Raw genomic sequence first — 144,179 nt, 5'->3', positions numbered from 1 at the left:
CACGAAGTAAGAGAAAAGTCTAGGTAGATCACGGAATAGAATCGGAGACTCGGTCGGCTCATAGATATTTGGAAAAGTTCAGTGTGAAGAAAAGTCCAGTCCTTTGTTTTTGTTGGTTTTGTTGAAGTAGGAACGGAATATCGGGAATTAGGTAGTTGAAGAAATTTGGAAATAATTTGAAGTTAAAGTCAGTTTATCGGAAATCAGTAAAGTAACATTCGAGGAGTGATCGTCTATTTTGATTCGTAGTAAGACCAGATATATAATTGTGTTGGAATTTTAGATAGGGAAACTTAAAGCGAAAAACGTTTGCGACGGAAAAGTGCGGGAAGTTCGGTTGAGTGTAAAGAATTCGCCGATTAGAGCGGGTAAAGTCTGGTGTCGAAAAATTTTCATCGGCAGCGTCAGACAAACAGCAGTCGCAGAAAAAGGTAGAAAGTTCCAGTTTTTTTTATTTGTCCAGAGTCCTGAAAACTCCTCTAAAATTCATTGATTAAGAATTGATTAATATTGCGCGCTAATTTGGGAAGTTGAATAAATTTTAACCCAAGATTTTGGTTATGAAAGTATGTTTTATTGTTTTGCGCTCATGTACATAAGTTTAAGAAATTGAAGATTTTTTTTTGTTGGTCGTCTTCGACCGAGTACGCATTTGTAGAGAAGTTCTGATTTTATTTTGCCAATAGATTTATATTGTTAAAGTTTTTCATGAGTTTCATTTAAACATCTCCCCCAGAAATAATAATATTCAACTTCGAGACCTGTCCTTCGTGCGACGGGCCGGATCCACATTTTTCCCCTTTCGAGGGCCTTCAATTCGTGTAATTAACATCAAAAAATAATCACCCCATGACCAGTGGAAAGCCGCTCTTCTACTGATCGAGATACGGGGTTAATTATTACACTGATCACAAAACAAGGCCCTGGTTTTATTTTGTTGCTCAGGATGTTTTTTTCTGGTCTCGATTAAGTCGATATTAGAATCCAATACGAGGAATAAAATTCGAATTTCGCGCCCTTCAATTGTAAGACAGAAAACTGTAATTTAACAGTTTGACATCACGATTTCAGCGCCATATAATTTCTCAGTATGTGGAACAAAGGCCCAAAGTGTAGTTGGTTTTTAGTACTAGAGATCTAGGGGGTTTCCCATCTTCCTAACTCTATAATCTTTGACATAGATATCTGTTTGTTCTAAGGGTTATCAGCATTTCTGGTCCCTTTATCAAGTTGAGTAGTTACAAATTTACATAATGCCACACAAATTTACTAAAAGAGAATATGCAGACGGCCAATTAGAATGGTAGGACTCCAACATCTGACTGCTAGATCCTCTGATCTGACACCCCTCAATTTATTACTTTGTGGTTATTTGAAAGCCAAGTTCTATGGAACTGATATCTTGAAAAAAATATTTCAGATTCAGAAAATGCTGCTTGCAGTGAAATTTGTAGAAATCCTCAAGTGATAAAACGAGAAGTCATGAGCCTCATAACTGGGCCAAAATGTTTATAGAAAGTGTTGAAAATCATTTGAACACCAACTTCAGACAACAAGTTATCCATAGAAAAACGATTTATTCATAAGATCAAGTTTTAATTATTAGTGTCAAGGTGGCAGAGTTTTTCCTTCTATATTTGTGTATTATCAATTACTAAATACTTTATCATTGTGAATGACAATTTTGAATGACCCACTATGGTATAATTGTTGAATAGATTTAACAGAATATTCGTTGAAAAAACATGCAATTAAGAATATCTAAATGCATTTTCACGTAGTGCGCTATTCCTTAGAAGCGTCTGACCACAAATCTTTATTAATAAAAGAGGATCTATGGTTTACTTCAAAATGCTTTATTGTTCAAACGATCGCACCAAATTAGACAATTCTTTTTTTGTTGTGTTTATTATTGTTAGTGCAAGGTTTATATAACAAAATATTCTGAAAAAAAATTGTACAGAACAGAAAAAAGGCATTCCTTTTTCTTACGACCAATCGAGCAATCACGATGAGTTAATTATTGTTATCTACCCTAGAAATAATTTAAATGGCAAAACTAGGTTTGCCGGGTCAGCTAGTTATTTATAAAACAAGATCACATGGTGGGGCAACCAGTAATTCATTTATTTTGAGACGATCGTACATGCGAATAACGAAAATGTTAAAATGATCATTCAAAAACTAAGAGTGATTTTTTATGAGTTCAAAGTTTCACTGAGCCCAGTCCTGATTTTTGTCAAATTTTAATGCTCTTTTCCATTGAAACTAACAACGTTAGGCTAAATATAAATTTTCAGTCGAATCAATCGACAATTTTAGGAGTTATAGGGCCTGTTCCGATATTGCTGGTTTTACTGGCCCGCAATCGAATAACAATAGAACTCGAACGACTGGGCCAATAGGCATCGTTTCTAAAATACTGACAGTACTGTTCAGGAATATCGGAACAGACGGATAGCCAAACGTAAATTCGAACAATTTCAGGAAACCGCCTATATACAAACCTTTTAGGGCTTTCACTCCCAATCTCTGAAACAAAATCAATTAAAAATGAAATCAACGATTTGCTCCTGCGTAAATTCTTGCACTAATTTGTCAGGAGCAAATTAACTAGAAAAAATTGTTGCCTGACAATGAACTCAAAATAAATAACGTTGAAATTATAATTCTTCGTAACGTTTCGGAGTCTATATCAGACTCCTTCATCAGACGAAAAAATCTACTTTTGAAAATCTTCTGGAATTGTCGCTTTTTGTCTGACATTAATTGTCAACACACAGAAACAGAGACTGCACAGAAACGTTGATTCATTTAATTTTGAAATTACCGGATGACAGTTCCTTCTTTAATAAATTGATCCAAATATATAAATTTCAATCGATATCTGAACCGCCTATATAACCGAAACGGAGTACCAAAGGCACTTGTATAGGGTGTTTTTGAACTCGGCTCAATGCCCTCTATTCAGTGTTTTCATTCGTCCTTTCAATCGTGAATTTCGAGGATAGCCTTCCATAATCAATTCAATTATTTTCCATTCAATCCAAAATAATGTCCCGTCTTACACAAATCTGGAATCACATGTCCCATTTGATGGGATGATGGGAATTTCACTAAAGTGTAAAAAATTTATGAAAATTGAAGTGTAAATTTTATGAAGTGTAATATTCATTCTCATTTCCTATTCGCGGCATTCATTTCGCATGAAAAATGCTCTTTCAACGGAGTTTTCACAAGACATGACGGGTACAAGAAACACGAATTTAGGCAAGAAACGTGACGGCTTTTTTTCGATTCGAGTAGGATCATTATGAGTTATAACGTCATGGGAAATTGTAGAGTTTTTTTGTCTGAAGGATTGCGCAAATTTTTAAGTAATTTGAGTAGAATGTTTTCAGTTTTCATCATCGGGGGGTTTTGCTTCAGGTGCTCATTACTTTGGATGAAATAGAGAAGAAGGTAAGTGTCCCGAATTCAGACACTATAAGCCTAGTGGCACTTACATTCCCTTCGCAAAAATATTTAAATAGCTTCAAGAGTTGGAGCCGATGAATTTTTCTGTAAGTATATATTTTCAATTTTTATATACCTTTCAGAGAAGCTTCAAAGATATTCGCGCCAATTTTCGACAGCGTCCCTAAATTCGAACCAATACTTAGGTACGCAAATCAGACAATTCGCTTATTTCATATTCTTATATAACAATAAGAACAGAAAAATTATCTGAAAGGTTAATTCAAGCGAGAAATTTCAATATCCATTCACAAAAAACTCCAGAGGTATAGGACTAGTTATCCGAAGTTTTTCTGATATTAAATGTTTTACTTTCAACGGTGGAGCAATTTTTCTCATTATTTCTTCGAAATTATACCAAATTTCGTCATCGACTTTTAGCCATGTCCAACAGTTGGGTCCACTTTTGCGCATTGTTTTGACTTTCATTTCCGTATCTTCAATTTCTGTAACGATTTCTGGGTAAAATTATCCTAAATAGGTTATAATAACATAGTCATTCAGTTGAATTTCAGTTATCATATTTTCGTTGAATTTTTGGATATCGTTCATACACACTTGATTCTTTTCATTTTGAATGTTTTCTCTCGCCTTTCTCTTATTATTCTGATTTCCATCATTTTCGCAGTGTGAGTTTGACTGTTTCTTTCTCCTACTACTATTTTCTTCCACTTTTGTCTTATTTTCCTCTCTCTAGCACTTTCGTTGCTCTTTTTCTTCAGCAATTCTTCTCTTTTCTTTGGTTTTTTTCGAAAATTAGTTTTTCCATGCATCTGATATAGCTACAGATGGTATTTTGTCCTCTTTTGTTATCCATTTTTTTATGTTGTCGGTTATGGCCAAAACAAGGCAGTTTCGAATGGTGATGGGACAACAAGACCAGGGAGCAGACATTCATATTTATTATTTTTATTCTGTTTCTCAGTGATGTTTAAATTAACTCCTGTTTTATTAATAGTTTCCTTTCTGATTGAGTTTTCAGTCTCATTCAGATGTTCTTGTTGGAATTAAGATGCTTCCACTACATTTTTTAACTGCGTTTCTGTTGATAAGGTGTTCCCACAGACGACCGGTTCTTCATAAATGCTATTCTCAGAAAATATAATAGTTCGAACCCGATCTGAAGTAAAGAGCAAATACATAACTTACCGTCGGTGTCGAATTCATCTTCGAAATGTACATAACTTCGACACTGATGTCGAATTTATGACCCTACGAGAATTTCCGAAAAAGAAAAGTTGTATTGGATGCGAAAGAATTTCAAAAATACTGTGAAGGATGAACTGTTATGTTTGTGAATAATTGGGTACATGAATTCGACACTCAGATGGCTGAATTTAGGCATTGGGCGAATTTGCTGTACAAAAATTCGACATAATCGAATTCTCAAAAAAATTAGAAAAAATTTCAGAAAAAATATGCTGCATGAATAATTTATATCACTCAGAATCGGAAAATTCATAAAAGGCAACATTCTTGTTGAGAAAAGTCTACTCAACAATAGTTTGAAATGGTGTCGATTCGTACTTACCTTATAAGAAATCACTCACTGAAATGCAATTCTACACATGCGTCAATTCAATTCACATACTTTTCAAGTTCAAATTAAATATGGGGGATGTGGGTAATATTGTTTCCTGGAAATCGATTTGTTATCTGAGAACTACTAGATGCCGTTTCACCAAAAATGAGGAAGTAGAGAGTTGGAAAAACCTTAGCATAATGCATAATCTCCATAAGTGTCGGATTTTGGGACACTGTCTAAATTAGGGTCGTTTACCTTATTTCAGTATGTTCCTCAATATAATTTTTCGAAACCAAGCGCTTTCGGCCAATCAGCAGGGCCATCATCAGGGTTTTCCCGTCCAGGTATTATCACAGGTGACAACAAGGAAGAACAATACAACGAACATAGAAACATGTTGTCAAAGACAATTCAAGTCACAATTAATGTTGCTGCTTGCTGCTTTGTTGTGACTTGAATTGGCTATGATAATATGCCTTGATGTTCGCTGTGTTGTTATTCCTTGCTGTTATCTGTGATGAATCTTGGACGAGAAAACCCTGAGGATGGCGTGCTGATTGGCGGAAAGCGCTTGGTTTCGACAAATAATAATAAGGAACACACTGAAGTACCTTTCTTCTCGGAATTCCGAGTCATTCGCTTGACAAGAGAAGACATGCTACAGTGCTCCTAGTGCTATAAAAGAGAAAGCGAACGAGAAAGTCGAAGTGTCACAGTGCCGTAAAAGAGAAAGCGGAGGTGAAAGTGCCCACTAACAAAGCTACGTAATATTTGATTCCGTCTGTGAAGTTTGTGTAAGTTCTATATTTGTTATCGAAATTTTAATTCGTTAAAATTTTCAAAGTTGGTGTTCATCCTAAGTGTCCAGAGGATTTTTTTCTCGTTGGTACTGCAGAAAACATCAGGTGAGCTTATTTTTCGTATCTTTCTTTCTGATTTTTCTCATAGCGTAGAGAAGTTTTGATGAGTCGTTTTGTTTTTATGCATGAGATACATTTTTCTTTTTTGTCTTGAAAAATTTTATTTCCAATTTCTTTGAGTAGCAAAGTAATTATTAATTAGATTTTAAAATGTCTGACCATTCGGACTGCGATTCCGTAATGGAAGAAGACGCGCCAGAAATCGCTAATGTCGTGTCCGAACACGATATTTTGAGAGAGGAGAACGCAAGTTTGAAAGCGAGGGTGAATTGGCTAGATAGATGCGTATCTAGCTTAGTTGCTGAGATTAAAAATCTCAGGGAGAGGCTTGAGTTGCAGGAGGGAAATAAGGAAAGTCCTTATTCCAAAGCACTCAAAAAGAACATTGTTTTGAAAAATGTTCAAGAAGTGACCTTACCGGTTCAAAAACAGAAGATGGAGGTGGTCAAAACCCCTCAAAACAAAATTTCCCCACCCGCCAAAAGAGTGAGAAAGGATAGCTCCTCGTCCAATGAAGACTCAAACAAAAAAAGAGTCTTGGAAACCCCAGCCCAAGAGAAAACCACTCCAGTGGAGAGAAAAGAAAAAATCCCCCCAGTTACCCTGAGAGGTACGTCCGAATGGACGTCAATTTCCAACGCGTTAATGCGGAACGGTATTAAATACCAAAGAGCGACGACAGTAAAGGACGGTATAAGAATCGTCCCACAAACCGCCGATGATCATCGAAGGATGACTGAATTCCTCCCCAAAATCAACAGAGAGTTTTACACTCTCCAACGAGAGGAGGAAAAGAAAATTTACGCGGTAGTGAGATACCTACCGCTGGATGCAGATATCCCGACGATCCTTGACGACCTCAAGGATCAAGGGATCGTCGATGCTGAGGTCATAAGGATGACCTCAAATATAACAAAAAAGCCGATGCCCTTATTGCTGGTTAAAACCCATAATAAGGGTATCTTCGAGGTGAGAAGGCTCTACAACATGAACTGTGTTGTTGAACCTAAGAGAAGGACGACCGGGCCTGGACAATGTTATCGCTGTCAGCGATATGGACATGCCCAAAGTAAGTGCACTTTTCCATGAGGGTGCGTGAAATGCTCCGGTAATCACAGCTCCAAGGAGTGTACGCTTACCAGGGAAAACGAGGAACGAAATGCTTCTTGTGTTCTCTATGGAGAGCAAGGACATCCAGCCAGCCAGCTAGCTAGGGATGTAGCGAATGGAAATTGGTCACTAAAAAGGCCAAGAGATCGCCAAGATCAAACCAAACCAGCTCGAGGCCAACACAGAATACTCCGAAGCCAGCCCAAAACACTTCGGAAGTGAAGAAACCCCAGGAAACTGCAACCAAAGCAGTCAAAGAGACGAAGAAACCAGAGAAAAAGACGGAAAAGGCAAAAACCGTCAAAAAAGCCGAAACCAGAAAAGGAATTTCTGGAATCACTGAGGAACTGGATAAGTTCACGAAAAACCTCCTCAGCACGATGATGCAGAATCTGGAGAAAGAGATTGAGAAGAAGATGGAGCAAATTATTAAGAATATTTAATGGCTGATACGACGATAAAGAACGATCTCATATTGGGGTGTATCGTGAAACATATGAATCGAGGTTGATTTCGTGGCTCTCTCGTGTTTTCGATCGATTTTGGGTGTTTGTTAACGTGGTAAATTCCCAAAGTTATAGAAGGTGTGACTAAGTATCGGCAGTTTTATAGTGGAAAATATTTTTCCGATCGGTGTAGGAACTTGGACATAAATCATAAATAACAATTAAATATTTTCTTGAGTTTGGATTGTGAATTCACAGAATTCAACATGCCAGCGAATTGTTTGTCATGTGGTACACCGGTGAGCAGAAGTAAGCCGGCTGTTCGATGTTTTTTGTGCGTTAATGAAGCACATCTGAATTGCCTGGGGATTCCTTCGGATGTGTTGAGGACGTCCGGACGCGGGGGAGGCATGAAATGGGTGTGTGACGGTTGCTGCACAGGTGATAAGGAGGTGCCACGTAATAATCATAACAATAACATTGATATCAAACTCGATAAAATTATGTCCGATTTGACTGCTATCACAAGTCAGCAGGCGAAGTTCATGGATTCATTGAACTTTTATGGGAACAAGATAGATGATTTTGAGCTGAAGATGGCAATCTTTGAGGACATCAACTCGAAGCTGCATAAGCACGATGCTGAGCTCAATACTCTTGTGGATGAGAATACGGACATAAGGCGAGAGTTAATTATTTTACAACAACAGCTCAAGTCGAAAAACCTAGATGTCATCGGAATACCGGAAAGAAAAAATGAAAATATACTAACTATTGTGGAAAAAATCGCCTCAAAGCTTGGTATTCCAAATGTGGGAAATTTTATAGAGGGCTGCTATAGAATTCACTATATGCCAAAAGTTAATTTGGGGACAAGACCTATCGTGATTGACTTCAAGAATAAGTCTTACAGAGATGAGTTTTTGCGAGCATATAGGGGAGATAAACAGAAAATCAAAACGAGCGATATTGGTTTTGATGGGGTTGAAGAAACCATATACGTTAATGAAAAAGAGTCCCCCTATTATAGAAAACTATTCAAGTCAACTCGGCAGTTTTGTAGAGACAATAATTACAAATATTGTTGGGTCCAGGATGGCAGGCTGTTGGTGAGGAGAACTGATTCCTCGAGGATTTTTCGCATTTTTGAAGCTGAGCTGAACAAGTTGCCAAAGGAGTAGTGCGTGATTCCTTTTGGTAGTTATTTTTCGGTATAGTTCGTTTACATTATCGGGAATGGCTTTTAATTTGACTTTATCTTACCAAAATTGTCGAGGACTGAGGACTAAAACGACAGAATTTCTTAATTCATCATGTAATAGCACTGCGGAGGTGATTTGTGTTACGGAATCGTGGCTCAGATCGACTATTAGCAGTTCGGAATTTATAAGTAGGAATTATAAGGTGTATCGGAAAGACAGATGTGATACGGGCAGTATTAAAAAAGACGGAGGTGGCGTATTCATTGGCGTTGCTGAATGCCTGCAGTGCGCGCAGGTGACGGAGGTCTGTCATTTGACCATGGTTGAGGACGTTTGGGTCAAGATTAGGCTCGGTGGAAATAGAAGCCTATTTATTGGTGTATGTTACATCCCTCCAGATACAACTTCTCAAGATTATGCTGGCTACTTTGACGCTGTGACCGTCTTCATGGAGAATCATGCCGATGACATTTTCCTCCTCATTGGTGACTTCAACCTGCCACTTTTTTCCTGGCATGCGGATTTGAATGGGGAGCTTGTTTGTGATGATGTGCAGAGAGACTCGTACACCTTCTTCCGGAACTTCACAGCGTACAACTCGTTAGTACAGTTTAACGGTAATCTCAATAAAAATGGGAGAATATTGGACTTGATTTTGGCTCCTAATATTGACATCCATATATCGCATTCTTCATCTCCACTCGTGAGTGAAGACCCACATCATCCTGCCTTAGATATAAGTGTTAACCTTAGCATAAATAAGTATAAAACGAAAAACTTTATGTCAACGTTCAAATTCTTTAATGCTAATTATTCCGAAATAAACAATGAACTTTCAACCGTAGATTGGAAGAAGATTATGAACAGTGAAAATGTAAATACTAATGTTGCTACTTTTTATAGTATTCTCAATCATGTGATAGAGAAGTATGTCCCGAGGAGATCTATGAGACCCGGGGGTTTTCCCTGTTGGTTTTCCACTGCATCAATTAAGTTAACAAAAGAAAAAATTAAAGCTCATAAAAAGTTTAAAAAATTCCGTAAAAACGGATGACTATGCTTATTTTTCTGTTCTTCGTAAACAATGTAAGAAACTGATTGAAAGAGATTACTCTGATTATATAGCACACATCGAAAATAATATATCTAAAAATCCAAAGAACTTCTGGTCATATGTTGCGGAGAGTAGAAGAGACGGTCGGATTCCTAGTTCGATGACTCATGAAGATAAGGTATATGATAACGGCCAAGATGTTGTTAATGCGTTCGGTGAATACGTCGCAGGTGTTTTTGATGATCCCAATAAACCGATCATCTATAAAAATAACAAAAACACGAATAATTTCGATAACATCAACATTGATTTTATTCAGAGGGAGGTTATATTGAAAAAGATAAGCGAGCTAAAACTCAATAAGGGACCTGGACCGGATTTAATTCATCCTGTATTCATAAAATCTTGTGCCAATTCTCTAGACTTGCCGCTACAGATGATTTTCAATCAGTCTATTCTCACCGGAATTTTTCCCAGTAAATGGAAAATTGCTAAAATTACTCCTGTTCATAAAGGTGGTAGAAAAGATATTGTGTCCAATTACCGACCGGTCTCTGTTCTGAGTCATTTTGGGAAAATATTCGAGTCAATCATAGCAGACTTTCTTTTTCGATCACTAGGAGAGAAGCTCAGCGTGGAGCAGCATGGATTTTTCAAGGGAAGGTCAGTTCTTACTAACTTGGCCCCATATGTTGATTTCATCTCAAAAAATCTGGATCAGGGTACTCAGGTGGAGCTGTGTATACGGACTTCGCCAAGGCCTTCGATAAGGTTCATCACGGAACATTGTTAGGCATATTAGCAGATTTTGGGGTTTCAGGGAATCTATTGCTGTGGATTGAATCTTACTTGTCGGATAGATATCAGTATGTTGTTGTGGACGCATTCTCGTCCACAGTTCACGAGGTCACATCAGGAGTGGTACAAGGATCGCATTTGGGTCCACTTCTTTTTAATGTTTTTTTCGACGATGTGTCAACTTGTTTTTTGCATGTTTATTTCGAAATCTATGCTGACGATCTCAAAATGTATAAGTCGATTGTAAGTTTGGATGATGTCACTGGATTTCGTGAGGATCTTGACAGGTTTTCTGTATTCTGCTCGAAACGATATTTAACACTCAATATTGGGAAATGTAAGCATATAAGATTTACTAAAAATACTAACGTTATGGCATTTCCCCTACACATTGATGGAGTAATTGTGGAGGAGGTGAGATGTGTGAGGGACCTCGGAGTGTTTCTTGATTCGAAGCTGTCATTTGAGTTTCACATAGACAGTGTAGTCTCTAAGAGTTTTAAGATGCTAGGTTTCGTTTTGAGGATTTCTAAGGCGTTCAAAAATGTGGAAACAGTCAAGACTCTATATTTCAGCTACGTACGTAGCAATTTGGAATATGTAACACCGATTTGGAGTCCCTTCTATCATAAATATATCGATAAATTGGAAAAAGTACAAAGTAAATTCACAAAAAGTTTGCTTTACCGTTATGGTAGTAGACAAGACTACGCTTATGAATATAGACTTCAATCGTATGAAATGATGAGCCTGGAAAATAGAAGAGTAATGTTGGATCGAATATTTTTGTATCGTATTTTGAATGATTGTTTTGATTTCCCGTTGATAGAGAATATTCATTTTAATGCACGCTCTTTCAGTGGTCGTCGAAGACACTTATTTTTTGTACCACAGGCTAGGACCTCTCTTTATTATAACTCCATTTATTTGAGAATAACTCGTTTTTACAATTGGCATGTTGGCGAAATTGATTTGTTTAATTTGTCCTTGTCCGAATTCAAGCGGAGACTGATGCAGTATTTGTCAAAATATTAAAATTAGGTAATTAAATTTTTTATATATGGTGCTAGTATAGACCTTCATTTCATATTTATATTACCATGTTTCACGATATTGTTAATTTTATGTAAGTTAAATTTGTAGTGAAAATAAATAAATAAATAAATAATCGTCTCTTGGAACGTCGAAGGATTGAGAGCCCGCAGACCAGAATTCGAAGAACTGATTGAAGAGAAGAGACCGGATGTCATAGCTCTCCAAGAAACAAGACTTAACCCCAACGTTCGGATAGCATTTCCCAATTACGATATCTACAGAAATGATAGACCTAACAGCACAGGTGGCGTTGCTATACTGGCTAGAAGGAATTTATATAAAACATTTCGGCAAAAGATCTTTATATAAAGACGTGTAACTCTGTAAATTATAGGACCGACATTGATAATTTGAGCCAGATTTATTGCAATTTAATTTCTAAATATTAAATGATTTGTGGTAGGCCATTAGGATACAAAGTTGATGTGAACACAAGAAATTGGATTATAACAACTAACCTCGTCGTTGGAACATGTCTGATTGATTGTTTATGTTTAGAATTCTAGAAGGTTCCATCTAATCCAGTTTTTAGTACCTGTGTGATGTCGAAACATTTGAATTACCAATATTATTGTAAAAGTATTTATTTCGGTAAGCTTTATTAGGTGTAGTTTGTCATATTTTGTTTTACAATGTCTAGTAATTTTTTTTTTAGCCTGAAGAAGAGATGAATCCCATCTCGAAACTGTCGCGATTTAAGTAATTTGCAAATATAAATTTTGCCAATTCACCATTTTTTTTATTTCTATAGAGCTTTTGATAGAGTATGGCACGAAGGCCTAATCTACAAGATGAAAAAAGCAGGATATTCGACCAAGCTATGCAAGATTATAAGGAACTATCTGAGGAATAGAAACTTTTATGTGAAGATAGATGGAGCAACCTCTCAAACCAGACAATTGGAAGCGGTAGTGCCTCAAGGATCGGTACTTGGACCTCTGCTTTACGTAATATACGTTTATGATATCCCGACGAATGCTAGAAATATGCTCACCTTGTACGCAGATGACACAGGAATAGCGTTCAGACATCGACGCCCAGAGATCATACACCGGAGACTGCAGGAAGCCATAGATGAATTACTCAAATGGTGCATCAAATGGAAAATCCAAATCAATGGAAGAAAGACTCAAGCAATATTACTGCAAAAGAGAAGATTGAGGATGGAAGAAAACCTTGAAGTTGATGGAGAAGAGGTTGAATGGAAAAATGAAGCAACATACCTAGGAGTGACGCTTGACAGAGGACTTACATGGAAAAACCACATCAAATGTGCTGTTGATAAAACAAAAGCCGCAATGAGTAAACTTTATCCACTCATAGGCAGAAGAAGTCATATGAATAAGAACATCAAGTTGACGATGATTAAAACTATTGCGCGACCACAACTCACATATGGATCGGCGGCATGGGGCTTCGCAGCCAAGACCCACATCAAGAGAATACAGGCCACTGAGAATAAACTCCTTAGAATGGCGATGGACGTACCCTGGTTTGTTAGGAACAAACAAATCTACAAGGACTTGGAATGGGAACCAGTTACAGAATTTATGAAGAGAAAGGCGGAAAGGATATTCGACAAAGCCAAACAACATCCAAATGAGGAACTACGAAGATTAGTCGACTACGACCGAAGACCGAGAGATCAGTTAAGGATTTAAATCTGGTTAATAGGCAAAATGCCCGGAACCTATGAAGAAGCAGTTAAGGGTTTTTAGTGGGTCTCGAGCTCAGAGAGTGAGAATCCCCACACTGTTCCCCCTCAGCAGAGGGTGCGTTCGTCTGTTTGCAGATTTTCCCCTGCTACACCAAAAAAAAAAAAAAAAAACAAAAAAAAAAACAAAAAAAAAACCTTTCTTCTATTTCATTTAAATTATTAAATACCTGAAGAAATCCGTTACGGTAACGAAAACTGAGAACTAACTCGATTTACTGACACATAGTTTCTTGCATAGGATTTTTAATGCGAAATGAATGCCGCGGATAGGAAATGAGAATGAATATTATACAAAATCCTACTCGAATAAATTCTCTACACTAGTAAAATTCCTATCATCCCTTCGGTACTCCATCACCCATTATACAAATGGTTTTCTGAAATTTCCCAAATCTTTGTTTGGCTGTAACTCCTAAAGTTCCTGATCGATTCTACTGATAATTTACATTAAGCTTAAGTTGTTAGTTTCAATGAAACAGAGCATTGAAATTTGACAAAAATCATAAATAGGCTCAATGAGGCTTCACTCTCACAAAAAACACTCTGTATATATTTTTTTAATCATAATTTCAACATTCTCGTCATCTTCATGCATGATTGTCACAAAATATATATCTGGGTTGCCCCATCTGTTGAACTTGTTTCATAAATCATTGTTTTGTGGTCTGACGCCTCTTAGGAATATAGCACTTCATGAAAATGTATTTTAGAAATTCTTAATTGCAATTCTTTCTTCAACGGATATTCTAATGAATGTTTCCAACAATTTTACCATATTGGCCCTCTTTATGAGGTTCAGAACTGGTCGTTTTATTACTTGAGGATTTCTACGAATTTCATCGCAAGCAGCATCTATTGAAAATAATATTTTTTTTTTTTTGTCAAGATATCTGTTTCATAGAACTATGGCCTTCAAATAACCTCAAAGAAAGAAATCGAGGGGTGTCATATCAGGAGATCTAGCAGTTTGCATATTCTCTATAAGTAAATTTGTGAGACGTTCTGAAAATTTGTACCTATACAACTTGATAAAGGGACCTGAAATACTGATAAACATTTTTTTCTGTGCATGAATATGATCAATGTTTCAATAAAAAAGAGTAATGAGACCACACTGGGAGAACGAAATAGTGAAATTACAGTGGAAATCTCGGGTTATTTGGGACCAACGATAATCACTGGAATTTAACAAGGAATATTCTGAAACGATAACCTTGTAAAATAACACAAAAAATAAATCACGAGTTGGTTGTGCTTTCATATGAAATTTTTTCTACTGATTTGTCTACAAACAAAACAACCTGTGAATACTCATTATGAAATCACAATAGAATTTTTTGGTATCAACTGTAAAATTCATTTATTCTGTGAATTCGCAAAGGATTATTACAGAAATAAATTGTGAAATTACCTTGGTATTAGTTTGAGATTGGGGGGGTCAAGTAATTTTTCATAAATGGAGAATAATTATGTTTTTTTTTTGGACCACCCATGTACAGGCATTTATGCCTCCTTTGGGTCCTTCATTTATTATAAAATTTTTGGAGGATTTATGGTCAATAAATTGAATTGAAATTGAATTGAATTAAAAAATTTTGGAAAATTACAAGATTCATTGTTGTTGTTCTCTCGTTCTCGCGAAAATACGTCGTGAAATTTAGTATCAATTAGACCGTAAAATACTATAATGTTGTGAATAAACAGAGCAGATTCACAGAGTTCAATTGTGAATTTCAAGTAATGGCTGAAATTCCAGAATTCATTGTAGAAATACCCCACACCCTTTTAAAATTACTTCGTGAAGTAACCATGAAAATTACTGGATAATTGTCTTTATTTTGTTATTGATCAAAGTAGTTGTACATAAATTGAAAATTTCAAAAATTCAGCTAAATTTGGCACAATCACTGCCTAAAATATACACTTCAATATGAAAAAAAGAAACATTAAATTAAATAAAAAACAACAATCACAACATAAAATATAGTCGAATTTTCTCATTTGCAATTTGCTATACTCGTCAAAACTTTAGTTCACCCGCTATCGAATATAGAGTATTCCGCGATAGTAGGTAGTGCCGCTAGTGTCTTCTGTTTTTTTTGTGTGGAAGACAACAACCAAACTAGAGGAAAGGGTGCTTGGTGTGTGGCTACTTTTTTTACCCAATAGCCCAACCTTTCTCCTGTGGTTCACGAAGGGTAAGGTACATTTTTAGTGTCTATACGAGAAGACATCAACTTAAAGGATCTAAAGAGAACTACAGAGCTAGCTTGATCATATTATATTAGAATGGCAAAGATATGCCAAAAAATCTAATGTAGCTCAGTGCTATAGATCCCAGAGGTTCGGCCATGTATCGAGCAAGTGCAACTTGCAATCACGATGTGTTAAGTGCGCGGCAAAACATATAACGAAACGCTGTCCCATTAAGGGAAAAACTCATAAAGTGATATGTGCCAATTGTGAAGGACCCCACGCAGCCAGCTTTAAAAAGTAAGGTATGTAGAGTCGCAATTAAAAAACGAGTGCTCTAGATAAACCTAAAAAACTTATGTCTGCTCAACGATATAATAATCAAGAAAATAATTCTCTTTCCCCTAGTCCCGATCACAATTCAAAAACACCTACCCACACGTTGCACTACTCTAACGCGGTTAAAAACATCAATAATGAAACATATGACGATTCGAAAAAAAACTTCACAGAATTTCAAACAATATTAAGAGAACTTCAAGAATTGCACGAAATGTGCAATTTATCGCAACTCTTATCCCTCATCCGAGATATGAAAAATGCTCCAAAGAATTCAACATGTGAAAATGGAATGGAATGGGGAAAATTTTAATTATTAACAACCTAGTGGTGAAATATGGTTCATAAAAACCATAGAAAAGATTTGTTTATTTTATCTTGGAATGCTGATGGCATCAGGAAAAAAATTTATGAGCTAGAAAATTTTACGAATCAAAATAAATGTGACGTAATATGCATTCAAGAATCTAGATTAGGCTCTGCGAAACCCCCCAAATTACACAACTACTACTTCCTTAACAAACCAAAGCAAAATACAAGTTGAGGTCTTCTTATATATTATAAAAAACATCTAACCCCAATTGAAATAGAAACTAGAACATTTGACACAGAAAGTCAGGCAATCAAAATTGGAAATCTCTTAATATAATAATAAATATTTACAACTGCCATTCCTCTCCTTTAAACTTGAATGAACTTATTAGCTTGATGGAGCTGAATCATAAAACCCTCATTACGGGGGATTTCAATAGCTGAAGTACCCTTTGGAATAGCCTTAGCAATAATAGAAACGGAAATTTATTGCAACATTTTTCTAAGAAACTCCAACTATATCTTAAATTATTCTCAGAATTTATATACCTACTACCCTCGAAGAAAGAACGCCAACCCATCCACGATAGACTTTGCAATTTCCAAAAATGTAACCGTCAAACAACCACTTGCTATAAATGAGATGGATTCGGACCATTTGCCTGTATCTCTCATCATTCATAACTGCACCCCCCCAACAATAGCATATAAGAAAACTTACTATTCAACTAATTGGACTAAGTTTAAAAAAAGGTGCCAACGGCTTATTCAAATGAATTACCTCCATACCACAGCGGAAATCGACCAAGCAGTTGAAAGCTTTCCTTCAACCATTCTGAAATGCTATACAGCATTCACCACTTCAACCAACGATGAAAGCAACAACGAAGAATTCCCTTTTGAAATAAAAGAAATCGTTCAACTCAAAAATCGAACTAGAAAACGTCTCCAACGAAATTTTGATGCAGATTCATACCAAGTATACAAACAATTAGTTTCGTTATCAAGATCAATGTATAATACATAACAAAAAAATGGGAAAACCTCACTCAGAATTTAAATAATTCTAGCTACATGCGGAGATTGGTTAGGAAACTAGAACAAAGTGATAACACCAAAAAAATTTTTGGTGGGAGTTATACTCAATGCTTCAACTCAATCTATGCTTTGGATAATGTAAGTCCAGAGTTCTTGTCTGGTAATTATGTATTGTCGTGTGTTGTAACATTGCATTCTTGTTTTTGAAGGAAAAATCTGAAGCATTTGAATAAGTAAATACCATACACTGTTAAAATTCTATGCCTCCTAAATGTTCCCCTACATGTCTCCAAAATTTTAATCCAAACATCACTCTTACAATTCTTTTTTTTTATAACAAATAATATGTCGTTGACTCTCGCACTTGTTTCCCCAAAATAAAATACAAAATCTTAAAATTGATTCAAAATTTGCAAAATAAACCTTTTATATGCATGGCCCACTTAAATAGTTACGGAGAGATCTTATTCCATACCCTACTTTACTTCATGCACAGATATTCTATATGGAATGTCTATTTCAACACTCCATCTATATAAATGCATTTTTATTTAAAATGAGTTTGTTTTGTTGAACCACAATCTTATTTTGCTGAAACAATCATGTGCAATAATTTATAGATGTTGTAGGTTCCTAGCATGTAAAATAACATTTACATCATCTGCAAAACCAGTCAAGAAACCCGAAATTGCTGAATAAAAATAATCGATGAAAACTGAAAAGAGGATGGGCCCCAAGATGCTGCCTTGTGGTGCAAAAATTTTTGACTCGAATATTTCCGATTTAATTTCTCTTCCATTTTTTACTACACTAACTCTTTGTTGACGTTCTGTTACATATAAGCGAAACTATTCTCCTTCTTTATCCTTAACACCATTGAGTATTACACTGTGTGGGTTTACTACTCAATGTTAATACCTAGACTATACAATTTTGTAAATAGGAGTTCCCTAGCTAAACAATCATTAGCACTTGACTGATCCAAAAACAACCCTAGAGCAAGTTCATGTTCCTCAAGTAACCTAACAATTTCTTTAGTGAATTGGTATATAGCAGACTGTGTAGATCTTCCTTTAATATAGCCATGCTGAGAGCTACTTAGGATGTTACATTCTTCGATAAGCTTCAACAACCTTTTACACATTGCTTTTTCGAAAATTTAAGAAAGGGACGACAGTACACTAATTGGTCTATACTTTTCCATTGATGTTACTTCTGCTTTTTTATAAATTGGTCGTACAAGTGACATTTTCAACTGTTTTGGAAAGATTCCATACTGAAAGGAGTTAAAACCTGTGATGATAAATTTCCTACCCTATATATATGTGTATATATATATATATATATATATATATTCTCCTGAAAAAGAACGTTACAAACTTTTACAATCTGAAAAACAATGAAGCGGGTATAAAGAAATGGCAACAAGAGACAGATCCTAAAAACCTGTTCCTCGTTCCAGATCTCAGTGTAAGCAGAGGAAAAATGTCAACGGGGTACCATACATATCTTCGTATGATACATGAAAAAACAGAGATAAATACCTCAGAAAAAACTCTCTATGTTTACCCGTACAAGTTTAATGATGATGTATTTGTGTGAAGAATAAGCTGAAATTATTATATTGAAGGACATCTTCTTCATAGGACAAAATCCAAAAACTTCCTCCCCTTCCTTCTACTATAGTGAAATTCCCATCAAAATCGGACAACTAATTCCCTAGAGACAAACAATTCGAATCTTCACTATTACCATCGGTTATTAAACCCCTGAGGGGGTTAAATACTCAAAGCTATCATCGACTAAATTTGTATTTCCTTTCTCTACTAATCAAGAACGTTCCATATAGTATATCGTATACCGAAGTTTTGGGATAAGTATCGTATATCGTATATGTAAAATAGTCAAAATCAGCAACCTTCCCATGAATTCGATTTCATTTTCCAATGAGCAACAAAGTTTCTTAGTTTTATGAAGGGTATTGGGAAGAAAATTATTATGATTTTGATTCTTGATGTTTAGTTTAATAATTCAATAACAGATTCCCAACATTGACATATTTTTCATTGACGATTGCGTTCCACTTATTTTGTATTTCAAACTTTAATAAACATTTATTGTTGTTTCGAAACGTTCTTTTGAAAGGTTATATAGAAGGCATTCGGAGTCTAGGGTACAAACATAATCGACAATAAATACGTTTTCGCAAAATTCCCCACCCCTACCCCCAACTCGATACAATATCTTGATATAGGATATACTGTTTGGGGTTATCTTCAGTTTCAGTACAGCTGTGTGCACTTTTCAGAGAAGGTGAACATTCTTTCGAATAACCTACTGTTATCTCGATTATTGCTAAAGTTTTGTGAATTCTTGTGATTTTTTCCAATCAATAAACTTCGAAGATGAGTTTGTCCAATGATTGGTACAAGAAGTTGATGTAAGTATCGTATTTCGAGAATTAATTTGTTGTTTTTTCAACGATTAAAAAAATTTCCCTTTTTTTGTATTGGAACTTGTATATGTATATATATAATTTTTTTTATACGATTCTGATGGCTCTCCAAAAAGATATAGAATGAATTATTAATATTTAAATACATTTCGTAAACTTTTGTCTCAACCTTTCAGATTTTTTATGATTCTTACGTTTACATGTTTTCAGTTTTGTCTCTAACCCTCACAATTATCGATTCTGTGACTAGAGCTTTTCATATTTGTTTTTCTACTAATCAGAAACATTTCACATACTCAGTGGCGGATTTGCCTTAAGGCCAAGTAGGCCCAGGCCAAGGACGGTCAGATATTAGGTTCGGCTAATCGTGACAAAAACAGAGCGAGTGGAAATTATTTGACTAAATTCAACATTCTACATGGCCTAGTTCGGCCAAGACTGCAAATCCGCCACTATATTATAGTATATCGTATTCCAAAGTATTGGGATGTTTTCGAGGTCTTATAATTAAAACAAAAAAGTTCATGTTTTAAGCGTACTGAAATGTTTTTTCCCATTAAGCTTTGTAGACTTTGCATAGTCCCATAATTCCCACTTGCCACAGATGCGGAATCAAAATAACCCCTCCAAGAATATAGTATTTCTCGAAAAATTCAACGTTTCAGAAGTTAGATGTAAAGTCGGATTCAAATATATTCGGTAAAACATACGTTCTCCCAAAATTCCCCACCCCTACCAACCTAAACAAGTCGATGTAACATCATGATAAATGGCTATCTTTAGTATAATCATTGAATAATACTCAATGAATAGTCAAAGGTATAATTCGCGCGCTCTCTGGAGAAGATAAATAAATAATAATTCTTATGAATTACAGAGTGCCTTGATCCTTACCAAAATTTTGTGAATTTTTGTAATTTTCTTTATTCAACTTCTTGAATAATTGAACGATCAGGTTGTCTAAAAATTGTTATGAGAAGTTTATGTAAATATAGTATATTAAAAAAAAAATTTGAATCAGTTACCCTACTATGAAATAATCAACGAGCCAAAGGATTTTTCAGTTTTTTTTACGGAATTGGCTGGAAAATTATAATTTTTTTAGTAGGGAAATGTTTGAAAATTCTCACATATGAATATTTATCATGCAGTCACCAGAAAGCCTTATGACAAATTTTCAACAATGGATTTCAGATATCAATCTTACTTCAACATTTTTACATATTGTGTCACGTCACTGAAATCCATATTTCTAGGGGTTTTGTCAAATAACTCATCGTACAGGCATAGTAGCTTGAAATTGGTTATTTACGGCTATTCTCGAATGTTAGATATATGATATCGTGAACTGTTTCATAGAAATTTCGGTGCTCTATAATGTTGTGGGTACTAGATAATTTATAGGGTCCGCGGCTTGATGTTCGAAGCGTTTGCTTAGTATCGTAAGGTATTCAACAGTTTTCAAGGAAGAGCAACAAATAGTGCTGCTAAATTTGAAAAATGCTTGAATTTATGTCTAACTTGAAATTCAATGAATCCTGAAGTGAATATCTCTACTTGGAATGCCAACAGCTTCCTTGGAATCACTCGGCACTATCTCACAACCCTAAAAGTCCTAAAATAGACCTTCCTTAATGGACAGCGCATCAAATCTCCACAAACCTTTTACATAAACGAATGCCAGGTACTGAGAAGAGTACGTTCAAGGGACACAGAGCTGTAACTTTACTCATTAAAAACGGTACACCTTTCGTCCCTCTATCAGAAATTACCTGCTCTATAGAAAATATCGGTGTCCGGATCAATAACCAACTTTCTATTACTGATGCATATAACAGTCCAGATAATAAATTCCGAGAATCTTGCCTTTGCCAGCCTCTCAGAAATAATATCTCAACGTCCGGCACGAAAGTTGGAAGTGTCGCGAGCGAAACAAAAATGGAAATACCCTATTGATAGACTGATTTACTTGACAGGGTTGAAGGTCAGGTTGTTCGAACAAAAAACCACTTCTCATACCATTGCCATTGTCATGTTTCGATTTTAATCTAAAATCTTCTTCAGGCTTCTAAAACGAATTCCAAGATGTTTATGATCCATACACAATGCTAGAATATGCGATGAGACACAACATCTGTATAATAAACAATTACATAAATATCTGTACACTACAGGGAACAAACGAAATTTTTAATCGTGTAACGCGGTGATGACCGTAAGACACCTTATGTGCAATCCTTAGGACTACCAGAGAATATTCAAGATGCCTTGGAGCCAAAGAACCTTGATTTGGTGATGAAATTCTTGAAGTAGATATATTCATTTCTTTGAAGAAATCTACAATTTGTCTTTTCTTTTACATGTAAATATTATATTGTACCGCCGCTAATAACCTTCGTGGCTGCGGTTTTTCTCTGAATGAAAAAAATTTAGAGAAACATAATTCAGCTCAGCATACATGTACTTGATTCAAAATTAACAGAGTGAAAAAAAAAACAATTACTTACAGGCTTTTTGTGGTTTTATAGTTAGAAACATAAAAGACATCAAATAAACAATACCAACTTGGACACCATCAAACGAGAACTGAACAATAGAATTGATAAAACGAGGAAAAATTGCTCTTATCATACATATGCTATAAGTAATAATGAAAACTGTTAACATTTAAACAAATGACAATGACATTCAACTCGAAGATTTCGTTCAAGTTATTTCTTCTTTTATTTTGTTGATGAGATAGTAATAGGCAGTATTCAAACCTTCAATGTCTGTTTTTTTGGTGATAGATTTTTCATCCTGTTTCATAGATAATATTGATTCCTTAGATTTTTACTGCCTTTACTATAGAAATGCCTTTACTATAGAAATCCTATGGACATCCATAGGACGTCCCCTTCGGACATTACGGACATCCATGGGACGTCCATTTCTGGTACAATGGACGTTCTATGGACATCCGAGGGACGTACAAATGTCACAACTTTGAACCGAATTCGGACGTCCATCGTGGACGTCCAATGGATATCCCGTTGGGACCATCATTAGCTATCTCAACGGTACAAAAATTTATCACGACATTGGCTATCCTATCTATTAGAATTTTAATGTCCTAGAACCCAATGTCTTACACTCAGACGCAGATGTTATTTTCTGTGTTGTTCTCATTTCCATCCATACTCACTAGCAAGTTTTTACACTTGGCCCGGATTCGAACTCGCGAGTACGGGACATCGCATTACTGAGTCTCCGCTGCAACCGTCCTAGCTACCGAGACTATACGATATACCTACTTGTAGGAACATATTCATTATGTTGTTAACTGATTTATGGAATAGTAGTCGATTAATACAGAAATACCATATAATAAAAACTAAAGTCTTAAAACTCAAACATAGATTACTTTATAATAGTAAATACTCAAGTATTTAGTCTTCGTTCATCATAACGTTATACATAATATAATATTCATAAGATATTCATATACTACAAAGCGGAAAAATGGAGTTTAGTGAAAAATAATATTAAAATTTGGTGTTCATTGATATACATGTATGTATTATTTGGTCCATATTACGGACTCCTAGTGAATATCCGGTATGGACATTCAAAAGATGTCCCTTCCGGATATCCATTAGGTATCCGTGATGGACGTTATACGGACCATGTAATGTGTATATGTAATTTGGTCCATATTACGTCCATTACGGACTCCTAGTGAATATCCGGTATGTACATTCAAAAGATGTCCCTACCGGATATCCAATAGGTGTCCGTCATGGACGTTATACGGACCATGTAATATATACATGTTATTTGGTCCATATTACGTCCATTACGGACTCCTAGTGGATATCCGGTGAGGACATTCAAAAGATGTCCCTACCGGATATCCAATAGGTGACCGTCATGGACGTTATACGGACGATGAAATATATATATGTTATTTGGTCCATATAACGTCCATTACGGACTCCTAGTGAATATCCGGTGAGGACATTCAAAAGATGTCTCTACCGGATATCCACTAGGTGTACGTGATGGACGTTATACGGACCATGTAATATACAATATAAGTTATATGGTCCGTACTATGTTCATCACGGACACCTAATGGATATCCAGTGAGGACATATTTTTGCCATTGCCTGTATTAAGTCGGTCAGGGACTATTTTGGAACTATATGATACGGACATATGTCATATAGTCCGTATTATGTCCATCACGGTCATCCAATGGATATCCGATACGGACATTGTACATAAATTGGACTAACAATGGATATCCATCTTGGACGTCCTAAAACTGTCCGGAAACGGACGTCCAAAGGACATACAAATCAAGTCCATGGACGTTCCGACGTTAAATGGACATGAATTGTACGTCCCATGGACGTTGTGTGCTATTAGGGCAAGAACTGAAAAAATTGCTGAATTTTTTATGAGAGGTCGTTGGTAGTTTTCCCTCAAAAAGTTTGGTTAATATATAAATTATCAATTTTTTTGTTTAATTTTCCCTAAAACGATTAATTTTTTGTACACCTATATACAACTGGAAGTACAAAAGTAACATTGATTGATTCAGCGCCCTCACAAGCGGAATCAGTTCAGAGAACTATGGAATCACAATAGAATCTGATCTTTATCTACTTAGTTATACAGGTTAGAATCATGCTATTCCATAAGTTATCAGATAATTTTATTGATTTTCACTGCTATTATAATTAGAACAATAAATGACAATTTTACAATAACGATTTTCTAAAACACTCGGAACGAACAGGTCCGTTATTTTATTCACTTCAATATCGTTATTATTTTCGTTCCAATAAATCAGATTACACACCAACTTGAACGATACTGTAATAAAAGTTGCGCAGAATTTTTGCAATAACAACTTCAACTTGTGAGTAAAGTCGACCCTGGTGGTCAAAACGAGCCCTACAAACTATTCAATAAATGTTGTACGAGTTGAAGCTTTTCATTGATTCAAAGAAATGAGAAAAAGAAGTAAATTGATATGAAGAAACTCCTTTTTCATAGTTTTGATATCAGTGATATTAGGGATGATCTAAAAGTGAGGCATGGCGTACATTATGTGATTTATTTATCGTATGGCTATCAGACACTTTAAAAAAGTTTTAATACAATACATACAAAATGAGTAGAACAATCCACATGTGGACATCATATACATCACCATCTAGGGTATAAAATATCACAAGGTTATAGACGAACATCAAGTCCATTCCCATATTTTATCGACTCAGGGGTCGCCAATAGGTCTTCGGTACTGCAATTATTTGAAAAGCTTCCTACGAGAAAAACTTAAAACGCTATTCGCTAAATAGCAACATTGTAAAAAACACTCAGCTACTCATGCTCTCTCTTAACCAGAGAGCTCACCTCTCTGTTGTCTGTTACTCTCACTAAAGATTGTTTTGCAATGTATCATACTGCTATTATTATCCACTATAAGAGCGAAATAAAAAACAATCGTAAAATACATGCGTTGCATCTAGTTCTCTGTCTCGAACTACTATGACGCTGTTGCGCACTCCGCATTACACATGCTGACCTGACATAGGTCAGGGAACTCGCCATAAGTATATCTAATTCAGAAGGCGTTCAGGATAACTTAAGAAACTTGCATTGGGAATTTGCCATTCATACTATATTCTTGATAATTTTAAGAACCATGTAGAAATAAAATATCTCATTCAGGAAACGTTTGGGATAACAAGAACTAGCATTGAAATATTTTTATTCATGTCCCGTCCGCAATACCTTTAGGAACTCACATTGAGACTTAATTATTTTGGTCATATTCGGGATAACTTTATAAAGTCGCAATAAGAATTCTTCATTTTGATGTCAAGTTCGAGACATCTTCTGGAACTTACAATAAGATGAAACCTTGAAAAAGCAATGTGAGATCTCTAAGATTTCTCCTTCGGGGACCAGTGAGAATGTCGCTCGGTCATCGCATAGTGATCGCCGAGACATCGCAATAGGAGTTAGCATAAGATCCTTATTATAACCTCCCTGATATCTCGCTGAGAAGTTTGTGTTACCTGTGATAGTCCCCAACAAATCCTCAAATTTGATAACACTCATACTAACTAGAATTATGTTTGAGAAATATAAGATAAAAATCCATATAAAAGACAAAATAACTAGCTCTGATGTCCTTGAATCGAAAATTGAAAAATTAACTGAGGCAGTAAAAACTATCAAACTCGAAGCAGTGCCTCAAATAATGAAGAAAAGAGGTGTAATGTAGTTTATTCCCGTCAAGGGGTTCGAAAACTGTATGATCGGCGATTAAAGCCGAAATTAATGCGACGAAGGCAAGTGAGAGTCTCACGACTATATAAAGAAGGTGTTTCATCATAAGCTGGTCAACATATTTATATGGTCGGTAAATGAGACCGGGATAATCATTTTTGTCTTATAACTTATACCCCGTTTTCGACGCATAAGCGAGATACATGTTGTTCATCTTCATTCTCAAGCTATATTCTAATGAGTGTGATCAGATATATTAAGTTTAAACCTCGAAGTAACGGTTTCTGGTCACATCTGAGTATTTTTGAGTGTTCAATACAGAAAAGGTGAAGAACCCCGAAAAATTCTTCACAAAATGGCGGAAAACCTGCAATGATCCTGATTTTTTATTCTCGGTTCCCAATTTAAATGTTGTTTTCTGAAAAAGCACAATTTTCGAAACTTTTTTTACATGTCCACAGCGGCTAAACAATTTCTGCTGAAAATGTGGAATTTTTTCAAGAAGAATATGAAAACTGAATCGAAAGATATTAAACTGTTTCTTTACTGCAGCCGCCCAAATGTCCCGTTTGAAACACTCACATAATGGAAAAAAAATGGCTGGGCTTTGGGACCCGAAATTTTTACATTGGGCGGGTAAAACATTTCATCTGGTAATATGAATTTTCAACAACAAAAATGTTTTCACTGAAACTTTGTTAAGAGTCAAACTCTCGGCTCTGAGATATTATTCTTACCTGTGGCATGTACATAAATTGAAACAAATCTAAGGATATCAACTTTCATTACTAAGCAACGGTATTTCACAGAATTTTATAGTGTATTCTAATGAAATGGAATATTCAATATCAGAAAAAAATTAAACATTGTTCAGGCTTATTATGAAGCGAATTCTTCAGGGAGGTTAAGCAAGAGAACCTTATCCAACTTCAAAACATTCATGGTAACAGTACGTAAATTAACTAAGAAAGGTACTATTCGACGCAAGAGAAATGGCACCATCTGGATTCCTTTTCCTAGGATCATATGAAAAGTATATGACAAGGAAGCTCTGGTAAATTCAAAAAAACTGATTCAACGAATTGAATCAGCTGCCGAGGAAATTCGCCGAAATCCAGAAATAACTGGTTTAGCGGTTGATAGTGTATTCACAGAAATGGAAATATTTTTGAGAATGTATTATACAACAATTTTACAACTAATGTGTTTTTTCTCGCGTTTGGGAAGTATGGAATTATTTGTAATTTCTGCAATAATGCAATGCCTATCTGTAAAATTATTGGAGTAACAACCGCAAATTTTCCTCACATTCCTCTCTGAGTAGTTCGCGCCATAATGTGCTATAAACATTATATCATTTTTCTTCATGATAAAATTTCCACTGAATGCAAATTCGTTTCAAAATAAGATTGTGTCAAATTTTAATGCACTGTTGAATTCTATGTATTACCGTTGCTTGGTAACGAAAGTTGATATTTTTAGGCAGTTTCAATTTAGATTCCACATGTGAGGGTAATGCCTCAAAGCGGCAGGTTTGACTATCAACAAAGTTTCATTGGAAAAACTTTTTTTTGAAGATTTGATATCACCATCTGGAATGACTCGACCGTATTAAATGTATGAAATGCAATGTTTACGTCGCTCTCTATAATTTGTCGTTTTTCAACCATTAAACTGGTGTTTTCAGCCGTGATAATTACATCATATTGCTTATAAGTTCACAGTGCTGTTGTTTTACACTTCAAATAAAAAAATTTCATTGAATTTATAGAGATTTACAATCTTCTTTCAAAAGTATTAAGTAAATGTGTTGTATGTAGAGACTAAGGCCCGGTACATTCACCTTCGAATAAATTTTATTCACTGTCAATAAGTATCCGTCAAATAATTTTTAAGATGTCTAAAACACTGGTGTGTGCACTTATCACTTTTTGCAAGCATCAACATTTCAGAAAATCGGGGATATGGGATCAGTTTCGTGGCGGCGCCACCATGTCATTCGCTTCGTTTTATCCTTTTTCTGCCAAAGCTAGTCCAATGATACTCTCTCGTTTTATTTTGTTTTGCGTTGATATCGAACATAGATCAACGAATATAAAATATGAACTGGCCCGTTTTGTCAGCTGTTGCGAAAACAAATCTGTCAATATTTCAACACTATCGAAAAAGGGTTCGAAGGAGTATTTATTATTCTTCTTCAAGATAATTTCCGTTTCACAAATTGAATTCAGGAGGGGGTAATTCAATATGATTTCAATAAAACACAGTTGATTGGTCAAATATCCAATATATTCAGTTGACGGAAAGGGAATTTCCACTATATCTACTCATGAAGAATATTTGAAGAACAGACTAGAATAGATTTATGTATTTCTGTTTCTCAATACATGCCCCCAATTCACATTACGTATTTCCAATACAGTTTCTTTGAAATATTGCTGAAGTTGCCATAAAACTTAGCTCTATATCCGTCCCGAATGTTCTTTCATCTGATTCTCATTCTTAGCTGTAGTTCTTGATTGTCATATTGAATAAATGAATGTTCTACACCCCTTTCTCGAAACTAATTCTTTTTCAGACACCAATAATCGCTTATAAATACAATATATTGTAAGTCGTAGGAAAGTATTCGAATTATTTTCAAATATCAATTGACAATGCTCTGTCAAATTCTATTTAGCGCTACCTACAGTGGGAGAAACGAAACTGATCTCATATCCCCACGAAATTAAAAACAAAATCGAATCAGTGAATACACCAGAGTTTTAGACATCTTAATAATTTCCTATCTGAAGGATACCTTATTTCGGTGCTTTCAGATGAAATTATTTGACGAATAACAATTCTGTGAAAACACGGTTTACTCCTTTTCACTGATTAATGTAAAATAAGAGACCGCATTGTAGAAATTGTCATAATTCCAACTACAAAGCAAATATTTCGTGAAAATCACAAAAAATAACCATACATCCAGAATCTTAAAAATTTAACCAAAAATGACGTACCGACATTCGATCTATGACAAATAAAATCTTATTAACGAGTTCCAATGACAGATTTATTCGATGAATAACACTATCTGAAAGTGAAAAGACTGCATTTTTACTTATCCTAAGAATAAGACTTATTTATCGAATAAATTTAGTTATTCGCACGTGAAAGTACCGAGCCTAAGAGAAAGTATTGAACATCAATTCATAGTTAAGATTATCCAGTTAGGTCGTTTGGCCAGGTTCTTTTCAACCTTCGTGCATGAGTTGAACCGATCTTCTGTCAGTTGGTCGGTCAGTTGGTTGGCATGTCCTAGCTTCTGATGATATTTTCTCGAGTAATTTTCTATTTCTGTGGTGACATATGGGACTCTTAAATCCTCATGGATGGTGTGGTTGGGGACATACCAAAGGGCATTAACCAATGAACGTGGTATTTTAGATTGGAGTCTCTGGATGATTTGAATATTTGATGTTTTAGCGCAACCACAGAATTGGATGCCGTACGTCCATATTGGCTTGATGATTGCCTTGTAAATAAGTAATTTATTTTGAAGGTTCAATTCGGACTTTTTGCCTATAAGCCAATACATTTTTCGGATTTTTAAATTTTTTTCATTTTTCTTAGCATTGATGTGTTGTCTCCAGTTGAGGCGCTGGTCTAGATGTATGCTGAGATACTTTATTGCTTTGGTGTCGACTGGTATTTCCTTTTCGAATATTTTGACACAGTTGTTTGAGTTTGTATAGCAGTCCGTTGTGCCAAACCTTGTCGAATGCTTGGGATGAGTCCAGAAATACTGCTGAGCAAAATTTTCTTCGAGGCTTGTTGAGATGGTGTTCACAATGCAATGGATTTGATGTGTTGTCGAGTGGTTCTCTCAGAAACCTAGTTGGTGGTATGGTACTAGTTGATGCATATCCATGTCATCTTTCAGCCTTTTAAGAAGCAGCTTCTCAAAGAGTTTACCCAGGATTGGGAGCAGACTTATGGGTCTATATGATTCCACATTGTGTTCTGGTTTACCAGGTTTGGGTATCATTATAAACTCAGCATACTTCCATATGGTTGGGAAGTAGGATATGCTCATCATTCTATTGAATAGTGTTGTGAGCATTACGACAATTTTTCTGGGTAGTTTTTTCAGAGTTTTTGCCGTTATGAGGTCCAAGCCAGGAGCCTTATTGTTTCTCAGTCTAATCTCTGGCTACTTCTTTTGGTGTAAAAGCTTTAATTTGTAAGGAAATCTGACATGGCACATCCAGAAAAGGTTCAGTTTCTAAATCGTTGAATTAGGAATTATTAAATATCTGAGTCGATTTTTCTCCGATAATTCTTCTATGAAGGTAAGAAAACATACCATATTATACATTTGGACGGAATTCCCACTGAAAGAGATACACTGTACGGAAACATCATGGTAATCTGTAGAACTTGCACCTCGAGTTAAACAAGCAAAACTCCTGAATTGAAATGCGCTGGTAAATGCTCGTTGTTTTACCCTTGGAACATAGATACAAGGAATGGAAAATAAACATTTGTTATTGTCCAAAGACTGGAGTGAGATAGTTGCTGAGTGTCGCCAATCACAATTGAGATATTTGAATCTGATATCATAGTCACGTCAATTTTCCGTACAAAAAGGTAAGAGCTATATAAATTTATTTATCTTGCGCCACTGCCTTAGTGTCGCGCTAGACAGAGAAGCAACGAATGTTTGTACCACAACAAATACATTCATAGCAAGTCAACGTCCATCCCATGTATTTATGTTCCAAGGTTCTACTATGGAAAACGCGTTGGTCTGAGTAAGCAGTCTGTTGCGGATCTTCAACTGCCTCGCGCTTAATGGTTATTGGTTGTGTCCAGAATGTAGACTGAATGAAAGTCTGCAACGATCGTCCGCAGTGATAACCGCCGAGGATGAGGAGGAAGATATCGATCCACCCACGTCAGCTCTCACTTTAAAGATCGTCTGATTTGAATAAAAAACAAAGAGATATAAAGCACTCAGTTTCTTTCTGCAGTGATCAGATATTGAGGTTTCAAATGATCATCCCAAAGTCAACGACAAACTGGTCTTAATCGAAAAGTTAACCCAAGAGAACATTTTTCTGAAGAGGGGTGTTCTCAACTTATCCAAAAAAGGCTATACTTTGGAACAACAGTTAAAATCGAAAAACCTGGAAATTCTTGGAGTACCGGAGACACAAAATGAGAATTTGCCGAACGTGTTGCGGAAGATTTCCGAGTATATTGATTGTCCAGTATGTTCTTCTGATGTTGATTTTTTATTCGGGGCTAACAAAACTACTTTTATTGGCAAACTGAAACCAAACATTTAACAATGATTGATTTCGGTTGATTATTCAGTCGGAACTTCAAGGGAAACGACTTCTTGGCGGCAGCATCCAGGATTAAGCGGAAATCCATCAGATTATTATCATTTCCAACTTAAGGTTGATGACGTTTCCAACCAATTGTTTATAAATGAACATCTCACAAGATCTAATAAAACCTTATTGGAAAGAAGTGAGGAATTATCCAAAACACGCAATTATAAATTCGTCTGGGATGAGGAAGGTTTTATTTATGCTAGAATAGATGATATAGCCAAAGTGTTGAAGATATTGATTGACTGAAGGTAACTTGGAGAAGATGATTTAATTCAGTCTATGAAACATTTCAAGATAATCTTCGTATGTGATGGGTATTTCTTTTCTGTATCAAAAAATTGCCTGTTCTCTCAGCAATCACTTTTTCACTAGGTATAGGTATCAAGATGCAGGAAAAAATCAAGAAAATATGCAAACCAACATTTCTGATCCAAAGTGGCTTTTCCTAACACCAGTAGGCTCACAAGAACTTGTTTTAATAGCTTCTTTAACAGGGCCGTGCTTACTATGAGCTAGGGAATTACAACTTCCCTAACCCATTTGAATAAAATTGATGACATAATAATATAACAATGAATAATAAAACAATAATCGAGTAAAAAAATCACCCTATTTATATTTTTCTTACGAAACAACAATAAGAAATGGATCACGCCTTCAACAGTAAGGCAGGTAAATAATAAAAAAATTAATTCAGATGCATAACATCCGCAGATAATTAAATAAAAGGAGCCGGCAATTCATAGCATTTCGTTGACGAATGAGTTTTGTTGCTCTGACGAGGTAAAATAAGACCGAAACCACGGTCAGCATCTACTCTTTGTCGACGAAATGAAATTTCTGGTAATACTTCGAGCGATGGTAGTTTGTTAGTTCGATTTAGATCGTAACATTCGTTGATTTAATTATCTGCGGATGTTATGCATCTGAATTAATTTGTTTATTACGAAACAACGTAGTAGTGGACAAATTACGATAGGAATCACGGACCAGGCCCTAATAAACGCCTGGTTAGCTGTGATATCCCAGCTTACCACCCGTGGCTTTCTGTAAAGAATTTCGCTCAGTACCCGCATGCCTAGGATCGATAGCGTAAATGTAAATGTCATGAATTGAACGTGAAATTTAGGCGTTTTGCTTTAAATTTCTAACTCTTGCCGATTTGAATTTTGTCGGTATTTTTGTGTCGGTACATTATGGGCTTACTTTTTACTGCTATGATTTTGAATATATTGGCTACTAATAGAAGATTTTTAGGTACAAAGAATTAATAACTTCGAAAAAAAGAAAAGTTTGAGAGGAGCCTCCAACTACAACTAAAAATATAGGTGCATATCTACCTGTTTAATAGAACCTCTGAAATATATAATTAATCTTATATTTGGGAAAAGTATAATTTTTCTGGAGTGCAAAACATCTACATAGATTGAAAAATAAACACTACATAACTATAAACCCATTGTACACAAATGTTTCGAGAAATGCTTGAAAAATGTTGTTAAGAATTTTCTAAAAAAGAATAACCTTATCTTCAAAAATCAGCAGGAGTTCAAATCAAATTCAAGCAGACAGGACGCCATTTTCAATCTAACAAATGAAATAAACACGTCTTTTAACGCAAATAGGAACAACCTGTCAGTTTTTATTGATTTAGCTAGAGCTTTCCATAACGTTCCTCATGACAAATTATTGAAAAAAATGGAAAATATGGAAATAGGTGGAAGTGTAAATCTACTTTTTGAAAATTATCTATCGAATAAGATACGGCGAGTAAACATCGAAAACATTTATATTCTGGTGAGAAACAATACTATAGGTATCCCAAAGGGTAGAGCCCTTGGGCCAACACTCTTTTCAATCTACATTAACGATAAACTTGCCTGGCTGAACGTAATTTTTTTTTCATAACCAGATGCGCAATCAAAGTAACCAAAAATCAATTTACTTTTCTAAAAATATAGACTTTGTCGAAAAATTACACTAAAAAAAAAATAGATAGAAGGTTCTCGAGGTCCAGGTGTAAACATAAACGACTACAACAGTTTTCTGAATTTCTGTGATTTCTTCTATTTGAAATCTCGAATCGAAAAACGTCAAAGATGGTGTTTTGTAAGGATTAGTACACGAACGTGATGTTTCTTTTCAACGAGCAGAAACATTTCTTAAAGTAATATCTCGACTGCTGAATAACAATGTTTTTCGCATTCGTAATATATTTCCAAAATTTCGTTATGCTACCTCGATCAGTTGTCGGAAAGTATAGTATTATAACATATTCTCAAGATTAAAATAGTTTCCATTCATCACAAGGGTGGTTGTGCACACTAAAAATGCAAATATCAATGAATACACGAGGTACTTCAGTGGGGAATTATAGTTTCCATTTATTTTTTTCTCAAGTTTCAGGTTTTCCATAATTCACTATTGAAACATTTTTTCATTGTTGTTTCAAAACCTCACTATATCCTATTCTATTTCCAAATATTTTCATTATTGTTGCTCTCTATAACTTATCGTACTTATGAGTAATTCTAATTTGTCTAAATGTCTTTCAAGACTTGTGATACATTTTGCTTTCGGTAATGATCTCGAATTACTTCAATCGGATCAACGTTGCCACATAAGTTATGAAATACTTGCTGATTTTTGTGTGCTCCGTCCTTGTCACCTCCATCAAATTTGATATTAACTTTTCAATTTTTAAAAGGTTACGCCAGCGAGAGCGGGAGAACCAAATTAGATCCAGGATGCAAGGAAACCCGAATGCCCAACCAGTGGTGATTCCCCCTCTGTTCGGAAATCCAGTTAGGGTAAGTTATAAAATCTTCATATTTCTAAAACATAACTCCGGTTCTCCTTCGAGATATTTCGCGTGTTCCTCAAGATCCTTTCCAGAGACCATGGGTGATATTTAGTGATGGGATGAAAAGTGTATTTCTGAACTAGATTTTCTCGAGTTAAAAAAGTAGGGGAGAGTTCCTTTGAATTGGACAGCCCATGAACCGGACGCTACAGATTTGTACTAAACTCGATAGTAATTTAGCATCCTTTACGTAAATTCCATTTTCGCAACAAGGCGCGAGCCACAGGGTCAGCCATTTTCCAAGAGATCTCGGTCGATGTTGCGAAAATGGGATTTAAATAAAGGATGCTAAATTACTATCGAGTGTAGTAGAAAACTGTAGCGTCCGGTTCATGGGCTGTCCAATTCAAAGGAAGTCTCCCTAGCCAACTCGAGCTTTCTCGAATTGGTTCCTATGCTTTGGCTTCGTATAAAATATGTGACACCCCATTGGACCTCCACCGACTGAATTAGCTAGCCGATTCAAGCTCGATCAACTCAAAACTCGATGTTTCAGTTCTGGTCAAGTATGTTTTGCTGAATTTACATTTTAGATTTATTCGAAAATATGAATACTCACGATAACATCATTCCATTGGAGAATATAGGTAAGAATGAATAACATTTTCCGAAAGATATCTAATGTGGACTATTCATAAGGAAAATATCTGTTGAAACGAATCGATATAAAAAATTTTTTCAATGAGTAATAAAGATCAACAATAAACACAAATTAAATTTCAGGAGCTGACATAATTAAAATTATACAATCGATTTATTTTATTGATATCATGATATCACTTGATTTATTTATTTAAACTTTGGGAAGGGTTGAGGTGCAACATAAATGCATAAGAATATCAAACTGGAGCATGAATAACGAAAAAAAAAGCAAGTGATGTCGGTTCGTGGTGTTGGCATATAAAATATGTTTATGACTCTAGAGGCTGGTCTAGGTACCGCGAAATGCAGTTTTTCGAGTAGAAAGGAATCTTTAACTACTTATAACATTCAGTTATTTGTATGTGAACCAACAACACCGAGAACACAGTGTTCTCGGTGTTGTTGTGTGAACACAAGGCAATGACATTCACGTTGGCATTTCAAACTATTCATGCCATGTCTACTCAAAAGTAAATCTTGAGCTTGATAAAACGTCTCTGCACTGGGTCAACTCTATACATATGTATTTGGTGGTGGGGGGACCATACTAAAGCGGCATATTCTAATTTTGATCTGACATATGCGGAATAAAGGATCTTTAATGTGGCCTTATCGGAAAATTCTCGAAAAATACATGCGATGAATCCTACGTTCCCTCTTCCATCAATAGGGAATACTCCTTCTGACGAAAATGATGTATTTTTTATGAAATATCTTTGAAACGTCACATTTTGAAATAACCATTTCAACCGTTTCCCAAAGAAAAATATTTTAAGCACTTAAAAATGGAAAATAAAAATGGGTATTTGAAATTTAAAGCGTTCCACTTCGATTGTACAAGTTGGCAACATCGACTGAAATATGCCTTGATAATAAAGGACAACAAATATATTATCTTGATGAGATAGACAAAGATGGTTGTCTACGAAGTCTGCGACGAACGAGGAAGGTCGTAAAATTTTATGGGATTTTTATTGCCTGTTGCCTGTTGCTGTTGAAGCTCGCCAGTAAGTAGGCACCTGTACATCAACAGCTGTTATTTTATAAACAAGCTGATCGGACATTGTTCTTTTCATTGTCTGGTAGGCGATGTTGCCAAATCGTTAACTCGAAACCAAGCGATTTAAATTTTAAAACCCCATATTTGAAGAATGATTTTGAATATTTTCCGCGGTGCATTTGAAAAAATCATGAATGAAACTAATAATTATTCAGTTTAAACTTGCATATGCAGTGATAACCCAAATTGAGGAGAATTCCCCATTGATGATGTATATTTCTGATGTTGCCAATAGAATATGAAACATTAAAAGTATTTGTTGAATTTGGTTTGGAAAGTCGAACAGATATGATTCAGCTGCTTGGATCGATACGAACTGCATCGCTCTATCTCATGTGGATTCCTCATTAAGAAGATTTGGGGTGAACCGTCGCTACTATAGTCGGGTAAGTCCTGAGCGGGAACACTGAAGCGAGGATGACTTTTGGTGTCGACAGGGCCGCCGTCAGGACCGGCAAACCGGGCACCCTGCCGGGCCGGCACATTCTATACCAATTTTTTCACACCAAATTTTTTTTTCTTCAAAAGCGAAAAGACGAACATCATTAAATCTTAGAGTGAAATCGAAAAGGCGGCTTTTGGCGCTTGATCGCCGAAGAATTCACATAGATAGATAGATAGATAGATAGATAGATAGATAGATAGATAGATAGATATATAGATAAATCTTCTTTATTTCAAGTTTTATATAAAACATTACATAAAAGATGAAATGACATCAAAAATGAGTACTTACAATTTAGTACAAATTTTTAGAACCAAAATAATTTTCAAGACTATAAGGTTCCAGTTTTATCAAAATTCTCTCAATTAAATTCTTAAACTTACACCTTCGACACATTCAATGTGATGCGGCAATTTATTAAAAACTCGGATACACATATAGTATGGTCCCTTTTCACTCAGAGATAACTTATGATATGGATAGAAAGATCTCTGTTTCTCGTGGAATAGCTATGACTGACATCGTTTTGGAACTTATCTCTATTCTTGAAAACAAACTAAAGACATTCATAAATGTACAAGGCATATATAGTCATTATATTCATAGGCTTGAATTTGCCTCTACAAGAGTCCCTGAACTTCTTTTTGCACATGGTTCTCATTACTCTTTTTTGCACAACAAATACTGATTCCACACTTGCATTGCTACCCCAAAAAATAATACCAAATCTGAGAACAGATTCAAAATTTGCATGGTATAAAATTTTTAATGTATTAACATTCATGTAATGAGATACGACCCTGATTCCATAACCAATGCTAGGTATCATCTATAGTAACACCCAAGAATTTAGTGCTTGTGACATGTTTTATGTTGTTATTTCCAAGATTAATGTTGCTTGGTGCAGATATTTGACATTGCTTAGTACGAAAAAGTATTAAACTAGTTTTTGATTCATTTATTGTTACCTTATTCATGGTAAACCAATTGTTGGTGTTCACAAAGCAACTTTCTGTTTTTTCAATAATATCCGTTATATTGGGTCCAGAAATCAATATATTGGTGTCATCAACAAAATTTGTGATTGAATCAACATTCAAAAGGTCATCTATATATATATATATATATATATGTAAGTTTGAATCTCGCGCCAAACTTCTGCTTCCGTTGATACATGAACTGTCAAGGGGACAAAAGAGGAAAGGCGAAGTTTAATAACGGCGGCGATAATTGTGATCCAATATATAGTATAATATAGGATTAAGGCTATCGACAATTGTGTTGAATCAGGTTTGTTGATTTATTGTAAATATGTATGTAAATTAGAATAATGTTTTGTTTATTACAGTTTTCACTGCATCAACTGTGTCTGAATATAACCTTAAATATTCTCTTTCCAACGTCTCTGATTTCGAGACCTTACAATTCAACACAATGGAGAGCAAAGCTAAATTCCATTTTGCATCTGAGGCGGGTCCTGATGCCAAGAGCACTATAGTTAAGGTAAAAACTATACAGCTGATGGATCAACCAGAAATTTTTCGATTTCCAAACGATAAACAGAGCAGCTTGCACCATAAGCAACTTTTTGATACTAATGTGGTCAAAAATGTTGTAAAAAGTTTGAAAATTAGAAATAAATTTCGAAATGTGATGATCACTCTGGATGCTGAATTACAAGGTATTTACATGGACGAAGAAGGAAATGTCGCATTCAACGACGAATATTTAGAAGAGGTCTCACCGTTAGAAAATCCAACTAAAACAGGTATCCAAGGAAAATCTACAAGATCTTTAGCGAAAGATATGATTATAGAAAATTTTAATGGACAAAATTTCAAAGCGAGTACTTGGATTAGATTATTCGTTCAGGAATGTATTAGAGTGGGAATCACACAAGATAAATATGCAGAAACTTTGAGGTTATTTTTGACAGATTCTGCTGTAAACTGGTTTAATGTTTGTATGAAACAAAATAGTTTAAACAATTGGGAATTATGGAATAATTCTTTCATAGAAACCTTCTCAGTACAGTCGTGGACAGATATAGCATACGCATATAATTTTAAGTATTTAAATGGATCTCTATTAGATTTTGCACTTAAGAAAAGAAATCTATTGATGGAAGTGGACGATGAAATCTCCCTGAATTCTCAAATAAACTTAATTGTTATCAGTTTACCAAATCATATACAAAATAGAATAGACAGAAAAACAATAGGAACAATAGAGGACTTAATGTCAAAATTAAAACAATTTGGTCACTTGAATGATAGGAAAAAAGAAAACAACAAAACAGTACCTTCACATAAACAATGTTCAAATTGTGAAAAGTTGGGATTTCCTAACAGATTCCACCCTGAAAATATGTGCAGATTAAAAGAACAAAAATCAAGTTACAAAAAAAATAATAATATTAAAGTAGTAAATAATGTAGATTTTGAAAATGCTGTAGCAAACTCAGAGGAGGCAAAAAACGAATAGTTCCCCCACTTATTAGATTAAATGTATTGGTGAATGATGAACCAGCAGTGGGCCTGTATGACTCAGGGTCTAACATTTCACTAGTAAATTATAAATTTTTAAATAAAATTAATATGCTTAAGAATATGATAAGTGGGAAGGAAAATATAGAAGGAGTAGCAGGAATAGCTAAAGCTGAAGGCGCTGTTACACTCAAAGTAAAAATTTGTAATATAGAAACTAATTTTTCGTTTTTCATCATAAAGAGCGGGACTTTTAAGGAAGATTTATTATTAGGTCTGGATATAATAAAGAAATTTAGACTATGTCAAAATGAAAATTTAAAAATTACCCAAAAAGGTGAAATAAAGAAAGATAAACAAGAAAATATAAATTATAAAAAAGAACAAAACAATATACAAATAATTTTGCAAAATTTTGATGAGGTATTTGCAAAAACAAAATTTGATATTGGAATAATAAAAGGGTATGAAGCAACTATAAAATTAAAGGAGAATAAATACATATCTAGAAAACCATACAGATGCTCATTTCAAGATAAAATTGAAATTGAAAAGCAAACAAAAGAATTATTAGAAGCTGGTTTGATAGAAGAGTCATGCAGTCCTTATGCAGCTCCAGTGACAATGGTCTATAAAAAAGAAGATGGAAAAAAATCTCGTTTGTGCATAGACTTTTCAGATTTAAACCAAATACTTGTTCCTGAAAGTCAACCATTCCCTAGGATTGACGATTTAAAAGTACGTGCTAGAAATTGTAAATATTTCACAAAACTAGATGTAAATTCGGCGTTTTGGTCGATACCTATACGAGAAAAGGACAGGTACAAATTGGCTTTTGTAACCCATCAAGGCCACTGGCAATGGAAATGCTTACCATTTGGTCTGAAAACCTCACCGGCAATTTTTCAAAGGACATTATCTAGTATTTTAAGAAAGAATAATCTTAGTGAATTTGCTGTAAACTATATAGATGATATTTTAATTCATTCAGAGAACTATGAGGATCATTTGAAACATGTTGAATTAACTCTACAAGCACTTCAAGACCAAGGTTTTAAATTAAATTTAGCAAAATGTGTATTTGCCAGTAACAAAGTGATTTACCTAGGTCATGAGATAAGTGGTAACTACATAAAACCAATGAATGATAACCTCATTGCCATAAAAGAGTTTCCGGTACCACAAACCAGAAAACATATCAGACAATTTTTGGGGAAAATAAATTTTTATGTGGAATATATACCGAACCATGCTATATTACTAGAACCTTTATATAATTTATTAAGGAAAAACATAGAGTTCAACTGGTCTGAAAAATGCCAGAGTAGTTTTCAAAAAGTAAGAGATTATTTGTGCACTGGTCCAGCTCTGGCTATATTTGATCCTGAAGCCCCAATCTATATTTTAACTGATGCGAGTATAGATGGAGTTGGGGCAGTGTTGAAACAACCTCAAGAAAATGAGGAATTAAAACCAGTATTTTTCTTCTCAAGAAAATTGAATAACTCACAAAAAACAAAAAAAGCAATATATATTGAATGTCTAGCTATCAAAGAAGCCATCTTATATTGGCAATATTATTTAATAGGAAAAAAATTTGTTATATTCACAGACCACAAACCCTTAGAAAATTTTAATGTTAAGAAAAGTAAAGATCCAGAACTAATTCACTTACTTAATTATATATCACAATTTGAATTTGACATAGTATATAATCCAGGAGCAGAGAATCTAGAAGCAGATTGCTTATCTAGGAATCCTGTACTAGAACCAAGAAGAGAATGTGATGAAAATTCAATAATAAAAATAGCAAATTTTTTACAATTAGAAGATATAAAAAATAACCAAAGAAATCTACAAGTAGATAACAAGTGCAATATTAAAAATGATATCATATATAAAACGCTAAATAACAGAGAAAAAATATGGTTAACAGAAGACTTTGGAATATCTTTGGTACAAAAGGTTCATAAAAATCAAGGACATATTGGAACCAAACAATTAATTCTGGTTATATGTCATAAGTTTTATTTTAAAAACATGTATAAACATATCAAGTTGACATGTCGTTCTTGTGAAGTTTGTAAGAAAAATAAAACCAGAATTGGCTGTTTCAAAGCACCTTTATCTCAATTAGGCCCAGCAAAGGAACCTTTTGAAATTGTCTCATTGGATACTATAGGAGGTTTAAAAGGAAAAAGCACTAAAAGATATATGCATTTAATAGTGGACCATTTTACGAGATTCGCTTTCATAAGCACATCAAAAACACAAGTTGCTAAGGATTTTATAAATTTAATTAAAAAAGTAGAACAACATGGGAAAATTAAAACAATACTAACAGACCAATACTCTGGCATAAATTCGACACAGTTTAAAAATTATGTTAATGGTCAAGAAATAAATTTGATATTTACAGCAAGCGACTGTGCATTTTCTAATGGTCTAAATGAAAGAACAAACCAAACATTAATTAATAGAATGAGATGCAAGATATTTGAAAATAAAAATAAATCATGGCCAGTAGTAGCCGAGGAGTGTATAAAAGATTATAATAATACAATTCATAGTTCTACCGGTTATACTCCGAATTACTTGTTAACCGGAAAAGAAAGTTCTATTTTACCTGAGACATTAGAATTAAACAATAAAGAGAATTGGGAAATTAATAAGGAAATAGCATTTGAAAATTCTAAGAAAATACATTTACAAAACAAAAAAATCTACGATGAAAATACGAAAAAAATAGAATATAAAGTAGGAGATTTAGTGTATGTTCAGAACAAAAACAAACTGAGCAGAGATAAACTGGACACTATCAGAGTAGGACCATTCAGAATCAAAGCAAAAATTTCAGATGTGATATATGGTATTGCTAGTAGATCTAGAAAGAGCGATAGCCTATTTCATGCTAGTAAATTAGTCCCATATACCGGGTGAATGACTTATTTGCCAAAAAGGGGGGATGTAAGTTTGAATCTCGCGCCAAACTTCTGCTTCCGTTGATACATGAACTGTCAAGGGGACAAAAGAGGAAAGGCGAAGTTTAATAACGGCGGCGATAATTGTGATCCAATATATAGTATAATATAGGATTAAGGCTATCGACAATTGTGTTGAATCAGGTTTGTTGATTTATTGTAAATATGTATGTAAATTAGAATAATGTTTTGTTTATTACAGTTTTCACTGCATCAACTGTGTCTGAATATAACCTTAAATATTCTCTTTCCAACGTCTCTGATTTCGAGACCTTACATATATATATATATATATATATATATATATATATATATATATATATATATATATATATATATATATATATATATATATATATATATATATATATATATATATATATATATATATATATATATATATATATATATATATATATATATATATATATATATATATATATATATATATATATATATATATATATATATATATATATATATATGAACCCGTAGTTCGTTGTTACCTCCGTTAAGTTCATTGGGCGACCTGACCTCCAGGTGAAGGAGTTTTTTAATTGGAATAATTTTTGCTTATATATGTAGAGGGGAAGGTAAATAACAGGGGTACCTAAAGAGGGGAAAAGATTTTCATTGAAAAATTTTTCTTCAAACGAATCAGACCTTACTACCTCCGCATATATTTCTTATTAGTAGTGCGCTCTCACCTCCCGCAACGTTGCCAGATTTCAGGAGGACAGAAAGTAGGGCAGCTTGAATTCTACTCATATACAGAATACAGCTGCTCTTCCGATTCATTCACACATACTGAAGCCTGTAAATAGTTCGAGAACGATACTGATATTAATAAACTTCATACGCTAATAATTGATTGATAAGGATTCGGAGTAAATGAATTTGGACAGAAATTATTATCTTTTCTTCATGAATATCAACAGTTTTGAATAAGTATGCTATGTCTACGATACTTCGTTCGATAGGGGAGTTTAATACCGTATAGGTCCTAAAATGAATGATACATGACAATGAAATTTTTCGTTACATATAAGATTAATTCCAAAGACAATTTTACCGAATTTGTTCTGGTATGAAATAGTTATCTAAATTTTGGGCATTATATTCACGACATGAGGAACTCCATTGAAATGTTTTTCCCGAATGAATCAACAAAGATATACGTTTTACTTTCAGCTTCTATACTTCATTCACTTTCATTTTAGCACAGGATTGGCCATGGAAATTGAATACCTTTCACTCTGTATGGTACGAAAATGTTGGGTTAAGACGCTTGTCAAAACATTTTTGAGTTTTAAATCAGTGCTACGTAGTCCGTTCTACGTGAGACTCTCAGTAATTACGTATTTCATCACAATGTCAAATCACTTCGGAAAATATTGCGTCGAAAATATGTAACGAACATAATTGACATTTATACAAACTGATTGAAGACATACCAAATCTATTTATTTACATGGACAATAGAAGTAATCAGTAGCTTGAGGAGAGTTACTGTTGTTTATTTTCTTTGGCTGAAGACGTTACATCAGTTGTAGAATTCAAAAAAATCAACCCGAAGATGAAATGCATTTGATGCAGTGTTAGCATTGAATTGAATACTCATAGGTGGTAGGGAATGGGTATCTCTTGAAGAAATGAACGGATAATTACGTGAATGTTCAATTCCTCAACAAAAATCATCTTGCGTCAAAATAATTAAAAGAAGTTTGAAGCAACAGGAGCTTCACCTTCAAACAAAACAACTGCCTAGTATTCATGTCTGTTTATTTTCAATACATTGATATAATAATAATAATTATACAGGGTGTGGCGTAATGAGTGGATAATATGGAGCCTGCGGGTAGAGTACTCTATGGCGGTTCAAATAAATATATTTTACGTTTGGCAAAAGTGCCTTGGTTTTCGAGATATTGGGGATTTTCGATGAATCACCCCAAATAATAATAATAACTGGATATTGACATTTTTCATCATAGCGGTTCAAAAGAAACTCCTTGATTTAATGGCATTTCTTAATTGCTCGAGGAGTCTTTTGAAATTTTTCAGTACACAGGTTGTTTCACATGTAAACGGACAAACGAAAACCGTGAATAGAGGGCATTGAGCTTAGTTCAAAAACACCTCATATGTGTGTCTTAGGCATTCCGTTTCCGATATAGAGAGGAGTTTATTCAAATTTCCCTAATTTTTGTTCGGCTATAACTCCAAATATTTTAGTTGGATTCGGCTAAAAATTCATTATCCGCTTAAACTTCTATGTTTCAATAAAACAGAACATTAAAAGTTGACGAACACAGGACCGAACTCATTGAGGATATATTCAAATTTAAACTCATGCAAAACACTCTGTTTGTAGTTTTTCTCGTCATAATTTTGAATTTTTCAGGTATCTCCATTGATTTTCTCAAAATCAATGAAACTTTGGTATGCCTTTTCAGATTATTTTTAATGAATAATTGTTTGATCGTGAAATGTCTGGAAAAAACAGCGCTGCATATTGACTTTTACTTCACATTAATTAATGGGATGAATATGATCGCCAATCAACTGAGGAAATCTAAAAATGGAATTGGAAATGTTCAACTGAATTTTTTCGTTCTCAATATATGTCTTGCATTTGTTTTTGATATTTATAGCATATCTGGTCATTCAGATAAGTCATTAACAGTGATAATAAGCTTTGTTATTGATAATGAACAAAAATAGAAATAAAAAACTACGCTATCATGATCATGAAAATAATAATTATAATTCGATGTCTTATGAATGAATCGCTTTTTATGGACAACGTGGAACTGAAGTAATTTTCCGAACTGGTTTTCACCTCATTTGGTCTTTTAGTGAAGGTAATGATTGGCACTTCGGATAAGTATGATAAATGCACTTTCGAATTCTTCACTGATTCCGTTATAGTCATTATTGGATCTATGGAAATCTATGGATTGTTCTGGTCTTATTACAATTTGTTATTGAAACATTGATGATATTCATGCACCAGCAAAAGTATTTATCAGTATTTCAGGTCATTTTATTAGAAGGGTAGGACCCCAATATTGGACTGCTAGATCTCCAGATCTGACAACCCGCGATTTCTTTCTTTGTTTTTATTCACACAACTAGTTGTCCATAGAAAAAAAGATTCATTCTGACTATCAAGTTTTGAATTTTAGTTTCAAGATAGCGTAGTTTTTCCACCCATATTTGGATATTATCAATTTTGAAACATTTTATTCTTGTGAAAGAGTATTTTGAAGACCGAATATGGTATAATTGTTGAACACATTCAACAGAATATTCTTTGAAAAAAATCAATTATGGATTTCTAAATACATTTTCATGAAGTGCTCTATTCCTTAGAGGCGTCTGACCAAAACAATTATTTCTAGAACATGATCAACAGGTGGGGCAACCTAAAAATCAATTCATTTTGAGACAATAATAATGCAGATAAAAAAGTTGAAATTATGATTAATAAACTACATACATGGTGTTTTTATGAGTTTGAAGTTAAGTAAAGCCTCACTGAGCCCGGTCCAGATTTTTGTCGAATTTTAATGCTCTGTTTCAATGAAATTAACAACTCAAGGCTAAATATAAATTTTCAGTCGACTTGATCAGAATTTCAGGAGTTATAGCCAAACGGAAATTTGAGAAATTTCAAAAAACCTCGAAGAAACCTATATATAGGGTGCCCCAAAACTATTGAATCAAACGTCACACCACGATAGACTAGATCAAATACTATCGAATGACACCAACATTAGTTGAGCGAAAATGTACCGTTTCTAAAAAAACCTAACCTAAAGTTGCCGATTTTCGAACTATTTTTTCAGTCACAAGGCCAATTTGTTATTGAGGATAGCGTTTTTCTTCCATATTATCACCCCTGTTTATTCTGAGTATTAAAAATCATGTAGAAAAAACAATTGTTTTAATTTACATTTACTTAGGTTATGGTTATCGATTAACTACTTAAAATAATTTCAATTAGGGAAGATGAAACAATAATATTACTTCAATATAATTTAAAATCGATATCCTTTTTCACAAACTGGCCCTGTTATTAAGAAAAATAGTTCGAAAATCGGCAACTTTATGTATTTTAATGAAATTCTGATTATTTTGGAAACGGTACATTTTCATCGAACTAATGTTGGTGTCATTCGATAATATTTGGTTTACTCTATCGTGGTGTAACGTTTGATTCACTAGTTTTGGAACACCCTGTATATGGTATGATTCTGAACTCAGCTCAATGCCCTCTTTTCACGGTTTTCATTTGTCTGTTTACTCGTGAAACACCCTGTATACTTCTTGTACTCTCACCGTCATATGAAAATTCAAATTCTTCTTGTTGTAAGAACCGTTCATCCTTTCACCCAACGCCGACCCTAGTTACATGGCCCGTTGAAAACGAAATCGGCATCTGTTTACTGCAAAACACGTGTTAACGCTGATATGAAGGGTTCAAAATTTTCTACCTGATTCGGGCTTTTTAGGAACGAATTGCTCAAGATGCCGAGTTCGAATAACATTTCGTTTTGCGTGTTATATTGGATAAAATTGAATTTATTCCATGGATGATTCGAGAATTATTGATGTCCAGAATGCTCCAGAATGATGAAAATTTTCAGATTTCATTGAAATTCTTGCGAAAATTATCTCGTATATTTTCAAGTTTAGATTTTAATTCATTCAGAACTTTGAAGTTCGGCAAATAATGATGTAAATGATATAGATAACAGTCAATCACATTTCCTTCAGCGCAGTTGTTGTTTTGAAGAAAAAGCAGTAGATTCTCGCAAAATCCGAAACTCTACATGAATAGGCCCAGTTGTTCAGTTCGGGATTAAAGTTTATCCTAAATTGATTTTGACACTTCAGTTCAGTTCTGTCAGGTTAATCTAGGATCATCTTAAATCTCGGCCTTATCCTGAACTGAACAACCGGGCCTTATAGTAATAGCAACGTAGCATTAATTAACTCGGTATATTATTGGAATAATATTGAATTTTCATAGCGGAGAATAGTGGTTTTCAGCCTCGGTATTCACGAAATTCATTTCATTATGTTTTTTTTTTTTTTCATGTGAATCGGCCCGAAATCTTGGATCCCCCGACCTGATAGTTTCGTATACTTCTATGACAATAGCATAATAACTCAAATTTCAACATTTTCACAGAAATTTTTGAATTTAAGGGAGAGACACATTAAAAAAATCGATAGCAAGTTACCGCCTAAACTGCGAGCTTGCCGAAGTTGAAACTGGTACCAATCTACTCAGTGCTTCATAATATGTATAGTTTTATGACTCAGTGTTTTTCAGAACCTGTAAAAAAAAAAATAAAAACTGTAGACTCGTCATCGCCTTCCAAGGCTGCATCTTGGAAGAGCTGTCTATTTGGAAAAAAAATTATAGGAACTAGCCCCGCTTATTTTCATTAAGGAATCATCTCCCTTAGTCCTTCGCATTTGTTTACAGATATCCTGTATATAGATACATTTTATCTATGTACCTATTCATTTTGGATAGTAGAAGTTTAATCAATATGTGTTATTTTCGAAGACCAAAACAAAAATTTTAATTGCACCTGATTTGTTAATTATAAGAATCATCATTTATTTTGAATAATAAAACTTCATTCGAAAATACTTAAATTAAATTTTGTCTTTCTCCTTTCATCATGCGTCCATCATAGTGTCCGCTGTTCATCATAGCTTTTGGGAATTACCAATCAATCATATGTATCCGAGTATGTATCTATATTATTACCTTCATTTTGTAGATTCATCATGTCTTGACAAAAATATGGTTGCAATTTCAAAATATGTTGACTCGAGGCCTTCTAAAGACTTCAATTTTGTTTATTTTTTCCCTTACATCCTGTATGATCTATCGAAAAATGCAAATCTGTTTTGGATAATTCTTCATGAATTCTTACTTGTTTCGATATAATTTGTAATTTTCTTTATGATACATCACTAAAAAATTTAAATAAATTAATAAATAAATAAATAAATAATGTGCTTTATATCAGGTAAAGTGTACACATGACATTAAACACTTGAAGTGAAACAGGGTCATTTTCTGCTTTATAGTCTGTGTTCCATAAAGTCTTCCACACTGTAGGGTTCGATTTCAAGTAGGAGTTTGAAGATGAATTTCTTGAACTGTTGTAGAGTCCATTCTCCTCTTAGTTTGTGAGCTATCTTATTGTAATAACGAATATATCTATATTCAGGTCCCTTTTCAGTGAGGCTTAATCTGTGTCTTGGATATTTTAGTGCAGTTGTCCTCGTATTGTAATTACTTACTGTTTTCTCTTCGAAGTAGTGCTAGTTCTTGAATGTAAATATCAGGCTTTCTTGGATGTGTACAGCAGGAGCAGTCAAAAGACCATTCCTTCTGAAGACTCCCCTGCATGATTCCGTCCTCCTCATCCTCCAGATCATTCTGAAGGTTCTCTTCTTCATTTTCAGCACTCTATGTAGGTTGTATGAACTACCATAGAACATGATGCCATACCTAAACACTGCCTGGTATATTGTTCTTAGTGAGGTTATGTCCAGATATTTATTGAGCACTCCCAAAGTGTAGCAGATGGTACCCAGTTGATTGCAAAGGTTGGAAATGTGCTCTCCCCAATCAAGGGTTACCTCAATAGTGAGGCCTAGGAAGCGACAAGATTTAGTCAGTTCTAATGTGGAGTTAGACAGTGAAATGCTGGTAGGCACTTGGGGACCCGAATGAGCTGTCCTGAATAGGATGGCACTTGTTTTTTCAGAATTCATGCACAAACCGTTTGCTTCAAACCACTGGCTAGCACGATTTAGAGTTAAAGTTGAGTGTAAAATGGTAAACTCAACTCTAAATCGTGCTTGGCCAATACAGTGAAGTTTGTGTCATCTGCATAATTCACTGTCCTAACCATGGTTTCATCGAATATGGTACTTAGGTCATTTAGAAAAATGATGAAAATGATAGGGCCCAATATGCTACCCTGCGGAACTCTGTGAGTTCTTCTTCCGAAACTGTTGTTTTTCCGTTCTGAGAGATCACCACTCTCTGCCTGCGGTTTGCTAAATATGATTGAAACCAGTCAAGCTTGTTTATGCCATATGCAGAAAGTTTATGGAGAATAAGGTCGTGAGACAGGGTGTCGAATGCCTTTGATAGATCCAGCATTAGACCCACTGTTATATTAGAATCCTCCAAGGCATTAAGGATTCCTGAAATGAACTCAAACACTGCTGTCTGAGTTGATCTACCTCTTACATAACCATGTTGTGTGGGTAAAAGGATCTTTTCTTTTAGAAGGTATTCTACTAGTTGAGTGCAGATTGTTAGTTCCAGTATTTTAAACCAGAGAGATGGTACAATCTATTCAAATTTTCGGGAAAATCCAATAATTAAACATAATCGATAATAAAACAGATGTTTCTGAGCAAAGGATTCCTCAAAATCATTGAGCAATCCGATTTAAGAAAAATATATAGAGCGTTCCATTTGAAATAACACAACAATGTCCAACATTCGGTTTAGCCGACGTTGTTCATTTCTGTGATATTGTAAAATTTGTAGCATTTTTTCTTTTGATTCTGAAATGAAAATTTTCGGAATGGCTCATTGTCCTTGAATATTCATCACCATTTACATCTGAATATTTAGCTTGAGATGAAAGAAGTTCAACGGATGCATAGATACACACGATGGAATATAAACAGTCATAATTCCATTCGAGAGAGCTAAGATTGGTTTTCTTTCACGTGATTCTTTCCCCTACAGATAAATGCGATAAAAAATCGTTGAGATATGCCGCCTGGATTGCAATTATGGAGGAGATAGCGCGCTGCGCCTCTCTACAGTTAATTCATCCGTATACTTATATTCCGCCTGTCTACATCTGCTTTGAAAATACAACGTTGCCATTTTCGGAGGTGCTAACGAGCAAAGAGTCCCCCACAGCAATTCTTCGATATACAGCTCAGCACACTAGCGCCAGTGATATACACTCGAACTAAAAGATTGTTCAGTACATAAACGGGGTGCGTTGTGACCTCAAAACGATTTTTTGATATGTTGATCCCTGAAGCCTCCTGAATCTAACAAGCTAAAAAACAAGGCAAAACGTTGTCACCTCCGATTTCGGAGGTGACAGCGATATATATGAGGTGAGAGCGTTAAACGAGTTACTATTTCGGAGGTGGTATTAACACTTTATAACTATATATATATATATATATATATATATATATATATATATTACATTATTTTCAACAATAACCTGTTGCTGTCTTCCCGAGAAATGATCGAATCCAAGCATTAGCATTACCTCTTATACCATACTTCTCAAGTTTGAACAAAAGTTAATTCATGATCTACACAGTCATATGCCTCAGATCTATAAAAAGTGACCAAGTGACATGTTTTTATTCTCCAAGTTGTTTAAAATTACATTGATGAACTGATATATTGCTGTATTGGTTGATCTGCCTCTCAAGTATCCATGTTGAAATTCGGAAAAAAGGTTGTCTTGATTCATGAACCTCAGTATTCTAGAACTCATGACTAATTCAAAAATTCTTGAGAACGCTGGTAAAAGACGAATAGGTCCATAGTTGTTGAGGTCATTTAAGTTATCCTTCTTGAATACTGGTTTGATCAAAGCATGCCTTAGTTGCGTTGGAAAAATTGAATATTTTATTGAGTTTTTTATTATAGCATTCATCAGTGCAGTGAGCCGTACGGAGCACATGTATATTGATAACGCATCCACGAAATTATTTGACGAAATATTAAGTGAAGATATCGCGGTCCAATTCATATAGCGCTTCGGAATTCGAAACATTCTTTGCAGAAAGGATGTCTAATCCTGAAGGAAAATCATCCCAGAAAAATACGGAAGAATCCACCGAGGAAGATGATTCATTCAAGAAACCAACAAACAGAAAGCGTAAGAAAAGAGTTCTGAAGAAAGATAACAACAAAAAAGTGAATGATAACAAAACACCTGAAGCCGAAATTAGCCCGCCACAGCTGATCCCAGATAATTTAAACGACAACACGATGGAAACAGACGACTCATCTTTACCACAACAAATTTCGAATCCTAAAGGTCCACATACACAACAAGACAACCTTGAAAATCGATCTCAAAAGATCAAAACAAATACAAAGAACTTTTCGACAAGAATGAATGAAATAAACAACACTAATTATGAGCATCTATTCTACCTCACAGTAGACGAAAAAGTGATAACAGATAGAATCAAGATGTCGGACTAATGGAACAAAAAATTTCCCAAATCTGAAGACATAATAATTAAAACCAAAATTGGCTACTTGATTAAATCCAATCAAGAGAAAATGAAACTCACCACAGCAATGGAAAAAATGATCACAGAGCAAATAATAAAGGAATTCAAAGAAACTAAACCATATATAAGGGGAAAAGAAAGAGCGGAACCACAACAAACGTTCTCTGTGGTAATAACAGGAGTGGAAAAATACATTAAAGATGAAGACATTAGTAAACACCTGACGGAAATGAACCTGAAACACCGATTTTGCAAACGAATAATATCAAGAGCATTCAATACACCTACAACACATATAAGAATAATTACGGGCGAAGCTTCAACTTCTGAAAAACTTCTAAATGATGGAATGTTTTTTAAAAATAGACATTACCTTGTATTTGCAAGTCATCCACCTGACCCCACACCAAGTCCATGCAGTAAATGTCATCAATTCGACCATATCACAGAAAATTGTCAACAACAAACGAAGTGCAACAAATGCCAAGGTAATCATAAGACGGCAAATTGCAGAACAAATCTTCCCCCAAAATGTAGTGCATGCGGATCAGAAGAGCACCTTGCATGGTCGGCCAAATGCCCAAAACATCCCAAAAAGCCCATTGAAGGTATTCCCAATGTCAACATCAAACCTCTGAACCGGAAAACAAGAGAACTAGAAGATCTGCACAAAAAAAACAGCCGGATACACGCTCCAATTACTATTCATGATGAAATTATAAATACATACATCAGAAAACTTAATAAACCCAAAAACATCAACAGGGAAGAACTTCTATACAAACTCAAGAAAAGATTCATCACACAATATAAAATAGATACAGCTGTTTTTTCAGGCAACCGAATATATATTCTCATGTTCGATATGGAAGACCCCAACGAACCATCACCAACTGAACCTGTCGACAATAATGTGAATCGGCAAATTCAACTCTGAAGTTAAAATTCTCTACAATAACATAAACAGCTTCATGCCAAAAAAATACCTCGTCAATAACTTCATAGAAACGAACGATATAAAGTGTACAATGTTTGTAGAAGCAAAAATAAAAGAAGAACACAGCATAGGATACAGAGACTGGGATACTATCCATCGGATAGGCCACAAAATAAACAACACAAGAGGAGGTAGCCTAGTCCAGTGCCATCCCAGCTTGAAAATGGGTAAGAACAACTCTCCTAGTATAAACAACTGTCTTAATGAAGCACTACACTTCACCATTCCATTTAAAGATGAGAAACTACATATTTTCTTAGTGTATATACACCCAAGGGCAAAAATTGAAGAGACCATTTTCACAAAAGCGGCACTGTACAAATACTCGATTATAGTGGGTGATTTCAACCCTAATCAAGCAAAAAATAAACAAATTAAAAAATTTCTCCAAAACGATGCGTTTAGCAAATACACCACACCTCCCACATTTCTAATGGAAAACAATCCGGATAGCACACCTGACCTATTATTTTATTCAACAAATTTGAAAAGAAACATAAAAAAAGTAGAACTTGTCGCCGACCTAGGGTCTAATCATCTAGCGATGATGATCACCTTTGACATGCAGTCACAACCTGACAATATAGCGGTGAGAAAAAGCTTACAATTTGACAAATGCGAGATAGATAAGGTCAACCAAGATATGACACAGTTCATAGATTTACATAAAAATACGGGAATAGACGAAAATTACATATCCTTATTCAACAATGAACTGTCCGACTCCATCAGAAGACACACACCTCTGAAAAAACACCACCCTTTTCTGCACGAACTACCTTCCTTCATAATAAGGATGATAAAAAATAGGAGAAAAATGTACAGAGAATACCAACAACGTCAAGATCCAGCTCTCAAACCGCAGATTAATGAATACAATAGGTCAATACATCGAATGATACAACAGTTCAAACAACACACCTGGACTAAGGCTTGTAACGCAATTTGCGAAACCAAAGGAAGGAGCTTTTACCAAGAAATCAAAAAATTATCAAAATACAAAAAATTTCACAATATCCCGACGATCCTAGACAATAACAACAAACCACATAGGTCAGACACCGAAAAGACAGAACTGTTTGCACAATACCTTGAAAAAACCTATCAATACGATAAGGACCCAAAATTTGATGCTAAAATAGAAGAGAAAGTTGAGAGTTGGTATGCAGAATACTTCTCCAAGGAGGTGAATAACACAATATTTGAAATAGAAGAAAGTACTTATTACGAAATCCTACATAAGTCTAAGAACAGTTCGCCAGGAACAGACAACATTCCCTGGAAGATCGTCAAGAAATTGGATCCGTTCATTCACTCGCACATTATTGAGATATACAAATGGAGCATTAATAACTGTATATTTCCACAAATATGGAAATCTGGAACAATCATTCTTATAGGAAAAAGTAATCGAGACCACTCCAAAGTAGAAAACTATAGGCCAATAACCCTCTTACCAGTTCTAGGGAAATTACTTGAAAAGATTATCAAATCTAAATTAGAAGAACATTTTAACAATTTAATACCAAAATACCAATTCGGATTCCGTAAAAACAAATCCACTGTACACCCACTTACGATATTCTTCAATAATATACAAAACGCACAGTTGAATAACAAAAAAACAGCAGCAGTGAGCATCGACATTAAAAAAGCATTTGATAGCGTCTGGACTAAAGGTTTACTATACAAAATTTACAAGTCAAATGCTCCTTCCTACCTCATCCATCTGTTAAAATCCTATTTAGAAAATAGAACACTGAGGATAAAAATTAACGAGACACTATCTGAACCTTTCATCCCCATGCAGGGCACACCGCAAGGATCACCTTTATCTCCACTCCTCTTCAATATTTACTGCAGAGATATAAGCCCAATAGAACAAGGCAACCAATATACCCTACAATACGCAGACGACACGATGGCTATTTCTCATGAAAGAACATTACAACATTGTATGGACAAACTACAATTACACCTGAATGACATCACATCATGGTTGTCCAAATGGAGACTCAGAGTAAATCCAGATAAATCTCAGTTGATCATATTTAACCACAACATCAATCAAGACTCCCCAACAATATCTATAAACAATAAAAAAGTGAAACCTGCATCGTCAATCCAATACTTAGGTATTCAGGTGGACAATAGAGCTAATTTACGTCTCCACGCCAACAACATGAAAAGGAAAGCTATCGGCAGAGCGAAACACTTTAAATGTTTAACTTATGGAGACCATGGAATTGACATTAAGACTGCTTCCACCATATATAAAACCATATGCCGACCAATGATTGAGTATGCAAATCCCTTGTATGCAAATTGTAGAGAATCAGTATTAAAAATACTACAAGTGGCTGAAACATCATCTCTACGAACAATAACCAAGTTGAGACATCCCAGGAACCGGCTACACAACCCGCCTAATAATCTCCTATACCAGTTAACCAAAGTAGAACCGATCGAACAGCGTATGAAAAAATTAAATAGAAAATTCATGAAGAGACTACACGACTTGAAGGATGTAACTGACCTAGCACAAGACGATGTGCCTAGACAACCACAAAGAAAATTTCCCACATGCACATTATTGCAAAAACTGAATGTATTAGATATTACGTAACTTATATTGTATACTTTTTTTTTTGTAAATGCATACAGAATGTAACTGAAATTTATTATTGGCTGAAGGACTCAGGTCGATGGCCTTAAATACATTTATGACTTTAGCCTTGCGGCTTTCACACTCCTCTCCAGAGGAAAATTCACTTATCCCAGATATCTCAGATATCAAAAGGATTAAGCTCTGTTGGAGCCCTTTCCAGGTTTTCGGGCTCGTGGTGGTGGTCGGGTCCGGGTCGCTCCTCGCCTCCCTGCTGTAGGTTGGATTCCTGCTCCACCCGCACTTCCTGTCGGAGCAGACGGTGTTCCTCTGCATTCCCCATGTACTTGCGTACAGTTCTCGCCGTTCCGAGCAGTACCGCCTTCTGCATGACTCTATAGATATTTTCGTCCATCTGAAGTCTCCTCAAGTTCTCCAGTAGTTTCTTCGGTATCAGGCCTGTAGATGAAATGACAATAGGGATGGTCTTGATATCTTTCAGCTTCCACTGTCTTCTGGTCTGTTCCTCGAGATCTCTGTATTTTGAAATTTTTTCAGTGTGCCTATCTAGAAGATTGGTATTATTTGGAATTGCCACGTCTATGAATAGTGCTCTGTCCTCATCCTTATTGAGCAATATGAGGTCTGGTCTATTGTGGGTTATTTTTCGGTCTGTGAGAACCGTGCGATCCCAGTAGAGCTTGTGATGTTCGTTTTCCAGCACAGCATCCGGATGGTAATTGTAATAAGGAACCTTTTTCGAAGTTAGAAGTTGGTGTTTTAGTGCCAATTCTTGGTGAAGAATCTTGGCAACAGCATCATGTCTATTTTTGTACTCCGTGCCCGCGAACTTCTGACATCCGCCGGTGATGTGCTGGATAGTTTCATGTGTCGCACAGCCATAACGTCAGCTATCGTCCGCCACTGAGGCATCCTTGGCGATGTACTTCATGTAATTTCTTGTTGGAATCACCTGATCCTGGATGGCGAGCATGAAGCCCTCTGTCTCAGGAAACAACCTTCCGGAAGTCAACCAGTAGTTCGACGCAGATATGTCGACGTAATCATGGTTGACCTCGTTCTGGTGCCTCCCATGCAAAGGTTTGCCAATCAGTTTCTGCATTTTACTTTCTGCAGAGTGTTCGACGGTTTCCAAGTGATCCTGTTGTAGCTTTAATGGTGTAGAACTATCAGCAACACAAACTACTCGATGGAGTTCTGACGAAGCTGCCTTGCTCAAGAAATATTTACGAAGTCCTTCAATTTCCTGGGACATACGGTTGGACAAATCAACAATTCCTCTACCCCCAAGATGTCGTGGCAGCTCTGTCCGTTCTATTGAGCTTTTGGGGTGATGTTTATTGTGTTTAGTCAGCATCGTCCCTATTTTTCTCTGTAAAGCTGCTAAATCGGTGGTCGTCCAAGAGATAATACCAAATGAATAGCTCAGCGCCGAGCAAGCGTAGGTGTTAATCGCTTTTATCAGATTCTTGCTGTTAAGACCAGTTCTCATTATCCTCCTCAATCTTCGGGTGAACTCCTCCGTTAATTCTTTCTTCATCTGGGTCTGATTGATTTTTCTTGCCTGTTTTATGCCTAGATACTTGTATTATTATTATTATTATTATTATTTTTATTATAGGGTGAACGACATAGTCATTGGACACTTAAGAAAATTTCGTTAGTAAAGTTATGAAAACTGCCTAAATTTGGGGATAATCTATGATATAATGATTTAAAACGATACTAGTGTATGATTTGAAGGTTATTTGTGTAATTATGAACAAAATAGAAGGTCTCTTCATAATAATAATAATAATGAAAGATATCAAGACCATCCCTATTGTCATTTCATCTACAGGCCTGATACCGAAGAAACTACTAGAGAACTTGAGGAAACTTCAGTTGGACGAAAATATCTATAGAGTCATGCAGAAGGCGGTACTGCTCGGAACGGCGAGAACTGTACGCAAGTACATGGGGAATGCAGAGGAACACCGTCTGCTCCGACAGGAAGTGCGGGTGGAGCAGGAATCCAACCTACAGCAGGGAGGCGAGGAGCGACCCGGACCCGACCACCACCACGAGCCCGAAAACCTGGAAAGGGCTCCAACAGAGCTTAATCCTTTTGATATCTGAGATATCTGGGATAAGTGAATTCTCCTCTGGAGAGGAGTGTGAAAGCCGCAAGGCTAAAGTCATAATAAGCTCTACTGGGATCGCACTGTTCTCACAGACCGGAAAATAACCCACAATAGACCAGACCTCATATTGCTCAATAAGGATGAGAACACAGCACTATTCATCGACGTGGCAATTCCAAATAATAACAATCTTCTAGATAGACACACTGAAAAAATTTCAAAATACAGAGATCTCGAGGAACAAACCAGAAGACAGTGGAAGCTGAAAGATATAAAGACCATCCCTATTGTCATTTCATCTACAGGCCTGATACCGAAGAAACTACTAGAGAACTTGAGGATACTTCAGTTGGACGAAAATATTTATAAGGTCATGCAGAAGGCGGTACTGCTCGGAACGACGAGAACTGTACGCAAGTACATGGGGAATGCAGAGGAACACCGTCTGCTCCGACAGGAAGTGCGGGTGGAATCCAACCTACAGCAGGAAGCCGAGTAGCGACCCGGACCCGACCACCACCACGAGCCCGAAAACCTGGAAAGGGCTCCAACAGAGCTTAATCCTTTTGATATCTGAGATATCTGGGATAAGTGAATTTTCCTCTGGAGAGGAGTGTGAAAGCCGCAAGGCTAAAGTCATAACTTTATTAATCCTTTTAGACATGAGTTAGGATGAGTCGAGAAAAACAAGATTTATGAATTACAAAGTATCAAGAAAATAATCCTTGACGCTATAATAACACTTAGACAATAGCAATTCTTTTACTAAATTCTTATATCTATTTAGATTCGCCGATTTAACATTATTAGGAAGATGATTGAACAATTTAATGGACTGGTAAATGGGGGATTGTTCGAATTTAGCAGTTTTATGCAATGGGAATGCTAATGTTTCTTTATTCCTAGTGCTATAGTCATGGAAACTAGATAATTTCAACAAATTTTTTTCATTTTCTTTCGCATAAACCAAGCCTCTGTAAATGAAAATTGAAGCAAGTGTCAAAATCCCATGTTCAAGAAAAACAGGCCTACACGAAGATCGGGGAGAAATGTTAAAGATCATGCGCACGATCCTCTTTTGTAGGATGAAAACTCTACTTGAATCTGAGGAATTTCCCCATAACAGAACATTATATGATAGATGACTGAAGACCAGACTATAATAGATATTTAACAATGAATCTAAAGGAAGAGATTTTTTGACTCTGCTAATTGCATAATATGACCTGTTAAGTTGACTACAAACGGCATCAATATGGGTACTCCACCTCAAATTGCGGTCTACGTGAACTGCAAGAAATTTTGAGCAATCCTAAGAGGTAATTATATTATCTGAGTAGTGAACGATCAGCCTTCTACTAAAAACATTACCTATAGAAAAGTGAACACACTCAGTTTTACCGATGTTAATTATCAGAGCATTTTCATTACACCACTGAACAAAGCTCTCTAAAAGGATCACACACAACTCTTGAAGCTCCTCAAAGTTTCGAGCCTTGATCACAACTGATGTATCATCAGCGAATAGCGTTATCAAACACATTTTCAGAAACTTGATGAGACGGTGGGGAACATTTTTCGCCCTCGATCTTAGATTCGTGGGGAGATCGTTTATAAATATTAGAAACAAAAGTGGACCGATAACGGAGCCCTGAGGCACACCCAAGGTGAAATTATGCTCAACAGAAAAAGAATTTTGGACTTCAACGGACATTGTCCTATCCTCAAGATAACTCGAGAGCCAGTCCAAAAACACTCCTCTGAAGCCTAGATTGTAGCATTTGTTGATAATAAACTCGAAAGAAAGACTATCAAATGCCCGCGATAGATCGAAGAACAATCCCGCGACCAAAAAACCTTCATCCAGACTATCATACACATATTCAATGAAATGTAGAGCTGCAGTTGAAGTAGAGCGACCAGACCTAAACCCATGTTGAGCCCCATCGAGTATGTTAAATTTATCCAGATATTTCATCATTCTGTCGAACACAATCCTTTCGAAAACTTTTGAAAAAATGCTTAGGATGGAAATAGGTCGATAGTTAGCAATATCTTCTACGTCATTTTTCTTGTGAATTGAGATTACAATAGATTTTTTGAGAATATGGGGAAATACTCCCATACTTATTGATTGATTGATTAAGTGAGAGAAATGAGGGCAAATATCAATGCCTATCATCTTCAATATTCTCGCTGAGATGCAATCAGCACCTGTACATTTTTTATTTTTGAGTGCTTTTATGGTCTCGACCACTTCATTCTCTGAGACCGGAAAGAAGAAGAAATTGGAATTCAACATGCAGGATGTAGTGCACGTACTGGGCCGCGAGTTACCATAATAGCTGTTTAGGGTAGTTTCAGCAATAGTGGAAAAATAGTCAGCAAAGATCTCCGATAACTTACTAGCATCACTATAAGAAACACCATCGACAGCAAGCTCTATAGGTTGATGTTTTTTGCTTTTCAGACCAGTAAATTCACTTACCAGCCTCCAAACCAGTTTATTTTTATTTTCTGACTGATCGATAAGTTCGCGATGAAAATTGAATTTACTACTTCTAACCAAGGAATTGTACGAAGTTTTGGCTTTCCTGTATAAGTCATAAGTGTGCTGACATTTTAAGTTCACATCTTCTTCTTCTTCTACTTCTACGTGCGGTGCCCCACCGGGCTGAACTGAGGCCTCGTGACCCATTGTTCGTCCGCTTGTAGTTGGAGAGACTCACACTCTGTGACATGCTGACAAAAATGCCACAATTCGACAGAGAGGTGTCCCTCTCACCATAGGAGCTGTGGGTGTTCTGTTTCCTAGATGTGTCATCCTTAAGTCCTCAAGGTTGATACAGAAGAACAAAATGTGTTCAACCGTTTCCTCCGTGTTCCTGCACCAGCGGCACAGGGAGCGGCTAGTCAGTCCCATTCTATTTAAGTGTTTGTTAAACAAATGGCCAGTCATTGCTCCAGTCACTAGACTCAGTTGTTTCCTCTCAAGAGCTAAGAGTTTTTTGACCTCAGGCACAGAGGATGGTCTCTCAATGAGAAGCCTCGACTGTCTGAGACCACTTCCTATGCTCCATCCAGAGGAAAATTTCCTGTCCAGCCAACTATTAAAGAAATTCTTGACAGATGTACGACAGATAGGCAGCGCCGGTCCCGGACCTACAAAAGCTGAGCGGGCTCCCTGCTTTGCAAGTCTGTCTGCCCTCTCGTTCCCCGGAAGTCCTGCGTGAGCCGGGCACCAGATAACTTTCACAATGTTATCAGAACCCAGCCCCCGCAGAGCCTCTCTGCATTCCTTTACTAGGTGTGAGTTAACCCTTTCCTCAGAAAGGGATTTCAGGGTTCCCTGACTGTCACAGCAAATATAGATGTGTTTCCCGGAGTACCCTCTGCGGATATTCTCCAGTGTGCAGGCTAGAACAGCATACAGTTCCGCTTGCACTATGGAACAGTCCTTCCCTAGGGGGATGGATAGATTGAAACGAGGTCCCACAATTCCCACTCCAGTCCCTGTGGGCATCACAGAGCCATCGGTGAACCAAGTGGGACCTTCGGGCTCAAGAAGCCTGTTTGGTGTAGACCAAAGGTCTCTGTCAGGGACAATTACCCTGTAGGGTTCGGCAAAATAGAAGCTGGTGCCCGCGCGGTCCCCTCTATGGAGAAGGGATGCGTTGGCATCCCTCACCATCTTGAGAGCCCTCGCATGCCCCCTGAATAGTCCTCTATCGCGCCATTGTCCCTGTTCCCAAACTCTAAGAGCTGTCTTCATGGCCACCTGTGTAACTGCAAGGTCCAAAGGTGGTAGTCCCAGCAGACACTCCATAGCTGCCGTAGGGGTGGATCTCAGAGCGCCTGTGATGGCTAAACATGCGTTCCTCTGACATCTAGTCATATGGACAACAGGCTTCGAATGCGTTCTGAATTATGTCAAAGAATGATTTGAAGCATTCGTCGACATGAATGTGCTGGTAGATTTCTTTAAAATCACAATTTTTTATTTCGAGAATGAAGTTACACAGATTACTCTGGCTCAGATTCCTGATAACTTTTGAGTTAAAATGGGTGTAGGTTTTATAGCTTATGGAAAACTCAACCGACAGTGCTCGGTGGTCACTAATATGAGCTTCATAAACCTCACATTGACAATTTGATGGGCATGCATTGGTTAGAATGTAGTCTACCTTTGATGTGGATGTATGACCACTAATATCAGTAAAAACTCTAGTGGGTGCAAACGATGAGAGTCTTAGATTGAAGCACTCCAGAAGATCAATAAAAAGCTTACGATTATTACAATTAACATCGGAAAAATTAACATTTAAGTCACCACATATAAATATGGTATCGACTTTGTCAATAAAACAATGCAAAGCATGTGAAATAATACCTAAAAAGGTTTCAAAACTACCTGAGCAGGGCCTGTAAACACTTAGAATACCCACTTTAGCACCATGAGCCAACACTATGATCCCACACACCTCACACTGCATCTCTTCAGAGAATTTCGAAACGCACAGGCACCTCACATGAATTCCATCCTTGGTATAAATCATGGAACCACCGTGCATTCTACGAGGGCGACAGTAATAGGCAGCCTGTGAGTATCCAGGAATCACCATTGAACCGACGCTGTCAGGAGAACACCAGTGCTCAGCAATGCTCACGATATCTGGTTTCTCTCAGCCAGGAGCACCTCAAGAATGTCCATTTTGTTGGATAAACATTGAACATTTAGTTGTAAGAGATTTAGTTTTTTATAGGTAGATGAACAGTCAGCACTTAATCTGCTGGAATTTTTCTCAGCTGAAAAAAACGATGAACACTACACTTATTAGGCCAGTTCGATCCGACCAGTGCCTTTTCATATTCGGAACCAGGAACGAGCACTTTAAATGATGAGTAGCTGTTAGGATATTTCGAAACTAAACGCTCACATGTTACTTGGGTGAAATTCTGCATGAGAAATAATCGTAGATCCTCGGCTGTTGTATCCGGCTTCAGATTCGACACGTAAAATGCCTTGAATTTTTCGACTCCCTCGACCGTTGAATTCCCTGTGTAGCTTCCGACAACCAAAGGGCGATTTCGTTTTCGGGTGGATTTAATACGGGAAACTTCTGTCCACACCTCGTCATCTAGTTTTTTGGTTGATGATGAACCCTTATCGACACCACTGCTCCTCCGGTCTGAGGAAGATCCGGCATCGCTAAATAACTTGTTCGCGGTAGGATGATTTTGCGTTACAGTACTCCACGCTTCACCGCTCGATGATGTGCCTGGGTGATCGTATGTTGGGAGTTTATCTGTTGTCAGGTCAACAGTTGTTTTATTTATATTATTATTATTTTTTAGATTTGCTATTTCCAAATCCTTGTTGACAATTTCTGTCTCCAAAGTTGAAATTTTAAACTTCAGCAGAGAATTGTTAGATTCCAACTCGTAGATAATTTTGAGTAAGAGATCTATATGGGTTGACTCACTGTTTACAGTCCTGTTAGTACTGTCTGAAAACGGAGACACATCAGCCATATTGAAATCGCTAGATGTTGCAATTTCTTCATCGCAGCACTTCTTGACCTTATTTGCACAGCCTGGATGAAAGACTTTCGTGCAAACACTACATTTTAAACTATTTTTTACAATTGTACGTTTACATTGACCGCATACGGGGATCATAATCTGCAGAGACTCGCTCGCACCACCTTTACTAGTCGACGACATCGTCTATATATAAACTTTTTAGGGTTTTCACTCCCAATCTCTGAAACAAAATCAAATTGTTCGGTAGGAATAGATCATATTTGGATCAATTTACTAAAGAAGGAACTGTCATCCGGTAATTTCAAAATTAAATGAATCAACGTTTCTGTGCAGTCTCTGTTTCTGTGTGTTGACAATTAATGTCAGACAAAAAGCGACAATTCCAGAAGATTTTCAAAAGTAGATTTTTTCGTCTGATGAAGGAGTCTGACATAGACTCCGAAACGTTACGAAGAATTATAATTTCAACGTTATTTATTTTGAGTTCATTGTCAGGCAACAATTTTTTCTAGTTAATTTGCTCCTGACAAATTAGTGCAAGAATTTACGCAGGAGCAAATCGTTGATTTCATTTTTAATTGATTTTGTTTCAGAGATTGGGAGTGAAAACCCTAAAAAGTTTATGAAGAGATGCAAAATCCTCCCAAAATAAATTTCAATCGATATCCAAAATAGAAGGTATTTAATTTTTATCACATTTCAATGAACAAGTGGGCGAAAAATATAGTTATTGGACATATTATACAGTTATGGGACGAGAGTTGTACAGTCATTGGACAATATGTATTTTATTTATTTTTATTAATGTAATACAACTATAAATGAAAACTAACTAAAATTCTAATGAGTGTTGTAATAGTGTTTGTATTCTGCCAATAATATATTGACATCTTCAGTGTCTTCATCGGAATTTTCAACGTTCTCGTCTTCTGAACTGTTGTAGGATTCCCGATAGCACAAGTGACATAAATATAAATCATTATCCATATCATCCGGTATATGTATTTGATGGCTCTTTGGTACACATTTCTTATGAAATATTTTCGAACATTCGTCGCACACGACGTGTGCGTGCATGAACGCGCTGTTTGCAACTACCGCAGCAATCTGAATCTGCAAATAAAGAGCGAGTTGCCTTTTGAATTTTATCCAAGTTAATCTCAGAAACATTTGAAGTACATTTTGAAGTTGATGCTTCTGGTATATTCTTGCGCTTTTTGTTTGTTTTTTGTCCTCCACCTTTCTTGTTTTCCTCCCTTATTCTCTTCTTTTCAGCCTTTTCTTCTTCTATTCTTCTCTTTTTTTCTTTTTTTTTCTCTGAACATTTGCTTATACTTTTCCGAAGTTATAGCAAATGGTAAGCGCTCCGTTTCACGTTTTCCTTTACGTTCTGGAGTTTTTGGCCAAACTAAATATTTTCCAAATGCTGTATTATCAACAATTTTAAAAGAAGGGCTTGCTTCGGACAGGGTCTGATTGATGATTTCTCTGTTACTCTCAACTTGTATCTCTTCGGGTGTGTTTACCTCTTGGGTATTTTCATAAGATTGATTTTGAGTAATTATAACTTAACTTTGATTTTGATCTTCAGATTCATTCGAATTTTGAAAAGATTTCCAAATTTTGTACAGTAGACAAAAATCTTTCCGGTTTTCTTCACTTAGACTTAGTTCTTCAAATTTTCGAAATTCCCCGATTTTTTCTTCACCCACGATGTTTTTAAAATGTTCATATGTGATAGTGGAACGGGCTGTGAGGTCTTGATTGTTACATTCAGCAACCATTTGGAGAAGTCAATGTTTTCTACATTGAATGGACAAAGTCCACATACTCTAAAACCATTGACAAGGGTTTCTGGATTTATGGCTGTATTCACCACATTTTCCAAAATAGAAGCAAAATTCAATTTAGTCACCACTTCATTAACATTTTCGTTACACCAAGCCCTAATTGCTTTCTTCCAAGCAAGTTTAATTGGACGAAAAACAGCTACATCGGCAGGTTGCAAAATTCGAGTCGCACTTGGGTATAGTGCAACCAGTTCAATTTTCAATTCAGAGCATAACTTGCTTACTTCATATGTAAGATGTGTCTTATGACCGTCTAAGAAAAACACAACCGGCAACACAATATTCTCTTTTATTAAATATGGATGGAAAATATTGGCAATGTATTCAAAAAAAACTTCTGAGGTCATCCAACCATTTTCGCTTTTTGCAATTCCCCATCCCGTAGGTACATTGGATGCAATTTTCTCAGGGATCCTCTTATATCCATAAATAATCATAGGTGGACATGATTTTCCACTGGCCGAGAACGTAAACATGACGGTAATATTTTCCTTCGAGCTGCTATGTTCTACAGTATACACATTTTTTTCTCCTTTGCAGGCTAGTACCTTTCCGGTGCTAGGACATAATTGAAAACCTGTCTCGTCACCATTGAACACTCTTGAAGGATCTTGAATGACAGCTTGGAGATCGTTTTCTGTTAAGTACTGGGAGATTTCGTGGTACCACTTTCGTATGTCTTTTTCGCTCACGCATGAACTGGCAAATGTTACAGCTTCACTGGTTCTTTGCACAATCTCAGGATGCCGTTTCAAAAAAGATTTAACCCAACCATCACCAGGTTTGTTGTTTTTGAATGGGTTAGGACGTGGATTATTATTCAAAAATACTTGTACACTAGACTGTAGATCCTCTTTTTTTCTAGGAAATCCTTTTCTTGCTAACTCTTCAACCCATTTCGCTAGCAAATTTTCTTCTTCGCCACTGAGAATAGGACGGGGACCGAATGTGTCTTTGTGTCCGACATTTTTCAATTTGAAAGATAAGGTTGATTTTGGTACCCCATATTTTTTTGCTGTAGCACGTAACTGGCTGCCATGCTGCCGAATTTCAGACAATGCTGCTTTCATTGCAGCATCATCATATTGTCTTTTAGACATTATTGTCGCTTTTCTGAAATAGAATTACGTCCTTTGAATTCAGGCACAATTTGATTTCAGTTGCGTATGAATTCTACAGAAATTTGGTTTGATACAGTCATTGGACATTTCTCGCGAAGTCATTGGACATGTGGACAATAACTGTATACATGAATCCTATCTCATAAAAAAATATATACACTAATAGCTTGTATTGTACTCTTCAACTGAAACAACTGAAATACTATATTCACTATGTTCTCCCAATTACAGTTATTGGACACCCTGTCCAATAACTAAATATTGTAACGTTTTCTTCGCTTGATTAAAACGTCCAACTTATTAAAATTATTTATTTACACTTAATACACATATAACTCACAAACTAACTATTTCACTTATATTTATCTTCCACTCGTATTTATTTCCACTAGTCGCTTGCACTGTAACTATACTTGTACTTGTACTTGCCTACCTGCTCCTCCGCTGGGCTTATATAGGCGCCGGAAACATTCAGGTACCTTCGCGAACCTTTCGCGAATCTTCCAGAAGGAAGCGAACGCCCTGGTTCTCGAAAGGTCCGACCGCAAGGGCCGGACTGGTTACACTGTCCCCTCCTTAAGCCTGTTCTGTCCCAGAACAGATTTAGTGAATTTCTCCGAGGACCGTGGCGAAACTTGCAGTCATCACCATTCCTACAGTAGCCATTCTGATGGAAGTAGCTCTCCACAGTTTTTCCAGGCTCCCTGGCCTGTTTTGGGTTGAAACTGCACACCAGGATCCGTATACCAGTCCCCTGAAATACCACCTCCAGCATGCTTCGCACAACTCGCCAATTTAGCTGGTCCAATCCACAACCGAGCTTGGGAACAGCTAATTTCCTAACCCCAAAGCGTTGAAGGTCTTCTTTCAAGCTATGCAGTGCCGTCCATAGATTCTGATAGGTTGGCTTCTGATAGGAATGTTGCTTCGTGACTAGGTGATAAATGAACCGATCTTCAGCCTTCAATTTCAAAACTTTTCCGATTCTTGGCCGCTGTCGCAATAGTTGTTCCTGACGTCCAAATTTATTTCTGAATACTCTTGCTATTCCTTTGCTCATACGAAGGTCCTCCGCTACGCAATGAGCGAGAGAGTATTCCTTAGAGACGGTAAAGAGATCTTGATGTACTTCCTGTGTAACGCCGAACCGTGCAACGCGTGTCTCACCATAACAATCCATAAACTTCTGGTAATCGCTGCTACCTTGCATCGGGGCTTCCACAAGACGTACTTCTTCTTCGTCCTGCGCGTACGGGGCTAATCGGTTGAAATGGACAACCTTTGGTTTTCCTCTGGGGAGCTTCCTTATCCGGTAAACTACATCATTTATCCTCTTGATTATTTCATACGGTCCCTCCCACTGTCTCTGCAGCTTTGGTGAAAAACCTTTCTTCCTTTGTGGATTATGTAGCCACACCAGATCCCCAGTGGTGAATCCACCTTCAATAGCCTTGATGTCGTAGCGCATTTTTATTCGGTCACTTGCTTGCTGCATTTGATTGCGTACCTTGTCATGAATGTAATCCAGCTTGTTCCTTAATTTACTAACGTAGTCCTCCCCAGCTACGTCTTCTCCAGGCTTACATCCAAACTCTAAGTCGCAAGGCAGTCTTATTTCTCGGCCGAACATTATACTGGATGGAGTTTCCTTGGTAGATTCTTGAACCGAAGATCTATATGCCATGGTGAATAGATGTAAATATTCATCCCAATCCCGCTGATGATCAGAAACTACTTTGGCTAGATGTTTTCCCATGGTCCGATTCATTCGTTCGACCATGCCGTCTGATTGTGGATGAAGAGGTGTAGTCCTTGTTTTATGGATCCCCAATTTGTTGCATACTTCTTGGAATAACTTCGACTCAAAATTTCGGCCTTGATCACAATGCAGCTCCAGAGGTATTCTAAATCTGCAGAAGAATTCTCTGACCAATTTATCAGCTACCGTACTTGCCTCTTGATTAGGAATACCGTAGGCTTCCACCCATTTCGTGAAATAGTCCATCGCTACCAAATGTACTTGTTTCCATGGTCTGTTTCGGGAAAGGGGCCAGCGATGTTGATAGCTACTCGTTCCATGGGGGATCCGACGTTATATTGCTTCATTGGTGCTTTTCCTCTACCATAAGGTCCGTTAGCAGCAGCGCAAACCTTGCATCTTCTACACCAATATTTAACGTCCCTCTTACAATTTGGCCAATAGAATCGCTGCCTGACTTTTTCCAATGTCTTGGTTATCCCGAAATGTCCACCTGAAGTTCCGTTATGTAGTCTGGTCAGAATGTCTGTCACACGGCTCTTTGGCACAATCTAGTCTCTGCTCAGTTCCATCTTCATTTTCCCAACAACGTTTCAGAAGACCTCCATCAATCTTCAGCGTTTCCCATTGTGCCCAATACGACTTTACATTCTGGCTCAGTCTGGATACTTCTTCCCAAGTAGGTCGTCTACCGCTCTTCTTCCAACTCAGGATTACTTTCAAGTCGTTATCTTCCTCTTGTACTCTTTGAATTTCTTCAGGTAGCCAGTCGTCTTCGATTACGGTGGTCCGCCTTAAATCGATCTTTTCTTCCAGGCGTGAACAATGGCTGCAATTCTCGGGACAAGATCTTCTTGATAACGCGTCTGCATTGCGATGGCTAGTCCCCGCTCTGTGTTCAGTGTCAAAGTCATACTCTTGCAGCCTCTCAATCCATCTAGCCACTTGTCCTTCCGGGTTCTTGAAACTCAGGAGCCATTTCAAAGCAGCATGGTCCGTTCTTAGTAAGAATTTCCTTCCGTACAAATATTTGTAGAAATGTTCTACGGACTTGATGACTGCTAAAAGTTCCCTCCTGGTCACGCAATAATTCCGTTCTGGTTTGGACAACACCTTGCTGAAGTACCCGATGACTCTTTCCTGTCCATCCTGGACTTGCGATAGAACGCCGCCAATGGCTGTATTACTGGCGTCGGTGTCGAGCACAAATTTACCTTCAGCCCTTGCGTAACTCAGAACTGGAGCTGTGACCAGAGCCTTTTTCAATCGTTCGAAGGCTTCAGCGCAATCATCGGACCATATGTACTCCTGTCCATCTTCCGTCAATTTCGTCAGCGGCTTGGCAACGTTGGCAAAACCAGATACAAATCTTCTATAATAAGTGCAAAGGCCTAAGAAACTCCGCAACTCACTCTTGTCTTTCGGTATAGGCCATTCCTGCACTGCCATGATCCTATCCGGATCAACTTTCACACCTCCCCGTGAAACTACGTGTCCTAAATATTTCACTTCTGTTCGAAACAGATTACACTTTTTAGGACTTAGCTTTAGGTTGGCATCACGAAGTCGCTGGAAAACTTCGGATAGGTTGTGTAGGTGATCTTGGAATGATTTTCCCACTACTATCACATCATCAAGATACACCAGACAAGTTTTCCAGGAGAGCCCTCTCAATATTGTCTCCATCAGACGTTCAAATGTGGCAGGAGCATTGCATAGACCGAAAGGCATAACTTTAAACTGCCACAGACCTGTACCAATACTGAAGGCAGTCTTTTCTTTGTCTTTTGGATCCAAGCCAACCTGCCAATATCCACTCTTCAGATCCAAGGTGGAAAACCAACGTGATCCCGAGAGTGTGTCCAGGGTATCGTCAATTCTCGGTAAGGGATAGCTGTCCTTTTTCGTGGCCTGATTGAGCTGCCTGTAGTCTACGCAGAATCTAGTGGTTCCATCCTTCTTCTTCACTAATACAACGGGCGATGTCCAGGGGCTATCGGACGGTTCGATTACACCTTCTCTCGCCATGTCTTCAATAATCCTTTCAGCTTCTTCTCTTTTTGCCAGAGGAAGACGTCTAGGATGCTGTCGGATAGGTTGTGCATCACCAGTATTGATTTTATGCTGCACAACATCAGTCTTCCCTGCTTTTCCGTCCGTAGCAAAAACGTCGGAGAACGTTTGAACCAATTTTCTCACTTCGAGTAGTTGGTATCGATCGAGCTCTTGACATTTTGAAGTGAGGAGGGACACCAGTTCTTCAGAATTTCTTTGCGACTTTGAGACTTCTGCAGTACTTATCCCACCCCAAATATGGTACACAGGTACACCACGTCCAATCAAGGTATCCTTCTTCAGGGTGACTGGAAACATGTTGACATTTAGCAATCGGATGGGAATGCTGTCTCTTACCCTTACCAAGGTCTTCCCAAGTAATAGTCCTTTAGCTAAGGTTATTTCGTCAGAGGGCTCAATTACTCTCACGTAGCCACTCCTCGTTACATCGTCACATCTACCTGTCACTATGCCTTCAGTTCGCCCTGGCAACGTGATGTCCTCGATCAGTCGAATCCGATATATCTTGTCCTCCACATCATTGAATGGAATCTCTTCACTTCCTAGCCGAAGTACATCACTCTTCATATCCAATTGGCATCCAAGCTTCTTAACAAGGTCCAATCCTAGAATAACTTCTTCCGTGATTCCAGCTACCAGAACTTCGTGGCTAACTGTTGTGTTTCCCAATTCAATAATGGAGACGATCGATCCATAAGTCGGTATTTCCTGTCCAGATGCAGTTCGAAGTTTGATCCTAACTGGGCGAATCTTGAATCCTTCAGCAATTTCTGGACGCACAATGGTTTTAGTCGAGCCAGTGTCTACCAGTATTTTCACACTTTTATCATTTATCTTTCCTGGGATAACTATGCTTGATAAATCCTTAGACATCATTCCTCGGATTATCACTTCGGGGGCATTTTTGGCTTGGGTCGATTTATGCCCCTTATCACCGACCCCTTTTAGTTTCCCCCCTGAGACTCTTTTTCCAATTCTGGACAGTTTCGCTTGAAATGCCCACTTTTGTTGCAGTTCCAGCACACAGCATCCTTTTTCCTAACTTGTGATATTCTGCGGATTTCTTCTCTGACAATGTCCTCAATAGATCGGTCTGTTTCTTGGACTTGTCTTACACGAAGGTGTCCTCTATGTGACGCTTGCTTTGCTGCCTCAATTTCTAAAGCCTGGGCTAAGGCATCATCAATGTTTCTAGGGCGTGCTAGTCTCAGGGCTTGTTGTATTTCACTATCCTTTATCCCATCCACGAATGTCTGGCTTGATAGCTGTTCCAGGAAGCTATCTGGAGCAGATGGATAAGCCAGCCTGACTAATCTCGCCACATCAGCTTCAAACTCCTGGAGATTTTCCCCTGTCTTCTGCACTCGGTTCTTTATTTGTGCATTCATTCATTGCTGTATCCCGTTACCGGAAATAAATCTACAAAAAGAAGAAGAAAAAAAAAAAAAATTCGAACAGACTTGTAACTTCTTAGTGCTAGTTGCGATTGTGTGCCCTCCTGTGACTAAAGAGACCCAACCGTGACCTGCAGATCCTTCCACACTCAGGGCATGGATAGTCTCCAGCCAGATCTGGCCGCCGCTGTATCCTTCTCGATTCTCCATTATAACTGTGGACCAAAGACCTCCACTGTGACCTGTCTAACGCTAGTTGTTCCCAGTTATGATTAGCATTAACTGATTTTAGGGATTGATGTAGTGTATCCTTAAACCGCTTATACTGGCCTCCTGGTTTCCGGGCTCCCTCAGTGAGTTCGCCGTATAGAGCTATTTTGGGGAGTCTTGTGTCTTGCATCCTCAGAATGTGGCCGCTCCATCTGAGTCGGGCCCTCGTTACTTGAGTCTCAATTGTTGTACAACTCGCGCGCTGCAAGACTTCTGCATTCGAAACTTTGTGGAACCATCTGATGTGCATTATCTGTCTCAGATGACGTTGCTGCGTCTGTTCAAGCTGTTTAATATGTCGCCTGTAGGGAGTCCAGCTTTCGCTTCCGTAAAGAAGCGTTGGGAGGACCACTGCTCTGTAAACAGCTGTCTTGGTCTTCAGATTGAGGTCGTGATTTTGGAACACTCTGTCCTTCAGCTTCCAGAATGCCCGTGATGCCGAATTGATACGGTTGTGTATTTCCGTGTCAAGGTTAGCCCTAGTATTTATGAAGCTTCCCAAGTATTTGAACTGCTCGACCTGTTCTAGAGTTTCATTGTCCAGGCTGATATCTGTTTGAAGGCTTTCTGGCGGACTTACCAGGATTTTGGTCTTGTCAATATTGAGTCTAAGGCCTAAAGCTTCGTATATATGTTTATAGGTGTCCATTATTATCTGTAGATCCTCTGAGCTGCTAGCGATGAGTGAACAGTCGTCTGCATATTGAAGTTCCGTGATAAACTTGGTACGGGTTTTTGCTCTGAGGCGCTTCAGGTTAAACAGGCCTCCATCAAATCTGAATCTTATCCCAACACCTCTTACGGGCATGCTCATGTCAGCAATTATCGATACAGCTATGGCGAAAATATTGAACAGTAAAGGCGCTAATACGCAGCCTTGTTTTATTCCAGAGTTGGTTGAGAAATGGTCGGTTGTAGAGCCATTATGCTGTATTCTAGCGGTGTTGTTGGTATGAAGGCTTTTACACACTGCCAGGAATTTTTCGGATACTCCTAGACGTGCCATGATTTTCCAGAGCGCTCTCCGATTCACCGAGTCGAATGCCTTGCTTAAATCGATGAAGGCTGTATAAATCCTTGATTGTTGTTCACGGGCCTTTTCTTGTAGCTGTCGCAGTGCAAAAATTAGGTCCACCGTACCTCGATTTGGTCGAAAGCCGCACTGGGATTCAGGTAAAAGCTTCTCTAAGAGTGGAACCAGACGATTAGCCATAATCTTCGAGAGAATTTTACTGGCCACATTAAGCAACGATATGCCCCTGTAATTGTTGCAATTCGACGTATCGCCTTTGTTCTTATAGAGGTTGATAACTAAAGCGTCTCTGAAGTCTTGTGGCACATCTCCCTGTTCCCAGATCTTGCGGAATAGTATTAGGAGACTATTGACAATGTCCTCATCCAAGGCTTTGAATATCTCCGCCGGAATGCCGTCTAGACCAGGTGACTTATCATTTTTCATATTTTTAATCGCGCTTATGATTTCCGACATTGAAATTTCGTCATCAAGCGATGTCATCGGACTATACGCGGGAAGCAGGTCTAAAATGGATAAATCCGAGTCGTTATTTTGATTCAAGACCTGTGAGTAATGCTCCTTCCATCTTTCGAGAATTTTTCTATCATCAGTTAGAATAGCTCCATGAGCATCTCTTATAGGAAAGCTAGCTTTTCTGCTTGGACCGTAAACAGTTTTAATAGCTTCGAAAAAACGCCTGTAGTCATGGTTATCGGCGTAAGCTTCTATTTCCCTAGCTTTTTCTTTCCACCAGCTGTCCTTGATTTTTCTTATTTTTTGACGGACCTCGCGTTTTATGTTTATGAAACCTATTTGGGCTGCAACATCACCAGGCTTGTTAATTGCGGTTTTCATCGCTTTGTGTTTTGCGTCCAAAAGGGGTGCGATATGAGTTTCGCTGTCGGCAAACCAGTCTGGGGATTTTCGGGAGCGTTCTGTGCCCAGTATTTCTTTCGCTGTATTTGTAAGGGATGACTTGAAACGGAGCCAATGAGTCTCAATGTCGTCGTTATAATCCGGTGGTGTTAGGCTATCTTTGACGGCAGCTGTGAATCTGTCCTTTGTAGAAGGGTTATTTGTGCATGGTATACTTGTTGCAGATGAGCATCGCCATATCTCATCTGAAGTTTTGATGTAAGAACTTCGTAACAAGCTTGTTGACTCTCCGGAATTGTTTGCAGAATGTTGAGTGCCTCTCCTCGTAGAGCTATTATTAATGCCGTGGCTTTTTCGTTATCGTTCCAATTGTTCGCCAGCGCAGCAGCTTCAAACTGTTTTTGATATGTCGACCAGGGTATTTTTCCATCAAAAGTTGGAGGCTTGATTTTCATTCTACTACCTTCGCCGTCATTTTCCGCTTTCGCTGTGCTGTAGGGTGATGAAGCCCGAACATCTGTTCTGTTTGACATTCTTTTCAAGGAATCTATCAATTTGGAATGATGTTCAATTATTCCTGTAATTTCTTCCAATTTTCCATTAACGTCGTCATAAACTTTGTCAAACTTTTCATCAACTCTTTCATAAACTTCGTCAAATTTTTCGTTCACTATATCAAACTTCTCGTCTACTTTATCAAATTTGTCATTTATGGTTTCCAGTTTCTTATCCAATTTATCTGTAAGTTGACTCACCACATCATTACAATTTTCCTTAATCTGGTTCATTTTCTCATTTAATTTCTCGTCAATTTTCTCATTTAATTTTCGAGAATTTTCTTCCATTTGGACCATTTGTTCATTCAACTTACAAGAGTTCTCGTCCATTTTCATATTCAATTTTCGAGAATTTTCTTCATTTTGGACCATTTGTTCATTCAACTTACAAGAATTCTCGTCCATTTTCTCATTTAATTTTCTCAAAAAGTCCATTACCGCTTGAGCCTCCATCGCGTTCTGCAGTCTTGTGGTCACTGGCATGAACTTCAAATATCCAAAATTATTTATTTAATTCGAGCGATGTTGAAACGCACACTTGACACCAATGTAACGTTTTCTTCGCTTGATTAAAACGTCCAACTTATTAAAATTATTTATTTACACTTAATACACATATAACTCACAAACTAACTATTTCACTTATATTTATCTTCCACTCGTATTTATTTCCACTAGTCGCTTGCACTGTAACTATACTTGTACTTGTACTTGCCTACCTGCTCCTCCGCTGGGCTTATATAGGCGCCGGAAACATTCAGGTACCTTCGCGAACCTTTCGCGAATCTTCCAGAAGGAAGCGACCGCCCTGGTTCTCGAAAGGTCCGACCGCAAGGGCCGGACTGGTTACAATATGTTTCTTTTTACCGTGCAGTCATTGGACATGTATTTAACCATAAAAAAATAATTATATCATGCTGAACAAAAATTATTAATGAATATTAAGGTCATGACAATCACATGCACAATAGTTGGTCAAAATTAAGCATTAGGTATTACCATAAATTTATTCACCAGTTTTTACGTTCGTTTAACAATTTCTTAAGAAACTCGTCTATGTGTACTGTCATGCGTGTCACTTCATAATTCAATTGATATTAGCGACATCTAGAGAATTTCTCGTCATCTATTCATGATCTAGCGTAACTAGAGATGAAATCTGTAAATATTCTGCACTGAAAAATTACATCTCTTCCTTATTTTATAGAGATCTTTGAGCGATGTCCAATAACTGTCGCTGTCCAATGACGGTACGGTTCACCCTATGGGAGAGTACAGCGGCAAGTGAACTGATTGACAATTTTACATGACTTACCGGTATGTCATCGTACCCACTACAGTGTTTGTTTTTCAGCTGGTTAGATAATTCAATCAATTCATCAATGCTCACAGGTTTGAGGAACATAGATTTGTCATTTTCTCTGATTTACAAAGGGAATAGATTTTTGACTCATATGGATATTTCTTATGACTCTTATCAAATGTTCATTAAAGTCATTCGATAACTTTAAAGGATCTTCACAAACAATATTTTTTTGAGTTAAATTCTTTCCTGTTATTTCACGACATATAGTCCACATAGATTTTATTTTGAAATCAGATCTTTTGATTCTGTCCTCATATAATTTACTTTTCTTTGAGTTCAACATAATATCATAATCTTTTTTCAATTTATTGTATTGTGATTGGAATGAAACGTCAAATTCAGATAATAACTTTAAGTTGTCCAACTGTTGTTTAATTTTCTGTAGGGTAGGATTTTTCTTTGTAATTTGATATTTTTTATTTTCATACAAACAGCTTACTAATAAATGCAGATTTATTATTCTCGTTGAAGAACCTTTTTCGAACAAGTTCATTAGCTACATTTTAAATTTTATGAAAACTAACCTTCTGAGCTTTGTGGTCAGATATATATTCCATAACCTCTGCTGATGTTATGTTCGAGGGATTTGTACAGATATTATCTAAACAGCTCTTAGAATGATCAGTCATTCTAGTGTACTCATCAAAAAGTACATTAATACTGAAATTGTTAAGAAATGAGAAAAACCTATTTTTAACAACATTCTCATCCTTCAATTCAATGTTGAAGTCACCTGCAATGAAGATGGTGCTATTAGAATCGATCCTCTCAACTAGAATTTTCTCCATGATCTCGAAAAATGTATCAATCTTTCCCTTAGGTGGTCTATACACTGAGAGAACTACGAATTTCAACTTGTGAATGACACAATCCACAGCACTGCACTCAAATTCTCCCGTCACTGAGAGATCACTTATGTTTCGATATTTTCTTGCCTTGCAGTGATTACTGATATTAATCGCGGAACCTCCGTGTTTACCTTCTTTACGGCACACACGTTTAGCCAATTTGAAGTTTTTCAGGCCCATTTGATTGATTTGATCTTGAGATTTCCAATATTCGGTTGAACAGAATATAAGACAATCTGAATTGTCAGATAGAAGTGTTTCAAATTTGTTGACGCTATTTCCCAGTGACCGTAAATTCTGATGAATTATACTTATCACTTGTCTGGAATTATACTTATTGATGTATTTTATTGTTGTTGAATGTCTATCTTTTGCGTTAGGCTCCCTTTTTTGAAAAAAAACTTCGATACTAAAGAACCTGCAGGCCACACTTTTTTATTTCATGCTTCCCTGAGATTTTGTCGGCGAATATTTACTCTCATCGATACATATTTATCTGGATGTCTAGATTGGTGTATCTCACAACTGGCATCGGGAAATTTCTCATTCAAAATTTTCAATAAATTACTGGGTTTTGTCTCGGGGTGAAGCCTGGTTACATGTAGGGAAAGATATTGGGGAACCGTTTGAATGTTTCCTGCCTGGTTGTTCTATCCTATCACGAATTGACGATTAGTCCTGCGTTTGACGAAATTCCATCCATCATCTCGATTGTCTACTTGAACATTGTCATTTTCTTTCATTCCTGTAACTGACTTCGCTTCCATTATTGCTGATTTTACTTGCTCAGCTCTAAAAACAGGTTGTTTGTTGTTATTTATTTCGAGGTTATGTATGGTATCGACTTGTCTACTTGAAGTGTTCTTCTCTTTGTTTACTATATTAGCGTATGTTATAATATTTGATCCACTGCTTGTGTTTTCACCTCTTATCTGCTGTGTTTTTTGTTGAGTATTCTCAATTCGGGGATATTTATTCAAATTATCAATTTTCTCCTTGAGTAAACTTATATTTTCCTCCTGGATAGAATTCTTTGAGTCTTTCTCTTCGACTAATTAGCGTAGCAATACATTCTCTGCTGAGATAACATTATGATCGCAATCAATTCTCTTATTTGCCATTAGTTTTCCTCTACAGGGATCACAAGCCCAGAAAATATTGGGATTTTCGGAAAGAATTCTTTGCCAGTTACCTTTAATGGCCACACAATTTAGGTGAAACTTATTTTCACAGAAGAAGCACTTTATATTTTTGCTCGAAACAATAAAATTCTCGGAGCATTAACCATACACGTCTGTACTCGGCGACATCTTGAACAGATGTGATAGGTATGTTCTTCTCAAAGTACCGAATAAAAATGCATTTTAACCAGAAACAAGGGGAATACCGCCAGATGGAAAATGATCAAGAATGCCGCATCCTCGACATCCAACTCAGTACTCATAAATAACTATCAAAGTCAGCCTGTAAATATCTCCACAGCAGCAGCCACTCACTGTCCCTTTTTTTGCTCTCTATCCAGTCGGTCTCTTTGGTAAACTTCACAGACTGTATAGTCTTTGGGACGGCTTCCAAGATAATTCAGAAATAATTTTTATATTCTGTTTGCTGATCTGAATTCGATATATTAATTTTTGGGAGGAATTTAAACTACTTGAGAAGCAATAGTACAATAGTATATCGTGTTTATACGAATTGACTGTTGTACATTTTCATGTATCTCTTTATCTGTGGAGTTAAGAATTTCAAACTGAATCATATTGAAGGTCAGTTCCATATCTATATTTTTCAAACGTTTCACTGTATATATTTTACTATATGATACCGGCGCCGGCGTAGTTAGTAGATATATAACCCGCTCTTTTGTATTCTTTTTTTTTTCTTATCTTTTTTTTTTAGATTCAGCATTTACTAAGGCATATCAATATATAAAAAAAGGCTTATCTCTGAATATCTACATTTTGAACATGCTGTACGTTATTCTTTAAAGAATGATGTACTTAAACTCAATTTAGTCCTAGCAAGGTGGCAAAATATAATTTTGCGGGGGCGGCGAAATTTTATTTTGCCGGGCCGGCAAAATGTCTGGCGGCGGCCCTGGGTGTCGGGTCGGTAGAGAGGTTTCATTAACGAATGGGTGCGGCTTTAGGCCGGACCAGAATCGAGCGGTATCGTAATCGATGATCCACAATTGAAGCCAGATCGCGCCCCCAACTAAACGCGCGCGAAAAAAAAGCTCCTCTTCTGATGAGGAGACTGTCAAGAAGGCAACGGAAGTGCCTAAAAGAGATAAAATTCCACCCATCACGATGACGGGCATCTCAGATTGGGTAGAGATATCTAAAGCTCTCTACACAAAAAGGATAAATTACAACCGTGCAACTACAGTTAAAGACGGTATAAAAATCATCGCGTCAACCGTAAATGATTTTAGAAAAATCACTACATTCTTCGAGCAGCATGGTAAAGAATTTTTTACCTACCAAATGGAGGAGGAGAAGAAGATATATGCCGTTATTAGGCATTTACCAATCGACGCTGATATTGCGTTGATTAAGGACGACCTGATATTCCAGGGAATATCAGACGCTGAGGTGTCCAGAATGACATCGAACAAGACAAAGAAGGCAATACCTCTCTACCTGGTTAAAACCCAGAAAAAGGAAATCTTCGAAGTGAAGCGACTCTACAACCTCTGTATTGTGGTTGAACATAAAAAGAGGCCTGAAAGTCCAAGCCAGTGCTTTAGATGCCAAAGGTACGGACATGCACAAAACAAATGCTCCTTCCCGTGGAGATGCGTGAAGTGCTCAGGAAGTCATAGCAGCAATGACTGCACACTCACCAGAAAAGGTGAAGAGAAGAGGGCCATCCAGCTAGCTACAAAGGATGTAGCGAGTTCAAGTTGGTGACCAGAAAGAAAAATTCCCGAAAATCAGTTGAACAGAAAAATAAGGTAACAAAAACAAAAACTTCTGAACAAAAAATTCAGGAAGTAGCGAAGACCCAACCTACAGAGCAGGAAAAGAAGAGGGAAACTCAACAACCCGTCCAGAAAAAAGGACAGAAAAAACTTACAATGAAACAGGCTGTGAACAGCCAACAGGAGAAGAAAAATATATCTGAATCAGCCGATGATTTAGATATCTTCACGGAAAAAATTTTCAACAAGATAATGTTGAAAATTGAGAGGGAAATGGAGAGAAAACTCCAAGCATTATTCAGTAAACTGAATTAATGGACCTTACGGATATTAGGAAGAAATCCCTCAAGATAATTCTTCAAATTTTCGTTCCAATATAAATATTAAGAATGTTGATATCGGTTGAAGGAACAATAAAAACCTAGATCTCTATGGCGACGTTTCGGTGGTTTATTTCTCACCTTCCTCAGGCTACAATTAATGAAAAAACAATTTCAAACACAACAACGATATCACAATAATACAAAAAATACAAAAGGATCAAGTTGACAGTCAATCATCAATCAAAAAAAAATACACAAATAAAAGTTGACCACAATGTATCAAACTGTATTGACTTAGGAATGAACAGAATGGAGAGACTCACCCGAGAGATCAAAGCTCTATTCCAAAAATGGAAAACGTTTCTAATTTAGTCATTAGTATGAATGGATAATTAAGGTTATCTTCAACATCGACAACAATCAACGTGATAAGATGTGCAAGCATATTGGCAAAGTCATAAACTGAATCCTCCTCGACGACTACATTTGTTTTCAATCCTGGCAACCCCACTATTGATTATGAGCGGTGGTAATGCATAAAAATTTCTTATTCTCATTTGCATCTTTTTATCAAATTAATATATATGTTATTCAGGGACATGGTATCAGTAATTAAATTTACATTATTTTCGGTGTTCTTTATGGAAATCATTTCTTTAGTCAGTCTTTTTTCTAGATTATCTTCTCTGTGAAGGATTTTTGGATTTTCAAAATCGAAATTATGGCCGGTATTCTTACAGTGGTCTGATAGTCCTGTGGTGGTTAGGCCTTTCTTACAATCATTTTGGTGCTGTCGGATTCTATTCTTTAATAGTTGTTTGGTCTGGCCTACATAACTACCTTCACAATCACCGCAATTTAGTTTGTATACTAGATACATATACTATACTCCAAACCAATCTAGTATACAAACTAAATTGCGGTGATTGTGAAGGTAGTTATGTAGGCCAGACCAAACAACTATTAAAGAATAGAATCCGACAGCACCAAAATGATTGTAAGAAAGGCCTAACCACCACAGGACTATCAGACCACTGTAAGAATACCGGCCATAATTTCGATTTTGAAAATCCAAAAATCCTTCACAGAGAAGATAATCTAGAAAAAAGACTGACTAAAGAAATGATTTCCATAAAGAACACCGAAAATAATGTAAATTTAATTACTGATACCATGTCCCTGAATAACATATATATTAATTTGATAAAAAGATGCAAATGAGAATAAGAAATTTTTATGCATTACCACCGCTCATAATCAATAGTGGGGTTGCCAGGATTGAAAACAAATGTAGTCGTCGAGGAGGATTCAGTTTATGACTTTGCCAATATGCTTGCACATCTTATCACGTTGATTGTTGTCGATGTTGAAGATAACCTTAATTATCCATTCATACTAATGACTAAATTAGAAACGTTTTCCATTTTTATAATAGAGCTTTGATCTCTCGGGTGAGTCTCTCCATTCTGTTCATTCCTAAGTCAATACAGTTTGATACATTGTGGTCAACTTTTATTTGTGTATTTTTTTTTGATTGATGATTGACTGTCAACTTGATCCTTTTGTATTTTTTGTATTATTGTGATATCGTTGTTGTGTTTGAAATTGTTTTTTCATTAATTGTAGCCTGAGGAAGGTGAGAAATAAACCACCGAAACGTCGCCATAGAGATCTAGGTTTTTATTGTTCCTTCAACCGATATCAACATTCTTAATCCCTCAAGATAATCTCGTGGAACATAAACGGGATCAACACTCGGAAAGCCGAGATAGAACAAATAATATCAGAAAGACAACCTGATATTATAGCCCTATAGGAAACAAGAATAAACCGGAACAGAAGACTGAATTTCATGAATTATGAAACATATAGATGTGACAGAATTACAAACACCGGAGGAGGAGTAGCAATATTGGTGAGAACAGATCTGAAACACTACTTTAAAAGTAGATCCCACGAAACACAAGGAAAAACAGAAAAAGTGACGATTGTTGCCGAACTAAATCGGCAAAGAGTCGAAATAACCTCGGCGTATAAGCCACCACAAAACAATCTATTGGAAGAAGAGATAAACAACATGTTGGAAGGATCAAACCCGAAAATCTCCATCGGAGATTTCAACTGTAAATCCCCATTATGGAATAGCATAACAGAGAATAGAAATGGCAAAAAACTCAAGGATTTCGCCGAAAAACAAAATGCCATAGTTATTGGACCAGAGCTACCGACATATCTTGCTTTTGGAAGAGGAATACCAGATGTAATAGATATCGCGATATTGAAAAATTTAACTCAAGAATTCTCGATTGAAATTTTGGAAGATGGAACCTCAAACCACAATCCCGTGGAATTGACAATTGGAGATGGAAATAAGAAGAATATACCAATTGGACTAAATACAGCCATTTAATACAATCGGAAATAACAGAAATTCCAACAATAAACACTCCAGACGATCTGGAATGTGCGGTTGATATACTCGAAGAGATTATATTGAAAGCTTACGAAAAAAGCACGAGAAGAGTGAAGAGACCAGCAACAAGTCATCCGCATGGCGATACGCCTAAAGAAGTAAAAGATCTTATACAAGAAAATCGAAGACTTAGAAGAATATATAGGATGAACAAAAATGATCTAAATAGAAGGAACCTCAACCGACATAGCCAAGTTCTGGAAAATGCCCTGAAAAATCTAAGAACAAGCAGATGGAACAAAAGGGTTCAAGAACTGAATACAATCGATCATTCTGCATGGAGAATGCAAAAAAGCCTACGAGGAGAAAAGACTAAAATTCCAACCCTACACGGAGAGAGGGAAATGGCTTATACCAATACTGATAAGGCAGATGCATTGGCGGACTCGATCGAACGAGAATCGAGAATAAATTACAGGATAGACGACGATAATGAAGATTTGGAAGAACTGGTTGAAGAAAATGATGAAAAAATGGATGAATTACCAGCGACTGCTGAAATAGACAAGCCAACATCGCCAAATGAAATCAGGGAAATAATTAGAAGTTTGAAGAAGAGGAAAGCTCCCGGAAGCGATAAAATAACGAATGTTATGTTAAAGAAATTACCTAGAAAAGGTATAGCCGCTCTAACAAATATCGCGAATGCAATTATGAGGACAGAACACTACCCAGAAAAATGGAAAACAGCAGAAGTCATAGTATTCAATAAACCATTCAAAGAGAAGAAGTTTCCACAAAACTACAGACCGATAAGTCTACTGTCGGCGTTAGGAAAAGTAGTAGAAAGAATTATCGCCACGAGGCTAAATGAGGAAACCGAAAATCTGGAACTAATACCACCAGAACAGTTCGGATTCAGAAGAGAGCATTCAACAGAACAACAATTATTAAGGCTCACAGAGTACATAACAGAGGGATTTCAAAATAAACAAGCTACAGGTCTTATTTTACTAGACGTCGCCAGAGCATTCGACAGAGTATGGCATGAAGGATTAATATATAAGATGAGATGTGCTGGATATTCGATCGAAATATGCAAGTTGATCAGGAATTATCTCAAAAATTGAAGATTTTACGTAAAAGTGGGAGGAGAATGCTCCTCAACAAGAGATATAGAGGCTGGAGTACCCCAAGGATCAGTACTTGGGCCACTTCTGTACAACATATACATCCACGATATTCCGAAAAATCCAAGAACCATGCTAACGTTATATGCTGACGACACAGGCATAGCAACTCGACACCGAAACCCTGAAATAATAGAACGAGTTCTACAAGAGTCGATTGACGAAACAAATGACTGGTGCATAAAGTGGAAAATCAAGCTCAATGGACAAAAGAGCCAAGCAATATTACTACAGAAGAGAAGACTGCGACCCACAACAAAACTGGATGTTGACGGCGAAGAAATCGACTGGAAAAATGAAGCCAAATATTTAGGAATAACGCTTGACAAAGGACTTACCTGGAAAAATCATATCAAACAAGCAATCGACAAAACGAAAGCAGCGATGAATAGACTCTATCCTCTGATAGGAAGAAGAAGCCACATGTCGAAAGAGACAAAATTGAAGATAATCAAAGCCGTTGCTAGGCCTCAACTGACTTATGGATCAGTTGCCTGGGGTTTCGCGGCAAAGAGCCATATCAAAAGAATTCAGACTGAAAACAAGCTGCTACGATGTGCAATAGATGCACCTTGGTTTGTCAGGAATAGACAGATTTATAAGGACCTGAAATGGGAAACCATAACGGAATTCATGAACAGAAAAGCAGAGAAATTATTCGAAACAGCGAAAAACCATCCGAATCAAGAACTCAGGAGACTAGTGGACTACGACCCAGAGGAAGACAAAAGGAGAATGCGAATTTACCGAAGGAGACCAAGAGATCAATTAAAAAGAGATTAAAATAACAACAGAAACTTATTGAAAATTTCAATAAAGTGTTAATCCAATAGAGGATAAACACATAAATCCCAGCACGAAAGTGTGCGAGAAGAAAACCGACCAAGAGATGAACGGTTTATAGGCAAATGCCCGGAACCAAAATTCAAGAAGCAGTAGGGTTTTTAGTGGGTCTCGAGCTCAGGAGAGTGAGAAACCCCACACTGTTCCCCCTCAGGAGATGAGGGTGGTTCGTCTGTCTTGCAGATTTTTCCCCTGCTACACCAAAAAAAATGAAAAAAAAACAATTGAAGCTTTCTTTTTGGTGCTTCATGCACCGGTACAGCTCCGAGCTTCTCGCCCCTGAGCTGTTTCCAAATAAAACGGTTATTAGTATATCTCCGCGCAGAGAGTTGGACGATCAGCTGTTGAGCAAAATGACAAGAAACAAGACCGGAATCGCGGTTCTTTGTATTATTTCAGTTGTCTCTGGATTATCTGTTTTCAGTACGACGTTAAAGTCGTTGATTATTAATAAGTTTCACTATTTTTTCGAAAGTTATTGCTATGTATTTGGTTTAAAAATTTGGTTTTCCCTTTTTTTGCTTTGGAGAGTGCAAATATACAAATATAATGAATATGTCTGTAGATATAAAACTAATTATTCAACAATTATTTCATCTGTTAAAACTTCGTTAATAATCCTGTTCGGTAAATGTAGGTATAGAGTGTTCTGATTTTACGAAAATTGCATTCAAGTACGTGAAATATCAACATATCAGAAATACTATATTTTCACTGATGGACGATACTAGACTGAATCTCATGGTTTATTTTTTGATCGATCTCTAAAAATTATGCATTCATGACAAAAATGATTAGTTCACTCTTCAAACCTGAAAGACCGAATCCTCTCTTCATAAAAAATCATTCAGTTCTAATTCCATCTAACATTGATTCCTTATTCATTTATTCAACTAACTAACTGACAACGTTTGTTGACGAAAAAATCAATCTTAGGTGGTCCATAAGGTGTATTACACCCTATTTATAGTATTAATCCCCAAATTTCAACAAAACACGTCTTCTAATATTGACGGCATGTGTAAACATTACCAAAAAGTGTGTTTACGCAGTGGCGGATTAACCTAACTGGGGGCCCTAAGCGCAAGATAAATCTGGGGCCCCTATTAAGAATACAATGTAGAACACAGACATATTTCATATAAATACATACCGAGGGCTTTTATTCAATTGTCTATGAAGTGAGTTAGGCTACTTCTTTCTCTTTATTTCAATACGAATAAAAATAAAGAGTCGTTATAAAGTTAATAAGAAAAATAAATAAACATATTTGAATAATTGAAATTATATATGAATAGAAAGTAATGCAACTATTTTATTCTACAGGAAAAAAACATAAAGCTACTGAACAAAATTGAAAACCATAACAAAATAAATGGAACATTTTTTTATTTAATTTTAATGAAATAAAATTTCGCTTCTATTTTGGCTATAGGTTTCTCGTGATCACTTACACTCAATTGCAATAGGACCTCCCTAATATTTTTGTAGCTTTCAGCTAAGGCACCATTCCAATATCACACCAATCAACCATTCTCGTCTTCCTTTAAAACCATTGATTTTCACTGTGTGAAAATTTGCCTTCGATAAATCCTGTTTCCCTCAGTATATTCAGTTTTTATTTTCGAAATATCCCCAATATTACAGGGTTTATTGATTATATGACATTCAATCATTTTATTAGTGTTCTACCGGCCATGAAGCTATGTCATGAAAAAAGGTTGTATCATTTGGTTCATTAATTGATGGTACACTCACTTTATGGACAACAATAATCGTGCTGGGGGTGTCACGTACGCAATTTTCATTTTCTCCTTCCTTCTCCTTCAACTGCGTAATGGTACTCCCTGGGTTCAAATTTTCATTTCCCTGTTTTGAAACAGAGTTAGATTTAGCAGCCACTAAAAATGATAGATAAAAAAAAATCTTCTGTGTTGCATATTGCTCCTCTCGTGGTCTCCGTTTTCTTCGCTTTTCAGCACCTGATTCATACTTCCTATTCATATTTACTCTCAGTCACACACTCAAATATGTTAAAAAATATGGGAAAAAGTTCGCATAAATTTGTAGGCCGATCTTTCTTTTTTTTGATCGATCACCCCGATAGTGGGCAAAGCAAAGTCCATAGGCCTGCAATTAGGGACTATACTGTTGTCAGACATACAAATGAGCCCTATTTCATCTGGGAATAGATATCACAATATATGAGGAAGAAAGTAGAGCTCGAAATTGTAATGCGAATGATAGGAGTAGGATTGGAACAGCGTCGTAAAAACGAAAAAGAAAACACGAACTGGTCGGGTATGGTGCACTTTTGGAGGTTTGTAACAAATTTACCATAAACAATTTTTTTCCCATGAAATCGGTCTTCAAAGACTGTGATGCTGCAGATGGCTCTCCCTCCACAATTGCTATCATCTTCGCTACCTTATTTTTGTGCAGCTTACTGTCAGCCAGATAGCCTTCTGCAACAGACGAACTTTTCCAACCACCATGTCTCTTGACATCTCCCCCATCGGCAACCAAAGTCGCGGATGTTCGTCTTCCACAATGGCCTGTATACATTTTCGGATTATCTAATCCCAACCATTCAGCAACCTTACTCGGAATTTTTCCGAAGGTATTTTTGCCGACAGGCTGAAGAGTACACTTCTTATCTCTATAAGCTACGAAGAACCTAAGAACGCCTTGCGGACACAACGCCGAATGCTCCCGCACCAAACGAGCAGCACCCAGATCTCCTTCATCAATTATAGTGAATATTCTGTTTATATCATTCTTAGTTTTTGAGACTTTAATTATGATTACCGACCCACGATCTTCGATATCTGAAGATAGCATATTCACCAGCTCTTGTGTTCTGCAGGCGCCAAAGATTTCCATTATTAAAACAACCTTCAAAATTGTGAATGTAAAAATCTTATCCACACAGGAAATCAAAATGAAACTTTTACCTTATACATCAAAAAAACGTCATTAGGAGCTTCACACAAGAATGTCTTGAGCTGCTCCCGGGACAACACTGCTGATTTTTTAGGAACGTATCCTTTATTTTTGTTCTTAACAAATGCTTCGACTTCATCGAATAATTTGACATCAGTTTTTTCCTTCAAATTTAGCATTGATCTTAACATCGATAGTTTCGGCCATAATGTGTTTGGTGAATATTTCTGCGACTGGGGATCGAATAAATTAATCATACATCAAGAATAACAAGAATCAGAGCAACATACTAAATCTTGGAAATATGCTAACAAAATATTATCGCTCACACCGTCCACCAATTTTTTTCTTTTCCACTCCTGAAAGCAATCGTACTCTCTACTGTAGGCAGCTTGAGATTTGGCCGGAACCAAAGATTCACGGGCTTTTGCCGATTGAGTTTCGACGTAGTTCGACATTATTTCAATAATTTTATTTCTGACAAGACGTCAAAATGAAACCAGTCAACCATGATTTTCAGAAACATGGCCATAGCAACGTTAAAAATTTAATTATTACAAAAATTTACAATCTAACAATGATTTCCCCAAAACAGATTATTTCAATCAGAAAAAAACTATTGATTACACCACGGGAAATATGAATATATTTCCTTCGGTTGTCTATACATCCCTCGGGCTCCGCCCTCGGGATGTAACTTTGACAACCTCGGGAAATATACTGTGTAATGAAGTCCAGTTTTCTGAGGAAAATTGGAATTCATTTTAGTGCATTTCTTTCGTTTTATAATAGATTTCCGTCTTTGAAAATATTTTAATTCTCGAATATTCCGTTCGTTCATTCCGATAGGCAGAGTAAATGTAAAAAACCGCTTATCTGTATTTCACGTTGTTTTTCTTACATGCCGCTGAAGATTTCGACGTTTTTCATCTGTTGATATACGATAAACCGGAGCTGACGACGTTTTTCATTCTTGTCGCATTCTGGAATTTTCAGATTTTTACCGTGAGAGGGGATATGCCTATAAAAGCAAATTTTCCCCCCGCGACGGTTACTTTTGACTTTTACTTCAGTTCTTTCACTTCGCTTCAGTATTTTCGATTTTTCGCTTTCTAACGTGGTGACTCCTGTTATAAATTCAATTAATTTTCGGTATTTCTTTCGCCGTTGAAGAATAATCATTTTGTGTTTGCATCAGTGCTTAGAGTTAATTTTTTAGTTTTTCTTTTAAATCCTTTGAGTTTCGAGTGCTTGAAACAAAGGAGGTAGGTCCCCGTCTGTACCGTTCAGTTTCTTTGTTAGATCTACGCCGTTACTTCCTTAACTTTGACGCTGCTGTACTGTATCGTTTTCTGTTGTATTTTATCGTTCTTTACCCTGTTTCGCGAGTCTGACTTTTCCCTTCGCTATCAGTCATGGCGCGTAAGCCCTTGGGGTACTGAAGGGAAAGTTCCGTCAACCCCCCTGTCCACGTTCCGCGTCATAAGTGTTAAATCCGAAATCTCTTCTTTTCTGTCAGTCATGGCGTGTTATAACCCTTGGGGCAGAGAATAAGAGATACCGCTCGTAGTCAGTGAAATCCCGTAGTTGCGCTAAAAATAGACCTTTTCTTCGCTGTCAGTCATGGTGCGTTATAGCCCTTGGGGCAGCGAATAAAAGTCTCGAACAGATCCGCCCTTATTGTGTTTCATTTCCGGAGAAATACAACTACATACCGATACCTTATAGCAAGTCCTTAGCATTCGTTCCGTCAGTTCTGGTTGGCGCATTTTTATTGAACCGTTAATTTTTCACTACACCCGGTATAAATTTCATAAAGTGCTCGTGACCGGATAGGATTTCCCGAATGCATTTTCACTTATAGAATCACTCATATTTTATATCACACATATCTCCCTTGTACATATAATTAGTTTCCGAAGGTGTGAATAAACTTTTACATAATTCGATTTTGACTTCTTCGTTGTCGCTACCACCCTAGACAACATCGAGCTCTGTCTCCGGCTAGCAGCTACTCTGGTAGGTTTGCTATTCTTCCTATTGAAAAGAATAGCTGGCGCTCGAGATTAAGTTTCCTCCGAGTAAACCACGTTACAAAAAATGGCGCCCGAGCAGGGACCGTGCAAAATCTAGTAGGAAACAACAGAGGTGAGAAACATTAACCGGACAGTGAGTGAATTCCCGAAACAGTGAGTAAAACCTAAGAACAGTGAGTAACTATTTTTCGAACCGAGAACTGTGAAAAATAAACTTGATCTGTGTTTTATTACCTGCCACTCTGTATTGAACTGTTATACTGTGAATTGAATTGGACTATATTCTGAAAATTTTCCTATTGTTGAAACCTATTGGAAATAATTTAATTAATTTGTGATTATTCCTTTTGCCGATTACTTTATTGAGTTATTGAAAACTGAACTGTTGTTGCGCCTTAATATCAGTGAAAATTATTTCCGATTTCTTATTATTTCTGATTTATTGAATTGAACTGTTTTAATTTCGTATTGAAGGTGAGTGAATTTCCGAACATTGAAAATTTGTCACAATTGGTAAAATTTGATAGGTTTGATTTACCTATCGGTTTAATAGTGAACAATTATTTTCTTTTGACCTGTACTGTTGAAACTTACCAATTATTTCTGATTTTTCTGAAAACTGAAATTCGATTATTGCGATTTTTTTTCTGGATATTGAACTTGAAAAACTATTTGGAATTTAACCTGTGCGTTCTGGTGCGATTCGAATTTCGGGACATTTGCCGGACTATACGAAACGACTTGCGAGTGTGTGCGGTATTTCGCGAATATTTTCGGACTTTAGTGGGACTGATTGAATTTTTTTTCGAGTAACGTTGGACTTGTAAAATTTTTAGTGCGATACATCGGGACTTAGATTATTTTGGTGCGCCGGGACTTTGAACTTTTTTTTTTTTTTTTGGGGTTACACCCATACCCACTTCGAACTTAAGTGAATAGGTTAGCCAACGATTAACTTACCGGGTTGGACTTAGAACTTAAACGGATTGTGAAAGACATACCGAGTGTGAAATATTGGTGCGTTCTGAATCGGACTTAGTTGAATATAATATAATATGTCGAACATGGATGTGAACCGGTTACTCAGTGATGAACTTACCTACGAATTACAACTGAGAGGACAATCGATACCGGGTACTGTGATGACTAAACGGAGTCTACTACGACAAGTACTTCAGTCTAATGAACCTCTATTACCCCCAACATCATAGTATAGTATAGTATAGTGAGAAGGGGTTACAGTTCACTGCGACCTTAAGGTCTATTGTGCCCCCTAACAGAGCTGTTTTCATCGCGCCCTTTACAGCTCGCCTTCCAGATCCAGAGATCTGATGAAATCCAATATCTGTGACGGCTTCAACGAGGATAATTCCCCACTCCTACAAGTTTCTCGTCCAAAGCACTCTTTCCTTTGGCTTGCAATGGCAAAGCATTCCGTAACCAGGTGAATAGGAGTTTCCTCCTCCTCCCCACAGAATCTACACTCGTCAGTGTCCGACAAACCCATTCTCAACAGATGCTTCTTTAGGCGACAATGTCCTGTGAGAAAGCCAGTGAGTAGGTGTAGTTGGTTCTTACTGAGATCCAGATATTTTTTTGGATCTAGCAGTTTCAAAGTTCCGAAGGAACTTTTTGGAGTGATCCATTCCTGGGAGATTCCGCCAGAGTTTTTCCCTTTCGGCTTTCTCCTTCTCCATAAACTCCTTCTTGTAGGTGCATTTTCCTATACCACAGAAGGGTTCTGGGCCAGTGAGTGGCGTTTGTGCGCTCTCCCTGGCAAGTTTATTGGCCTTCTCGTTTCCTACGATTCCCGAGTGACCGGGAACCCAGATTAAAGAGACCTTATTCTTCTTGCCTACATCATTGAGTTTATTCCGGCACTCCCAAATCAGCTTTGAATCGATGACATAGGAGCTCAGTGCCTTTCCCCAACATAATTGAATCCCGCCTCGGAGATTGAGATTTGCCAAAATAAACTCACCGATTTGGTGGAATCCCTTCAGAACTTCAATCATGAGAATGCAGCTAACGAATTTTCGCGAAGTTACACCCGATTAATACACATTCAAGGAAGGCTGGACTTTATTGTCACTGCAGACACAACACAGTTACAACTAGTTGGACAAATGAAGGCAACTACAGCTAAGGCGTTGGAAACACTAGAGGAGCTACGTCAGAAGAGTAATCGTGAACAGCCGCAGCCATCTAACCGACATCAGAGGTCTCTCTTAGATGTGGAGGTGCCCAGTTCACCTGGTGTGTCACCGATCCAACCAGAACGGATTTCAGGGCTCCGAGAGCCATCGCTTATCGACTTGGGAGATGGTGTCGATCCTCCTGTAGCGGTCGATGTCTCACATACTGGAACACCTGTAAGGAATCCAACATTAGAACAGGTCATGAATGAGACAAGGCAGACATGTACAGCATTACTGCGACAGTTACCAGCGATACCTCTCACGCAGTCACAGGACTGTAGGACAACAACACCTGAGGGTCTGACACAGGGTAGATGGATTAATTCTACACGAAGGGTGTCTTTTCCACACTTACCTGCACCGTGGATAAATCCTGATCAGAACCGAAGTCCCGATCAGCAATACCAACTATCCCGGTACACAAATGGAACATTTCCTTTGATGGCACTGGAAGTGTGACCGGATTTCTTGAGGAAGTGGAGAGGCTGGCTGAATCCCGTAAAGTGTCCCTGGAACAAGTTTTTGAATCAGTTTATGAATTACTACGAAAGGATGCAAGGGATTGGTTTATTCCCAGGAGGGGTACTTTCGAGGACTGGGAGGATTTCAGCAACCAACTGAAAGAAGCGTTTCTGCCTGTTAACTATGAGGAGAATCTGTTGGAGGAAATAAAAAGACGAACACAAGGTCCTGAAGAAAAACTGCTTCTGTATGTTACCCGGATGCAGAACTTATTCCAGAAACTCACCTATACAAAACCATCCGAGGTGGAGCAGATCCGACTCATCCGACAGAGGTTGATCCCGCCCTTACAGCAGGCCTTGGCCTTCCAGGAGACCAAGACGTATGATGAACTTCTCCGTAAGGGGAAAGTTTTTGAACTGGTCCAGTGGCAGATGAGCCAGTACACCCGGCCACCCTCAAAACCAGGTTTCGTGGAGGAACCTCACCTAACGTACACTCCCCGCCAACTGAACCGATATCAGGCGAGTTTTTCTGTGGATACCGGAGAACAGGTACAAACAACTGATCACAGGGAATCAGTCCCGCCTACGCAAGCCAACCAGACGCGACTTTCTCCGCCGGGGGAAAGCCGTCCAAGGCCACCCAGGTCCAGAGAGTCAACAGTCCGGCAACAGGAATCACACCGTCCGACTTCTGGAGACAGGTCCGAAGGTAGATCCGGAAATTCAACACCGCCACCCCGTCGTCGAGCCGAAAATAGCCACGCTGACCGGACCCAATCATCATCAGGGAGGAGAGTGTCCTTCCAGACACAGTGTTTCCGATGTGGTGGATATGACCACATGCGTCGAGAATGTCGCAGGCCACCGAAAATATTCTGTTCTCGATGTCAGAGGGAGAACATTCTCTCACGAGACTGTCCGTGTTCGGAAAACTGAAGGGGAGATTGGAGACGGAGTCGACCACATCTCCCGGAATCTTGACTCCACTGACACCGACCACCTGTAATGATAACCGACCGTTAATAGAGGTCAAAATAGCCGGCAAACACTTCCGAGCACTGAAAGATACAGGAGCGACCAGGAGTTTTTGCAGTCAGGCCGTATCCGATCAGCGTGAGAGTAAAGGAATCACAGGACAAACAATGCACAACAGTTTTGCAGTAATAGCGAACGGAAAAACCACCGTCACGCCGAAACTGTTCACCACCACCGTGCAAATTTCTGACTACACACTGCCTGATTTGAAATTCTTACTGGTGCCAAGCTTACCGGTAGACATTATTCTGGGGATGGATGTTCTGTCGACTTTCAAGTTTTCCGTAAATCTCACTACCGCCGAGTGCTTCCTGGAAGGCCGACTGATCTCGAAACCGATGACTCCCGTCGAAACCACCGCAGAAGTTCACACCGCCGAAGAACACCTATTGGAACTGACAGAATCTCAGAAACAAGAACTGGAGGCATTTCTGACCGAGGAATTAAAGAAGTTCGAAGACCTGTATGGTACAACCGACCTGATTGAACACAAGATCAAACTGAAACCGGGCACCGAACCGATCAAACAACGATACCGACCCCTAAACCCGAAAATGCAGGAGATCTTCAATCAGGAAGTGGACCGTATGTTGGCTGAGGGAGTGATTGAACCCTCCAAGTCATCGTGGAGTTCACCTGTTGTATTGGTCAAGAAGAAAGACGGAAAGTACCGTTTCTGCATCGACTTCCGTGCTGTTAACCAAGTGTCTGTGAAAGATGCATACCCGTTGCCGTACATTTCTGGGATTCTGGACAAACTCCGAAAAGCGAAGTACATCTCCACACTGGACCTGAAACAAGGATACTGGCAGATACCATTAGCAAAGGAGAGCCGTCCGATTACTGCATTTACCGTCCCCGGAAGAGGTCTGTTCCAATTCACCGTGATGCCGTTCGGTTTACATGCAAGCCCAGCCACCTTCCAGAGGTTCCTAGACACCGTCATTGGCCCAGAAATGGAGCCGGAAGCGTTCGCTTACCTGGACGATATAGTTGTCCTAGGGGAAACTTTCGAGGAGCACCTGGAGAACTTGAGAGAAGTATTCCGACGGTTGAGAGAAGCCAATCTTCGTCTCAACCCCGACAAGTGTGACTTTGTGCGAAAATCCCTAAAATACCTTGGACATGTCGTCACCTCCGATGGCATCTGTACCGATCCCGACAAAGTTTCTTCGATAGTGTCTTTGCCAATACCGAAAACCGTCCGAGAACTGCGTCGATTTCTTGGAGTTGCCGGCTGGTACCGTCGTTTCGTGGAGAACTTCTCCGATTTAGTTTCTCCGTTGACTCGATTACTGCAGAAGAAACACCGTTGGAAATGGGGAGAAGACTAGCAGAAGGCCTTCGAGCTTCTGAAACAAAAACTCACAGAATCTCCGATACTGGCTTGTCCAGACTTCACCCAACCGTTCGTTCTGCAAACTGACGCCAGTGACATGGGCCTTGGAGGTGCCCTAACACAAGTGATCGATGGAGAGGAGAGAGTAATCGCCTATGTGAGCCGAACACTAAACCCCGCAGAGAAAAATTACTCCGTGTCAGAAAAGGAATGTCTCGCCATAGTATTTTCCATAGAGAAACTGCGACCGTACCTAGAGGGATTCCATTTCACCGTAATTTCCGATCACATGAGTCTGAAATGGCTAAATTCCATCAAGTCACCGTCTGGAAGAATTGCTCGATGGGCCGTTTTCCTTCAGCAATTCGACTTCGAAGTCCAGTACCGTAAAGGATCGATGAACAAAATAGCCGACAGCCTGTCCCGAAACCCGTTACCGTCCGTAGATTCCGTATGTTTGTCCGAGATAGAAACAGCCCAGTGCAAATGGTACAACAAAAAGTTACAGGAGGTGGAAAAAGACCCAGAAAAATTTTCCTGACTACGCCGTTGAAAATGGAAAACTGTTACGACATTTCTGGGACTCATCCGACTTCACAGAAGATGGAACCGGCCAACCCTGGAAACTCTGTGTACCGACAGAACAGCGAACAGAAGTACTGCAGGAAAACCACGACTCAGAACTAGCAGGTCACATGGGGATTGCCAAGACGATTGCACGGATAGCCAGAAATTATTACTGGCCAGGGATGTTTAGAGACATTGCGAAATACGTGAGGAACTGCACATCGTGCCAAAAGTACAAAGTTTCGCAACAGAAAACCCCTGGTAAGATGCAACCACACCGAATGGCGGATGCGCCGTTCAAAGAAGTATCCACAGACATTGTAGGACCATTGCCACGGTCAAAGAAGGGAAACTCCTACATCGTGGTAATGCAAGACCGGTTCACAAAGTGGGTAGAGTGTCGTCCGTTGCGGAAAGCCACCGCCAAAACTGTTTATTCGGCCCTCTACGAACAAGTCATACTGAAATATGGTTGCCCAAAACTAGTAATATCCGACAACGGAGTACAATTCGACAGCAGGCTATTCAAGAACAGTCTCCGAGAGCTGAACATTGCTCACCGTTTCACACCACCGTATACTCCTCAGTGCAATCCTGTAGAAAGAGCTAACCGTACCCTAAAGACCATGATAGCACAGTTTTGTGAAGCCGATCAACGAACCTGGGATGAAAAGATAGGAGAGTTAACGTTTGCCATCAACACCGCTGAACAGGAGTCTACTGGATTTACACCGGCATTTTTAAATTATGGAAGGGAACTAGAAGTCCCGAGGGCCATTTATTCGACAAACCCCCACAATGAAGAAATGAACGGAGAAAATAGAGACATGACTTACCGTACTCAACAGATCAAACATCTCCAGGAAGCTTATGAGTTCGTTCGTACTAAACTGTACCGTGCCTTCCAGCAACAGGCTCACCACTACAATCTTCGACGAAGAGAAATCCGATACCATGTGGGAGATAAAGTTCTACGCCGGGACCGTCCTTTATCCTCGGCCGTTGACAGTTTCGCCGCCAAGTTGGCTCCGAAGTTTTCCGGACCGTTCACCGTCGTTAAAGTTGTTTCACCTGTCGTCTATGACCTGAAAGATACAGAGGGTAGAAAAATCACTAATATGCATATCAAAGATTTAAAACCATTTCATGCATAATATATATTATTGTCATGATCCGTTAACCGTTCGATAGAAATAACCTCTGAAGGAGGGAACCCGTTATAATTTTTTTTTTGTTACCGAATATATATTATTTTTCCGTCACCGAATATATATATGTATATATTTTTTCCGTTACCGATTATGTTATTATTTTCCGTTTACCTGTTTATCTGAATAACTGTAGTTGCTCGATCAACCAGAACCAGTGCATCCAGACAGTCTCCAAGAATCAGCGGATAGAACCACCCCGGAAGAAGTTGAACAAGTTCCGCATGTCAACCAGTAGGGAGTTAGCCCTCTGTGCCTGTCCAAGAAACCAAGGCCACCTGCAAGAAGAAATCTCGTAAATCTGAAGCACGTTATTCAGCATAATTATAACTGACTACACAATCACAATTCCGTTCAAATTCCGTACAGGCACCACCGTTGACTGAAATACTGTATCTACAGATTTTCATCCGTTCAGCATGCAATTAAATATAAACCAAACCTGTTAAAACTGTCTGAAAAATCTGTTATTTATGTAAGGAATACCAATAAAGGATACTGTTTCACATTGCAACTGAGTATATCCGTCTATTAATCCAATAGATCTAACCAATTTCTATTCTGAACCGAACCGAAATTATTGTACCGTCAATTTAACACTGTCTACCTGAAGAAAACACCGTCTACCTGAAAACAGAAAGCAGAGGAAAACCGCTCCAGGAAGAAAAGTGGACCACGAGGAACGATGAAGATCGGAGAATTTATTGTTAGAAATTACCCACCTGCGAGTCTCCTGCCGGCTCCGAGAGTCCCAACGTCCGTGTAACCAGGTCAAAAGGGGCAGACCAGTTCATTGCGCCCCACGTACCGGAGGTTTTCCACCTGTTGCAGCTCCCACGAATCCTGGGTAACCTACAAAACCACGATGGAATTCAAACACCCGCCAAACACAGTTAAATTAGGTACTCACCGGAGGGATGAAGCATGGCACGTTTCCGACCGGCGATGAAGATGGATTTCCACATAGAGAAAGAAGATTTTCCACTATTAAATACCCACATCATGTGTCCACGGAACGCTGAACAAGGTTCTTTGACAAGATGGCGGAGACCTGCGCCGAGGTGACTGACGCTGACGTTTCTGCGTGCGCATTGGAACTACCCTTTCCAACCATAGAGAGGAATAAGTACTTGATTGAGTTGTGAACTGGTCACGAGTATAGGTGGCGCGCGCGAAAGTAAGGTCATTATTTCTAGGGGTAGATAGAGTCGTGAAATTAAACTCACTATTTCATCGTAAGTTAATTTCTTCCGAGCTGAGGAGGGTGTAATGAAGTCCAGTTTTCTGAGGAAAATTGGAATTCATTTTAGTGCATTTCTTTCGTTTTATAATAGATTTCCGTCTTTGAAAATATTTTAATTCTCGAATATTCCGTTCGTTCATTCCGATAGGCAGAGTAAATGTAAAAAACCGCTTATCTGTGTTTCACGTTGTTTTTCTTACATGCCGCTGAAGATTTCGACGTTTTTCATCTGTTGATATGCGATAAACCGGAGCTGACGACGTTTTTCATTCTTGTCGCATTCTGGAATTTTCAGATTTTTACCGTGAAAGGGGATATGCCTATAAAAGCAAATTTTCCCCCCGCGACGGTTACTTTTGACTTTTACTTCAGTTCTTTCACTTCGCTTCAGTATTTTCGATTTTTCGCTTTCTAACGTGGTGACTTCTGTTATAAATTCAATTAATTTTCGGTATTTCTTTCGCCGTTGAAGAATAATCATTTTGTGTTTGCATCAGTGCTTAGAAATAATTTTTTAGTTTTTCTTTTAAATCCTTTGATTTTCGAGTGCTTGAAACAAAGGAGGTAGGTCCCCGTCTGTACCGTTCAGTTTCTTTGTTAGACCTACGCCGTTACTTCCTTAACTTTGACACTGCTGTACTGTATCTTTTTCTGTTTTATTTTATCGTTCTTTACCCTGTTTCGCGAGTCTGACTTTTCCCTTCGCTATCAGTCATGGCGCGTAAGCCCTTGGGGTACTGAAGGGAAAGTTCCGTCAACCCCCCTGTCCACGTTCCGCGTCATAAGTGTTAAATCCGAAATCTCTTCTTTTCTGTCAGTCATGGCGTGTTATAACCCTTGGGGCAGAGAATAAGAGATACCGCTCGTAGTCAGTGAAATCCCGTAGTTGCGCTAAAAATAGACCTTTTCTTCGCTGTCAGTCATGGTGCGTTATAGCCCTTGGGGCAGCGAATAAAAGTCTCGAACAGATCCGCCCTTATTGTGTTTCATTTCCGGAGAAATACAACTACATACCGATACCTTATAGCAAGTCCTTAGCATTCGTTCCGTCAGTTCTAGTTGGCGCATTTTTATTGAACCGTTAATTTTTCACTACACCCGGTATAAATTTCATAAAGTGCTCGTGACCGGATAGGATTTCCCGAATGTATTTTCACTTATAGAATCACTCATATTTTATATCACACATATCTCCCTTGTACATATAATTAGTTTCCGAAGGTGTGAATAAACTTTTACATAATTCGATTTTGACTTCTTCGTTGTCGCTACCACCCTAGACAACATCGAGCTCTGTCTCCGGCTAGCAGCTACTCTGGTAGGTTTGCTATTCTTCCTATTGAAAAGAATAGCTGGCGCTCGAGATTAAGTTTCCTCCGAGTAAACCACGTTACAACTGTTCATATTTCCCTAGTTGTAATAATAGCTATAAATAGCTGAAATCACTAGTCATATTTCCCAGGTGGTTATTGTTATCGCCATGTATGGTGAACTGTTTACATCTTTATATTAGTTTGAAAACAGAAATAGCTGAGGATGTATTTTCCATTCAATCTTTCTGCTTTTTGAAATGATTAATACCTCGACACCCGCCTTTCCCAAAACGAAAATCATCATCGACTAGAAAATTGCCAAGGAGTTTTCTATTCATTTCGCTACTCTTTTCAATCCTTCTAATATTATCAATCCTTCCAATTGCGCTAAGGAATATAAAAATGTATAATCTCCCGAATGAATATCTAAGACCAGATGCTGGGCCTACTTATTTATTAAAATAAGTCTTTGATCCAAGGTTTTTTCTTGACAATCTGGAAGAAAGTCTGAATTGTTCCTATTCATAAATCGGGAGATGAACAACTTTGAGAGAACTATGGGCCTACATCTGAATTGTGCATCATAGCTGAAATATCAGAATCACTTGTATCATAACGTTGATCAGAATGGGTTCATGGGGAGACGTTATATCGAGACAAATTGTATATTTGTCCCTTCTTGAGGAGATGAATGCTGGTTTGAAGTTGAATGCTTTCTATTCTGACTTCAGCAAAGCCTTTGACATTGATCGTAGTATTTCAAATAGAAGGCTAAAATTTATAGCTTCTTATATTGATAACAGACGTCAATCAGTGCTCATCATTGTTTGTTCATCCTAAAGAAAACTTTGGGACTTTTGCTGCTGAATATATATGTCAAGGACATTGTACAGTGGTTCAGATTTGCTAAGTTCTTCATGTATACTGACGATCCGAAAATTTTTTGTATCAAATCTAGTTTATAAGATTCTGTCTAGCCTCAGGAATATCGGAATAGATTTTTTGTCAAGGAAACTTGCATCATATTTTTTATTTTCTAGCATCATCATTAGTCCCACTCAGTACATTTTTTGGGTTTGTTCTGTCATGTACGCCATTTAAATGAATAAAACCCGTCGAGCTTTTATACTCTTTGAACCGTCCATTTCATCTGTCACTTCGGCGAAACACGTATTTTCACCCAGTGCAACCATTTGACTCGAGATATATCTCTCCGTGAGCGACTGCAACTCCATTTCTCTAAATTTTTCGAGATTACAGATGACTCAAATCGATGGAGGGTCTACGCTACATCAGTACATCAGTACCATCGAGAATTTTATCATCGACTCAATATGAATTCGAAAAAAGTTCATGATTTCTTCCGATTCATAATTTTCAGCCAAACAATGAAGAAAGAATGACGAATAGATAATGTGTTATTCATGTTCTAATTCGCAAAAACAAGATCTAAACAATGGCTACTGCCGCAAATGCAAAAAGATAACATTTTCCATTCAACTTCAAAGCATGTACCTTCCATGAGATCGAAATATCGGAACCAACATATAAAATGAACCGAAAGAAATTTCTTATTCTTATATACAGGAAGACTGGTGACGTGAGAGACAACGGCTAAGTGGTGATATAATGACGATTCGGATTTAAATGTCCCATAGGGGTATTGCTCTCGCAGGTATAAGGTGATTTATGATAAAATGTGAAATCTATAAACTTCCATATCTTCGTTAATATCACGAGCTTGTTCCTATTAAAAAATTTTATTGACGTTAATTATTTTTTTATTCTTGGGTGTTTATCTTTGAGAGATTTGTGCGGACACATGTGTCGGCTGTGGTATTCCCTTGATGTGGTATTCTATAATCTACGCTATCGAAGCAGTTGATGCAAATTTTCCAGATGAAAATGTTATTTTCTTTTGGTGTTTTGATGTTGGCTTCTTTTCCATTCAAAGCGTATTTTTTTCCGATCACTATCACTTGAAAAAACATCTTAACTTTTCATATTTAAGCACTCATGCAGCTCAAAAATGTAGAATCAAATCCAAGAATATGGCAAAAAACAACCGCACGCTGCAGATGCTACACATGCAATGTATATGTCGCAGGCTTATCATAATATCAGTCTTATTATAGTACGCCTAGGCTTTTTCAATATCACTAGGCGAATTGTAAAATTAACAAAGTAAATGAAAATCGGACAATATGACTGATTATTTAAGACGTGTTATAATACGCCTGACGCTTCTTAGTCTTATTGTTAATGTACGTGATATTTTTGGAACTTGACTGTAAAAAATACGTCGTATTATAATACGACTGGCAGTGTACCAGGCAAATCATAGAAATCCCTTATGGGACAAAAAAATTAATAATTATAGATTTTGATTATTTATTACAACATAGACTATCCTTATCACATTTGCTTGTATATTTCATATGGGATTTGATTTGATTTGCGAAAACACTCTTTGAATCCCTGTCCTTCGAATTTTGGAAATAATCTTAAAGCTTTCCTTGAGGAAATTACCCTATTCTCTGGAATATTAATCACTTCATTACTGTGGCAATCTCATCCCTCGAAACCATCGGTTTAACAGTCCGTGGATGGTACCAATTTGGTGAACATCATTAGAAATTTTTACTATGGGTCCTAAGATATCCAGAGGTCCTCTGGATTCCAAAATCTTCGATTGCTACGGTTTGACCTATCTCAAGAAGTTTTAATTTCTTATTACTCAAGTTCAGCATTTTTTCTGTGATATTGCAATATGCTGATTATTGCTGTGATATTGCAATATGCCTAGTCGTATTAAACAAGCCTAATAGGCGTATTATAATATGAGTGATTTTACAATAAGACTACGACATATGTATTATGGACTATCTGCATCGAATTCATTATATCTGGGGAATTAGAACTCCAATTTATCTAATTCTATCCATCCAAATCTAATAATAGAAAAAGTTTATGATATCATAACATTTCATGAAGATACAACTTGAGAACTATATGTATTAGTGTGATTTGTGATTGTGGAAATCATCATAACGTCGCGTCACTTTGGTCTATTTTCAACCGATTCTAAATTTATTCTTTTATTTTTCTCAGGTTCCTCCAATGAAGGATGATCCAGAGAGAAAGAGAATAAACAGCATACTGGGAGATTATGCGAAGGTGAAGCACTTATTCGAGGGAAATAAGGTCTTGATCGCCCCCGGCTTCAACCCTATGTATGCCGTGCAACCGAGGGCACACATGCCACACCATCCATCAGCAAACAGGTTAGTAATTTAAGAATACACAGGAACAAACTAACGATTAAATGTGTCTAAACAACGCTATTTTCAACTTGTTTCAAAATGCTTCTCATCATTGATCAGAAGACTGTCAATGTTGAGTTTTTGTGAAGATAGATATTTTCTTTGTTCTAGTTCTTTCATTACACAAAAAATTGAGCTCATTTCAGTGATGATAAAAAGTAAAGAAACGAATAAAAAATTTTGCCGTTTCGTGTACGATTTGAATTTATGTGCCTCCTAACATAGACTTTTGATCTCTATCCAGTTGTTTTTCTATCTGGTTTTGACAATCATGTTTCTATATAGTGACAGAAAATAAACGCCTTGTATCTTCATATGTAGCCCTTGCTGAAACACCTTCAATTGACAATATACTAATTTATATTTTTTCTTGCAGACGGCCTCTTGTCGCAGCCAAGCATCCAGACAAAAACCACCATCCTGGCTTTCCCTTTGGGCCCGATGGACGTCACAAATGTGACCCTTGTCAGGGCCATAATGTTAGGCAGGGTAACGCCTACAAACAGTACGCGAACGGCACACATCGACAAATCATGCGTCATTGTGAGGCTATGGGTTGCTCTACTCATAATCAAATATTCTGCGCTGTCAACCCTGTACCGGTAAGTTTAAACCATGAATTGATCGCTCTGGAATTAGAACTGAATTATTTTGGGTTTAATATCTAAAAGCGTGCATTAATTAGAAATACGACGTGAAGTCGCAGGGATGATTCTCTTTCCACGTCCAATTGCATTTATTGAACGACTCTTACTTTCTCTCCTTCCTTGAAAATCTTTTTCAGCCAACGTTCTGAATACTTAACTAACCTGAACTCCGATCCCTTAAAGACTCTTCAGACATATCAAATTTCATCAGCAGAAGAATTTATCCACAATAGTTACAGCTGATTATGTTACAGGACCCAATAAATCAACCTCCATCGAACGTTGAAGTGGACAGGGCACTTGCGGAAATGGTAATGCTGAAAGCACCAATTTCGCCCATTACCAAAATAGATATGAACCACAATGGATTGTTCTTCCATCAGCCTACAGCAACGGTGAGAATAAAATTTTCATATCATATATTAATGATATATGCTCTGTATGTTCATAAAAAGAAGAAGAATTCACTTGGTTATCGTTTATAACTCATTCCTCAATCCTATGTTCAATTTCAGCAACCATTGATTCCTCCGGCCAAAAGCTTTTCTACTCTGAGTAAGTAAAGTCATTTTTCTTTGTATCGTGATAGACTTTTTCGCATGCATAATAACCTGCAAAACTATTAATTTGTAGTTACTTCTTACCAATCTTTTTTAACAGAAAACCATGATTTTGCTCATTTTGATTCCACTCTTGTACTTTCAGATATGTAGCAATCATATCATCTGCATGCCTCCTTTTATCGATATTAAATTTTCTCCTTAGGTAGCATCTGCATTTGTCAATAAATTTTTCTTTTGACTTCATTCTCTTCAACTTTCCTAGCATCTTGTAAAACTCTATTTGTTGAGACACCTGCCTTCAATTGGTCTACCAAATTTGTTTCTTCATCTTTTGAAAGTCTCTTACTGCGAAGTTCATCTTCATGTCCTACATGTGTTTTTATATAATGTAACGTCACTTCTCCCACAACATTAATATTAGAATTGATGAATTTTAATTTATAATTCAGCAGTAATGATCACCATTTTGTAAAAATCTAGCTTCAAATCTTGAAAGGCCCACTCCATTCAAATGCATGGAAAGTATCAAAATTGATACTTCCTTCTATTTTAATCTTGCTTTTGGTACACAAATCCTGAAATTCATATTCGGTCAGTAGATATCTATAACTAAAGTTTATTTAAATTATATAATACCCACCTCTTGTATCACTCCTGTTACAATTATAAATGAAAACTTGTGGATCAGTTTTGCTACATGCGTAATCCACATCTCTGTTCTCTAGGGCTTTCCATGATATGAATTCTTGAAAATTTGCTAATTTTAAATCTATCTACACTTCGTGAATATTCGTCAAATGTTACACTAGATGTTCATGACGTGAGAATGGTTCGTATCTGCATAAGGGACAAATAATATGTTTCTTTAGTTTATTTTCTAGGCCAATTTCAGGATGCAGGGTTTTGATATGCCTGTTCCTGAGGAAGCAAAGTATTTGTCGCACGTTTGACAAAAAAATTTGGCGTCCCTACAAAGTGCAATCGGATCAGATATAACTTACATGAAAATAAATTACTAAGTAAGCGGCAACCTTTGATTTTTTATGACAACTTGAAAAGAGTCAATTGAATGGTTCAATTAGCAATAATACTTGCGTATCTATTACAATGCTTAATCCACTCGAAATATAAGATGTTAACGCAAGATTGCAGGAGATTCGTCAAGAATCAAGATAACTTTAACAATCACGCTGTATAGTTACGTTTTAATGTCCGTTGATGACGCCTCGCTGTCTGTTTTCTGTGGTCGTCTAACCTCTGTGGTCGTCTAACCTCACCTGTAACTTGTGTTCGGTCGGAAATCGGCAAAAGATTAACAAAGCAAGAACAAAAATACAGTTATTGGCCCCAAGTCCTCCTGTGACCCAACTGCTACCCTAAGGTCACGGAAATCGGCAAACAAAAATGACCAGATCAAGTTCAAACGTCAGTACTTTCAGCTAGCTAAACGTTCTAAAGAAAAAGGAAAATAATGACAAATATCACCCCAGTAATGAAATGCTACTTCAAGTAACTGGCCTTGAACTTCTAAACTTTTCGTCGTACACTCCGAACTCACGGAAAGCACCTTTCGCACACTCTTCTCTTTAGCACCACGATCTCAATTCAATCTTCTCTTCACTTTGCAGGGCCTTGAAAGAAAAAACCCTTCTTCTTCGTTGTTCTGATATGATAACAAAAAGAATTACTTTGTCGAGAACTGCCCTTTTTGATTCCGCAAAAAGATGCATAATCAAATATCATTCTCTTCTATCTTCAAATGAAACCCAATATTGGAATCTTTTATTTCGGAAGTTATGTAAGAAAAACCGATTATCGTTGCGTACCTTCGCCCACTTCAAGATGCTGACGGAATTTCGAAAGATTGTAGTAACTTTAATGATTTCGAATATGAGTTTATTAGATAAAGAGGCTTCATTTTTTGGTGTTTTATCATTCCTGAAAATATTGCTTGAGCTGCCGTTATTCGTTGAAAAAATATGATGTAAAGGGCATTTTTCATCAGAAATAAATGCTGACGATGAAAGAAACATTTATTTGTTTAATTGTACCTATATTAACAGGGCCGCCGTCAGGACCGGCAAACCGGACACCCTGCCGTGGCGGCACATTCTGGGGGCGGCAAGTCAGTTGATTAAATAATACCAATTTTTAATCCAAAGGTTTTTTTTTAAATCGAAAAGAGGAACATTAATAATTATTAGAGTGAAATCGAAAAGGCGGCTTTTTGCGCTTGGTCGCCAAACAATTCACATATGTTCTTCTCAAAGTACCGAATAAAAATGCATTTCAACGAGAAAGAAGGGGAATACCGCCAGATGGAAGACGATCAAAGATGCCGCATTCTACTCATATGTAACTATCAAAGTCAGCCTCTAAATATCTCCACCGCAGCGTCCCTTTTTTTGAGTTATCGCTCTCTAGCCAGTCGGTCTCTTCGATAAACGTCACGGACTGTATAGTTTTTATGACGGCTTCAATAACAATTCAGAAATAATTTTTGTATTCTGTTTGCTAATCTGAATTCGAAATTTTCATTTCTGGGAGGAATTCAAAATACTTGAGAAGCAAGAGTAGGTACCTATCAACCCTTTTCGACAGTATATCGTGTTTATACGAATTGAGACTGTTGTAGATTTTCATATATCTCTTTATCTGTGGATTTTAAAATTTCAAATTTTCAAACGTATGTATGTAATTTACTGTATGATATCGGCGCCGGCGTAGTTAGTAGATATATAACCCACTCTTTTGTATTTCTTTTTTTTTATGGATTTTTCAGATTCAACATTTACTCAACTCATGAAAAAAGACTTATCTCTGAAAATTCACATTTTGAACAGGTTGTACGTTAATCCATAAAGAATTATGTACTTGAACTCAATATAGTCACAGCAAGGTGGCAAAATGTCATTTTGCGGGGGGTGCGAAATTTTATTTTGCCGGGGCGGCAAAATGACTGGCGTCGGCCCCGTATATTAATTCATTTCATTAGTCTTACTCAAAAGAGCTGTTTGAATGGAACCATATTCTGAATCAAATTCAAAATGCTGAAACGTATCCTTGGGAGTTGGTTATGGCATTCTGGACTTTTTCATAGATGAAAGGAATATATTGGGATTTTTGGAATTTTTTTAAAATCCCAATATATTCCTTTCATTCTATTCATAATAGACGATAACTTAAGAGCATTTTTCATAGATGTTATTATAGTTTACTCAGAAAAGAAGGGGATCATTCCCTTTTTCATTGAGAAATATACCTCTCAAGGTCCAATGAATAACGAACTGTGCGATCTACAGACGACTCTCGTCACAGACAACAGTAGTTTCTGATTGTCGTACTTCTTGGGAAATATGATTTTCCTAGTCTAAGGGTAAACGGACAACCACATTTTCGTCATTTTCCTTGTTCTGGCTTAGACGCACTTCTTCGGCAGATGACAGATCTACTCGAAGAAGTAAATCGAACCCAAATAAAAAGCACCCATCAACCTGAAAAAACGAGCTATCGCTAATTCCCAACAACACTAAAAAAAAAAATTATACATATAATTACATAAACTTTCGCTACGAGTGTTTCGATTTGAACACGAAGACACACGCGCTATCGTTCGCCTTTACGGCGTATGTGCCAATACATTCTATCAAACTCCAGAGGTTGGCTTCAAGTTCTCAAGATGAACAAACACTACGTGTATGGGCGGCTTTATATTTCCAAATGGTTGGGACTGGATGCGCAGTGAGACTCATGCCGTAATTGAGGGTCATATTTAATTGTATATTCATTTATTTCAAGACTATCAAAAGACCTCTTCAAGTAGAGCATATTTTCGAATCAAATTCATAATGTTAAAAATGATTATTGTAGGTTATTCTCGAGAGTTTTATTGATTTTAGTTGTTCATTTCTTCTCTATCTCTCAAGCCCCTTTGTAACAGCCGAGAATTCTCTACCAAATTGAAAACGGCAGAGATTAGTTTGTATGAAACTGAACAGTGAAATCTACCGAAAGTGCGTATGTAACGGAAAAGAATTCACGGCGCATGAATTCTCAAGTTAATTTTCCAGAGAATTCTTGGGGGTTGCAAACGGACTTTATATTTCTTTCAGCGTCACCCATTATAACCTGACAGAAATGGATTTCGATAATTATCGTCAAATTTCAACCGAAATCATTAACAAATTATACATACAGTGTGTGGCGCAATGAATAGATAATATGGTGCCTGCGGGCTGCGGGTAGACCTTATGGTGGTTCAGAAAAATATATTTTAAGTTTTAAGTTTAGTAAAAGTCCCTTGGTTTCCGGTAGGCTTCATATTATCCATTCATTACGCCACACCCTGTATAAACCATTTGAATTACAACATAAGTGTTTTAGCGATACTATCAATATTAAAACGAAATTGCGTTATTATCGATCGTAAATACTTTCAACTGTGAATGTATAAATACACTGGAATCGATTATTAACCACTAATTTGTTATGAATATCCTTAACGGACGCTTATGGTAGCTGCTCGGCAATATCCGTAAATTTTGCGGCCAACTTCATGGCTATTTTCACGCAGATTAAATAGATCTGAGGTTCGTTTAGTTCCATTTTAATATCACTGATTCATCTCAATGGGTTGAGTAGGAGGACGAAGAAAGTTACAGTTCTGGTTCATTTCGTGTTTCAGCATTTGTTTAAGATCTTGGATTCATTTCAATGTAGAAAACCTTCACTAGAATTTAAAACTCTCATTTTTTTTCAGAACGAAATGAGAAGCCTCCCGAGAAAACCGTGCACAACATCTCTGGGACATCAGTGTAAATATTCCTCTATCAAACCCTTTCGAATCGCATTCCTTACCTAAGATTCGCTTTAAACTATTCCTCAACAATTGTTCTTAGGTTATCGTCCATTTAGTTAGATGAAATGAAAGAATATTGGGAATCTTGGACTAATTTTATTTATTGTTCCTCAATACAACGCCGACGTTTCGAAACGACTTGTTTCTTTTTCAAGGCTAAAAATTTAAACACATTAAAATTTTCATTCGAGATCATTCGCACATACAATTACCTAGTATTCTGAACAATATCGTCGACATAGATTTAAGTTCGGTTTCATATTTCAAAGAGATCTAATTTTTGAAAAACTTTTAATGTTGTTTCAGGAAGACGCGGAATATTGGCTACGACAGATGACGTCGTTGTTGGCATGTGACATAGAAATTTTTGACGTTCGTCGAGTTCGTGTTCATCTGTCGCCGCCACTAGTCTTTGTCAGGGGTGTACTCTTCTATATCGGGAAATTCTGTATCGACTGATCAATGAAGGTTAAACACAAAATACACAAGAACATACAAAAATATGCAAGGACATGTAAAAAACTTCTCGATTATACGGTGTAAATCACAGACTCATCAATAAAACTTCAGTAGCGGTACTATTTTAGTTGGATTCCTGTCATCTATTTAGTCATCCATTAAGTTGCTGTAGATGATACTTAAGTGTTCAACGTCTTCTCGGTGGTTTACGGTGTTGTTGCGTCTGATCTGTATCATCTCGCTTATGTTCCTTCTGTATCCGTTCTTCTCTCTATCTAGGATCTCTACGTTATCAAAATCAAACTTGTGGCCGGTAGTCATCTGGTGGTGTGTAACCGCTGTTTTGTTGTAGTTGGTCACGTCTTCACAGTCCCTCTTATGTTGTCTTATCCTTTCCTTCAGGTATTGTTTAGTCTGACCCACGTAGCACTTGTGACAGTTTTGGCAGGCTATCTTGTATACTACTTCAGATTCAAGTGTACTGGGTGTTTTGTGCTTGAGTTGAGTAAAGAATCTTTTAGTAGTACTTAAATTGTAGTAGGCGCATCCACTTTTTAGATTTTTGAATAGTCTGCTAACACGATGGGATAGGTGTGGTATATACGGGAACTTGAACCTTGAGATCACATTGTTGGGAGTGTTGTGGTCGTTGTCAGTCATATTTTGAGTGTGTGCCCTTATCGCTCTATTTATTATGTATGTTGGGTAGTTGTTTTGGGTTAGAATCTCTCTCACTTTTTCCAAATTGGTCTCGTGGAACCTGGTGTGGCTGAGATTTAATGACCTCCTTATGAGGTTGTTCATTATGTTGTTCTTTTGCTGCATACTATGGTTACTATAGAAGTTGATGCATCTGTTGACACTCACTGGTTTGGTATACCAGTCGGTTATCAAATTCGGTCCTTCTCTAATTATTAACAGGTCAAGGAAAGGTATACACATGTTTTTTTCTTCTTCGAGAGTGAACTGGATTTTTGGGTGATATGAGTTGAAGACTGTCATAGTGTGTTGTACCATGTTGGAAGGAACTAGTATTAGTGTGTCGTCAACAAATAGTCTGAGGAGTGGGGTGTCAAAACCTAATTTGTCCAGGGCATAGTAAAATGCTTCGTTCATTACTAGTTCGGCGAATGCTTGGCTGGCTGGGGAACCCATGGCGGTGCCGTCGAGCTGCTTGTAGAACTGGCCCTCGTAGACAAAATATCCAGTGTCGAAACACAGGCTGACCAGTTCTAGGAATCTTTTCTTACTTAAGTCCGTGTGGCATCTTATGTATGGCCATCTCTTTTTAATGATGGAAAGCACAAGTTCTTTTGGAACGTTAGTGAATAAAGATGTTACATCTAGCGATATGAGGATATAGCCTGGTGGAACTTCTATATCCTTTAAGGTTGAGGCTAGTGAGAAATAATCTTTGACGCTGAATATTGAGCTAGATAGTGTTGCCCTCAGAATCTCGTGTACGTGTTTGCCTATGTTGTAAGTGGGGGACTTAATGCAGCTAACGATGGGTCTCAAGCTGAGGGTGCTCTTGTGGACTTTACGTAGGCAGTATAATTTAGGTGCTATGCTGTTGTGTCTAATTAGATGTTTGTATTCAGTCTCTGTTATATAGTTTTCATCTTTAAGTGTTTTGATGTACTTGTTGGTGTGTCTCTGGATTTTTGGAGTTGGGTCTGATTGTAGTCTTTCGTAGGTATTCTCATCACTCAACATCTTCTCTACTTCGGACTGATATTCCTCTTTGTACATAAGTACTGTTGCACCACCTTTGTCTGCTCTACTAATGGTGATGTCTTGGTGTTCTCGTATGAATTTGGTTGTCTCCTTCAAATATTTGTCCATTGTGTTATTTCTTCTTGTGTGTCTCTCCCTTTTTTTATAATTGCTGACAATGTTGACGGATTTGGATCTATATGTGTTTTTCTCCTCTTCGGTTATTGGTTGAACTTTAATGAAGCTCTCTATGTCTTTTATGATGGTTTCCATTGGTATATGTTTGGGTGGTAGGCCAAATTTGGGGCCTAATCCAAGTATCGTCTTCACTTCATTAGGTATAGTAATATTCGTGTAGTTGGCTATGTATTTGTCACATGTTGTGATGGGCAGAGGGGGAATCTGTTGGTTCTTGAGAGTCTTGAGTTTGTTGACATTTTTGGATTTTATGTTACTGAATTCTCTTCTGAATCTGGTGTTAGCAATGTCAACAAGTGTTTCGTATGTTGAGTTGTCGATTGTAGTGGTAAGCTGGTCTCGGAGTCTTTGTATTCTTCCTTCTAACTGTCTGATCTTCCAGGCGGTTATCTTGATCTCAACGTTTAGGACTGATCTTCGGAATGTCTTCATGATCAGGTCTACTGTACTCTTGTATGGATGTTCGTCGATTTGTAGTGATAGAATTTGTTTTATGTTGTTTATTATGTGGTTTGGGAATACACGATTGCTGCGGCAGCTTAACAGGAATATTCTTCGGTTGTATAGTGATGCCAGTTTTATCCGTGATGTCAAAAATAATTTGCACGTATTACACACGTGTGTGTAATACGGAGAAAAACACATATAGATCCAAATCCGTCAACATTGTCAGCAATTATAAAAAAAGGGAGAGACACACAAGAAGAAATAACACAATGGACAAATATTTGAAGGAGACAACCAAATTCATACGAGAACACCAAGACATCACCATTAGTAGAGCAGACAAAGGTGGTGCAACAGTACTTATGTACAAAGAGGAATATCAGTCCGAAGTAGAGAAGATGTTGAGTGATGAGAATACCTACGAAAGACTACAATCAGACCCAACTCCAAAAATCCAGAGACACACCAACAAGTACATCAAAACACTTAAAGATGAAAACTATATAACAGAGACTGAATACAAACATCTAATTAGACACAACAGCATAGCACCTAAATTATACTGCCTACGTAAAGTCCACAAGAGCACCCTCAGCTTGAGACCCATCGTTAGCTGCATTAAGTCCCCCACTTACAACATAGGCAAACACGTACACGAGATTCTGAGGGCAACACTATCTAGCTCAATATTCAGCGTCAAAGATTCTTTCTCACTAGCCTCAACCTTAAAGGATATAGAAGTTCCACCAGGCTATATCCTCATATCGCTAGATGTAACATCTTTATTCACTAACGTTCCAAAAGAACTTGTGCTTTCCATCATTAAAAAGAGATGGCCATACATAAGATGCCACACGGACTTAAGTAAGAAAAGATTCCTAGAACTGGTCAGCCTGTGTTTCGACACTGGATATTTTGTCTACGAGGGCCAGTTCTACAAGCAGCTCGACGGCACCGCCATGGGTTCCCCAGCCAGCCAAGCATTCGCCGAACTAGTAATGAACGAAGCATTTTACTATGCCCTGGACAAATTAGGTTTTGACACCCCACTCCTCAGACTATTTGTTGACGACACACTAATACTAGTTCCTTCCAACATGGTACAACACACTATGACAGTCTTCAACACATATCACCCAAAAATCCAGTTCACTCTCGAAGAAGAAAAAAACATGTGTATACCTTTCCTTGACCTGTTAATAATTAGAGAAGGACCGAATTTGATAACCGACTGGTATACCAAACCAGTGAGTGTCAACAGATGCATCAACTTCTATAGTAACCATAGTATGCAGCAAAAGAACAACATAATGAACAACCTCATAAGGAGGTCATTAAATCTCAGCCACACCAGGTTCCACGAGACCAATTTGGAAAAAGTGAGAGAGATTCTAACCCAAAACAACTACCCAACATACATAATAAATAGAGCGATAAGGGCACACACTCAAAATATGACTGACAACGACCACAACACTCCCAACAATGTGATCTCAAGGTTCAAGTTCCCGTATATACCACACCTATCCCATCGTGTTAGCAGACTATTCAAAAATCTAAAAAGTGGATGCGCCTACTACAATTTAAGTACTACTAAAAGATTCTTTACTCAACTCAAGCACAAAACACCCAGTACACTTGAATCTGAAGTAGTATACAAGATAGCCTGCCAAAACTGTCACAAGTGCTACGTGGGTCAGACTAAACAATACCTGAAGGAAAGGATAAGACAACATAAGAGGGACTGTGAAGACGTGACCAACTACAACAAAACAGCGGTTACACACCACCAGATGACTACCGGCCACAAGTTTGATTTTGATAACGTAGAGATCCTAGATAGAGAGAAGAACGGATACAGAAGGAACATAAGCGAGATGATACAGATCAGACGCAACAACACCGTAAACCACCGAGAAGACGTTGAACACTTAAGTATCATCTACAGCAACTTAATGGATGACTAAATAGATGACAGGAATCCAACTAAAATAGTACCGCTACTGAAGTTTTATTGATGAGTCTGTGATTTACACCGTATAATCGAGAAGTTTTTTACATGTCCTTGCATATTTTTGTATGTTCTTGTGTATTTTGTGTTTAACCTTCATTGATCAGTCGATACAGAATTTCCCGATATAGAAGAGTACACCCCTGACAAAGACTAGTGGCGGCGACAGATGAACACGAACTCGACGAACGTCAAAAATTTCTATGTCACATGCCAACAACGACGTCATCTGTCGTAGCCAATATTCCGCGTCTTCCTGAAACAACATTAAAAGTTTTTCAAAAATTAGATCTCTTTGAAATATGAAACCGAACTTAAATCTATGTCGACGATATTGTTCAGAATACTAGGTAATTGTATGTGCGAATGATCTCGAATGAAAATTTTAATGTGTTTAAATTTTTAGCCTTGAAAAAGAAACAAGTCGTTTCGAAACGTCGGCGTTGTATTGAGGAACAATAAATAAAATTAGTCCAAGATTCCCAATATTCTTTCATTTCATTCCTCAACAATTTCCGCAGCGATCTTAGAATACAACTGGCCTTGTCCGATCCAAGCGACGACGAGGAGGAAAGCAAACTTCATGTATAAAAAGGATGCTGTCTCCCCTAGCGACGAAACCAGGCGCCAAGCGCATCGTCGCAGATGATCACAAGACAAAAGAGAAAGATCATGAATAAAAAGGTGAATGTTGAAAAATTAAAAGAGAAGAGCTATTTGAAGGTCAGAATTACAGGCCGAAGACCAAACAGCATGGAGATAAATAATCGAAGGAAAAGCTCTACAACGAATAGGAATATAAAACACAAAATTTAAGTTTCAGGCTTGGCGAAAAACACAAGGACGACATAGAACTGAAATAAAAGATGAGGAAACGAGAACACAGTCAGACTTCTTCCGGTTCAGTAGAAGGTGAACATTCTTTAAATGTTAAAACTGACGAGTCACCATTGAAAAAAGCTCATAGGTGTCGAATATCAAAAATATTTATCTAAACTTAAGAAGCATCAGCAGAAGAACACGCATAGCAACGATCAGCTTCAACAAGTAGCTAAAGCTTCAGTCAGAGAAGTGTGGGCCAGCACAATTTGACAGCAGAAATATAAAGACTCAAAGCTTCAGGAGATACAGTGTCCGACCCTTTAAATCATTGTCAGTTTTACATTAATGCGATTTTTCACTTTCTTCTAACTTGGGATGCTATGGCAAATGAGAGGAGCACAGATGCCTCAGCTTTCACGATATTCATGAACATATTCTCCCTGATTAAATATGTTTTCCGAATAAGCAACACGTGCATTCTCAAATGTTTTTGGTGTTTTTGAAGTAAGTACGAATACAAATATCTGTTCAACACTCAATTATTGAAGTTTTCGAAAGATACAGTTCTAATAATATTTTTCTTATTTTCCAGTTGCCTAGGCCCATCAAAAGTATACTACATACTAGTACATACCCTTAGAAATAAGGAGAATAGATAATACGGAGTCCGGAAAAGAATAACAGATTTTTATAGAAGGTAAGTTCGATAAATCTTGTCGAATCAAACAGTGAAACAATGTCATTGAGCTCAGTAAAATAAATACTGGAACTTTACATCTCTACTTTTCCAAAGTAATCCATATAAACAAGCAGAATCATATTAACACGATTTATTTTTTCTCAGAGTGCTGCTACAACGTCTGCACATCCTTCAAAACAGATTGTGGCCAAACAACAACGCATCGCCAGTGTCATCATCAGACCCGCCGTAAGCGGGCGTGCAAGGCGTGCCCGGCACAAGGGCGGCAAATCCAGTGAAATTGAATTTTTTTTTTGGAGGGGACAAACAACTTGGTAAGCGGGGAGAGGAGAAAAAATTTTTCTGATTGGCAGCATTTATCAATAACGTTGAAAAGACATGAAAAAAGCGTTTCCCACAGTGAAAATGTGAAATCGTAGGTACAATTGAATATTATGCTAAAAAATAAAACTACTGTAAATCAAACGCAACTGAGACTATTAGAATCGAAAAAAACAATGGTGTGATGTATTAGAAATAATTATAGCCGTTTTAAAATTTTTATCCCGTCAATGTCTGGCTTTTCGGGGGTCGTAATGTGGTCAAAAACATTATATGAACATGATAATGGTAATTTTCTAAAAGCAATCGAAATGATAGCATCCTTTGATTCAGTGATGCGGCAACATATTCATAGAATTCAATCCTCGCAATCAGATTCAAGTCGTATGACTCACTATTTAGGAGATCAAATTCAGAATGAAATAATTGATTTACTCCGCACAACCATAAGAAATTATATTTTGAACTTGAAGTTAGTCAGAGAATCAAAATATTTCTCCATCATATAAGATTGAACACCAGATGTTAGTCATACAGAACAAATTACAGTTATACTCGGGCATGTTCTTTTAGATACACTGAGAGTAAGGATTATTCATATTTAACATATCGATTTGTTGAATACTTGTCAGTTAAATATTAATATTTCATATTCCTGGTTACCGTTATTTGTTACATGAAATTATCCCGCAAAAAAATCTCAGCTTTGGAAGAAATATTTGAAATGTTAAATAATTTTTTCAGTTATTAGTTGAATACGAACAAATTATGTTTATACAAAATAAAGTATTTTTGAGAGATCTACGTGTGTTGGTTAGAAAATTTTCCCATTATGCTCAGTAATATTGGATTGTTTTCCATAAATATATCAATATCGAAGAAATATTTCTTTATCTTGAACATCGGTATCTTTATAATGAATTTATGTAAAACATTTAAAAGAAACGCGATGATAAAATACTCTGTAAGATACGTTTGTTTATAGGAAAGCTATTTACTCTCTAATCACATTCGGCCACGTCGTCACGTGCATCAAACTGACGAATGATAACAGGGAAGCTCCGCGCTATGTGAGAGACTCAGGAGACTCTACACCTGCGACACTTTCAGGCACAACCGCACTAATCGTAACGGCGTATCTTGTATCGTAGAGGATCTTGCGTGATTTTGTTTCAGTTTAGATTTGTTTTTGTGGTACTGTGAGTCAGGTAAGAGAAGTATTTTCTTATAATAGATTCGCTGAATTGTTTTTGAAAGTCATTCACACAATCATGTAAAAGTTATTGCAATAAGTTAATATTTGGTTTCGTTTAAGGTCCTTATTAACACATCCTAACAAGATCCTATATACCTATTAACACATGGACACCCCAGACATCAACCAGTCGCTCATGCTTTGAGGATTGGAGCATTGATGCATGAAATTTCACGGTAGACTAGTTTTGAGTATTTTGTTCATTTCAACGATATTTTTAACTCGAGTATGTGTAAAGTCGCGTTCATGTTCCTCTCCATTTTTCGAAGGTTTAATGCTTTTAATGTTGACACAAGTGTTTTAGTATGTTCTGTTATTCATATCAATATTGGCAAAGAACAAATTTCAATGATTTTTCAACGATATCATGTAAAAAGAGGGGTGCAAAGCTGGCAAAATTCAGAAAACAAATTGGTATATATAACTGAGTATTTTATTGTCATGTTTTCACGATCCCGTTGGAAATCATCAAAAAACTTTATTTGCCAGTATTGAAATATATGAAAGAACATACTATATCACTTCCTGAACGTAATAAGCATTAAAACAAAAAATTGAGGGGGGCCTAATGAGAAAACATTTTTTCAAGTCCAGATATGTCGATTCTGGCGCTCGAAATAACATACATTTGTTGTTATATAACATGAAACATTTCTAGTAAGCATATATCTTTACATTTGAAATCAAGAGTAAAATTGATGGGATGAGGCCAGAAGAAAGGACAATCAATTCGATACCACGCCGACGTTTCGGTTTATTTAAAACCTTCCTCAGGGCTCTGGAAGAGCGATACAAAATTCACATTAATTGGGGAGCTATTATTGTTTTGTCTTGAGTTGAACAATGACAACATAATATGATACAAACTAACAAGAGTCACAACATTTCAGTTAACAACAACAACTATGAAAATAGAAGGCAGATTTGTGCGATGTCTGAGAATTGACTTTTCGACGGTTACTTCAGTTCTTCGGCTGACTTTTGAATTTTACTTCAGTGCTTTCCTTTCGCTTGAGTATTTTCGATATTTCGCTTTCTAACGTGGTTTCTAACTTCTGTTATAAATTCAGTTGATTTTCCGTATTACTTTCGCCGTTGAAGATAATCATTTTGTGATATTTGCATCAGTGCTTAGAGTTAATTTTTTAGTTTTTTTTCTTTTAAATCCTTTGAGTTTCGAGTGCTTGAAACAAAGGAGGTGGGTCCCCGTCTGTACCGTTCAGTTTCTTTGTTGGACCTACGCCGTTACTTCTTTAACTTTGACACTGCTGTGCTGTGTCGTTTCCTGTTGTATTTTATCGTTCTTTACCCTGTCCGCGTTCCGCGTCATAAGTGTTAAATCCGAAATCTCTTCTTCTCTGTCAGTCATGGTGTGCTATAACCCTTGGGGCAGAGAATAAGAGATACCGCACGTAGTCAGTGAGATCCCGTAGTTGCGTTAAAAATAGACATTTTCTTCGCTGTCAGTCATGGCGTGCTACAACCCTTGGGGCAGCGAATAAAAGTCTCGAACAGGTCCGCCCTAGCCCTTGGGGTACTGAAGGGAGAGTTCCGTCAGCCCCCCTGTCCGCGTTATAAGTGTTAAATCCGAAATCTCTTCTTTTCTGTCAATCATGGCGTGCTATAACCCTTGGGGCAGAGAATAAGAGATACCGCACGTAGTCAGTGAAATCCCGTAGTTGCGTTAAAAATAGACATTTTCTTCGCTGTCAGTCATGGCGTGCTACAACCCTTGGGGCAGCGAATAAAGGTCTCGAACGGACTCGCCCTTGTTGTGTTTCATTCCCGGAGGAATACAACTACACACCGATACCGTGTAGCAAGTCCTTAGCATTCGTCAGTTCTGGTTGGCGCATTTTTATTGAACCGTTAATTTTTCACTACACCCGGTACAAATTTCATAAAGTGCTCGTGACCGGATAAGATTTCCCGAATGTATTTTCACTGATAGAATCACTCATATTTTATATCACACATATCTCCCTTGTACATAGTTTCCGAAGGTGTGAATAAACTTTTACATAATTCGATTTTGACTTCTTCGTTGTCGCTACCGCCCTAGACAACATCGAGCTCTGTCTCCGGCTAGCAGCTACTCTGGTAGGTTTGCTATTCTTCCTATTGAAAAGAATAGCTGGCGCTCGAGATTAAGGCTTCTCCGAGAAACGCACGTTACAAAATTCACAGAATAAAAAATAAGAAACAATCATTGAACAAACACATAAAAACACTTTTGAACATGAAAATACTTACAATATCAACTCGGTCCCTTGTCAACTTTAAATAAAAATTCCAATAACTCAAGCAATTCAGAAACTGAGCGATACATTTATTTCTTCGTATATAAACAAAAAGAATCAACATGCCAAGCGTAATATGAACTATCCGTCCAGGTGTCAACCGAAAACACAGATACTTAACATGATATGAAACAAAGAACAAGGACAAGAATGGTCATCGAAATAGAAGTGATTTACCTTTTTATTCTCTTCATTTTCTTTATTAAACTATAATATGCGGTGTTTAGCTGCTCTATATCAGTCCTCCCATTTATGGAGTTGGGTTCTTGGACAATAGAGATCATTTCGTGAATTAATTTCTTTTTTAAAATACTCTGCTGTCCAAGAACCGTCACATTATCAAAGTCAAAGGTATGCAACTCTTTAAGGGAGTGTTCTGCTAAGGCAGTATTGTTATCCTTCTTTTTTATCGGGTTGTGGATATTGATACTATCTCTTCGATGTTCGGATAGCCTTGTTTCAAGATATCTACCAGTCTGTCCGATATAAGAGCTCACACAGTCTTGGCAGTTTATCTTATAGATAACATTCGAAAGTAGAAATTTGGGTGTAGTAGATTTTAACCTCGAGAAAAATTTCTTTAACGTATTAGAGGGTTTGTATGTGACACTGACACCTGTCGATCCAAGCACCGATTTGACTCTCTCAGACAGACCTTTAATATATGGTATCACGAAAATTCTTTTAGTGCTGTTATTGTCACAAGTATTCGCTGTTCCGTGATCATTATCATCATATAGAACTCTTTTGACAATCGTTAAAGGATAGTTGTTCTTCAATAGGTAGGTTTTAATTTTCTCTAAATTCCCACAATGAAACATCTCGTCAGACAAAGAAGTAGCCCTGTATTTGAGATTCTTAATAATGTTGATCTTATGTGACAAAGGGTGAAATGAATTAAAATTGAGAAATCTCTCGGAAAACGAAGTCTTATGGTACCAGTCAGTTTTAATGACATTGACTGATCTTATAACTAATATGTCTAAAAATGGTAGTTTGTTACCAACTTACACTTCAACAGTGAACTGCAGTCGTGGATGAAAAGAGTTGAAAGTACTCAACATAACATCTACTCCATCCGATGGAATGGATGCAAAAATGTCGTCAACATATCTACGAAATAGAGGAACTCTGAAAGGTACCCTATTGAGAGCAAACGTCTGTAATTTGGCCATAACAATGTCAGAAACAATTGGGGCCAAACAATTACCCATCCCCAAACCAAATATCTGTCTGTAGTAAGTATTCACCATCAAAAACGAAGAAACTGTTATCAACACAATACCTAAACAACTCTAAGAATTCAGTAGGTGGGAGCGTAGTGTGTGGCTGAATCTTTTCATAATCTGTTCGAATGATATCGCATGCAAGTTCAACTGGTATGTTTGTGAAAAGCGAAGTGGCATCTAAAGAAACAAGTATGTAATTATCCGGTAATGTGACATTTTTAACACTCTCAACAAACTGAAAAGAATTCTGTACAAACTTGTCATAACGTTCGAAAACATGAGTCAGAAGTCGAGCCAAAAATTTGCTCAAGTTGTACAGGGGACTTCCTACATAGCTTACTATGTAATAATAATTTTGAAATTTTCAGGTATCTGCATTGATTTTCTCAAAATCAATGAAACTTTGTTATGCCTTATCATAGGATTATTTTTAATGAATAATTGTTTGGTGGTGAAATGCCTCTAGAAAAAACAGCGCTGCATATTGACTTTTACTTCACATTAATTAATGGGATGAATATGATCGCCAATCAAATGTGGAAATCTAAAAATGGAATTGGAAATGTTTAACTGAATTTTTTCTTTCTCAATATATGTCTTGCATTTGTTTTTGATATTTATAGCATATCTGGTTATGCAGATAAGTCATTTACAGTGATAATAAGCTTTATTATTGATAATGAACAAAAATAGAAATAAAAAACTACGCTATCATGAAAATAATAATTATAACTTGATATCTTCCGAATGAATCGCTTTTTATGGACAACGTGGACCTGAAGTAATTTTCCGAATTGATTTTCACCTCATTGATGAATATGATCGCCAATCAAATGTGGAAATCTAAAAATGGAATTGGAAATATTCAACTAAATTTTTTCTTTCTCAATGAGTCGTATGCATAAAGAAGAGTATTTGCTTTTACTATAATACTATCTTTGTCAGTTGCTTATAGAATGTATAATTTCCTTTCAATAAACTGAAGTGAAAGCATTTACTACTTCTTTATGCATATGGCCCAATATATGTCTTGCATTTGTTTTTGATATTTATAGCATATCTGGTTGTGCAGGCAAGTCATTTACAGTAATAATAAGCTTTATTATTGATAATGAACAAGAATAGAAATAAAAAACTATGCTATCATGAAAATAATAATTATAACTGTCGAATGAATCGTTTTTTATGGACAACGTGGACCTGAAGTAATTTTTCGAATTGATTTTCACCTCATTTGGTCTTTCAGTGAAGGTAATGATTGGCACTTCGAATAAGTATCATAAATGCACTTTCGAATTCCTCACTGATTCCGTTATAGTCATTATTGGATCTATGGAAATCTATTGATTGGTCTGGTCTTATTGTTATTGAAACATTGATGATATTGATGCACCAGCAAAAGTATTTATCAGTATTTCAGGTCATTTCATTAGAAGGGTAGGACCCCAACATTGGACTGCTAGATCTCCAGATCTGACACCCCGCGATTTCTTTCTTTGTTTTTATTCACACAACTAGTTGTCCATAGAAAAATAGATTCATTCTGAAGATCAAGTTTTAATTTTTAGTTTCAAGATAGCGTAGTTTCTCCATCCATATTTGGGTATTATAAATTTTGAAACATTTTATCATTGTGAATGACTATTTTGAAGACCGACTAAGGTATAATTGTTGAACAAATTCAACAGAATATTCTTTGAAAAAAAATTCAATTAAGAATTTCTAAATACATTTTCATGAAGTGCTCTATTCCTCAGAGGCGTCTGACCAAAACAATTATTTCTAGAACATGATCAACAGGTGGGACAACCCAAAAATCAATTCATTTTGAGACAATAATAATGCAGCAAAAACACAAAAAAGTTAAAATTATGATTAAAAAACTACATACACGGTGTTTTTTTGAGTTTGAGGTGAAGTAAAGCCTCACTGAGTCCGGTCCTGATTTTTTTCGCATTTTAATGCTCTTTTTCAATGAAATTAACAACTCAAGGATAAATATGAATTTTCAGTCGACTCGATCCAGAATTACAGGAGTTATAGCCAAAAGGAAATTCGAGAAATTTAAAGAAACCCCGAAGAAACTTATATATAGGGTGCCCCGAAACTATTAAATCAAACGTCACACCACGATAGAGTAGATCAAATACTATCGAATGACACCAACATTAGTTGAGCGAAAATGTACCGTTTCTGAGAAAACCTAACCTAAATTTGCCGATTTTCGAACTATTTTTTCAATCACAAGGCCCTTTTGTGATTGAGGATAGCGTTTTTCTCCCATATTATCACCCGTGTTTATTCTGAGTATCAAAAATCATGTAGTAAAAACAATTGTTTCAATTTACCTTTACTCAGGTTATGGTTATCGATTAACTACTTAAAATAATTTGAATTAGGGGAGATATAACAATAATCTTAGTTCAATATAATTTAATATCGATTTCCTTTTTCACAAACTGGCCCTTTTATTGAGAAAAATAGTTCGAAAATCGCAACTTTAGGTATTTTAATAAAATTCTGATTATTTTGGAAACGGTACATTTTCGTCGAACTAATGTTGGTGTCATTCGATAATATTTGGTTTACTCTATCGTGGTGTGACGTTTGATCCACTAGTTTTAGGACATCCTGTACATGGGTTGATTTTGAACTCAGCTCAATGCCCTGTACTCACGGTTTTCATTTCTCTGTTTACTTGTGAAACACCCTGTACCTCCTTGTACCGTCATGTGAAAATTCAAATTCTTCTTGTTGTGAGAAACGTTCAGCCAAAATCTGTTTACTGCAAAATATGTGTTAACGCTGATATGAAGGGTTCAAACTTTTCTACCTGATTCGGGCTTTTAGGAACGAATTGCTCAAGATGCCCAGTTCGAGTAATATTTCGTTTTGCGTGTTATATTGGATAAAATTGAAGATTCGAGAATAATTGATGTCCAGAATGCTCCAGAATGATGAAAATTTTCAGATTCCATTGAAACTCTTGCGAAAATTATCTCGTATACTGTCAAGTTTAAATTTTAATTCATTCAGAACTTTGAAGTTCGGCAAATAATGATGTAAATAATTCAATATTCTATCTGCCTCAAGACTCGAAACTTTTCGAGAAACGATTCATTTAATGATTAGATGACGAATAAATCAAAAAATTATGTGTGTTGATATTATATTTTCATTCATTAAAGAATATTTAGAATAATGAAGTTCAACAAAAGATACGAACAAGATACTCATTCAATTAGCCTCATGATCCGAAACATTTCAGAATTTATTTCGTGTTTAGATAATCCGCTGCATATCGGTGTTCACAATACGACTGTCAATTTAGGACCAATTATAGAACGATTTAATTAATAAGTAAATCAATAGCATTCGATAATGTTGGCCGGTCTATAAACTGACAACTCATTTTGTCAAATCACGGATTTCAGTATCAGACTGCTACATAGTATAATGAGAGTTCGAAAAAATTTGTATAGACTACCAAATTTGGATGGTTGCTATTATGTGTCGCTAACAGTCAATCACATTTCCTTCAGCGCAGTTGTTGTTTTGAAGAAAAACTAGTAGATTCTCGCAAAATCCGAAACTCTACATGAATAGGCGCAGTTGCTCAGTTCGGGATTAAAGTTTATCCTAGATTGATTTTGACATTTCATCTATGATCATCTTAAATCTCGGCCTAATCCTGAACTGAACAACCGTCTTTATAATAATGGCAACGTAGCATTAATTAAGTCGGTATATTATTGGAATGATAATAATTTTTTATAGCGGAGAATAGTGGTTTTCAGCCTCGGTATTCACGAAATGCATTTTATTATGTTTTTTTCAAATGTGAATCGGCCCGAATTCTTGTATCCCCGACGTGCTAGTTTCGTATACTTCTATGACAATAGCATAATAACTCAAATTTCAACATTTTCACAGAAATTTTTGAATTTAAGCGAGAGACACATTTCCTACGCGCAGTTGTTGTTTTGAAGAAAAAGTAGTAGATTCTCGCAAAATCCGAAACTCTACATGAGTAGGCCCAGTTGTTTAGTTCGGGATTGCAGTTTATCCTAGATTGATTATGACATTTCAGTTCATTTCTGTCAGGTTAATCTATGATCATCTTAAATGTCGGCCTAATCCTGAACTGAACAACCGTCTTTATAATAATAGCAACGTAGCATTAATTAAGTCGGTATATTATTGGAATGATATTAATTTTTTATAGCGGAGAATAGTGGTTTTCAGGCTCGGTATTCACGAAATTCATTTTATTATGTTTTTTTTTTTTATGTGAATCGGCCCGAAATCTTGGATCCCCGACGTGCTAGTTTCGTATACTTCTATGACAATAGCATAATAACTCAAATTTCAACATTTTCACAGAAATTTTTGAATTTACGCGAGAGACGCATTTCCTACGCGCAGTTGTTGTTTTGAAGAAAAAGTAGTAGATTCTCGCAAAATCCGAAACTCTACATGAGTAGGCCCAGTTGTTCAGTTCGGGATTGCAGTTTATCCTAGATTGATTTTGACATTTCAGTTCATTTCTGTCAGGTTAATCTATGATCATCTTAAATGTCGGCCTAATCCTGAACTGAACAACCGTCCTTATAATAATAGCAACGTAGCATTAATTAAGTCGGTATATTATTGGAATGATATTAATTTTTTATAGCGGAGAATAGTGGTTTTCAGCCTCGGTATTCACGAAATTCATTTTATTATGTTTTTTTTTTAATGTGAATCGGCCCGAAATCTTGGATCCCCGACGTGCTAGTTTCGTATACTTCTATGACAATAGCATAATAACTCAAATTTCAACATTTTCACAGAAATTTTTGAATTTACGCGAGAGACGCATTTCCTACGCGCAGTTGTTGTTTTGAAGAAAAAGTAGTAGATTCTCGCAAAATCCGAAACTCTACATGAGTAGGCCCAGTTGTTCAGTTCGGGATTGCAGTTTATCCTAGATTGATTTTGACATTTCAGTTCATTTCTGTCAGGTTAATCTATGATCATCTTAAATCTCGGCCTAATCCTGAACTAAACAACCGGGCCTTATAATAGTAGCAACCTAGCATTAATTAAGTCGGTATATTATTGGAATGATATTAATTTTTTATTGCGGAGAATAGTGGTTTTCAGCCTCGGTATTCACGAAGTTCATTTTATTATTATTTTTTTGAGGTGAATCGGCCCGAAATCTTGGATCCCCTGACCTGCTAGTTTCGTACACTTCTAGTACAATATTGACGATAGCATAATAACTCAAATTTCAACATTTTAACAGAGAATTTTTGAATTCAAGGCAGAGACACATTAAAAAATCGATAGCAAGTTACCGCCTAAACTACGAGCTTGCCGAAGTTGAAACTGGTACCAATCTACTCAGTGCTTCATAATATGTATAGTTTTATGACTCAGTGGTTTTTAGAACCTGTAAAAAAAATTAAAAACTGTAAACTCGTCATCGCCTTCCAAAGGCTGTATCTTGGAAGGGCTGTCGATTTGGAAAAAAATTTATACTAACTACCCCCGCTTATTTTCATTAAGGAATCATCCCCTTTATCCCTTCGCATTTGTTTACAGATATCCTGTATATAGCTATAATTTATCTATGTACCTTTTTATTTTAGATAGTAGAAGTTTAATCAATATGTGTTATTTTCGAAGACCAAAACAAAAATTTCAATTGCACATGATTTGTTAATTATAAGAATCATCATCTATTTTGAATAATAAAACTGCATGCGAAAATACTTAAATTAACTTTTGTCTTCCTCCTTTCATCATGCGTCCATCATAGTGTCCGCTGTTCATCATAGCTTTTGGGAATTTACCAACCAATCATCTGTATATCAATCATATGTATCCGAGTATGTATCTATATTATTAACTTCATTTTGTAGATTCATCATGTCTTGACAAAAATATGGTTGCAATTTCAAAATATATTGACTGGAGGCCTTCTAAAGACTTCAATTTTGTTTATTTTTTCCCTTACATCCTGTATGATCTATCGAAAAATGCAAATCTGTTTTGAATAATTCTTCATAAAATCTTACTTGTTTCGATATAATTGATAATTTCCTTCATGATACATCACTAAAAAATTTAAACCAGAGAGTTGGTACAAGCTCTTTAAATTTTCGGGAAAATCCAATATTTAAACATAATCGATAATAAAATAGATGCTTCTGAGCAAAGGATTCCTCAAAATCATTTGGCAATTCGATTTAAGAAAAATATATAGAGCGTTCCATTTGAAATAACACACAATGGTAGTCTATACAAAAAAATTTGTATAGACTACAGAATTTAGATGGTTGATATTATGTGTCGCTAACAGTCAATCAGATTTCCTTTAGCGCAGTTGTTGTTTTGCAGAAAAAGTAGTAGCTTCTCGCAAAATCCGAAACCCTACATGAATAGGCCCAGTTGTTCAGTTCGAGATTGAAGTTTATCCTAGATTGATTTTGACATTTCAGTTCAATTCTGTCAGGTTAATCTAGGATCATCTTAAATCTCGGCCTAATCCTGAACTGAACAACCGGGTTATATAGTAATAGCAACGTACATTCATTAAGTCGGTATATTATGGGAATGATACTAATTTTTTATAGCAGAGAATAGTGGTTTTTATCATCGGTATTCACGAAATTTATTTTATTTTGTTTTTTTTAAGGAGAATCGGCCCGAAATCTTGGATCCTCCGACCTGCTAGTTTCGTATACTTCTATGACAATAGCATAATAAATCAAATTTCAACATTTTCACAGAAATTTTTGAATTCAAGCGAGAGACACATTTCCTTCAGCGCATTTGTTGTTTTGAAGAAAAAGTAGTAGATTCTCGCAAAATCCGAAACTCCACATGAATAGGCCCAGTTGTATGATTTTTCAAAAAATTTAAATTTTCGGGAAAATCCAATATTCAAACATAATCGATAATAAAAGAGATGTTTCTGAGCAAAGCATTTCTCAAAATCATTAAGCAATCCTATTCAAGAAAAATATATAGAGCGTTCTATTTGAAATAACATAACAATGTCCAACATTCGCTTTAGCCGACGTTGTTCATTTCTGTGATATTGTAAAATTTGTAGCATTTTTTCTCTTGATTCTGAAATGAAAATTTTCGGAATGGCTCATTGTCCTTGAATATTCATCACCATTAAAATCTGAATATTCTGATCCAAAAAATTTTTTTCTCTGAACAGCTTATTTTATTATATGCAATGTAACAATACTGATTATTCGTTTTTCTAATAGGTAGTACTATTTATATGGATCATTTCCATACAGAGAAGCAATATTATTATGGACAAGGCTCAAATCGATTTGTTTTCAGATAGGTAATGAAATAGTTCGCCAAATTCAGAATTAGTGTTAGCTTGAGATGAAAGAAGTTCAACGGATGCATAGATATACGCACGATGAAATATAAACAGTCATAATCCTATTCGAGAGAGCCAAGATTGGTTCTCTTTCACGTGATTCTTTCCCCTACAGAAGAATGCGATAAAAAATCTTTGAGATTTGCCGCCTGGATTGCAATAATGGAGGAGATAACGGGCTGCGCCTCTCTTCAGTTAATTCCTCCGTATACTGATATTCCGCCTGTCTACATCTGCTCAGACAATACAGCGTTGCCATTTTCGGAGGTGCCAACGAGCAAAGAGTCTTCCAGAGCAATTCTTCAATATACAGCTCAGCACACTAGCGCCAGTGATATACACTCGAACTAAAAGATTGTTCAGTACATAAAGGGGGTGCGTTGTGACCTCAAAACGATTTTTTGATATGTTGGTCCCTGAAGCCTCCTGAATCTAACAAGCTAAAAAACAAGGCAAAACGTTGTCACCTCCGATTTCGGAGGTGACAGCGATATATATGAGGTGAGAGCGTTAAACGAGTTACTATTTTGGAGGTGGTATTAACACTTTATAACTATATATATATATATATCCTTCGAAGGTTGGCAGCCTTTGAGGGATAAGTTATATTCAGCCCCTATAACGAGAAGTAGACACCAGGGCGGTAGGGAGTCTCAGGTCGGCTCTCTTCGGAACCGTCAGGATGATTGGCCTGTAGGAGGTTTGTGTGGAGCGAGCGGCGCACCCCTCCGAGAAGGAACCGCAAGGCCAATTCCTGCAACCCAGCGAAGGGATAGCTCAATTAGTTTGAGCGAGCCACCAGCTCGCTCCGCTATTGGGCCACAGCGGGATAGGCGAACGCGATGGACTTTAGATGAGAATTATTTATTAATGCGCGCACATTATATTGCTCAGTATCTTGCTGCACAGTCTGACAGGACATATAGACAGCTTCTACTGGAAACTTGGAGGGATATGTACCCGACCAGACCAGCCAACGTCCAGCTGCTCTCCAATCGTGTGAGATGGATTCTTGCTAACCAGAAGCTGTCTCAGGCCGAACTTGATAGAATCGAGAATACTTGCTTTCCGACTATTCAGCTCACTGTTGAACAGCCAGTCGAGGCTCGTAGGTCGTCGGTACGGGTGAGAAGGAGTGGTCTTTTTGAGAACAGGGGGCAGAATGATGAGGTGGAGAGAGCGTTTCTACGTAATCTGATGAGCTACTCGGGAATGACGCCAGAATGTAGACCAAGAATACCTAAGCTCGATTACTCGAAAGCGGTCCTTGAAAGTCTTCAATCGCTGAACACAACTCTCCCGAAACATCTGAATAATGTGAAAACATTGGAGCAGGTGGTAAGCGTAGTATATGCCGGAGCCGCCACTATATGCGAGATGAATGGACAAAAGCTCCAACAACGTAATGCCCATCATCATACGATGGAGTCCTCAATCCCCCCTTGGAAAGCCCGGCTGCAAAGGGAGATAACAAAGTTAAGGAAAAAAATTTGTATTATCCATACTTACCTGAGCAACCCCGCACCGTCAACTAGAGTGGTCAAAGCGGTCCGAAAGGTGGCCTCTGAATTCCGTATTAAACGACGGGATCCCATGTTCGGGGAAAAGATCTCGCTTAGGTGTGACACTATGAAAGAAAAAATAAAAGTGTTAGGGCTTCGTATTCGGCGCTACAATGAGAAGGTAAAGCGACATAACAACAACAGACTTTTTTTCAAGAACCAAAAACAGTTCTTCCGGAACCTCGAACAGGAAAAAGAACATGTGGAGGGCCATCTCGACTCTGAAACCGCCCACCAGTATTGGAGTAAGATCTGGTCCGAAAACGTTACCTACGACGATCAAGCGTACTGGATAGAAGAGGCACAGGAGACAATCCCACGAGCACAAATGCAGGACCTAAGAATTAAAGCGGCAGACATAACTGAAGCCCTGAAAGGTCTGAACAACTGGGCAGCTCCTGGTGCGGACGGACTCCACAATTACTGGTGGAAGCACCTCTCAAGTGTCCACGGACCATTGGCGGAAATCTTCCAGGCAGCACTCTCGGATCCCTCTGGCATACCTGACTTCTTTACGAAAGGGATAACGCATCTGATAAAGAAAAAGGGAGACAGTAGCAACCCTGAAAATTACAGGCCTATCACATGCTTACCCTCCGTATATAAAATCTTTACATCAATTCTAGCTAAATATATAGGCGACCACCTCAGGCAGAATAACTTGATGGCTGAGGAGCAAAGCGGATGCCGAATGAAGACAAAAGGAAGTAAGGAACTCTTAGTGGTCGATTATATCCTGACCAAGCAGGCCCGCAAAAAGCTAAGAAATATATCTGTGGCATGGGTTGATTATAGGAAGGCATTTGACTCCATCCCACATTCTTGGCTGCTGAGGGTGCTGAGGATGCACGGAATAGCAGATAACATCTCATAACTGCTTTGGAGAGTTTAATGAAGACATGGAGAACATCACTTCAGATACGAGCGGGGGATCTTTTGGGGACGTCAGACGAGATCCGAATTCAACGGGGTATATTCCAGGGTGATTCGCTCAGCCCTGTCTGGTTTTGCCTCGCACTGAACCCCCTGAGCATGCTGCTCAATAATACAAAGTACGGCTATATCATAGATAAACAACAGAACATAAAAACTAATCATAATCTGTACATGGATGACCTGAAAATATACGCCGCAAGTATGGAACAACTGAGAAGATTACTTGAGATTGTAGCAGCCTTCAGCGAATCAATAAATATGCAATTGGGAATCGAAAAGTGTGCAGTGCTGGAGGTAAAAAGGGGAAAAATTCAAGAAACTCAACACCAGACCCTAATGAATAATGTCACAATACCGGCTCTAGACGATGATGGCACCTACAAGTATTTGGGAATCAGCCAAGCTTTGGAGATTAGAACATCGGAGATGAAAAAGATGTTTAAGGATAAACTTTATGCCAGACTAAGACTCCTGATGAAGACAGGACTCAATTCCAAAGCATTCTTTACCGCTATTAACATCTGGGCGATTCCTAGTATGATGTACTCTTTTGGTGTGCTGACCTGGTCGAGAGCAGAGCTCCGCGAGATGGATAGAGCGGTGAGAGCTACGCTCACGAGACATGGTGTCCACCATCCGCATTCATCTAACATCAGACTATATCTTAAGAGACAACAGGGAGGAAGAGGATTACTTAACCTGGAGGCTGCACATGACAAACATATTGATTCCTTAAGGGGTTATTTTCATGAAAGTGACTCACCACTTTTGCAGGCTATCTGCCGAGCTGACGAAAACTACTCGGCTCTTGGACTGTCTAATCGGGCTGATCGGGTTTCCGGGCGCTCGAGTGATGAGTTGATCGAAGAATGGAAGTCCAAGGCTCTTCATGGTAGATATGCTTCTCTCCTAGAAAGTGGACATGTTAATAAAGTCGAATCACTGTCATACTTACGTGCTGGATACCTTTTACCGGAAACAGAGGGGAGGCTGATAGCAATACAGGACCAGGTAATGCCTACTAGAATGTACCTGAAACATATAGCCAAACAAGATATCCCCTCTGACCGATGCAGAAGGTGCTTCCAAGCTCCTGAGTCTATTCAGCACTTGACGTCATCATGTTCGGTTATGGCCCCCAGGGACTATCTGGACAGACACAATGCGATGGCCAAGATATATCATCAACACTTGGCTCTCAAATTGGGCTTGCTTTGCAGTGAAGAGGAACACTACCGATATCAACCAAAAACACTCCTGGAAAGCAGCCGCTACAAATTATATTGGGATGCCACACTGATAACAGATGGTGGAGTGGCACACAACCGCCCCGATATCGCATTGTTTGATCTGGAGCAGAAAACTTGTGTCCTCCTTGACGTGACTATCCCGGCGGACGACAATATTCCCAGAGCATACTCGGAAAAGATCAGCAAATACAACGATCTAGCATTTCAGCTTCGCGCTTTACATAACTTAAAGGGCATAAGTATCTTACCACTGATCATATCGACTAATGGTTTGGTGGAAAAACACCTTATCGAAAATACGCGAAAGCTGGGCCTGGATCAGACCATAATTTCACGGGCACAGAAGCAAGTACTTTTGAACACCGTCCGTATCGTGAGAAAGTGTTTGCAAGGTCAATAGCGTTGCGACTGCCTTGACAACTAAGTCCGGCAGCTGCATGATTACCCGGTAAACGGTGAGGAAAAAAAGAAAAAAAAAATATATATATATATATATATATATATATATATATATATATAAGTGAGAATATTTGTAACTCCGGTCTTCTATATGAACTCGAACGATAAAGGGTTGAACGGATTAATAATATGGGCCAACTATTCCAATACTACATTTATTCTACGTCTACGTTTCGATTCCGTTTGGAATCTTCCTCAGGACTCTGTAATATAAGGACAAGAAAATACATTGTACTATTATCTCCCTTTTCTAGCACAAGACTTACTGAATATTGAGTATAAAAGTCACAACTCTCCAACAACAAGGGAATCTTCAATAAATTACAATTTCTCATATCTCTACAATTAAATCTCTACACAAAACTCACTAAAATTCCTTCCAGAACATGCCATTTTCCTTCAGGACAAAATTGACAGGCACACAGAACAAAAGACAACATTGACATAGTGTGTCATTCTTCTTCTTATCTAAAATCTTAACACTAACCTACGTCTCTACTACGTTTCCTACTATATGAATAGTCAAACAAAAAGGAATAAATGTTACTTACATTATCTATATCTTTTCTATAATTAAGAGCACTTTTACAATTCTTAATGTGATACATTTCAAGAAACACCCGTTTATTCAAATTTCGTTCAATTTCTAACACTTTCGCGGAATTATAATCCATGCAATGTTTAGTGGATCTGCAGTGCTCAGCAAGCGCACAAACCTTTTTCGTATTTTTGATGTCACTTTTGTGTTGTGTAATACGTTTCTTTAATTGTTGCGACGTCTGACCAATATAAGTACCCTCACATGACATACAGGGTATACTATACACCACATCACGCGTTCTTCCAACATCCAACCTATCCTTGACTGAACTAAACAATTTTCCAACCCTGAAATCGTTTCTCACAGCTATTTTAATGTTGTCAGTTCTAAGTAAATTAATCAACGGATAAGTGATTCCCCTAATAAAGGGCAGAGAAGAAAACCTGACCTCAGTCATATTCTCCTCACTGTTTACCACTCGATTCTGATCATGAGTTGTATTATTTAAAAGTCTACATAAGAGTTGTCGGGGATAGCCATTGCTCAACAACAATTTCATCAATTTTACTTTATTTTTTTTTTGTATGAATGACGGATGTGAAATGCTCTGTATTCGTCTCTTCATCCCAAGAATTAAATTAATTTTCTGTTTTGTCGGATGGTTAGAAAAGTAATTAATGTACCTACCAGAACTCATCTCTTTCATAAACCAATCTATCTTTATCACATTATCATCCGATCTAATCAGTTTCGTATCCAAAAATGGAACAGATCTATCTGATTCTTTTTCTATAGTGAATTGAATATGCTGATTGAATTGGTTAAACTTATCAAGAACAAATTCCACTTTGTCTTCTGGCACAGAACAAATAATATCGTCTACATATTTTTTAATAAATGGGATGTTGAAAGGAATACCCCTCAGAATCATTTTTAATAAATAGTCCATAACTATTCTGGCTATTACGGGGCTAAAATTCGAACCCATAGGTGAACCAAAAATTTGAATATAAATTTTGTTGTCAAATATAAAATAACTAGACTCGAACAAAAACCTAATGATGGACAAAAATTCAGTTTTCGGAATGTCAGTTTGTTGAGCAATAGATTCCCACATATCTTCAATGGCCTCCAACGCTAACTCAACGGGTATATTGCTGTACAAAGAAACAACATCAAGGCTCAACAAAACATAACCCTGATCCAGCTGAAAATTATTGAACATCAGTGGCGGCTGGTCTGTGAGGGCTATTGGGCTACAGCCCCCCATACAAGAAATCACAAGAAATCAATCCTTTTTTGCTATTTACCTCCCCATACGATTTTCAATGAAAATATTACTTTCCACGGTCATTTATATAATTTATTAATGTAAAACTTTCATGCGACTCCTGCAGTTTTGTTTATTTCAATCATAATCTAGCAGTTCGTCCCTGCATGGGCGATGAATCGTGTAGCCCCGAATTCTTGCATTCGGACAGTCATTCGGCTCCAGCCGCAACTCTTCGTGTCGGTCGTTTTAAGAAGTAAAAGGGCTACGATAAAAGTCGCCCCTATCCGCTTCATTCTAGCCGCTGCCGGCTAGCGTATAGACATCTTAGCGTGCGTTCGTATTTGTTTACGTTTTCAAATCACGGCGGACAATAGTGTTCAGAATATTTTAAAAACTGATTTCGCGAGGCTTTCGCTGGCGGAAAAAAGCCGTATTCAACTGCTGGGTAGACCGACTCCCGATTTAAATTTAACCCAGGCAGATAAAACTCCAAAAACTTCTCAAGACAAGTGTATAACAATTGATAACGTATGGGCAAGGGCAGGATTTAGAGATTTGAAGCACCTCAATGAAAAAATTAAGAAGCATGAGCTATCTGCCAAGCATGTAAATTGTTCGACAGAATTAGCTTTTCTGGTTACGACTAATATCGCTGCTCAATTAGAATACCGGAATAATATTATTAAGCACAACGAGCAAGTTGATAAAATTACGTATGTTTTAAAAAGAATTATAAATTGCATAAAATTTTGCGGAAAACTGGTTTTAAAATTTCATTTTTTTATTATTATTCTAAAAGTAGCCCCCTAGTGAACTAGATCACGAGCCGCCACTGTTAAACATACTAGAGAATTCAAAGGAATCCTTTACATAAAATCTGTTCTCACTATCAAGAGATCTGGTAAGAATATCAGCCATGAAAATGGACAAATTGGATGTCGGAGTATTAATGCATGAGACAATAGGTCGAAGAGACACCACAGGTTTATGTGTCTTAGGAAGACCATAAAACCTTGCTGGAACTGCATTATAATTATAGAGTGCCTTGCCTTGACTGGATGAGATATATCCCTTATGAACTAAATCTTTTACAATGTTATTAGCTTTACCCTGAAAAGTCAATGTGGGATCCCTACTAAGCAATCGGTAATACTTGCTATCATTCAATATGTCATAGGACAAATTCAAATAATGATCTTTATCAATAACAACCGTTACATTACCCTTATCGGACTGCATGACCAAAATTTCAGGATGATCTCTCAAGTATTTTTTGCAATGGTAAAATTCTTTTTGAAAGGTGTTAACTGTTTCAGACCCATGCTTGATGTGATTTGTTATCATGTTGGTCGCAAGTGCCCTAGAAATGTTTTTTCCGTCAACGTTTTTAGAAACATCAAGATTGATTAAATATTCTATATCCGATAAAAGTTTCTGAATTGAAATGTCATTGTGAGGTGTATCAATGGCAAATTTAGGACCCAAAGCCAAAAACTTCTCAACACGTTCTGGCAACACAATTGAGCTAATATTCTTTATCCAACTACTACATGTTTTTGTCTTATTAAACTGTTCACTACTTAAATTCTGGATCTTTCTCAAATTGTTCTGCTTAATGACTGAAAATTTTTTTTTATATTTACTAATTTGAGTTCTTTTAAATCTATCAAGAATAACTTCAGGGAGAACAGACTCCAACCTCCGCCAAATCTTCAACATCCCTCTTTCCAATTCAACAATCTTTCTAACTGTGATCTTAATTTCAAACGTGAGAATTTTCAGTGTCAATTTCAACCTCATTGCTACAACACTAACTGATGATTCCGAGTCGGTGATAGAACCAAATAGTGATCTAAAACTGTCAGACACATGCTTAGGAACCAAACCTTGTCTTTTACACTCTAAAAGAAAAATCCTCCTGTTGCGAAGAGCTGACAACTTGATGTTATGATTTGCCCAGGACTTCAAATCTACAGTAGTCTGTCTTCCATACTGCTGTTGAATGTCTGCATAATACCCCATGCTGCTATGAGTGAGAATATTTGTAACTCCGGTCTTCTATATGAACTCGAACGATAAAGGGTTGAACGGATTAATAATATGGGCCAACTATTCCAATACTACATTTATTCTACGTCTACGTTTCGATTCCGTTTGGAATCTTCCTCAGGACTCTGTAAGATAAGGACAAGAAAATACATTGTACTATTATCTCCCTTTTCTAGCACAAGACTTACTGAATATTGAGTATAAAAGTCACAACTCTCCAACAACAAGGGAATCTTCAATAAATTACAATTTCTCATATCTCTACAATTAAATCTCTACACAAAACTCACTAAAATTCCTTCCAGAACATGCCATTTTTCTTCAGGACAAATTAGTAAATATAAAACCAATTTTTCAGTCATTAAGCAGAACAATTTGAGAAAGATCCAGAATTTAAGTAGTGAACAGTTTAATAAGACAAAAACATGTAGTAGTTGGATAAAGAATATTAGCTCAATTGTGTTGCCAGAACGTGTTGAGAAGTTTTTGGCTTTGGGTCCTAAATTTGCCATTGATACACCACACAATGACATTTCAATTCAGAAACTTTTATCGGATATAGAATATTTAATCAATCTTGATGTTTCTAAAAACGTTGACGGAAAAAACATTTCTAGGGCACTTGCGACCAACATGATAACAAATCACATCAAGCATGGGTCTGAAACAGTTAACACCTTTCAAAAAGAATTTTACCATTGCAAAAAATACTTGAGAGATCATCCTGAAATTTTGGTCATGCAGTCCGATAAGGGTAATGTAACGGTTGTTATTGATAAAGATCATTATTTGAATTTGTCCTATGACATATTGAATGATAGCAAGTATTACCGATTGCTTAGTAGGGATCCCACATTGACTTTTCAGGGTAAAGCTAATAACATTGTAAAAGATTTAGTTCATAAGGGATATATCTCATCTAGTCAAGGCAAGGCACTCTATAATTATAATGCAGTTCCAGCAAGGTTTTATGGTCTTCCTAAGACACATAAACCTGTGGTGTCTCTTCGCCCTATTGTCTCATGCATTAATACTCCGACATCCAATTTGTCCATTTTCATGGCTGATATTCTTACCAGATCTCTTGATAGTGAGGACAGATTTTATGTAAAGGATTCCTTTGAATTCTCTAGTATGTTTAATAATTTTCAGCTGGATCAGGGTTATGTTTTGTTGAGCCTTGATGTTCTTTCTTTGTACAGCAATATACCCGTTGAGTTAGCGTTGGAGGCCATTGAAGATATGTGGGAATCTATTGCTCAACAAACTGACATTCCGAAAACTGAATTTTTGTCCATCATTAGGTTTTTGCTCGAGTCTAGTTATTTTATATTTGACAACAAAATTTATATTCAAATTTTTGGTTCACCTATGGGTTCGAATTTTAGACCCGTAATAGCCAGAATAGTTATGGACTATTTATTAAAAATGATTCTGAGGGGTATTCCTTTCAACATCCCATTTATTATTAAAAAATATGTAGACGATATTATTTGTTCTGTGCCAGAAGACAAAGTGGAATTTGTTCTTGATAAGTTTAACCAATTCAATCAGCATATTCAATTCACTATAGAAAAAGAATCAGATAGATCTGTTCCATTTTTGGATACGAAACTGATTAGATCGGATGATAATGTGATAAAGATAGATTGGTTTATGAAAGAGATGAGTTCTGGTAGGTACACTAATTACTTTTCTAACCATCCGACAAAACAGAAAATTAATTTAATTCTTGGGATGAAGAGACGAATACAGAGCATTTCACATCCGTCATTCATACAAAAAAATAAAGTAAAATTGATGAAATTGTTGTTGAGCAATGGCTATCCCCGACCACTCTTATGTAGACTTTCAAATAATACAACTCATGATCAGAATCGAGTGGTAAACAGTGAGGAGAATATGACTGAGGTCAGGTTTTCTTCTCTGCCCTTCATTAGGGGAATCACTTATCCGTTGATTAATTTACTTAGAACTGACAACATTAAAATAGCTGTGAGAAACGATTTCAGGGTTGGAAAATTGTTTAGTTCAGTCAAGGATAGGTTGGATGTTGGAAGAACGCGTGATGTGGTGTATAGTATACCCTGTATGTCATGTGAGGGTACTTATATTGGTCAGACGTCGCAACAATTAAAGAAACGTATTACACAACACAAAAGTGACATCAAAAATACGAAAAAGGTTTGTGCGCTTGCTGAGCACTGCAGATCCACTAAACATTGCATGGATTATAATTCCGCGAAAGTGTTAGAAATTGAACGAAATTTGAATAAACGGGTGTTTCTTGAAATGTATCACATTAAGAATTGTAAAAGTGCTCTTAATTATAGAAAAGATATAGATAATGTAAGTAACATTTATTCCTTTTTGTTTGACTATTCATATAGTAGGAAACGTAGTAGAGACGTAGGTTAGTGTTAAGATTTTAGATAAGAAGAAGAATGACACGCTATGTCAATGTTGTCTTTTGTTCTGTGTGCCTGTCAATTTTGTCCTGAAGGAAAATGGCATGTTCTGGAAGGAATTTTAGTGAGTTTTGTGTAGAGATTTAATTGTAGAGATATGAGAAATTGTAATTTATTGAAGATTCCCTTGTTGTTGGAGAGTTGTGACTTTTATACTCAATATTCAGTAAGTCTTGTGCTAGAAAAGGGAGATAATAGTACAATGTATTTTCTTGTCCTTATATTACAGAGTCCTGAGGAAGATTCCAAACGGAATCGAAACGTAGACGTAGAATAAATGTAGTATTGGAATAGTTGGCCCATATTATTAATCCGTTCAACCCTTTATCGTTCGAGTTTATATATACATATATATATATATATATATATATATATATATATATATATATATATATATATATATATATATATATATATATATATATATATATATATATGTATATATATATATATATAATATATATATATATATATATCCAGCATACTATGTTGCGTCCATACATTGTCTTTGGGCCATACACTATTGCGTCCTGAATAATACTGCGTCCGTATACCGGACGCAGCATTGTTTTTCAAAGTTTTCTCTGATATTTCGAGGGATACAACGACAGGGGTGGTCGCAAATCGTGAAGGACGTCGAGAGCTATCTTTGTAACAACTATAGATTTCATTCATCTTTTGATAAAAGAGTTATTCTATGTTGAAAAACATATCTCCAGACGCAGTAAAGTGCTTCTCATGAAACCTGAAGTATATTTTTAGTTCACGCAAATTCCGCTTCGGGGGCGCTTCAAATGATGAAAACTGATATACAGTCAATATACATCTTTCACACGACGCATAATGTTGCGTCCTAAATCTGGCAACTGTGTATACAAGTAAACCAAGTTGTATTTGCACAACTGAAATGATTTAGCTTCCTAGGCTCCAAGGTCATCCCGAAAGTCTGTTAGGTGAAGAATTGGATTCTGTCTCCAGAGCAATAGCAGGTCCGATTGAAGTGCCCTTATGGTGTTCTTTTGACTGATATTGTCATTATTATTTTTTCGAATGAAAAAAAATTATAACTCACGTGAATTTTATTCCACTTCAATTAGAAATCAAACGATAACACTTTTCAGAGAATTATCGTCTTTATAAATTGACATGAAAAGTATCGCTTTATCCGCTTATGCTTATGTCATCTCATTTAACTTGTGAATTAAAATTTTTTTATTCCACTGGATGAATAAACGTCAACTTCCCTTGTTGCTAGAGGCAAGTGTATTTGCCTCTTCATTTCCTTTAGTTTCCGAGGGACCAGAAACCTAGCTATAGAGTCATACGGTCATACAGAGCAGTTTTTGTTGATCGGTCGTCCTGTAGGCCATCTGGCATTTGTGAATTGGTGTATTCACCAGATTCTATGTTCTTATGTTGTTATCTACTACTTTCTTCATCGTCTTCGATAAAAACGATGTTGAATTAATTGTTCTTGAAGGTTGTGGGTCCCCATTTTGGTGTGAAGGGAACTTTTGTTCTTCTCCATTTTCTGTGTATATGACTCATTCTAAGCAGCTTGTGGTTATCTTCAGAAGATGAAGACGAATCTCTTCTAGGATTTTTCTTCACACTTCTGGTGATCTATATAGATTGAAGGTGTTCATTGCCCACTCCAAATATCGTCTTTTAAATATCCCAATCTTCCTTACGAGGATTCTTGGTCCATATTGCTGTATCGATTCTAGTTATGGGTTTACTACCTGTGAAGGTTGTTTTGGGAAAACTGAAAGATCGTTCCTGTTCTCCTTCGGTGAATTATCCGTCTGGCTTATTGAGCGATATTGTGGGGTTGATTACTCCTTTTGCCATGACCTTTTGTATTCTGACTGCTGTGGGATTAGAAGTGACATTACCACAAAAATTAAAAAGTTCTACAAATTATGTAAACTCTTGTATATAGGTAGTGTCCTTGTAATATATTAATTAATTGGACTGTCTGTCAAAGTGTATATCACAGAGATGCGAAATCTGATTGAATTTAGAAATAATCATATTGTACACAGATGACTGAAACAATATATTTGTTCTGGGCGTAGTAAGGTTGAACAAGCGTACGGGTCTAGAACTTGGGCGTCCTACATGAAATCCTACTCTAGCGAGTAGATGTGTACCATTCAAGGGTCCATGAAGGAACCTCAAACAAACAACGCCCTTCCTGACATCAAGCTTAACTGCACCGAATTTATTCAACAAAACAGCATGATCTTACTCGAAAAAACTTCTCTGAACAGCCTCCATTAGTCCGAGAGCTGTCAACGAAATTCGGCAAAAGTTTTGTACTGTCGCATAATTTAATATGATTTAGTATTGAAGGTGTACATAAGTCAGCACCCACTCTCAAGGTCGGGTAGTGGAACACCTAGCGGCGACGCGCTTTGATGTAGGTATATGAAATTACAACACACTCTACAAGTGTTTTGTAATGATTGAAAATTGTCACTAGTTCATAGAACAGAAAACTTGAAAAAGTGGTCAGATCTCATTTTAGTGAAACGCGGTGTGTCAGTACACCACATAAGTTGCTACCTTGACGATGTTGTTTCAAAAGAATTGTATTGGCTGAAACTGCATTTACTGCTCAAATATCATATATAATTTGTGAATAAAATATTCAGACCACATATCAATAGGAGAGAGGCAATCAGCAGTCACCCCAAAGTACGGATATTGTAATTTTATATTAATCAAAGAGCGTCGCCGTCAGATGTTCCACTACCTGACCTTTTAGCGTGGGTGCTGATTCATATACACCATCAAAACTAACTCATATTTAATTATGATCCATTACAAATCTTTTGCCGATTTTCGTCGCCAGCTCTCGGAATATATGTCATTGTGATGTGTATGGCAATCGTATATTGGGTTCCAAGCAATGCATCCAAACTCCAGTTTGCTCGTCACAAATGTATTGAACAGTAAAATCATGGTTTCCGGATCAGAAAATATCTGCAGAAAATACGCACGATGAATTCATACAATCTTGGCCTCGTACCAAGTCTTTTATCTCCGTTTTTTTGCTCAGGACGCTGCCATCAAGACTATAACTATACAGTAAATAGTTCTTTTTCCTGGTGTACGTCGCGGCATTGCACTCAAAAATGCTCAATGGTAGTTGATTTCTGCCACACCAAATCAAGAATGAGTCCACAAAGCACGCTGCAGGAAACGCAGTCTTCAATAGAGCCTATATCACCAAAGATTTTAAAATCGTCGGCATGAGCTCATGCACGAATAGGATTAATTGGATGCATCCTCACTTGTTCAAACTTCCGGGAGTGGATAACTGGAGTGGAAGGCATCTAAAATTCCCTGATCGACTTTTTGTTCCAGATCGTAATGCGAGAGGTTTGGCCAATTAGTTTCGAACTGTTGTAAGTTTTGCTTCAGATGGATCTTAATGGTGGATCAGTTCCTCTTCTGTTATTTTATATTCGATTATCCTATGGTCAGAGATTGATGGTTTGGTCACCATTTCCCAAGCTTTAACACTTCTTCTGGAAGCTGCATTGACCATTGTCATGTCCAGAACCCCTTTTCTTGCCCTAGTGACAGAACCAGGTGTTGTCCCCACGTTCTTGAGATAGTTCTTCATTCTGCCAGAGTTCTGCAGGCCAGAATAATCTCCAATTCAGTAACGTTATTAGTTCTCAGATCTAAAAATTCTTCAATCAGATTTACCATTCAAACTTTATGTCCTGGGTATGAAGCCCCCTGTTCGAACATTGATCCTTTGTATAATATTTTTCACTTTTCTGTTCTTCGTTCACTACCACATTATTTTTGGCAGCGAAGGGAATACAACACAAGAAATTCTTTGAGCTCTTTTTCTGGCAGAACTTTATCGAGCTTTATTGCGTGTATATACAAGCTTATGGCATATGCCAAGTTGTTGAAAAAGCCTAATTGCAATATATGCGAGCTTTATCATTCTCAAAAACTGCTTTGGTCTCTGGAGGTACAAATGAGAGCTTTGGTTATTTGTCTATGCCATAAACTTCTCTCAGATGGAAGTAAGGAATTCGCATTGTGTCTCTCTATATACCCTGATAAAGTATAAATTCTGCAAGCGGACAAGATGTGCATAAGAGTTTTCGTCGATCACGGCTAGCCCTGCAAGATGTTGAGGTGACCACTTGCATTATATTCTTCTGATACTACCTAGTATTCTAGTATCTAGTATCACTCCATCTTGATGAACAAATCCTCCCGTTTCCGACATCAGCTCAGGCGACTCCAGAAAAGCAGAAGATGATTTTTACAGCAAGTCATGGTCTTTCAATCTCTTGAAATATATAAAGTATATGTTTACTCATATGATATTCGAATGAAAACTACAGTTTTGCTTGTCTAATCTGGCTTTCTTATATCTTTTGTTCTGCTGGCGTGATAGATTTTCCTACTAGCTTAAGATCGATTCATATGTCGGATATAAGCTTCTCCAAAGCACTCCAGCTCTTTGACTTTGATTTTATTATGAGCTACTATTCCCTTGAGTGGGTCTTGACCTCTCAATAATCTTATTCCATTTCCCACTTTTGTGTATAACGTTGGTATTGCAAACTTTGAAACCCCTGTCTTCCTGCATTCGAGGAAATTATATCCTTTGTATCGAAGAGTTACAGTTACAGTTTGTTCGGCGCATCTGTGGAATCCCCCAGACCTGCTACCGCGACCAAAGCGGTCTATTGTGGTACACAAACAAGCTCAAAGAGCTAAACTTCTACCTCCAGTGCCATCTTCCAAAGGGAAGAGGTGATAACAGAGGAGGAGTAGTTCATGAGTTCCCCTAGAACCAGCCTGAGCGAACCTTGTCTGCCGCTGGGCAGTCACTGAGGATATGCTCAATGGTTTCGTCCTCCTATAAGCAAAGAGAGTCCTTGTATATCGAAGAGCTAGGATGTAGGCTACGATTCATATTCAAACTCTTCTATCGAACTCGAGAATTTCATTCGCCGTCCATTTAACTACCCTGAGAGAGTAGTTGACTCTCCAGACTGCCAAATTGTTCGTAGGATAAACGTAGGATAAACTAACAACTGTGCAGTTAATGCATTCCTAATTTAAGTTATCTCCAGAGCACCACTCTCTCACATTCATTTGTTATAAAAAAAACGAAAATGAAATATATCACGTTTTTAAAATTATTACATAATCACTAAAGCTCTTCTTGACAAGAAGACACTTAAAGAGTGTTTGAAACATTCTGAAATACGATTCCCCAAGTGAGCAGTCCACACACTAAGGATGATAGCCATCATAAATATAGAGGTGTTTTGAAATATGAAAGTTGTAATAACTGGAGCCAACGTTATAATACGATCACGTCATCGAGTTCGAATAATCCTACTGTACCAGATTCTAAAACATATGTGGCAACTACGCTGGACGCAACAACATGCTAGTGGTGAAAGATTGAATAAAATTCGGACGCAGCATTGTGCTACATATGAAAACAAAATATACGCCGGACGCACTAATGGTAGGACCATGAAAAGACGCAATAATGTGCGTATATCAACTTCTTTATTAATAAAGATATTTGAGATCTGAAACGACCAAACTACGTAATTTTTTGCGTAGATTAATATACTTCGATCAGATTCCACCTACGTAGCGTATTTCTGGGAGACGCAATACGGTTGCTTTTTGAAAGGACGCAATAAAGTATGCCAGATGTAAATATATATATATATATATATATATATATATATATATATATATATATATATATATATATATATATATATATATATATATATATATATATATATATATATATATATATATATATATATATATATATAAGTTTGATAATTTCCCAATATTCATACAAATATCACTTAGTTAAGGGGTGTAGGAAAAAGATCAAAATAATAATAATTTATTATGTTCTGTGTTCTAACCGCTTTTCTCTACACTCCTTGTTCGGAGGGCTGTCTGTTTTTACAATAGATATAATTTATGTATGCAATTCATTGCCGTTAGATGTTCTGCCCGTTTTATCGTTGCCCTGGATCAATGTAAACTTTTAAGATCTTTGTATCATCTTTGTAATTCGGTATGTTCAACTTGTTTTTTTCACTCCATGACTGTTGATGATTGTCCCCTTTTTTTTAGAGTCCTGAAGAAGACCCCAATCCGGGTCGAAACGTCGACCTATGAATTAAATTTCAATTTCAATAGTTATTTTGATCTTTTTATATATATATATATATATATATATATATATATATATATATATATATATATATATATATATATATATATATATATATATATATATATATATATATATATATATATATATATATATATATATATATATATATATATATATATATATATATATATATATATATATATATATATATATATATATATATATATATATATATATATATATATATATATATATATATATATATATATATATATATAGTTATAAAGTGTTAATACCACCTCCAAAATAGTAACTCGTTTAACGCTCTCACCTCATATATATCGCTGTCACCTCCGAAATCGGAGGTGACAACGTTTTGCCTTGTTTTTTAGCTTGTTAGATTCAGGAGGCTTCAGGGACATCAGGAGCATCCGTTGAACTTCTTTCATCTCAAGCTAACACTATAATTCTGAATTTGGCGAACTATTTCATTACCTATCTGAAAACAAATCGATTTGAGTCTTGTCCATAATAATATTGCTTCTCTCTATGGAAATGATCCATATAGATAATACTACCTATTAGAATAACGAATAATCAGTATTGTTACATTGCATATAATAAAATAAGCTGTTCAGAGAAAAAAAATTGTTGGATAAGAATATTCAGATGTTAATGGTGATGAATATTTAAGGGCGATGAGCCATTCCGAAAATTTTCATTTCAGAATCAAGAGAAAAAATGCTACAAATTTTACAATATCACAGAAATGAACAACGTCGGCTAAACCGAATGTTGGACATTGTTGTGTTATTTCAAATGGAACGCTCTTTATATTTTTCTTGAATCAGATTGCTCAATGATTTTGATTTGTTACTCAGAAACATGTCTTTTAATATCGATTATGTTTAAATATTAGATTTTCCCGAAAATTTGAAGGGCTTGTACCATCTCTCTGTTTTAAATATTTTAGTGATGTATCATAAAGAAAATTACAAATTATATCGAAACAAGTAAGATTTTATGAAGGATTCGCCAAAACAGATTTGCATTTTTCGATAGATCATACAGGATGTAAGGGAAAAAATAAACAATATTGACGTCTTTGGAAGGCCTTGAGTCAACATATTTTGAAAATGCAACCATATTTTTGTCAAGATATGATGAATCTTCAAAATGAAGTTAATAATATAGATACATACTCGGATACATATGATTGATATACAGATGATTGATTGGTAAATTCCCAAAAGCTATGATGAACAGCGGACACTATGATGGACGCATGATGAAAGGAGGAAGACAAAAGTTAATTTAAGTATTTTCGCATGCAGTTTTATTATTCAAAATAGATGATGATTCTTATAATTAACAAATCATGTGCAATTGAAATTTTTGTTTTGGTCTTCGAAAATAACACATATTGATTAAACTTCTACTATCTAAAATTGAAAGGTACATAGATAAATTATAGCTATATACAAGATATCCGTAAACAAATGCGAAGGAATAAAGGAGATGAT

At 37.0% G+C, this 144,179-nt stretch overlaps 3 protein-coding genes across 3 annotated transcripts; all 3 read left to right on the top strand.

The window, feature by feature from the left end:
- Nucleotides 1-7,783: 7,783 nt before the first annotated feature.
- LOC123317820 lies at nucleotides 7,784-8,698 on the top strand. The gene has a single exon (XM_044904430.1). It carries the CDS (start codon nucleotides 7,784-7,786, stop codon nucleotides 8,696-8,698), a length of 915 nt encoding a protein of 304 aa, XP_044760365.1.
- A 22,523-nt stretch (nucleotides 8,699-31,221) lies between these two features.
- LOC123318065 lies at nucleotides 31,222-112,527 on the top strand. Its single transcript, XM_044904756.1, has 8 exons — nucleotides 31,222-31,266; nucleotides 34,103-34,205; nucleotides 100,783-100,955; nucleotides 101,371-101,596; nucleotides 101,896-102,036; nucleotides 102,157-102,196; nucleotides 106,964-107,018; nucleotides 112,415-112,527. The coding sequence occupies exons 2-8, from the start codon at nucleotides 34,143-34,145 to the stop codon at nucleotides 112,482-112,484; spliced, it is 768 nt and encodes a 255-aa protein (XP_044760691.1). The 5' UTR covers nucleotides 31,222-31,266; nucleotides 34,103-34,142; the 3' UTR covers nucleotides 112,485-112,527.
- Nucleotides 112,528-126,786: 14,259 nt separating this feature from the next.
- Nucleotides 126,787-128,352, top strand: LOC123317819. Its single transcript, XM_044904428.1, has one exon. The coding sequence runs from the start codon at nucleotides 126,787-126,789 to the stop codon at nucleotides 128,350-128,352; it is 1,566 nt and encodes a 521-aa protein (XP_044760363.1).
- The last annotated feature ends 15,827 nt before the right edge of the window (nucleotides 128,353-144,179 follow it).

This window comes from Coccinella septempunctata, chromosome 7 (genome assembly GCF_907165205.1).
Source record: "Coccinella septempunctata chromosome 7, icCocSept1.1, whole genome shotgun sequence".
Taxonomy (NCBI): Eukaryota; Metazoa; Arthropoda; class Insecta; order Coleoptera; family Coccinellidae; genus Coccinella; species Coccinella septempunctata.
The sequence above is the reverse complement of the archived record's forward strand: the minus strand, read 5'-3'. Positions and strand labels throughout refer to the sequence as shown.

Excerpts from the sequence above, each read along its gene's own strand:
- LOC123317820 (XM_044904430.1), top strand. The coding sequence starts at position 7,784 with ATGCCAGCGAATTGTTTGTCATGTGGTACACCGGTGAGCAGAAGTAAG.
- LOC123318065 (XM_044904756.1), top strand. The coding sequence starts at position 34,143 with ATGCAAGGAAACCCGAATGCCCAACCAGTGGTGATTCCCCCTCTGTTC. Across the intron at positions 100,956-101,370 it reads CACCATCCATCAGCAAACAG|ACGGCCTCTTGTCGCAGCCA; the intron begins GTTAGTAATTTA and ends TTTTTCTTGCAG. Across the intron at positions 107,019-112,414 it reads AACATCTCTGGGACATCAGT|CGATCTTAGAATACAACTGG; the intron begins GTAAATATTCCT and ends CAATTTCCGCAG.
- LOC123317819 (XM_044904428.1), top strand. The coding sequence starts at position 126,787 with ATGCGCGCACATTATATTGCTCAGTATCTTGCTGCACAGTCTGACAGG.